At 48.0% G+C, this 120,000-nt stretch overlaps 9 protein-coding genes across 9 annotated transcripts in view; 3 read left to right on the top strand and 6 right to left on the bottom strand.

Annotated features, from left to right (window-relative positions):
* kcnq3 (potassium voltage-gated channel, KQT-like subfamily, member 3) overlaps positions 1 to 13,318 on the bottom strand; it is a gene marked incomplete at its 5' end in the record, with an annotated part of 60,201 nt that extends 46,883 nt beyond the window's left edge. The window contains one exon of the mRNA XM_079750319.1: positions 13,038 to 13,318. Coding sequence (XP_079606445.1) covers positions 13,038 to 13,318 — 281 coding nt within the window. The remainder of the gene's footprint in view (positions 1 to 13,037) is intronic.
* A 10,725-nt stretch (positions 13,319 to 24,043) lies between these two features.
* dnaaf11 (dynein axonemal assembly factor 11) lies at positions 24,044 to 34,011 on the bottom strand (the record flags this gene model as incomplete). Its single annotated transcript, XM_079750587.1, has 13 exons — positions 24,044 to 24,239; positions 26,549 to 26,667; positions 27,392 to 27,487; positions 29,537 to 29,606; positions 29,730 to 29,795; positions 30,699 to 30,776; positions 31,421 to 31,549; positions 31,841 to 32,025; positions 32,576 to 32,748; positions 33,152 to 33,229; positions 33,373 to 33,540; positions 33,723 to 33,828; positions 33,940 to 34,011. The coding sequence occupies 13 exons, from the start codon at positions 34,009 to 34,011 to the stop codon at positions 24,044 to 24,046; spliced, it is 1,536 nt and encodes a 511-aa protein (XP_079606713.1).
* Positions 33,900 to 37,267, top strand: LOC307086218 (uncharacterized protein). The gene is made up of 4 exons (XM_079751356.1): positions 33,900 to 34,322; positions 34,546 to 34,643; positions 34,784 to 34,910; positions 35,246 to 37,267. The coding sequence occupies exons 1-4, from the start codon at positions 34,055 to 34,057 to the stop codon at positions 36,058 to 36,060; spliced, it is 1,308 nt and encodes a 435-aa protein (XP_079607482.1). The 5' UTR covers positions 33,900 to 34,054; the 3' UTR covers positions 36,061 to 37,267.
* A 7,477-nt stretch (positions 37,268 to 44,744) lies between these two features.
* Positions 44,745 to 48,563, top strand: LOC307085787 (uncharacterized protein). The gene is made up of 3 exons (XM_079750652.1): positions 44,745 to 45,132; positions 45,860 to 45,920; positions 46,496 to 48,563. Exons 1-3 carry the CDS (start codon positions 44,794 to 44,796, stop codon positions 47,416 to 47,418), a joined length of 1,323 nt encoding a protein of 440 aa, XP_079606778.1. The 5' UTR covers positions 44,745 to 44,793; the 3' UTR covers positions 47,419 to 48,563.
* An 843-nt stretch (positions 48,564 to 49,406) lies between these two features.
* On the top strand, positions 49,407 to 53,643 carry LOC307085723 (uncharacterized protein). Its single transcript, XM_079750586.1, has 4 exons — positions 49,407 to 49,809; positions 50,107 to 50,198; positions 50,664 to 50,742; positions 51,085 to 53,643. The coding sequence occupies exons 1-4, from the start codon at positions 49,509 to 49,511 to the stop codon at positions 52,038 to 52,040; spliced, it is 1,428 nt and encodes a 475-aa protein (XP_079606712.1). The 5' UTR covers positions 49,407 to 49,508; the 3' UTR covers positions 52,041 to 53,643.
* Positions 53,644 to 53,945: 302 nt separating this feature from the next.
* On the bottom strand, positions 53,946 to 64,521 carry tmem71 (transmembrane protein 71). Its single transcript, XM_079751556.1, has 10 exons — positions 64,405 to 64,521; positions 61,624 to 61,718; positions 61,342 to 61,390; positions 60,881 to 61,093; positions 59,374 to 59,564; positions 58,417 to 58,611; positions 58,167 to 58,236; positions 57,963 to 58,018; positions 57,643 to 57,692; positions 53,946 to 57,369 (listed from the first exon to the last, which is right to left on the bottom strand). The coding sequence occupies exons 2-10, from the start codon at positions 61,652 to 61,654 to the stop codon at positions 57,346 to 57,348; spliced, it is 879 nt and encodes a 292-aa protein (XP_079607682.1). The 5' UTR covers positions 61,655 to 61,718; positions 64,405 to 64,521; the 3' UTR covers positions 53,946 to 57,345.
* An 836-nt stretch (positions 64,522 to 65,357) lies between these two features.
* On the bottom strand, positions 65,358 to 72,382 carry ift57 (intraflagellar transport 57 homolog (Chlamydomonas)). Its single transcript, XM_079751056.1, has 11 exons — positions 72,227 to 72,382; positions 70,958 to 71,132; positions 70,676 to 70,794; positions 70,218 to 70,308; positions 69,697 to 69,765; positions 68,881 to 69,003; positions 68,697 to 68,768; positions 67,840 to 67,971; positions 67,402 to 67,464; positions 66,401 to 66,467; positions 65,358 to 66,144 (listed from the first exon to the last, which is right to left on the bottom strand). The coding sequence occupies exons 1-11, from the start codon at positions 72,379 to 72,381 to the stop codon at positions 65,963 to 65,965; spliced, it is 1,248 nt and encodes a 415-aa protein (XP_079607182.1). The 5' UTR covers position 72,382; the 3' UTR covers positions 65,358 to 65,962.
* A 4,053-nt stretch (positions 72,383 to 76,435) lies between these two features.
* cavin4a (caveolae associated protein 4a) lies at positions 76,436 to 83,586 on the bottom strand (the record flags this gene model as incomplete). The annotated part of the gene is made up of 2 exons (XM_079751428.1): positions 76,436 to 77,047; positions 83,179 to 83,586. The coding sequence occupies 2 exons, from the start codon at positions 83,584 to 83,586 to the stop codon at positions 76,436 to 76,438; spliced, it is 1,020 nt and encodes a 339-aa protein (XP_079607554.1).
* A 6,012-nt stretch (positions 83,587 to 89,598) lies between these two features.
* Positions 89,599 to 120,000, bottom strand: part of tmeff1a (transmembrane protein with EGF-like and two follistatin-like domains 1a) — a gene marked incomplete at both ends in the record, with an annotated part of 32,775 nt that continues 2,373 nt past the window's right edge. Inside the window, 9 exons of the mRNA XM_079750199.1 lie at positions 89,599 to 89,683; positions 91,221 to 91,382; positions 91,882 to 92,005; positions 93,856 to 93,912; positions 99,939 to 100,087; positions 100,523 to 100,619; positions 104,206 to 104,235; positions 106,377 to 106,506; positions 107,337 to 107,446. Coding sequence (XP_079606325.1) covers positions 89,599 to 89,683; positions 91,221 to 91,382; positions 91,882 to 92,005; positions 93,856 to 93,912; positions 99,939 to 100,087; positions 100,523 to 100,619; positions 104,206 to 104,235; positions 106,377 to 106,506; positions 107,337 to 107,446 — 944 coding nt within the window. The remainder of the gene's footprint in view (positions 89,684 to 91,220; positions 91,383 to 91,881; positions 92,006 to 93,855; positions 93,913 to 99,938; positions 100,088 to 100,522; positions 100,620 to 104,205; positions 104,236 to 106,376; positions 106,507 to 107,336; positions 107,447 to 120,000) is intronic.

Below are 120,000 nucleotides of genomic sequence, written 5' to 3'. Positions count from 1 at the left end.
TAAAAACACACTCAAGGCCCTCCCTGCCAGTACTGGGCCTCTGCTCCTTCTCCAGGGGTGGTGTGGGTCAGCCCTTATGAAACCTCTCACACACACACACCAGGGGGACAAGCTTGCGCGCCCCCCCCCCCCCCGACACTTTGCGCCTGAGGACCTGAGTGAGGCCAGCTAGAGCAGCAGGGGTTAAACAAGGAGAGCCAGAGAGCATGAAGAGAGAATTACTCACGACCATTACCCCTCAGTGTGTGTGTGTGTGTGTGTGTGTGTCATCGTCATGGTAGTTAATTGAGGATGTGATTGGCTCCTGGGCGTTAGGATCCGTTAGGAAGAAAGATTTAACGATGATCAGCCTTCGGATCCGCTCTGTGATTGGTCAATTTGTAAATTTTGAATGTGACGGTGAGGTGGGGGGGCAATGCTCATTAGCCAATTAACACTTGAACAACCATGACGCCTTCGTACGTGCTGACTGATTGGCTAAACTTTTGACTGAACTTCCTGCTTGACATCAGCGTCTCTGAGCTCGACACACACACACACACACATACACACACATACACACACACACACACACACACACACACACACACACACTACATCTAGTGGGGAAAAAACTGCTGTGCTGGCTTATGAACTGCAAATTCATTAGCAGTGACAGGCACACACACACACAGACACAAACACACACACACACACACACACACAAATGCTCATACACACACACAAGCTTCGACAATTTCAAACTATCTTTCTCTCTCACACACACACACACAAATGCTCATACACACACAAGCTCCGACAATTTCAACCTATCTTTCTCTCACACACACACACACACACACACACACACACACACACACACACACACACACACACACACACACGGTTCCAATTTCCAGCCAGCTGTGCAGCAGTCAATCCTGCATTCCGATTGGCTGTTGAAGAGGCTAACATTGTAAGCATAAAGCTAGTCAGTGCGCTGCCTTATGTTTCTCAGTATCCACTACCCACGCTGGCTTGTGATTGGTTCACTCTGGCAGACGTCAACTGCTAATGGAGAGAAAGCTTCTGTCCCTAAATGACTCCCCAGGTCTAGCAGCACTATTCTAGGCCGGCTAACCTGTGCTACTGCTAGACTATGCTAAACTACGTTAACAAGCCCAGTGCTTGTTAGCGTAGCATCAAGCCCAGCATCACAAAAAATATAAATGCTATTCAGTGGACACTTCTGATACAGTATCCTGAGTGCATACATTCTCAAGATGGGGTGGCCACCTTCAGAGGAATCAAACCCCCATCCCTGGCAGTTTGAATGCTTTTCTCTACCAGTTGAGCTAGACAGGGAATTTAACCTCCAACCTTGGCAGCGTTAAGCCGTGTTCTCCGTTTCAGCCTAAACAAAGACAGAACAAACAGATCTGAACATTTGCTAAGTTGCACAAACTGTGGTTGGTTCAATCAAACAGAACTGGTTGTACTGGGCAGCTCCCTATGTCCACCAGTAGAAGACTGGTTGTACTGGGCAGCTCCCAGTGTCCACCAGTAGAAGACTGTGGTTGTACTGGGCAGCTCCCAGAATCCACCAGTAGAAGAAACCCCCCAACCCGGCAGAAGGAAGGGGCCCTTGAGCAATGCACTCCAGAGCGCTTGTTACCACGGCGACGGCCCTGGCTCCAATCCAAATTGAATTAGCGAGTTTCACTGGGAAATGACAACTGGTTAATGAAGTCTGTGTGACGTTACTGATGCAGAGACGATGGTGTCCACTGGGAGACATGAGGAAGACCAGGAACCATAGGGGGCAGAGATAGAACAGAAACAGAACGATAGAACAGGAACAGAACCTTAGAATAAGAACAGAACCATAGAACAAGAATAGAACCATAGAATAGTTTGCGTTCCGCAAACAGAACATTAGATCAGGAACAGAACGATGGAACAGGAACAGAACGATAGAACAAGAACAGAACGATAGAACTGCTCTTTAATAACCTGTCTCTGTACAGTCTAACTTCTACCAGCAATATAATATAGAAACAATATTATCATACAAAGATATATTTAATATTATATTAGCAAAGCAATAACAGAGGAAGAATTGCTGCCGGAGTTTCTCAGCTGGTCGGTGGCTTCAAACCTGATATACCTGCACCTCAATGCCTTCACGCCAAAGCTGTGAGTTACTGCACACAAACACAAACACACACACACACACAGACACACACACACACACAAACACACAGTGACTCATGTCTGAGAGTTATGGCGGGGAGGAGGTCATGTCAGGCGCGACCATGTGACCATGTGACTGATCCTCTGCCCGCCTCGCTGCTGGCAGCCATTTATAACGAGCGGGAGTGAAACGATGATTCATAGCAGCCTCTTACAGTTACCCAAGACGTGTTAGCAAGACCTAGCACGACTCAGCAGGTCCTAGCGCTTCTTAGCATTAAAGACGTGTTAGCCAGACCTAGCACGACCCAGCAGGTCCTAGCGCTTCATAGCATTAAAGACGTGTTAGCCAGACCTAGCACGACTCAGCAGGTCCTAGTGCTTCTTAGCAATAAAGACGTGCTAGCCAGACCTAGCACGACTCAGCAGGTCCTAGCGCTTCATAGCATTAAAGACGTGCTAGCCAGACCTAGCACGACCCAGCAGGTCCTAGCGCTTCTTAGCATTAAAGACGTGTTAGCCAGACCTAGCAAGACTCAGATAGTCCTAGAGCTTCATAGCATTGAAGATGTGCTAGCCATGCCTAGCGCCTCCCAACATTACTCAACAAGTTAGCAGACCTACCAAGGCCTAAAGGGACACCGCAAGGGCTTAGCAAAACCTAGCATGTCCTAACATCAAGACTTAGCATATTCTAGGAGGTGCTATCTAGGACGAACAGTGCATAGCATGTCATAGCAAGTGGTCTCACCAATGCTACTTTGATTGACTGTGTTTGCTGCTCATGATGAACTCGGAGGGGCAATTATGAAATGACGGGAAGCTAGTTCTTATATGTCTCATCACGCTAACAACATCAATTCACATTGATCATTCAAACGCTGTCTCTGTCTTACTTGCTTTTTTATTTTCTACAGTTGTGTTCTGGAAATGTTGTTCCTGACTATTGACTGACAAACAGAAGAGTAACTGTGGACCTTTCGTAATGACAAAACAACAGCCGAGGAAGTCACCTCATAAGAACAGCCAGACAAGAGCACCCTAACATTTATTGGACTACAAGGAGATCCGGAATGCCAGACAGCATCAATCCACCCTCGTTGTACCTGGTTCCCTATGAAAGCGATGTAAATAGGTCTGTGTTGTTTGTACAGATTATCTAGATGGTCTGGCTGCGACCGAAAATCATGCTAATGGGGGAGTTGTCGGCCTGTAAACAAGAATAAATAAAGGTTACAATCCAAAAGGCTAAACGCTACATGACTAAATTGTTTGTTTACAAATACTGTTTGGCTGTAACGGTGACCTACAGGTAGACAGCTTAAGGTCTTAACCTGGAAATCAGTAACCCAGTAACACAGGTAAAAAAGTGGAAAAAATCCCTCCCTCTATCTCCCCTCTAAACATCGTAACTGAAAGTCCCGCCCTCTCTCTGCTCTAAACAAATGCAACTGAAATGCCCGCCCTCTCTTTCGACAGTAACGCTCATTTGGAGCATCCACACAGACACACAATCCACACACCAAAACAGACAAAGCAGCTACTCCCGGTAAGAGCATCCTCCTCAGGGGGAACCTCCTCCACCCTTCGTATCGATCACAGCATGTGTGGGTGGGTGTGTGTGTGTGTGTGTGTGTGTGTGTGAGTGAGTGAGTGAGTGAGTGAGTGAGTGAGTGAGTGAGTGAGTGAGTGAGTGTATGTGTGTGTGTGTGTATGGTACATGATGGCGTGTTTGATGTGTGCGAGTGTGTGTGTGTTCCAAGATATCAAATTAACTCTCCGGCAGTGACACTGAACAGTGTTGGAAACTGCCGAGTGCGTGATTGTGTGTGTGTTGGTGCATATGCGTATTCCCAGATATCAAATTAACTCTCCAGCGAAGGCGGAGACGCTTTTGTTCTGCTTAGCATATGACTATGTGTGTGTGTGTGTGTGTGTGTGTATCTGTGCGTGTGCGTGTGTGTGTGTGCGTGTGTATGTGTATGTGTGAGTGTTGGATGTTTTGTTTACCTGCTTTCATACAACACATTGTTTTGTGTTGGTCAGGCTGACCTCCGAACTGCTGCTCTTTCTCTTTTCCCTTTTCTTTCCTCTGCGATACCCTTCTGCTAGCAGGATACCGCTACACACCGTTATCCAAACCACTCACAGGGAACTGAGATGTCCGTAGAGGGCGCCGGTCTGGGCTTCACACCCTCGTATCCGTCTGTCCTGGCTTCACCAAAACATCCGTCACTGATATGATGGTCAAAATCACTTCCTAACACTGATTCTGAGTGAACCAGCTTCTGCAAAAGACTCAAGACTCACTTGTTCAAAGTTCACCTAGACTCTGTATAGCCTCCCATCTTACCCCAACACTTATTGTATGTTGTACGTCCGTGAACCTAATAATAGTACTGAGCATTGTGTAGCATCTTATCCTAGCTATCTTTGGTACTTAGTTTTGTGTAGCCTCTTACCCTAGATATCTTTAGTACTTAGCATTGTGTAGCATCTTATCCAATCTCTCTTTTTTGTGTATGGGGAATGGGTTAACCTAGTGATTTTAGGTGCTTGGCACTTGGTTCTATGAACATCCTTACTGAACCGACAGCGATATATATATTGTTGTTTCACCTTCTTCTGACAAATGTACTTATTGTAAGTCGCTTTGTATAAAAGTGTCTGCTCAATGCCCTCAATGACATTTGACCACAGACTCAGGTACCTCTGACCTGCCCCCTCCACAGGTGACTCAGGTGGACGTCAGGTGTGGTCGTTCAATCAACACCACCAGCGGGGGGCTGAGACACAGAAGATCCCCCGACCCTATGTGACCCCGCCCCCTCCCCCCAGGAAGAGAGCCCCAGTTGCTTCCTGTCGTCAAGGGAACCGCCCCGGACCATTAACTCAGAGCAGGGAAGCTGAGCATCCACTCGAAGCCAGCAAACGCCTGTTGCCATGACAACGCTTCGTTGCCTTGGGGGGGGGGGTGGAGGGGCCATTGTGGGGTTTTTGAGGGTTGTGAGGATTGTGGGGTTGGGGGGGGGGGGGGCTTTGGGGGTGTGCAGCCGCGACAGACCGCTTATGTTGGGGAACGGTTGTGAGTTGCTTGCTTGACGGTATTTGCCGAGCTCACTTGGAATGTGTGCACATAGGTTTCATTATAAGGACAACAACTGGCCTGAAACTGAAGCTTACAGGGAACGTTGCGAAAAAAGTGATCCATTGGAGTGCAGTGATTTCTTTCTGCCACCTAGTGGTCGGAGATATTTTCATGCATCTTTCATCCAGAGCGTTAATGGGGAATTTTTCTTTTTTCTATAAAGTGTAGTTGTGCACATGGGATGAAAAGTGAGTATATGTCTGTATGTATGTATGTATGTATGTATGTATGTATGTATGTATGTATGTATTTATGTATGTATGTATGTATGTATGTATGTATTTATGGATGTATGTATTTTTGTATGTATGTATGTATGCATGTATGCATGCATGTATTCATGCATGTATGTATTCATGCATGTATGTATGCATACATACTGTATATGTATGTGTGTTTCAATGTGTGTTGTGCCTGTGGGTCTGGTGTGCATGCATGAGGGTTTGTATGTGTGTATGGAGTGTGTGTAGGTGTTATGTTACTAAGCAGGATGAATGCCTTCACGGAGAAGGGTCAATGAGCTGATCCGGAAGGTCATTCAAGATGATGGTACTGGCATACAAGGCAGTCGATGGGACTGCCCATGCCTACCTCCAAGCGTTGGTAAAGCCACACCCCCCCGCTCGATCCCTCCGCTCAACTACCTCAGCTGGACGGACGGAAAGAAGCTCATTGTTTTGCTAGTATCAAGCTAGCAAGTTAGTCGAATTGGAAGATATCTGTGATGCATAAGCAGACACTTCGCACATTCACTTTATTCATTATAAAGTCGTAAATGCCGATATGAGATTCACTTGTCTTTGCACTTTTCTTTTTCTTTACTCTTGAGCCAAATTCCACCACATTTATTGTTTATTAGCCAACTTCGACACCTTCGGTGTCAGACGTTACGTTAACATTACCTCTCACCCCCCCCCCCCGTTAGGTTTATGGGCCCCCTTGCCACAAACACACACACACACACACACCCACCCCCACACACACATTTCAACAAAGTCATGGTCTCGCTGTAAAGTACCCACAAACCCTCTCTCCCTCGTGTACTAGCCTACACAGACACACACAAACACGCCAAAAACCCAGGTTCTCCGCATTCCCCCATACATCCCATAATAAAACCCATTCTTTCAGAGGACTTAGTGCTTTCTGACAACCGCTCGTTAAAACCACACACTCATCCTCACCAGGGTCAGAGTGTGTGTGTATGTGTGTGTGTGTGTGTGTGTGTGTGTGTGTGTGTGGGTGCCTGTGGGTGTGTCTATGGTCATTTTGTTGTACTATCTACTGTATCGCTATAAGCAGTGTAATTTGGTTGTTAATGTTTCTGTCTTTACCTCAGAGGTGGTGGACACCATAACGCCATTATGCTGGCGGGCGACCGTCTTGGCGCCCAGCCAGTGTGAGTGTGATTTCAGTGTTCCTTCGGCCCTGATAAATGCTGAATACAAGCATCTGGCGAGGCCATGGTGTGTGTGTAGGTGTGGAGGTGTGGAGGTTTTTGTGTGTGTGTGTGTGTGTGTGTGTAGGTGTGTATGTGTGTGTGTGTGTTTGTGTGAGTGAGTGTGTGTGTGTGTGTGTTTGTGTGCGTGCGTATGTGCACGTGTGTGTGTCTTACAGTGTGTGATGTGTATTACTAAACAACCTCAAATATGACACTGTCATCTTGTCCGACTCACTTTGGAAAATGTGACGTGCTTGTTTGAATAAAAGTTGAGACGAACATTCAAAAACATACCAAAACAGAAATAGCATCAATAGCAGAATTAATAAACAAGGTGCTAGGTAACAGCTGAAAATGACTTAAGTAAAAATGACGGTACACAGCCCAGGTCTACACGCTCCACAACATCATCTGTCCGCAACCATCAACCAGCAGACTCTCTAAGCTAACCCCAGCCCCTGGCAGCAGACCGTGTCATTGATAAATGTGTGATGGAGCTTGATTACCGATGGAGTGGGGATGAGCCCGGCCGTACAACTGACTCATCAAACAGCTCCCGGTTCTGCCTGATTCGGGGCCATTGGGTGGATGTGAGGTCGATAATTGTGTGGATATAATCTGTATTTTACCTTGTTTTTGTTATTTTATTATGACTTAAATGTAAAAAATTACCTATTTTGTAATCCTGTACATTTCCATGACCACTGTTCCACGGATTTTAACATTTCTGATGTTTAAGAAGCACAGAGCTAGCTGGTGCTAGGAAGGCAACACATGCTAGCAGCTCCAGGCCGCTAGCTCGCTTTCCCGTCCAAAGACCTCGCTCACTTCTGCCTCCCTGAGTGTCATCAACAGCTTGTTTGACACTCGGCTAGCGCCCTCAGCCCTGACCAATCTGTTCCCAGACTGGGAACTCAACCCGTGATAGGCCAGGGCCTCTCGTCTGGAGATTAGCAGGAGCCCCCGGTTCTTCCGTACAAATTAGCTTAATTGGCTGTAGGAAGATGCTCTGTGTTTATTTTATAAGGCCAGTTCTAAATCATCCACCACATGAGCTAAAAGGCTAACATATGCTGGGTTTACTGAAGCTCTAGTCTCCCCAGACGGTCATGACCCTCTGATGTCAGCGCTAACCCAAAAAGGTTTCTTATCATGGTAGCATCTCTACCATATGCTACCAAACGCTAAGCCACCTCGCAAAACCTCTGTGTACCCTTGATCGGCACATTGTTAGTTCTGCTAGGACTAAACAAACTTAGTTGAGGACATAGTTGTGTATCAACGCTCAACAATGTCAACGTTTTGAAATAACAAGGTACGAGGTTGTACGCAAGAGCAAGGCAGTAAATACAGAAACACTACCATTGATCTGTTTTGATATGAAATGTGACTGCTCCAGAGGGTGAGCCGCAAAAACACCAAAACCCAAAGAGACCGACAGGTGAGACTGAGAATGACCAAAGCATTCGATCACTGCTGAAGAAACAACAAACGCCTGGTGTTAGATGGCTGTAGGACGTACGTACATCACAACAACAACAACAACAACAACAACAACAACAGCACACAGCTGTAGGACGTTGATACAACCGTACACAACAACAACAACAACAAAACAATGCTGTAGGATGCTGATACAAACGTACAGCACAACAAAAGGCTGTGTTTGTAAATATTATGTGTGTGTCACCACGTGTTTCCGACCCAACAGAGAGGTTTAGAGGTTAGACTCCTAGCCCCTACCTGTTCCTTAATGACCTGTCTCTGTGCTCTAACCCCTGCCTGCTCCTTAATGACCTGTCTCTGGACTGTCTAACCCCTACATATAAAACGATAATATACAATATATATATATACATATCAGATATTATACTACTCTCTCTATTTTCACGAATGGTTGGACTTCTGACTCTATACTAGTACTGCCGCCTCGATTTCCATTGGTATTGCTCAGTTTCTCCCGGAGCACTCCAGATTCATAAGCTCAGAGGCGACGGACCCACTGACGGACGAAACTTTCCTCCGGGACCGGACGAAAGGGTTCCTATCCATATTTACCGTAGGGTATGAATAGGCCTTTACCCCTACCTGCTCCTTAATGACCTGTCTCTGGACTGTCTAACCCCTACCTACTCCTTAATGACCTGTCTCTGGACTGTCTAACACCTACCTGCTCCTTAATGACCTGTCTCTGGACTGTCTAACCCCTACCTGCTCCTTAATGACCTGTCTCTGGACTGTCTATCCCCTATACCTGCTCCTTAACGACCCGTCCCTGAATTCATGAAAATCACTGTGTATACACGTATCCAGCTAAATAAATAAGTTCAACATTGTACAAATAATCTTGTGATAACAGTATCCGTACATAAATGAATTAGTGCCCTGCACCTAACGAGAATAATGCAAAACTTGCACAAGATTAAGTACTCAGAGTAAACTGAAGTCATTGAAGCCAGGCGCTCCAGTTGTGTCTGAAAGACAGAAGCACAAAGCTTTAGTTCAGCTACAGTAAGGGTTTTACCGCGGTGGTCACTGAGCTGCGAGCTAACTGCTTACAGTTCAATGCTGTGGGTTTGTCACTGTGCCGGACTAAATGCCCCATGGAAAGATACTTAGAGTTGCTAATTACTAACGAGTGCTCCTAGCATGTAATGATGATGACGCATGTGGCGCCCCCAGCTCCTTGCTCAGACTGCATCTGCTTGTTCTCAAGTTTAACGGAGACACTTTGAGACCTGCTGGTTCAAGATAAACTACGAGCTTAGCTTCAGGTTCCCCAGTAGGATGTGATAGCACCATAGCTTTAGCTGTATAGTGTAGGACCGTATGGAGAGGCTGTCGCGCAGCAAGAAATGGGTTAAGTGTGGTTTGGTGTAGTGTAGCATAGCATAGCATAGCATAGACTAGGTGTTGTGTAGCATTGTACAGCTGTAGCACACCGTATCAAGCGGTAGCATAGCAAAGCGGTAGCTTAGCATAGCATGGGTGTTGTACAGATTGTACAACTGTGGCACATCGTATCAAGACATAGCATAGCAAAGCGGTAGCTTATCAGAGCATAGCAAAGGCATAGTATAGTGTTGTTTAGTGTAGCTTAGCATAGTGTAGTTGTAGCTTAGCACAGCTTCGGTGTGGTGAAGCACAGCTTTGACATGGAATAGGCGTAGCGTAACTTAGCAGGGTGTAGGTGTAGTGTACCATAGCATAGCGTAGCGCGCAACAGGTGCAGCACAGCATAGGTGTAGTATAACGTTACTTCTAATGGATCATCAGATTCTTGCTAAAACCCGGCTTCGGTGTCTCGTAACAATGACTTCCCGATAGCGACGTCGCCTGACATCACAACATCCGTTTGTTAAAGCTCGTATTCTGCTGAGCTTAGCTCATTATGCACAGAGTTGATTTTTTTTACAGATCCGAATAGTGACTGTCAGCAGCACAGAGGTTGAACTACTGTACTACTACAGTATTCGCTGTATCTTGCATTCTATACTGCGCAGAGTCCAAACTAAATGCTGTGTTTAATCTCCGTAATGAGCCACTAATCAGATGTTGTTGACGTGAGCTACATTTAATTAGAAGGCCGCGAGGGAAGATAGATGTAAGTAAACACACCACCACGATGCTTCAAGGTTGTGCGTTGTGAACTGAAATACTTCAGTGCAAACATCTGGAGCTTGTTTCTGAATGATATCTCTCTTTATTTACTGATTTAGTCATTTAGCTGATGGTTTTATACACAGACATCCAAAGGGAATGGATTCTCATACATGCGATTCAAAAAATGAGGGGTCCTCACTCAAAGGACGCTTCGAGGGTAGACTGTGGTTACTGGGGCTCAAACCCGGAACCTTTCCTCTAACCTTTGGGCCGTCCGGGCCCTGGTCACAGGGACGTGGAGGAACACACATGTGGTAGAGTGGAGCTGACTGCTGGGGCTGAAACCCGACGCGTCCCCTGGCTGGGCAGAAAACTGGAGCTCCCAGACGAGCGCTGGTGGACCCGCCCCCTAGGGCCCTACTGGCTTCCTTTGGCTGTTCAGCACCCTGGACAGCTCCTGTACTCGATCTGATTGGACCTTGCTGCTATTGGCATCTTTTGGCTGTTCAGCACCCTGGGCAGCTCCGGTAGTGGCTTCTGTCTGGGCTCTTATTGTCTTGCATAAGTTTTTACAGCCTGCCGGTGTGTTCCGGTAAATGTACATCAATATTGTAGAGAGCAGAGGGAGGGAGGTGGGGGTGGGAGGGAGGCAGAGAGAGGAGGGGGAGATAGGGCGGGAGGGAGGGAGGGAGGGAGGGAAGGGGAGGGGGAGGGAGGGACGGAGGGAGAGGAGGTGGAGGGAGGGATGGAGGAGGAGACAGGGGAGGAATTTGAAGTAGAAAGAGGGAGGGAGGAAGGGACATGGGAGCCAGAGGGGGAAGGGAGGGAGAGAGTAAGAGGGAGGGACAGGGGGAGGGAGGGAGAGCAGGAGGGATGAAGAGGAGGAAGGGAGGGAGAGAGTAAGGCCCTGTCCCAATTCTCCCCCTAGATTTGAGCCCTAACCCTAGATTTTGCGCGTTTCCGCGAAGGGGTAGGGTGTCCCAATACTTAAGGGAGCAAGGCTGTTTTTCCCTTAAAATCATCCCTTGAACAAGCAAGTCAGCTCAGTGGCTGACTTGCAGCTAAGGGCACTCAAAGCAAGGGTTCTTGTTGAGGGGAGAGACATGGGAGTGAGTGAGGGATGGAGGGAGGGAGGGAGAGAGTAAGAGGGGGTGACGAATGGAGGAAGAGAGCACTACACAAACATTCTCCTGGAAGGAGAGGGAGAAAGAGGGAGAGCTAGAGTAGAAAAGAGAGGGAGGGAATGAGATATTGAGAGGTAGAGAGAGAAAGCGGTAGAGCGAGAATCTCAACTTCCTCCCTCCATCACCATCTCCATCTTTTCCTCTCTATCCATGGACCTCTGTCTCTCTACCTTGATCTCTCTCGCTCTCTCGCTCTCTCCCTGTCTCCCTTTGTTTCTCTACCTTTCGCCCCAATCGCTCTCTCTCTCTCTCTACCATTATTCCCCCTCTGTCTCTCTCACCCTCCACCCTCTCTTTACCTTTCTCCCCCTCTCTCCCCCTCTCGTCATCTTTGAGCCATCTGTTCCGTTTTACCTTCCTACATCCTTCCACTCTGTCCGTCCCCTCGACACATCGGCACTTAATCCTTCACCTAAACTACCTCTCCCTCCTCCTCCACCTCCTCTCCTTCCTCCTCCTCTCCTTCTACTCCTCCTCCACTTCTTCTCACCTCCTCCTCCTCCTCCCGCTCCCCTCTCTGACCATCTCTAACTTTCCTTCTTCTCTTCTCCTTCTCTCTCCTCTTCTCCTCCACATCTCCTAAGATCAACACTTTTCCCGACCTTTCCTTGTCTTTCCTCTCCTAATGTATCCTAACCTCTTCCCCCTGTCTCCTAATTCATCCTCACATCTCCTCATCTACACTCCTGTACAATTACCGGTAACAACCCACACAACACACACACACGCACACAGAAACACACACACACACACATGCACACGCACACAGAAACATGCACGCAAACACACGCACACACACACACAGAAGCATGCACACACAGAAATACGCAAAAAAACACTCACACAAAAAATCACACACACACACGCAGCTGTGTTATAACAGCCATGTGAATTACATCATCTCAAAGTCCACTTCAATATAAAATATATCAAATTAAGGTAAATAAAGTAAAAAGTCATCCATGGTCTGAACTGTTCTGTGTTTCCTTCCCAACGAAAACACACACACACACACACACACACACACACACACAGAGCAGCTTTTTAAACGATGGACAGCTCATCTCTTTAGGTTTTTCATAAGCTTTGACGATGTAAACAACTGACTGTATTTCCCGTCCGTCAGACTGCGGGTTGTTGGGTTTTCACACTCTCGCACACTCCCTGTGCGTTGTGGTCCTCGCTAAACCGGCGAGGACCACAACGCACCGCGGGAGGAAAGTTTAGAGCTCCAAAACACTCCGACAAACTCAGACGAACTCAGCAGTCCAGCGTTGGACATCCCAAGACCATTTCTAAACACGGTTCGGGAAATGTACAGACACACGCACACACACGCACACACACACACACACACACACACACACACACACACACACACACACACACACACACACACATACACACACACACACACACACACAAACATGGTCACAGACACCGACTAAAACAGTGCTGAAAGTAAGCAGCGCGAGACGGCTCTACTCACACGAACGCGTGGTACAGCAGCGCCCAGCCCCGCGGTCTCTCCAGCACGTCGTAGATCAGGTTCTGGATCTTCCTCAGGCGGACGTTATTCCTCTTGACGGGGCGCGTGTAGCCCAGCGGGGTCTTGGCCAGCAGCCCGATGCCCTGGCCCGCGCCCCTCTTGAAGTCCTCGCGACCCGAAGCCGCGGACACGAGCAGCAGGGTGCCGTCCGCCGCGTGGGGGTCCAGGTCGGACCTCTTGTCCTCGGACCCATTGGCGACGTTCCTGGAGCGGAGCCCCATGATCAGCGCGTGTGGAGGAGGCGCGAGGGGAGCCGCATGCCATGGTCCGGGCGCGCGCGAGCGGGGAGCCGTCAGCGGGTCATTTGAGGCTGTGTGTGTGTGCGGGAGGGTCCGCGAGCGAAGGGAGGGAAGGGAGGCGCTCCACGAGTCTGACTGGACAGAAAGCACACACACGCACACACATAGGAGAAGAGGATGGGAGGGAGGGAGGGAGGGAGGGGGTGAGAGAGAGGGATGAGAGGGAGAAAGAGCGACACACAAACACACAGACACACACACGGAGAGAGAGAGACAGAGAAAGAAAGACACACACACACATACACACACAGGGGGAAAGAGAAGGACAGCCGTTCAATTATCGCTCGCGATCTCAATGTAAAATATTTAATTGCGCTTCTGACAGGCGCGCGCTCGAGCACGAGCTCAAAGAGCCGAGAGAAAATGGGCGAGGAGAGGTTCAGCAGCACGAGCCTCTCCGAAGCAACACATAGCCCGCCAACTCCACGTCTCGAGACGCGCTAGACTTGCACGCCGCGAGACCACCCAATCAACTTCTCCCCTCGCGAGCGGCAAGGCTGTGGTCGTCATGAAAATACCGTTAAAGACAAGAGCGGCTCTCGGGCTTACCGTTCAGTTCCCCTCCGCCGACAGCTCGCGACGAGGCATGGCTTGGTGTGTGTGTGTGTGTGTGTGTGTGTGTGTGTGTGTGTGTGTGTGTGTGTGTGTGTGTGTGTGTGTGTGTGTGTGTGTGTGTGTGTCTGTGTGTGTGTGTGTGTGTGTGTGTGCGTGAAGGCAATCACGACTGTTCCCGCCGACTGCCTCTACCTGACCGCTTGCGATATAAAACACCGCTGCTGCCGTCTGGAGGCGAGGGGTGGGGACTGGTGCGAGCGGACGCAAGGAGCCTCGTGAATGGTCGATAGACAGATCAACTATTCGGTCAACAACGACCACATACACACACACACGACCACACAAACGCACAGAAACAAATCCTCCGTGTGTGCGTTTGTTTGTACACATGCCTTCAGTCAAAGCACGTGACACTGCAGGCATGACAGCGCCGTAAAGTCGCTAATCGCTCGGCACTCGCGTCACCGTCTGGGCGGGAAAAGGTTAACGATGTCACGACAGCTGACATATGCCTTCGAGGGTAACGTAAGGAAAGGAAGAATTTGTTCTTTCCATAAGATGCTAATGTTTACAAAACTCAATCCTTGCATGTCCTCATCCGACAACTTTCTAAGAATTACATCATAAACACACGCAAACACACACACAAACACACGCACACACACACACACACATTATATGATGGTACGTCGTACACACACATCAACACAATCAAACACATAGAGACAAACACACACACATCAACACAAACACACATACAGATGCATACACACGGAGAAACAAACACATGTCCCATCCACACACACATGCACACACACAAATACAGTCACCCACACAGACATTCTCTGTCCCTATCTCTGAAACACACACACACACACACTGGGCAGGGTGAGGAGGCAGGTCCCTGGAGGTCAGCAGCAGGTCAGACCTCAGGTCAGTCTCATGGGACCTGACTCTGGTCACCACAGTGACAGGACTGGGATGGACGGGGGTGTGACAGCTGACACGAAGAAAGAATCACAGAGAGAAATTAATGCAGAGATGTCCAGCAAGCATCTTAGTTGAGTTGCACAGTATAACTACAGTCTTCTACTGGTGGAACTGGGAGCTGGCCGCCAGTACCACCAGTCTTCTACTGGTGGTACTGGAATCTGCCCACCAGTCTTTTACTGTTGGACACTGGGAGCTGCCCAGTACAACAACAGTCTTCTACTGGTGGATACTGGGAGCTGCCCAGTACAGCCACAGTCTTCTACTGGTGGTCACTGGGAGATTCCTAATACAACGACAGTATGACTATTCAATTCCTCCAAAGGGTTATCTAACACATCAAGTGTCAAAACCATTCCTATGAAAAGGTATTTTGGTAATGGTTTCTGCCAACACGTCAGGTTTGTTTAAAATGTGACGTGATGTATGGGCTGTGACCGGACGGTGACCTATATACCAGGCTTCACATAAACCAGCCTTCACATGTCCATACTGAGGTCTCCTGTATGAATTAATAATCATGTTGATGTTAAAGCTTCCGCTGGTGATTTGAAATGTAAAAAAAAAGAGCAGAAAAAGAGCAGGAGAGAGTAGGATTTTTAAAGTAACAACCAACGAAACTTCCACTTCCACTCTGCTCCCTCCCCACACACCCCTCCACCCACACACACACACACAGACACACACACACCCCTCCACCCACACACACACACACACACACACACACACACACACACACACACACCCCTCCACACACACACACACACACACACACACACACACACATGTACACACACACACCCCTCAAAACATGTACACACACACCCCTCAAAACATGTACACACACACCCCTCGAAACATGTACACACACACACCCCTCCACCCACACACACACACACACACACACACACACACACCCCTCCACACATGTACACACACACACCTCTACACACACAGAACAGCGTTACAGTGAGTTATTTCCTGAAGAGACTGGCCCCTGATGATGGTCAGTCACTGCGTGGGGTCTGGGCAGGGGACCCGGGGGGCCAGCGGATGATTGGAAAAGCAATTAGTTGACTTCCCCTCTCAATCTCCGCCGTCACGTCTAGAATTATCTCCCGTTCCCGGCTGGACGGAGACCCCCCCCCCGTGGCCCTCGTTAGAAAAGCTTCATCATTCCCCCCCCCACCCATCGCCTCTGATTCACACAAGATCCCTTTGGAAGGAAACCGCGTCAACATTTATTCAGACCAGCTAGTGTCCAAACAAGATCCATGAAAATAAAGTGTAGTGTAGACACTTTAAATCGCAATTGTATCCTAACCACTAAAAATCAACTCACCCCTACTAAATGAAGCAACGCTAAATGGTACAACCCTGACTCTAGGATTTAATAGCTTTATTTTTTCCATCCTGTACGTTTTGGGTTTTTTTCTCATATGTCCTGTTTTTCCCCCACGAGAAATTCTATGAGCTTCAAAGTGAAAGCCTACCTGGTAGGACAACTCTAAGGATTCTGTTGAACACCAGTTTGAATTTCCACTCCTTAACAATGTGGATGTCGTTCTTCAGAGCGTGATTCGTTCAGGGAATAGAACCCTCAACCCTGGCAGGGTGTTACAGCCTACCCTCCCTGACCAACATGGCTGTTGTATATACATACCCAGGTCCCCTCTCAGACCGAGAGCAGAAACCAGACCTGAACCCCCCCCCCCCCCCCCCCCCGCGTAACGCTACTGTTAAAGCTAACGTATTGATCCCAGTCAAAGCCCACTGAAGCTACAGCCTGTCCCAGGAACGCTGACCGCTCTGGAGACAGGAATCAGTGGCGACACGACGGTGGGTCAATATACAGAGGAGCAGGAAGCACTTGTGTTAGGGCAAGGACTGTGGTCACAGGATGGTGGGGGGCGGGGGTCATAGGTCATGATGACCCCTGAGAGCAAGAGTTAGCATCAGCGGCGACCCTGATGGGTCAGAAATGAGCCAGGTGCTGTCAAAAGCTAAAATTGAGAGAGGTCAACCAGAACAGATATTCTCACAGCATTTCACTCAATATTAGTGATGTGTGATGGCTGGGATATTTATAACAAATTATCTACAGTACCTACCGCACCTTTAATACTGCTACTTTACTGTATATATCGTGGTCGACGTGGATGGCATCCAAGAGGACTTTGGTCTGTAGCACAGACAGGGGTGTCGCAATGCACTTGGGATATGTAAGGTGACATTTTTCATAAAGCTATTTTCCAAAACAAAGACCCTGGTTTCAATTTTCGCCGGAATAACACTTCAAGGACTGTGGTCTTGACGCATAATATTTCAATAGCAGACGAAAATGTTTTATTTATTTTTTGTATTCCAGATCTGTTTTGTTTTTGTGTTTGCACTGAATCTTTGTGCAATATTGGTTCTTTCTTTGAGTTTATTAGCATCTGTTTGACCAAATACTTCTCTGTAGTGTATTTCATCTGGGCATATGTAATTGCTGTGCTGTGTTGTAAGATTGACAATAAAAAAAGGAATTCCATTCAATTGTTATCTTTTTTTTAAATGTGAAGCGATTAAAAGGATAAGATGCTTGAAATAAGAAATACGTGACCAAGCAGTTTTATACTTTAAGTGTTGATGTAACACATTTAGTATTATGGTTATTTTTTATTATAAGCATGAACTTCCTCATAACCAGTAATAAAATCTCAATAACAAGTGACAATACCTTATTAAGATTATTAAGAGAAATACTTCTTAAAACAAGTGAAATGCTCTTACACAAAAACTGCATGGTAGGAAGAATTAACTTGGCAGACAAAAACAAGCCCATTTTTCCTGTATTTAAGATTTCTAATCTTAGTTAGATTTTAATTTTTGCAGTGTAGTATATATATTATAGGTCTCAAATCCTACATACAGCACCTTTAACAATACTAGCATATATATTATATCTCTCAAACCTTACCTACAACACCTTTATTAATACTATTATACAAATATTATAGCAAGGCATTAACACTGCCCAGGTTAGGGGTTTCATTACCTCTGGTTGAGCAAGGCATTAACACTGCCAGAGTTAGGAGTTCTATTCCCACCGGTAGAGCAAGGCATTAACACTGCAAGAGTTGAGGGTTCCATTCCCACTGGGTGTCATCCAATGCCATGTATTGTATGTGCTTAGAGAACTGAGAGATGCAGCTCCTTATGGCATTCATTATATATAATCTGTGTTACGACTGCAGCTAGTTGTTGGGTAGAGGTCGTCAAATACAGCATGTCCCTGTAGACTCGAGGCTTGTGATGTAATCAGTGTTGTTATTCAACCCCTAGTTGGCTGGCAACAGTAAAATGGGATTTGGCCCACGAAAATCTATGAAAGGTCATTAGGCGTTGTTTGTCAAGATTACACCCAGAATGGATGTCTCCCATTAGCCACGCCGTGGCAAAATCCATGGAAACTTCATGAATCCCCTGTGAAAGGTTACAATAAGCTCCCATAATCTAACTGCATATTAGGGACATCACTGCTGCGATGGCTACCCTGGATGTGTGATGGATGGACCCGCCTGCACAGTTCATTTGTGGGCTGCTGCGTTGATCATCAATCCATCATAACCCTGGTTGTGGACACTCCCATTTGTGATGTCACTAATGGGTAGCTTGTCCTAATGGCTTGTAATGGCTGATCCCCATCACACCTGGAGGCCCTTTGAATAATCGATGGGTTTGGCTCTCCATGGATCGCCACCGTGTGGAGGAGGGAGATGGGAAGGGGCTTTGGTCCAACCGGCTGGCCCAGAAGAGGCCCGTTGCAGCGTGTTGTTGGGTTGCCGCCTGATCCGAGCGCTGGTGTCCATCTATACCATATAGCGTCCAGCCGTCTCACACCCGAGAAGACATGTTGTATTGTTTCTAAATGTGAGGGTTTAGTGGTGGTGGCCTGGGGTTGGGGGGGAAGTGAGCCAATGCATCACCCATCACACATCATGGATCACCCATCACCTACCACCCAGCACCCATCATGCATCCCCCATCGTCCATCACACATCACACATCATCCTGTATCACACATCACGTATCACATATCACGCATCAAACATCACGCACCACCCATCACCCATCATGCATCACGCGGCTGTCAGGTTAAAAGCTTTTTGCGGTGCAGCCAGCGGTAAATTATTAATGTGTGTGCAGGCGGTTCGCTCGATCGGCTGAATGTGGCTGACTGTTTTATTCATCCCACTATCACCGTTCTGTGAGACAGGACCAGGAGGGTGTCAAACTACCAACCCCGGTCTCTCCAAGTCTGCAAACGAGCAGCTGTATACTGAACCGAATCCATTCACTTCCAATGGCTCACCACTCCGTTCCAGAATTTCACCCAAAACGGCATCAGGCCAGACTTCAAGTTGCAACGCTGCAAGACGGCTAGAGGAATCTACAAAGCGAAGAAGTCAGTCGATTGGCCTCAGCATCAGACTTCATGGCTCCAGTGGCAATGCAAATGCGACCTATCCAGGGAGAATGTCTAGAAATTCGTTTTCAATTGACTAGTAATTATTTAAACAGGGTTTATATCATTTGTATATAATTGTCCCAAAACCTGCCAAGGACCTGTTCACTTTGAGAGTTGGATGTTGAACTGGGCAATCATTTAATGTAATATTCATCTAAATCGTCTGAGAGCTGTGGCACTCTCCGGACGTCAAGTTATCCACCTATAAGTAATACCATTGGTTGGCAGAGGGGGGGTTTCTTGGTAAACAGTCTTCATCCTGGGATATGATTATGGATGATGGCTGGCTGAAGCAGGCTGACCTAGCCGAGTCTGATTGGACTCTGGGGCTGGGGTAGGCTATGTTGGTCCTATTGGACTAACATAGACCCTCTCAGGTCTCTGGTCTCACCAACCCAGGGTCCAGGACTTCTCCCAGACCACCTGGACTAACTGAGACCCCCTCAGGTGTCTGGTTTCCCCCACAGGCAGAGAGAAGGTCCCTCTCAGCACTCTCCTCGGCTCCATATCTGTCAAACCACCTGGTTTCCGGTTACCACGGAAACGCTACCCAGAAGCCCCCAAGGCTCCGTTTGGACATCAGACTCAGCAGTTCTCCTCCAGTGGACCTGATTGGCTGAGGGGGCGGCTCGCTCCCGATTGGCTGGATGAGCTGATAGACAATCCATGACACTGTTGGAGGGTTTAGAGAATGTTAGGATGAGTCGGGCTGCAGGCCACTGGGTGGCCGACACACAGGTTTAAAGGGGACGTATTGTACCACCAGGTTTAAGTGTGATTAGCCATTAAAAGCGGTTATTGAAAATCTGCCTCTTCTGACTCTTCTGGGCGTGTCTACATAAATGTATGACGGATAGATGAGCAACGTTTGCTACGGTCCCCTGGGTAGGCGGTAGACTGGTCTATCCAGGGTACGTATACGTAGGTGAACACACCCACTTGTGATGTCAGAAGAGGCACATTTTCAAAATGGCTTGTAAGGGCTAATCACACTCACACCCGGTGGTATAATATGTCACCTTTAAACCACAGCTTCCACACACTCACCTAGAGCAGGAACCAGTGATCAGGATCTGAAGGAGGAAGGATTAACCTCCGGGGATATGAACATGTGGTTTAATCCCTGGTAGACGCTGTGAGAACTGTCAGGGCCTGAAGGATTAAGATAATAGATTGAAACTGAGTGAGAAAAAGCTCAGGTTTGGTTTAGAAGACTCGGCGAGCTCCGCTTGCCGTGTCACAAGGAAATCCACTGCTCACTGTTCATATGATGAATAAAATACTTAGACTTTGACACAAACACACACATCTTGATACAGACACACACACACACACACACACACACACACACACACACACACACACACACACACACACACACACACACACACACACACACACACACACACACACACACACACACACACACACACACACACACACACACCAGAGCTCCGTTACAGGGTTATTGATTGGGCTGAGCATTCTGCTTGGTCAGGTGGTTCTAATGTTGGACCCAGCCGGCTTACCCCCATACTGCCCGTCTGTCTGTCTGTCTGTCCGACATTCTGGAGCAGGATGACCCCTGACCCCGGCCTCATATGAACCTGGCAGGCTATTCGTTGTTATGGATGACCGTCTCTCCTACAGCTCTGAGGGTCTGGTCAGAGTATCACCTGACTGACTGTCTCTCCTACAGCTCTGGTCAGAGTATCACCTGACTGTCTCTCCTACAGCTCTGAGGGTCTGGTCAGAGTATCACCTGACTGTCTCTCCTACAGCTCTGAGGGTCTGGTCAGAGTATCACCTGACTGTCTCTCCTACAGCTCTGAGGGTCTGGTCAGAGTATCACCTGACTGTCTCGCCTACAGCTCTGAGGGTCTGGTCAGAGTATCACCTGACTGTCTCTCCTACAGCTGAGGGTCTGGTCAGAGTATCACCTGACGGTCTCTCCTACAGCTCTGAGGGTCTGGTCAGAGTATAACCTGACGGTCTCTCCTACAGCTCTGAGGGTCTGGTCAGAGTAAAGAGTAGTGGACTAACTGTCTCCTCTCTTTAGGAGACCAGATCAATCAATCAATGAAATGGATCGATGGGTGGGTGACGGCTGGGTGTGAGTGAGACCAGGAGACACCACACTAACAGCAGATCATACCAATACCACACAACACAACACAGTGTGAGGCAGCAAAACAGAGCACAACACACCACACCCGATACAACATACAACACAACACACATATGACACAACACAAAACAACACGCATACACAACACACAGAACACACATACAACCGAACGCAACAAACATACGACACAACAAACAAAACACACACACACCACATACCACACCTCTCCTCGGCTTAGAGGTGGGAAGGAGGGGCTACTGGGGGTCCTGACACGCTGCGTCGCGGAGCCACCGTCGCCATCCCATAAATCACCACGACAGGGAGGGGGCCGCTGGGATGCCCGTCGCTGCGGTAACACTCTCTCATAATCTCTTCTGTGTGAAATAATGAGCCCCCGTCTGGATCAACCACTGGAGCCAGGGCTGATGCTGCAGCATTGTGTGCGTGTGTGTGTGTGTGTGTGTGTGTGTGTCTGTCTGTCTGTCTGTCACAACAAGCTGGTCTGTCTTGTGCACTTAACGGTGATCCACAGCCATGACGTGGAGGTGTTGAGTTGCAGCTATACCAGAGGTTGTTGGTTTGAACCCACGGACCGGCTGAGAAACTCTGGAAGATAAAAACAGGTCCCAGAGCAGGAGGGGCCCCTCTCGCTCCCGATGCAGCCGGGGTTCATCGACGCGCCAACGACCCAGACGCACCCCACTGCCCTGAACATACCCTGAATTCATTGAGGACTCTGAGATCTAATGTATAGAGAGAGACAGAGAGAGAGAGAGAGAGACAGAGAGAGAGAGAGAGAGAGAGACAGAGAGAGAGAGAGAGAGACAGAGAGAGTGACAGACAGACAGACAGACAGACAGACAGACAGACAGACAGACAGAGAGAGAGAGAGAGAGAGAGAGAGAGAGAGATCTGCAGCTGTCAAAAATATAAATGTTCTGGTTCTAAAGTGTTTTCTGAAGACACTGCTGGGTCACTGCACTGACACAGCGGGAGGGGAGGGGAGAGAGGGGACAGGAGAGAGGGGAGAGAGAGGGGAGAGAGGAGAGAGAGGGGTGAGAGGGCAGGCAGTAGGAAGAGAGTGAGGGGAGGAGAGAAAGGGGACAGGAGAGAGGGGAGAGAGGAGAGAGAGGGGAGAGAGGGCAGGCAGAAGGAAGAGTGTGAGGGGAGGAGAGGAGTAAAGACAGGAGAGGAGAAGGGGAGAGGACAAGAGAGAGGAGAGAAGAAGGGAGGAGAAAGGAGGAGAGAGGAGTCGTGACCCCTGTACTTCCTGAGTGACAGCTCAAAGAGGAATAAAGGCCAGAGAGACTTTACAGGAGTCCCGTGTGAACTTCAAAATGGACTCAAACCAAACAACCCAGAGTCTGACAGACTCAGTTTCTTCACTTGGTTTCTTTCTTCAGAACCCTTTAGAACCCAGTAGAACCAACTTGAATCTAGCAGAACCAGGTAGAACCCCATAGAACCCACTTAAAAACATTAAAACCAAGTAGAACTAACTAGAATGCAGTAGAACTAACTAGAATACATTACAACCGAGTAGATTGCAGTAGAACCAAGTCAAACCTTGTAGAGCCAACATGAACCCATTAGAACCAACTAGAACTCAGTAGAACTAACTAGAACCCAGTAGAACTAACTAGAACCCAGTAGAACCAACTAGCACCGAGTAGAACCAACTAGTACCGAGTAGAACGCACTTTAACCCAGAAGAACAAACTTGGATCAAGTAAAACCAACTTGGACGCAGTAATTACCAGTAGAACCAAATAGTACCCAGTAGAACTAACTAGTATCCAGTAGAACTAACTAAAGTGCAGTTCAGTAGAGCTCAGTAGAACTAACTAGAACTCAGTATAACTAAGTAGTACCCAGTAAAACTAACTTGAGTGCAGCTCAGTAGAACTCAGTAGAAGAAACTAGTATCCAGTATAACTAACTAGTGTGCAGCTCAGTAGAAGGCAGTCTGAAGCCAAACGGGGCGGGCACGGCTCAGCTGCTGTGGTCGGTCCCAAACCGCTGGGTTCTTTATTCAAAGGGAAACCTGCTGTGAATACAGAAGCAGGTGAGGCAGGGGGGCAGCCAGGGGTCGGCCCACTGAAGAGGAGGAAATGTTGAAATACCACACAAAAAACGTTATAACATGTCGCCCCGTGCCGTGACACCGTCCGAACACAAAAGCACTCGTGGACAGAGAATATGTTTGTTTCCTTTGTTTACATTGAAGAACTCTTCAGGAAACGTGTCGTTATCCCTCTGATTCCCGCCGCTTGAAAAGTCAACAGGAAGTCCTTTGTGTCGAGATGTCAAGACATGGTCTCAATGCCAACCGGATCAGACTGGTCCGTACCGGCACTGGTCTGGATAGTGGTCCATTGTCAAGTCAACAGGGGGCCAGACTGGTAAAGACCGGTCCGTTGTCATACCAACGGGGAGCAGACCGGTACGTACCGGTCCGCGGTCACATCAACGGGGGGACATCGGGGTCGTCCACAAAGTCTTCAGAGAGGCGGTCTCCCTTCGAGGGGTCGGTCGGCCTCAGGGGCCTCCTCCCCTCCAGGGGGCCCTCCCCGCCCCCCCGCCCGACGATGTTGGTCAGATCCACCATGGAGCGTTGGGCGGGGTCCGCCTCCAGCCACTCTCGACCAATCACATACCTGCACAGAAAGATTAATCAGTTAAGAGCTGTTCTTCGTGAGTTATTTTACAAATCTAACACGTGTTACATTTACATTTACTTTTAGGAAATTTAGCAGATACTGTTATCCAAAGCGACGTACGAGAAGTACTTGGTCAGAAGAAAGAGGAACAACAATATATTGCTGTCGGTACAGTAAGGATGTTCATAGAACCAGGTGCCAAGCACTTACAATCGCTAGGTTAACCCATTCCTCTTATACAACAAAGATAGCTAGGAAAAGATGCTACACGATGCTAAGTACTTAGTGACAGGAAGTACAACATACCATAACTGCCTACATTAAGTGCCATGTTACTTCCTCAATAGCTGAAAGGTGGGAGGTCTATCTGTCCACATGTTCACATATTATCAAATACATGTCTGATATATGGTATGCTGCTCTCACCATGATGTCATGATCCATTCATTCATTTAAACCAATGAAAGTCAATTCAATTAAAACTGTAGCTACACTACATGCCTCTAGATCAGCGTTTCTATCCTGGTTGAGATGTCCCAGAGTTCCCATCACGACAACGATGACCCTATCTATCTTACTGATGGACCCCTAATCAGGTTGCTATCGGCAACGGCCCCCTCGGTAACCAAATCCCAGGGTTCTGCCGAGCTTCAGTACCGACCGGGATCCATAGTGGAATACATTAGGGCCAGATCACATGTGGGATGCGTTTCAAGATAAAATCACTGACCCCGTCGGCCAATCGGATCGGACCGAGATGAATGGACGAGAGGTAGCAGCCACTCACGGGGCCTCAGAAGACACTCAAAAGGCTTGAGGGCTTGAGGAGGGAGACGTAACCATGGCAACAGGGGGGTTTACGTAGCCCAGGGCCATGCAGACCCGATGTCACGGCCCCGTTACTAAAACAATGTATGTCTGGTTCCTCCTAAGACGAACAGCTGCCCACACGCCGTCAGAAGGAGACAACGACGGGCCGTCAAGTCGGACGGCCGTGGCTGCTGATCCTAAATCCAACGGGATGTAAATGTGATTGGACCGGGGCCTGAGCGGGGAGCCCCACCTTGACCTGACGACCTTTGTCCCCACCGAAGGTCATCCCCCCGCTACGGTACGCCCTGGCCCCTTCAGACTCCGTCCCAACCGAGAGCCAGTACCCAATCCAATCCAGACCCCGACCCCCGAGCCATGGCTCAACTGGGCGGGAGCTGTCCGACCCCGATCCACGACGTGCCAGACAGATGTGTTTTCATCTCGGCCGGCAGCAGCTGGATAAGAGATGTGTGAGCGAGGCTAAGAGGTCAGAGGTCGCTTCTAATCATATCCCAGCAGGTCATAAGTCTGCTCGCCCCATCACCCCCCCTCAGCTCGGTGGCCATTCGGCGCCTCCGTCCAGGCGGTGACACGTCGTGGCAGGACCCTGCATCACGGGAGGGAGGTGTGGACAGCTGAAGGCCGGGGGGAGGCTCGGCCATGAGGCGCTGGTAGCATCGCAGCAGCCAGCCGCCACACGTAGCACGGCTTCATTAGCAGGGGATCAGAGGGCGCTAGCGTCTGGGACGGTCAGGGCTAACGCCTAGCGTGTCAGGGTTAATGCTCAGCTGGTCAGGGCTAATGGCTAGCAGTTCGTGGGATGATGGCTCGCGGGTCGGGGCTAATGGCTAGCAGGTCGGGGCTAATGGTTAGCAGGTCACGGCTAATGGTCAGCTACGGCGTAGCGGCTCAAGGCTATACTGTAGCCACAGTGAGTTTAATTTGGTTTGAAAACGCAAAACTTTATCGGCCAGCAACAGACGCTCTTCTGAGTTCCAGTCAGACGATGGGAGGGAGCAAATGTCAGAGCGACCCTTCGATGAAAGGATGGAAAGCCTACACACAATATGATGGAGTGAGTGACCGAGTGAGTGAGTGACAGGGTGAGGGACGAGTGAGTGACCGAGTGCGTGACCGAGTGAGTGAGTGATTGAGTGACAGAGTGAGTGAGTGAGTGAGTGACAGAGTGAGTGATTGAGTGAGTGAGTGACCGAGTGAGTGAGTGACAGAGTGACAGAGTTAGGGACAGAGTGAGTGAGGGACAGAGTGAGTGACTGACTGACTGAATGACAGAGTGAGTGAGTGACAGAGTGAGTGAGTGAGTGAGTTAGTGAGTGAGTGTGTGTACATGTCTAGCTGATATTGTCTGTATTTATTGAAGTCATTGTTATCTTTATTGTGCTAATAAAGTGTTAATTAAGTGCTAATTACGTGCTTATGCCCATAGCCCAGGTGCCCTGCAAATGAATCTGGTCCTGGGTTCTGCATCGTACCTCCCTGCTCCTCCAGTACGGGTGGGTTTGGACCGGCTCTGGGCAGGACCCAGGGCTCTGCTGGACCGGGTCGTGGCCGGAACCAGGACCCTGGTGGCGGCTCGGATTTCCCCTGCAGCCTGGGAGTCACAGAGGAGGTTTGTGTGAGGGTGGTGTCCGACACGCCTGGGGTTATTTTTAGCCGTCGCCGTGGAGATAAAGTACGCCATAACGACGGGCCAGACCCCCCCCAATAAAAGACAAGATGGGCATCGAGTAAATATGTATAAAGAACATAATTAACCAGCGGGTCACCAGATGGATGGAGATCATTTTGGGGCCTTTAATTTCCGTAGCACATCGTTAGTAACGGGGTAATTATGTGTGTGTGTGTGTGTGTGGGGGGGGGCTTTGTGATGGAGGGGCTCTGTGGGCAGGGCCAGGCTCAGCACATTACTCCTGTGGGGAACTTGTGAACCGTAACTCGTAACTTAGGAGGAAATCGCATCACGGACGTACTTATCTGACAAATCTAGTTCATCACTCCTGTCCCTCGCCCAGAACAGACTGTGGCAACACGAAGATTAGTGTGTATACACACTGCTAAATATTCAGCCTGCTGTACGATGTGTGTGTATCATGTTTGTGTCTCCGGAGGATACGTCGACACACTAGCAGGTCATACAGGTCTGTGTCATAGCTTGTGCGTGTGTCTGGAAGAATAAGAATGTGTGTGGTATGTGTCTGTGTGTATGTGGCAGAATAAGAGTGTGTGCGGGGAGTGTATGTGTGTGTAGGCATGTGTGTGTGTAAATAGGTGTGTGTTTGTCAATAGGGGTGTGTGTGTGTGTGTGTTGCCATTACCCTGGGCATGCTGAGCAGCAGGTGTCCGGTGGTCCCGGACCTCCGCACCGAGCAGCTGTCGGGCCTCACCTCCGCCGGCAGGACCAGCTGAAAGATCTGTGGAGAGAGAGAGAGAGAGAGAGAGAGAGAGAGAGAGAGAGAGAGAGAGAGAGAGAGAGAGAGAGAGAGAGATCCCAGAGATAGTTTGCCAGTGTTATACCTCAGCTCATAAATCAGCTCCTCTCAGCCCTATTAGAGCGGGATGCGAGGTCAGAAGGGGGGGGGGGGGCCTTCGGGAACCTTCACGCGTAGGGAACATAAATGTCCCTGCATTCCTTAATGAACGCCATCGATGAATAATGTTGTTTGTGTTTATTAAAAGACCATTCACGCCCTCTTTGGTCGGAGGATGTCTTTTCTTGAAAGTGCTTTCCTCGACTCTCTAGATCCCCCCAAGGTCTCTGGTAGAGAGACCAGCGGAGAGACCGGCTGGGGCGTTCGGCCATCTTTATCTTCATTAAAAAAAAATATATATGTGTATATATATACACATATATATATAGAGTGACACACAATTCTGTTCATAAATAAAGTCCACCTCGAACTCCGCAAACACACACACACACACACACGCACACATCATAATTATGTCTTTCTGCATTACTACATAAATAACTCCCCCGATCCTCCATTCACCCATCCTAACCCCCCCACCACCCTCTCGCTGGGGGATTTACGAGCGGTCCTACAGCTGTTTAATCAGCCCTGCAGGTCCACTGACCTCATAAATCACATATCATCGGCCTCACAGACCGCACAGCCTTCTGTTAGCCACGCTGAATCATACTGCAGTCTGGATGAAATATCATAAAACATAATATTGTTTTATATTCCTGAGTAAGATAAGTTGAGGCCGGTTCATTAATAGTAGTAGTGGGTACAGGATAGTCCCTGGTGGTAAGGGTTTTTTCGACCAGCCAAAAGGATCTGGGTTCGAATCCCAATGTCCTTAGTCTACCTGTAAGGCCTCCTAGAGCCAGATGACCCCTGACCCCCACCTGTAGGCCCCCTAGAGGCAGGTGACCCCTGACCCCTACCTTGAGGCCTCCTAGACAAGATGACCCCAGACCCCTCCCTGAAGACCTTCTAGAGATAGATGACCCCTGAGCCCTACCTGAAGGCCTCCTAGAGCCATATGACCCCTGAGCCCTACCTGAAGGCCTCCTAGAGCCATATGACCCCTGACCCCTACCTGAAGGCCTCCTAGAGCCATATGACCCCTGAGCCCTACCTGAAGGCCTCCTAGAGCCATATGACCCCTGACCCCTACCTGAAGGCCTCCTAGAGCCATATGACCCCTGACCCCTACCTGAAGGCCTTCTAGCGTGGCTCAATGCACAACGTTGTGACGTGATGTTAATGCTACGCACCGATAGGCCTGTCGCAATAAGCAATAAATCAATTAATTGCGCGATAAATTAAAATGAGCGATAATTTTTTGCCGGCCGCAATAATTTCCATTCAGACTTTTTTTTAAATCATTGCTTTATTGGCCTAATCTGAGAAGAAATCTATGCCATAAACAGAAATAAGCGGGATAATGCATAGAACTTCGCCGGTCCTTATCGAAAATAAGCCCCTACAGGGCGAAGCAAGACACCTCCGCTGCGCATCGGTGTCGTGTTCGCCCTGTCGGGGCTTATTTTCCCGATAATGACCGACGCTCTATGCATTATATATATTTATATATATTATATATATTTAGCAGAGTAGGCCTAAGTAACAAATGTCGGGTTAAAATCGGGCTCAGGCTCATAATAACAGGGCACAATGAGTAAACCCCCTTGAGCATTTTTTGTTAAAATAGACTGAGTCCATTTTATTTATTGTTTTTGGTTATTTTGTTATTTTATTCTGGATATTTGAAATGTCTTCTAGACGTCCAGTTCCAGTGTTCTTTAAAAATAAAAGTTTATTGATCTTCGAAAGGGTGTACTTGCATTATTATGCCATTATCATTATATTAGTTGAAAAACTTCAATATTATCGCTTATCGCAATAATTTCTGGGGCAATTAATCGCCCAGATAAATTTGTTATCGTGACAGGCCTACGCACCGATGCATCAGATATATTCTAACTACAAGGTTTAGGAACACCTCGGTACCTTTCCTTTGACGGTCACTCGCACGTAGGTTGGCTGCACATCGACCTCCAACAGGGACGTATCCATGTGTCTGCGTGTGGCATCATAGGAAACGTAGTTTTAGCTTGGACACAGGAGAATCAGAAACATTTCCTCCACACAGTAAGGATTAATTCTTGGGTGTTGTTTGGGAAACAGGGCTGTTAGAAGGTACCTGTACACAGCCAGGTCCAGCTTGATGCTGTTGGCTTCCTCGTCCTCAGACAGACAGAAGTCCAGCCTGCAGACATTTCAGCAGTGTTGGGAACGTTACTTTAAAAAAGTAATTAGTTATAGTTACTCACTATTTGTTCCAAAAAGTAACTGAGTTAGTAACTGAATTACTCTATAATAAAAAAAATTCTGAGCAGTTTTAAATTGGCCTTAATGTGTTAATTGCCATTCAGGGCCCTGATATACTTCCAACTGAATTTTAATTTGCTTAGTTGCAAAGGCTGTGGAACGTCTGCCGAATACTACAGAAAATACCAACTTTTCATCGGATTGCTCCAGACTCGCCATTTCTGCTGCTTCAACGAATCTGTTTGGTGGGTGCGTTTGCGTGTGTGTGTGGCGCGCGTGTCCTGGCTTGTGTGTAAAATCAATGGCTCCGATTGGCTACCATGAAACATGACTCTGCCTTAGCCAATCATGATCGCTTATCTCGTTGTTAACGCACCCAGTCTCCTCACTAGCAGTTTGTGTTTGGAGCCAAGGGTGCGTTCGGATTACGCAGTTTATTCAATCAATTCATAGTAACGCACCGCATTTAACGTACAGTAACGGCGTTGTAACGACGGAAATAGTAAATAGTTAGGTTACCCCGTTACTGAAAAAATAACGGCGTTACCTAACGCCGTTATTTTAAACAGCGTTATTACAAACACTGCATTTCAGTCAGTCAGACAGTTTGAATTCCAGCATGAAGTAGTATCATAGTAACCCTTAGCAACTAATAAGTAAGTAACTAGTAACTGACTGTAAACTGACTAGCATCTGGTTATTCAAGTTAAGTCAGTGATTGAAGCTACATGTAACTAGTAACTTACTAGTACATATTGATGAAGTAAGTATAGTAAAGTCAGTCAGTGACTAGATAATAGTTACATAGTACATAGTGAGTAAGCATAGTAAAGTAAGTGACTTGGGCTGGTTGAGGTTGAGGACGCGGCCTTCGGGTGTTATGAGGGTCCTGGGGGTCCTGGGGGTCGGCTCTCCCTCCCTGCGGAGACACACGGGATGTACAGTCCTGGCTTCATGGTTCTCACACCTACACGCACACGCGAACACACGCAAACACACACACACACACACACAAACACACACACACACACACACACACACACACACATACAGCTACCGAGACTCAGCTAGTGATGCGGTCCACACATTTGGGTAGTCAGTGTTCTTAATAAGAACACAGAAGAACAAAGAAGAACTTCTTATGTATTCCATAATAAGTGATCGTGTCCATCCGTCTGCCTGTGTTGGCATTTGTGTGCGTGTGCGTGTGTGTGTCAACACATCGCACATCGACAGTTGTCCATCAGCGCCTTGGCCAAGAGTTAACGAAGGGAATTGCAGGTTTTGGTCGTTTTATCCCGTTATCTCTTGCAGTGGAGGTAGCAGTGCTCCAACCAACACATGAACTAGGAAACTGTGGTGTCACAGTGACCCCCATTGGCCAAACACGAGAACTGCGCCCCATTGTTCAACAATATCATAAAATTGAACTAATAGATTACGTCACCCAACGAGAGCGTCTCGCCCTTACATTCTTGCGTGGTGATTAAAAACAGGGATCCCATCCCATAATAATAGCAACGTGCTCAAGTGGTTTTAGATCAATAGAGCAAGACTACTCACAAGGTTGTCGTTTTCTGCTTGGCCTCCAGGTGGCGGTGTGCCTCCAACCGAGACTCGGGGGAGAAGGCGCACGGCTTCTCCCAGAACTCTCTGTCCTGCCGCTCCTCCTCGCTCTCCTCCCACCCAGCGCTACGCACACCATGGAAAAATGTGTTTTATTTAGTTTCTCATTTTATTTTAGCCACCTCATTGCTGGATACGGGCATGGTGGTGAGGCTGATTTGACATTACAAGTCATGCCACAAAAATTTGTGACATCATAAGGGCATCCAGATCGATATGAAGGATGGATCACTCTACCCAGTGGACTGCACCCCCTGGCAAGCTGATCAACCCATCATGCCTCTGGGTGAACCCTCCCACCTGTGATGTCACTAATGGGACAATTTCAAACTTGCAGAAGCCCGGTGCTCCCGTTACCTTTTGCCCCGTGGGGCTCTACTCTGCTCCTCCCCAGCGGCTCCACTCCCACGCGCCTCCTCCTTCTCCTGGGCCCTCCTCCGGGCGTACGCCTCCTCCTGCCACCGGACGCTCCTCCTCACCTCCTCCAGACCCTGCTCCGCCCGGATCCTCTCCGATCGGCTCACCTCCTGGCCGTCCAGGGACTGAGGGGAGAGAGAGAAGACTGAGCTACCAGTAAGTTCACCTTTAGCTAAAAGTATATACCTGTAGCTGGGGGAGGGTGGCCACTACGTAGTGCTACCAGTAACTACCTGTAGCTACCAGTAACTATACCTGTACTTACCAGTGATTACCTGTAGCTACCAGTAACTACATAGTAACTATACCTGTAGCTACCAGTAACCACCTCTTGCTACCAGTAACTACCTGTACCTACCAGTAACTATACTTGTAGCTACCAGTAACTATACCTGTAGCTACCAGTAACTATACCTGTAGCTACCAGTAACCACCTCTTACTACCAGTAATTATGCCTGTAGCTACCAGTAACTATGCCTGTAGCCACCAGTTTATGCCTGTAGCTACCAGTAACTATGCCTGTAGCTACCAGTAACTATGCCTGTAGCTATGAGTATACAGTATACCTGTTGCTATCAGTAACGGTGCCTGTAGCTACCAGCAACTGTGCCTGTAGCTACCAGTAACTATACCTGTAGCTACCAGTAACTATGCATTTAGCTACCAGTATATACCTGTAGCTGGGGGAGGGAGGCCACCACATACTGCCGGTACCCCTGGAACTCGGCACAGGGGTTCCCCACCAGGAAGAGCTCTTGGAGGTGGAGGTTGTGTTTCAGCGAGGCCACGCTGCTCAGACGGCCCACGAAATTCACCGTCAGGTCCAGCTTCTTCAGGCTCTCGCACCCTGGCAGTTCATTACCGTCACTCAGTCTATTTCTCATAGGCGCAATGTGTATCATTTAAACTTTTTTGTGGCTTAAAAGAACCAGGATTTATCTGTAGTCTGTAGAAACTATTTTTATTCAAAGTCTCCCACCTGCTAATCTGGCTTAATCTTACACATTGCGCCTTTAATGTAAATAGTTAATGTGGATATTGAGAGATCACATCAATTGCTCAAAATTATCCCAAAATCCTGGGATAAATAACATATACATTAAATTATCTCTACTTAAAATATACACCCAAATAGTTCAAAATTAATATGAATCTGGTGGACAGCAAAAACAGACCTATATTAAAACACTATTGTTTTACGATGTGTGCTGTAGTTGTATCGCCTTCATAAACCAACATGGGCTACGAACCTTCAAGGTTTTCAACGGCTTCAATGTTGTTCAAGGCCAGGTTCAGATATTCCAACATCTTCAAGCGCCCAACGTTCTCTGTGGATCACAGTTCATGTAAAACATGTTAATTTAAATCCAGTGATGAGCAGGGGCCCGAAGGTGCCCCAGCCGGGTGCCCCTTGCTCAATGAACATGGGCACGGCACTGCTTACAGACAGGCCCCGATGGGTAGGACAAACCTATCCGGGGGATGAGGTTGTTCTGCAGGTAGAGGATCTTGAGCTCTCGGCACCACTTCTCCAGGTGTTCAATCCTCTCGATGTTCTGTTGATGGAGGGACACTTCCTCCAGGGAGAAGATCTCCCCCTCGTTGTGCTCCGCCCGCCGCCGCACCATGTCTTCTGTGACTGTCGAATCGTGCGCATCCAAAACACATACTCGATAAAGCGGCCTTTAACCGTTCACTGATGATTGAGTCAACGACTTCTGTTGTTTAAAAGTCTGTTTGAAATCCCTCGTGGCCTCCCAAAATAACAATGTTAACATGAAGAAACCAACTGAGATAATACGTGAATCAAAGTTAACTTACTATAAACCATGTTTCTGCTTCTGCGTCCTTCTGCCTCGCCGTGGCGTTCATCGGTTGCTATGGAAACCGAACGTATCGTTTTCAACGGGGGTCTTTTATTTTGAAACTACAGGGGCGGAAGCGCCCTTGACGAACCAGGAGGAAGGAGGTGACCGCCTATTAACAACAAACAAGACGGACTGCCGCAACGTCGTCCCCTGGCCGGCCAAAGGGTCACTTTAACCCGTCCCAGAACCAGCTCTGTCCCCGTTGGCCGCGGGGCGACCCGGCGGACCGCCGTCTGACCCATCGTCGCGCTGCTGCTACTGCCCGCGGATCGCAGGTTGGGAAACATGACCAACTACAAGGCGTTCCACTCGCAGCTGTCGTCCATCATGGAGTCGCTGACCCGAGCGGCGGTGACGGAGATCTGCGAGCTGGTGGACGACAGCTACACCGTGCTGCAGCTGGAGATCTCCCGCAGCCACAAGGAGAATGAGGCGCTGCGGCGGAAGCTGGAGCTCATCGAGAACATCATCGCTCGTGGGCACCGGGGCAGCTTCGCCATGTTGGGGTACGACGCGCCTCCGGAGGCCGTCGGAGCGGTGAATTACCCCGGTGGTGAGTTATAGAGAGAGTGACGAGACAGAGAGAGAGAGTGACGAGAGAGTGACGAGAGAGAGAGAGAAAGTGAGATAGAGAGAGGTGTGTGTGTGTGTGTGTGTCTCTCAACACATCGCATATCGACAGTTGTGAATCCGCGGCTTGACCTGTAGGTGAACTGATTCCTGTCCATCAATTGTCGTCCCCTGACTGACTGTGCTTTTGTGTGTCGCCGACACAGAAAGAATCTCATTGGCTCAGCTGCCCACGGCCGGGAGGACAAAAGGCAGCAGACAGGCTGCCATCGAGGCGGCCGAGAGGAGTTTGGCCGTTAAAGAGGTACCAGGGATTCAAACTCGAGAGCAAGCCTCAGATGTTTACGAATTCAGCCTTTTTTTGTTTCTTGTACTTCTGTGAAGTTGAACCCACTCTGTGTGTGTGTGTGTGTGTGTGTGTGTGTGTGTGTGTTGGTGTGTCAGGTGAGTGCGTTACTCCTGGAGGAGGAGGGCAGAGGGGAGGCAGACGTGGTGCTGATCAAGGAGGAGACCCCGGGGGAGGAGCAGAGCAGGAGCGAGGAGCAGGAGGACCTCCTCATCAGCGAGGACGGTGAGCAGAGCACCTCTGTCCCCCAGTACCCACTTCTACAACCTCTAAACTTTTACCAGTACCAGGACCCAGAAGAACCAGTGTTGGTCGTGGTGGTCCTCGATAAGGAAAAATAACTGTATGCCCACAAAACACTTCCCCACTTGTTTTCTCCGTTATACAATGTAACTCACTGATACAAGTGAACTCCTCTGTTAGCTGAGCCAACTCTGTGCTTTAGTGTTATTGTTGTGCGCTTGTTGATGAGAAAATCCCTCAATTATTACCAGTAGTCTCCAAACACCCAATTAGACACGGCATAGCAAGTGTGTTGACACGTCCTGTCTGTCTTCCAGGTACGGAGGCCCCGCCTCTGGAGTCAAGTGACGGCGAGGAGGGCCCCTCCTCGGGCCCTGCCAGCCTGCGTCCGTGGGAGCACGCCCTCAACGACCCCCACGCCGACCCCGCCCACCTCCGTCCCCCGCTGGGCGACTCGCCGTCCCCCGGATGCGCCCCAAACGACGACGACGACTCCTCCCGGGGTGCGGCCTTCGACCCGGCATCTGACTCTTACCCCGAGGGCCCCGGCGACGCCCCCAAGCCCGGCCACCTCCTGGGGCCCCCGGGGGACAGCCCGCACTCCCTGCCCGGGACCTTCGACCTGAAGCGGGGCCTGTCCCTGATGAGCTCGCTGCCATACGACATGGAGCTGGAGATGTGCTCATCGTGGAACAACCCGGGCCTGCTGCCGGGGCCCCGGCCCTACCTCAAGCCCGACCCGCGGGCCCCACAGCACCAGGACAAGGCCCCAGAGCACGGCGGAACGCTGCTCCCCTTCCCCGCGTCCCTGGGGGGGCCGGGCGTGGCGGCGTGCAAGATGGACGGCCTGGACCTCAACCGCTTCTGCCGGGACCGCCGCTTCACGTGCACGTACTGCGGCAAGTGCTTCACCTCGTCGCGCAGCCTTGAGACGCACGTGCGCGTGCACACGGGCGAGCGGCCCTACAGCTGCGCGCAGTGCGGCAAGCGCTTCACGCAGTCGGGCCACCTGAAGACGCACCAGAGCGTGCACACCGGCGAGCGGCCCTTCGCCTGCGACCACTGCGGCAAGCGCTTCGCCGGGAAGCAGAACCTGAGAATCCACCAACAGAAGCACCACCCAGTGCCGTGAGGGGGGGGGCGGAGCCCGGTGGAGGACATGCAGCTCTGAGAGCACCATCCCCCCTCCCAGTGGCACCGGATCAGGTGCCGTGGGAGGAATGGGGCCCGAGTTGGGCCCCGCCACAAAGGGACGTTTGGGCCCCACGGTCGTAACCGGACTCTTTGGAATGGAGGCCCCCCCTCGCGGACCTCAACCTCAACTTGTTGGTTTTCTTTATTTAATTATTTCAAAATGTTTATGGCCTTTGGCAGATTTTATTCAAAAATGAGTGACCTTAACTAGAAAGGATATTTTATGTACTTTAGTTTTTCCCGTGGAAGTCCTTACCTCACAGAGGAGCCAGAGTGATCTCGGCTCCTTCTGGATACTACCGGCTCTTGTAGCAAGCAGCACACATCTGCCAAGCATGTCTGTGTTCAGCAGTTGGTTGGACAAACCAACGTATCACATTAAAAGTGTTCAATCTCACAAATGATCATGTTTTCATTGTACGCCTTTGCTTGTATCTTGACAAGCACGATGTACCTTGGCAAATCCCTGCAGCAGGTATGACAGTCTATGTTTTTGTTTGTTTAATAGACTATGGTTTCAGTGACAAACTTCTCCATACATGCCATGTTTTAATAACTATCTATGCTTGAAATGTTTTAGAAAATGCACCAGAATCTTGTAAAGCCACCATGGACATGTGATGAAAAACAGAATCCAGCTTTAGCTGATTGCCTTTTAAAGCAGCATATATTGATTTGTGAACACTAGGGGGCAGAAAATGGCAGTTATAGTCATCAAATTAGAGCTCAGCCCTAGCATACTCCCTTATACTGTTTCTTGATGTTTTATGAACGAAATCAAGAAATATGACAAAACAGAAACGATGTGGGCAGATGGCAGATAGAAATCACATCATACTGTAGGGACAACGTCAAATGTGTCTGACATGAGTAAAAGGTTTGTGAGATGGTTGAAGTTGGCTGAGTTCACTGCGTACAACACCAGGACAGCACTCCTGTCCATTGTTCTGATTAAAGCTGTGGTCTGCAAACTGATAAGCACCCCTACAGTGCTTACGCAAATGGTCTGTTCCAGCGGATCAAAGGGTGACCGAATGCTGTATGAATGAGTAAAACAACGAAATGACTAATGTTGCTAATGGCTATTAATGCAAACTCGCAAATGATCTTAGCAAGTTTGAACTTGACATGCTGGTTAGGCAGTACATCACAAAAGGTAGGTAAGCTAACCTATATTCCATTGTAATTATGTTCATTTAAAGTATGATAGATTAAACTTTACTTTTACAATTAAAGTGTTCACTCTCTCTTTGTGATCTTGTTTATGGAGTATCTCTTGTCCAGAAAACACAGAGCTCCCTCTCTATCATATGAGTAAGATACACTACCTAACAGCACTTACAACAATATTGAATAAGAATCCCCAATCGTTTTTGGGATTTTGACTGAAGTTCCTTACTGGTGTCACTGGACCCAAGTGTAAAAATGTTGATAAATTATAATTATATAAATAACAAAATAGCCAATTTACATTTCATACAAATATATTGTAACAAAAAATATGAATTTAATAAAATTTCACTTTTTGAGGTTTTCTAACAATAATGAGTTCCCTAAACCTGCCTATGGCCCCCCAGTAGCTGGAAATGGCGTTAGGTGTACAACGAGCACTAAGAGCGCTTAGCCTAATGAGCTACGACCGTGCGAGCGCCGTGTGTGTGTGTGTGTGTGTGTGTGTGTGTGTGTGTGTGTGTGTGTGTGTGTGTGTGTGTGTGTGTGTGTGTGTGTGCGCGCGTGTGTGCGTGTGTGTGTTATTTTACGTAATTTAATCTATTCATTCGTGATCCGGGACAAGTATTTTCAATTTGTTCGTGCCAAAAAGCACAAACTTCTAACAATATGACAGCTTTTGGACACCCGTTAATACTCGTTAATAAATACCCGTTAATAAAAAATTGTGACAATTCACGGATATATTTAATGCAGGTGCGCTACTCTGTAGGCAAACCGCAACGGAAAAAAGGTAGCTGCTTCATCTGTTCTTTTTAGAATGAGTTTGAGTTTGCGCTTTTTGGCACGAAAAAATTGAAATTACGTGTCCCAGATCACAAATGAATAGATTAAATGACGTGACGTGACAGTGTAACGTATTTCCGTATGACTGGGTGTGTGTGTGTGTGTGTGTGTGTGTGTGTGTGTGTGTGTGTGTGTGTGTGTGTGTGTGTGTGTGTGTGTGTGTGCGGGCGTGCGCGCGCGTGTGCGTGCGTGGGTGCGTGTGTGTGTGTGTGTGTGTGTGTGTGTGAATACACACACTGTAACGCAAGTCTTGCACAATTCTTTGTTATTTGGATAACCGTTCTACACGTCGGGTTCTCTGACGTCTCTGGTATTTCCACAACGATACCGGGGGTTATGATGGAAAACAAATTCGAACCTTTGGTCTCGTCTCGGGCTAGGTATGACTCGGAGGATCACAAACTGTTGCAAGATGGCCAGGACCCACACATGACAGCCGTATCTTCGACAACAGTCAACTTTGTGCACTGCTGGAAGGAGGGGACATCCAGGGACGCCTAGTGGGTGACAACGGCTATGCATGTCGCCCCTACCTGATGACTCCTCTTTTGAACCCTCAGAGCCAGGCAGAGAAAAAATACAACTACTCCAACATTCAAACTAGAGAAATAATAGAGAGAGTATTTGGTGTGTGGAAGCGGAGATTTCCATGTATACAAGAGGGACTCTGCACAAAAGTGGACACTACCCTGGCCATCATCGTTGCAGTAGCTGTGCTGTATAACTTTGGGAAGAGAGTGGAGACGAGCTAGCAGAGGTGGATGGGGACCCACTTCAGAAAGGCCTGGAAGACGCTCAAGTGCAGAATGCTGCGAACCCAAATGGAAATGCTGTCAGGAGAAGACTGATTGGAAATCACTTTGCAGCAAAATTATGGTCAGTATTGACATACTTCTATATGTTGATGGATACTTAGGGCACTTCTACATTAGATTACCTTAACTCATTTATATGCTTCTTACTTTCTCCTTCAGGAAGAACTCACCAGAAAATCAAGGCAAGGAGACTGGCAATTGAATTGAATGAAACATTTTACTTATCCAACAAATACAATACAACACAGGGGGAAGGCAATTGCTTATTTGAAAATAAATACGTGATAACACAGTTTCAGAATTAATTCATTACTTTATTACTTCTTCATTAATTACAAATTATCGTGGTTGCAGCTGGCTTATGTCCAGTAGCTTTTGCTTCTGAAGGGTTAGGACCTCTTTCTGTAGCAAAATGACTTCTTTTTTTAAATGAGCATTTTCAATGTCAAGCATGCATCTTTCTGTCTCCAATCTAAGAAGCTCCTGGTGACAAGCCTAGAGAGCTCTTCAGCAGGGGTATTCACTGGTGATGCTGCTTCTGCTTTCAGGTTTGTGGATTATATTGTGTAATTTGTTCACATTTCGCCGGAATCCATCATGGCAGAAATTTAACACAAACTAATCCTAACTAATTTTATTAAACTTATTAAACTAATTTTAATCCTTGTTTAAACTAGGTTAACTAATCCAGAGTTAAAACTTAGATGTGCAACGCATCTCTGATTAATTATAAACCAGTTTAAACCTAGATTTACTAACCCGAGATTAACCCTAAACCAGGATTAATTTAATCCATGTTGGTGCAACCCAGCCTGAGAGTGGTAAAGGTTCAACACGTGGTTTACTCTAACAGAGATACAAGGTAAACGAGTGTGCGTTCTGGAGGTGGTTCATGATGCCTGCTGCCCATGGGCGTCCGTTTGGTTTGAAATGTGCTGGGGACAGACGCATTCGAAAGTGCATTTTCAGAAGTGCTGGGTACAATGAGGATGCAGTCTTTTTTCTTTCTTTAGTGCTGGTAATGAAAGGTTCTGAAAGACTGCATACCCATGTAGCTAATTACTAAGGAATAAAATGTATACAAAATCTGTCTGGCACGTTTTATGAAGACGTTTCCAAAAAGCATCGGACATATGACCCACTATGTTCTGCTCCATGTATCCAATGTTGACAACGTGACATGACATAGCTAAGCTACCAACATAAACAAGAGGAGCTAGGAAAGGAAATTAACTGTGTGTTTAAGTTGAGAAGGGGCAAACGTGTGGCTACATACAGCACTACAAAAGTCATCAATATTGAAAAAGAAAAAAATATTTGTTGCACAGCTGAACGCTGTATCACATCATGAAGCTGGCTGTTCTCAATTCACCGCACACATTCCATCCAATCTAGCCTACATCAGGCATTCTGACAAAAACTCATGCACTCCCCCGACAATTATTCCAGAATTCAAGCAAAGCAAGAATGACAAAAGGCACTTTGTGTCAACAGGAGACTGACTCCACCGACTATCAATTGCAACTTAAAACAGCCGACCACTTGAGTGCAAAAAACACAAAAGACCTCGCCACAGCACCAGCAAATCTTAAGCAATAAATATCGCGTCTTACATTTATTTATGTGGCAGCGGTCTGCAGATGCATCCCATGGTGTAGCCTGCAACATCAATTTAGTTCAACAGGTTATCATTCGATACTGTCCATGGTACTAGCAACCTGCTCTGGTGCTTTTTACCTATGCATTCAGGCTAAAATGACTTGATTGTCTGATGCCTCATCATTCCAGCCAAAGAGTATTGGTATTATTAGTATTGGCAAAGTCGCTTAGCAGTCGAATACGCTGGGGTTGATAAGTTACAGGACTGCGGAGTGATAAAGACGACGTGAATCAGAGGCAAAAAATCCACTTTCCTTGACAGTGGTCAAATATGGTGGACGTCAGCATTCCACTGCATTGAGAAGAGCCGTGTAATAAACAAACATAAATGACAGCTGAACATTGGGAAGGCCCAAGCAAGTGAATGGAGCAGTCTACAGCATTGAGAAGAGCTGTGTAATAAGTAAGGGATAATGTATAGCACGTCGGTCATTATCGGAAAAATAAGCTCTGACAGGGCGAACATGACACCGACGTGCAGCGAAGGTGTCTTGCTTCGCACTGTAGGGGCTTGTTTTCGATAATGACCGGCGACGTTCTATACATTATCCCGCTTATTACACGGCTACTTGCCAAAACGAAAAAATAACTTCACATGGTGTGAACACCATGTGTTCACACCATTTACAATTTATTTGTTACCAGCATTCGTAGTGCTGATCAGAAGAGAAATAGTCCGCCAAAGACGTTGATGTCGCTTAGCAACCGAAAACGCTGGGGTTGACAAGTTACCAGACTACTTGCGGAGTAATACCAAAGACGTCATTAGAGGCCAAAAGTCCTTTGTTTTCCTTGACAGCGGTCAATAATACTTAGCAACGGTGAATTATCAAATATAATTCACCACCGGAAGTTGTGAAGAGCCCATGCAAGTGAACGGAGCGTTCCACGGCATTGAGAAGACCCGTGTAATAATCCAAAATAATTCAACTCGAGTTTTTTTTTTTTTTACAAGATGTAGGTACAAAATTAATCTTGACGAAAACTGGTGGGGACGCGTCCCCAGCGGAATCAACGCCTATGCCGCTGTCCGCTGCCGAGGCAGTGGTGCCTCGACAGCGGGCTCCGGTGGGAGACAATCGCGGTCAACAAACGCGGGCAACAATCCCTTTCTCCTCCATGTCGCGGTTCAGTCTACTTCAGATTGATGTGGATGTGGAAGAACCAGAAACGTCGGAGAACCTGACGCAGTCGTTTGAGATTCATAATATCGTCTTGAGGCGCACATGTGCTTTTGGCCGTGATAATATTGATATGATATAGACATCTATGTATAATATGATATTATTTAGATATAGAGCTCCAGGACTCCCGCCGGAGCACCCGGAGTGTTCTAGAATATTTACAGAGCACAGCCATAAGCTGTGTGCGCCTCCGGATGATATTGTGAATCCGAGCCATTGCGATACATCCACTGTGAACACTAGCTCATGATACCGTGGTCGCAAGATGCTCAGGGCCACACCCCCACCCTCCACCTTGACCCGCCTCTAAAAAACGGCAAGTTTGTGGAAAGCTCATTGTGGGACTGGCTCGTAGTGGCTGTAATTCTGCACCAAGGCTGAGCTTCTTGAACGTCTTCAAATAGGCTACTGTATTAAGGGCCCAGTAACACCATAAGCATCCATAAAGTAGCATGCCATGGGACCTTTAAATGCATGATGTATATTAAGGGAAATTCATAAGCACAAAATACATATTTGTAGATGTGTTGTAAAGCTTGTATCCATTGATATTTTAGGATGAAATATTAATCCGTTCGGAACTTCACTCACTACATACAATAGGCCTTATGCGCAACATTCTTCCGGGTTCTACAAAACAGTGGTCTTGGCTTCCGGTCGTCCGCTGCTTAATAAGCTGAGTTTATTATGGCGACCTTCTACAGCCGGTGTTTACAGGAGCTACCCCGAACAACTATTAGCGATGTGCACAGTATTGCCAAACGGACGTCCAGAGCCCCGGGGACTCTGTTAGACAAGGGATTTAAGTTTTACGCCTCCTCATTTATTCATAATTATGAAGGTATTTACATTTGTAGCTTTTGCTAATAGCGCTCGTTAGCGTTAGTTAACTGTAAGTAGCCTAGTTGTGTACTTATATGCTATCAGTTAGTTTAGCAGTATTTTTGCTCACAGACAATTAAGACAATCAGATGAAGACTGCATTTTAGCGATGGGTTTATACTACCAACAGTATAATTACTACGATGTCCTGTGTGTTTAAGCTGGTCTTTGTCGACGTGGTACGCTGGTCGTATGTGTCTAGTAGACTCATAAGACCAGACACTACTATCCTAGTAGACTCTACTAGGATAGCTGCTAGGTTTAATGTCGACTAGCTGCTACCGTTCTGGCAGGTGTTTCAGATTTCTAAAACATTGATTTGTATAAAGACAACTGTGATGAATGAATGAATGAAATGATGCTGTATCTTCTTTTCCACCAGTTTCAAACAAAGACAGGTTGAGAGGTACTGTCACTGTCAGAGCAGCTTGTCACAGGTCCATGCAGAAGAATGAAAAACCACACAGCTTGAGCGTAGGCTATGTTCAGGGATGGGTTTGTTAAATTGTCTGTTTCAGTTCAATGACAGAATGCGTTCATCAAGCCTCTCAGAATGAATATATTTACACTGCAACTGCTTTCATTTGGCCACCAGCATGTTCTCAACTATGTAAACACCATATTCACAAATACAACACATTCTTCTGAGACACTTGATAAATGGCTATAGTCTACCTGTTAGTTAAAGAAGGTAATTTGTGCAAAGTTGATTGACAGTAAATATTTCTATCGACACATATTTGGTATACCTCTACTCGTATGGTTAACAATTTTTGTATACTAAACACACACACACTATACCGATAACATCATTAGGACACTTGCCATGACATTACATTCGAAAGCTATATATATGGGTTTCCTCCCCTTTTGCAATTGCTACTACTTGCAACTATTGACACCCTGTAGTGGCAGGCATTCCAGTACTGAGCAATATATGTTTATTGTGGTAGACTTGTAGGAAGCCCCTTGTCTTAATTTAGTGGTATCTGTTCTGCCAACTGTCCAATTGTCTATTTGTGTATTGTATACAGATAGTGCTTCGTGATTCAGATCCCGTCATCATGACCTCAAGTCAGTGTTCATGCAAAGCTGGCACAGCAGTATGCAATCACACTGCTGCACTGCTCTTTCAGACAGCTCATTACCCCGAGCTCAATATCCAGGTTGTCCCCCCTGTTCATGCCTGTACAGAAATGGAACAACAATGGCACAAGCCCAGAACTGCAGTAAGGGTTGAGGCAAATGCACTGTATAATATGTATGTAATAGTTAGGCTATGTGTGCTGCAATAAAATAGTAATTTGCTAAAATAAAGTATAGTGATCTAAGGTTAGAAGCATTAGAGGTGCAGCGTAATATAATGGCGACTCTTTACTTCATAAGGGAGTAAAACCCGGGCCTGTAAACAGCATGATTGTTACAAGACATCTTCTGGCATAAAATGCCGACTGCAGACAGTGGTGTGTCTCCTTATAACGAATTTATCACGCCTAATGTTTCGGACCCATATCGCCCTAACTGACTCATCCTTTGGAAACTGGTGGAAACTTACGCTAGAGTTAAATTTCCCCGACACAGAACAGCTCGGCACACAACAAAAACTGCTGTTCAGATGTTGCCGTTTCTGGTATTTTAACATTTTAACATTTGTGAAATTTTAATTTCACAAATGTTAAAATTAAATTTTAATCACACGAAATAGAAAACTAAATACTAAATAGAATACACTAAAGCGAAACTTAGAAGTTACCAGGAGATCACCTACCGCTGCAGTCAACCAGTGTACGGAAGTGAAAAGCGGAAATGATTAGACCCGTTTACACCTGTTTTCCGGTTCGAACGCTGGGCGCTCCGCATAACCCCTATTATATGGAGGAAAAACTGACCTTGTTACCAGAAGCGCGTGCACGCTACGGCTGCATACAGCAGTTTTAACCGGAGGGGACTTTTATTGTGAAAACCGTGCAAATGCGGAACCTGGAAATAGAAAAAAAAAACAAGTATTTTCCTTTGTAGTCGAGAGATAGGCAGCTTTGATATCCAAAGAGAGTCGATCACCGGCAGCAGCCAGTGATAATAAGGTCAGCACGGTGCATTTCACGCGTAATCCGTATGAGTACCGGGTTCCGTTTCCCCGGTGACATGCCCGCAAACGCCGCTATGAATTCCAAGATTTTGCACGAGCAATTGTCCATCATCATGGGGGCGTTGACCAAAGCCGCCGTGGTGGAGATCTGCGAGGTGGTGGACGAGGGCTACTCCGTCCTACAGCTGGAGATCACCAGGAGTCACAAGGAGAACGAGGACTTGAAGAAGAAGCTGCACCTCATCGAGTCTATCATCGTGCGGGGCAACGCGGCGGCGGCTGCCGCGGCCGCGGCGGCAGACGGCGCGGTGCAGGCGGCGTCGTGCGCAGAAGATGCGGCGCTGAAAGGAGACGCGGAGAAGACGGTACAACGCAACCCGCTTCTTATCGTCTGTGCTTTACAACATGCAACACACGCATGCAATGCATGTTATTTTTGACTCATTATCTACGATAACGATACAAGGGTTTTGATCGTAGATATACTATATATGTGCGGTTAACCCAATCTGCATTTAGAAACCCTCAGCTTCTCCTGAGACATTAGATTATAATCTGGTATGTTGTCAATCTGGTGTGTTACTAATAATCGAACATAAAAAATAAAAAAAAGGACATAAATTAATCATTAATAAACTTCAACCAGTTGTAATAGCCCACCTTTCAGTGGCATTATGGAGTTAAAAAAAATATACACTTTTGCAGCAGAAGTGTGCAACAGAATATTGTTATTACATTGATTCTGTAGTTTGTCTTTTACCCCTCAAAAATTCAATTTTGCACTCAATCTATTTGTACTACTTTCTTTCTTATCTGGTAGAATAATGTCGAAAACAGCTACAATAACCCATAATAGAGATATTATACATTATGGGAGGGTGAATGTCTGAGGGTGAATAAACCATTTAACTATAAAGCAGTTTCTTGCAATTTCGAATATATGGCAACTAATTCCGACAGGTGTTAGTTGTCATCAACCATCAATCTCGCATATAGAGTTCTGTATTTACATGGGTCTTTTCGGTTTTTGTAATTAAGCTGTCTCCATGCTGTTATATATATATTTGAGATTATATATTGTCTCTGGTTCAGCTGCCGGACGTGGTGTTGATCAAGGATGAAGACTCGGATGCCAACGACAGTTTAGAGGAAGGTGCGTTCACAATCACCGTCTTGCATCATAAAAACGGCTTCTTGTCAATAATGCAGATAGCGGCGCTGGATCTTTTAACCTGTGTGTCTCTGTTCCTCTCTACGCCGGTCTCTCTCTCTCCCCGTCCGTCTCTCTTATTCTACCCGTCTCCCCCTCTGCCTGTTGCTCAGCCTCTACCTCCCTCTATTCCTCCTCCTCTCCCTCTACCTGTTTCTCTGCCTTTACCTCCCTCTCTTCCTCTACCTCCATCTCTCTCTGTCTCTCTCCTTCTTCCTCCCCCTCTCCTTCTACATCTACCTCCCTCCCTCCCTCTAACTTTTTCTCTGCCTCTACCTTCCCATCTCCCCCTACCTGTCTCTACCTCCCTCTCTCCTGCTCCCTGTCTTTCTACCTCCCCCTCTCCCTGTCTCTCTGCCTCTACCTCCCTCTCTCTCTCCTCCTCTACCTGTCTCTCTGCCTCTACCTCCCTCTCTCTCTCCTCCTCTCCCTGTCTCTCTGCCTCTACCTCCCTCTCTCTCTCCTCCTCTACCTGTCTCTCTGCCTCTACCTCCGTCTAACTCTCCATCATCTTCCAGTCACCGAAACATCAGAGGACGGGCGAGCGACGAAGCACAGCCGGAAGAGGAAGAGACCCTGGCCGGCAGGAAGTGAGGTGGAAGGTGATGACCACAAGCCGTCTTCGGACCCACAGCAGCAGCAGCAGCAGCAGGGAGGGGGCAGGAGCCCCGGGGGTGGGCCCTCCGTAAGACCCAGGGCGGGCCCCCAGTACAGCCTGGCCTCCCCCGGCAGCGAGCCAGGCTGCTCCAGCCTTTCCGGGGGGGGGGATGAGACGGCCTGTTCCTACACCCAGCACCCCGACCACCTACCCCACCCGGCCATGGGGGGGCACTACGGGGCCCACGGGGGCCTGGACGACGCCTCCCTGCTGGAGGGCCGGGGGGAGCTGGACCTCAGCCTCCTGTGGACCAAGCAATCCAAGCAGCCGTACACCGCGCCCTTCCAGCCCCACGAACACTACGACACCGGCAGCGACGCCTTCGGGCTCAAGCTGATTGGCGTCACCGGCTCTATCACCAACGCCACCGCCGATGGTGCCTCGGCCGACGGCGGCCATCTCTCGGAGGGCAGCAGCTCGGCGTTCGACTTCGAGGACTGCAACGGCGGTAGCTTCGGTGCATACCGCGGGGGGGCGGGGTCTCAGCTGCCGGGCGGCGGCCTGCTGCCGGTGGGAGCGCGCGGGAAGCGCTACGTGTGCACCATGTGCAGCAAGACGTACGCCACGTCGCAGAACCTTGAGGTCCACATGCGCATCCACACCGGGGAGCGGCCCTTCAGCTGCCCCCAGTGCGGCAAGAAGTTCACGCAGTCGGCCCACCTCAAGTCCCACCTCAGCGTGCACTCGGGCGAGCGCCCCTTCACGTGCGCGCTCTGCTCCAAGAGCTTCATTGTCAAGTACAGCCTCAAGCTGCACATGAAGAAGTACCACGGCACGGGCTGAGCCGGCAATTGCGAACCACGTGCAGCCGCCCGGCAGGATTACGTTTTAAGGTGCTTGCACACCGCCGCGCAGCAACCGCCCTTATAACCGCCTCGCTGCCGGAGGGTTCAGCGCGGCGGTGTGAAGGGCCAGGCATTTTCAAAAGAGGCTGGTGCTGCTGCTGCCACCGGGCGGCTGCCGCAGAAAGTCTCAACACGGGGAAAGCTGAGCGGTAGGGCAAAATCTGTGCGCGTTCACATGGGCGGCAACCGCTTCCTGGTTTTCAGCCGCTTTTGTAACCGCCTCCCCTCTGCCGCCCTTCCCTCATTGAAATGAATGGAGGCGGCGAGTTGCCACGTGGCGGTGTGAAAGCAGCTTTACGTTCAGAGAACTGTGGCACGGAGGACTAGCTGGCTCACAGACTGTTTGATAGCTGTGGTGGCTAGCAGGAGGGATTGATTTATTCTGTTAAAGACTGATGTTGTTAGAGGTTTGAGAAAACTCGGAGGAATGTCTCGTTGTGACACACTGGTCCGGTGGTCCGATCCAGACGGCGAGCTGTCGTGATTACTTTCTGTTAAAAGGCTAATGTTAGCCTTGGTTTATTAGCAGTTGGAAAAATCACGGCAGCACTACCCTCCTAATAGACACTTTTCCAGTAAGCTGTGTTCCAAAACATAGATGATGCGTTTCCATGCAAAGTTTCTATGTTTTTTTTTTAAAATGTAGCCTTTTACCTTTTTTTTTTACATAATGCATTTCTCATTTTTGGATTTAAATACTTTTAATGTAGATTTCTATATATATTGGCACCCACATCATCTCTATAGAGAACTTGTGTTGATCAATTTTATTCTAGCAATACTGACGTTTCTTGTCAAGAGTTGATTTTAAACCAATTGTTTTCCGAGAAAGTAAGTTAAACACCTGTGGTGCCTTGTTTAACTAGCATTCATCTTGGTTCTAAACGCCAGCTTATTCGGCGACTGAATGCAGAGTCCCGCATTCAGTTCATCCACCAAATAAGTGTTTGGAGCCAAGATGTCTGCCGATTGAACAAGGCCTGATGCTGATTGGTAGAAGCAGTTGGTTGCGTTTGAGTGTTCAGAGGTCATATTGGAATCTATACGTGATGTTCAGGGACGTCGTTCCTGCCACTACAAGAACCGTGTATTGTTTTTTCCTTTTTATCCGTCCAGGTTAATAAAGTATAATCAAAAAGTTGTATTTAATATGCCAAATACTTCATTTTTTCACCTCCTCTTACTGTCTGACACACTCACACTCAATTAAATTTGTATTCAAGTACAATTTTCATGAAGTAGAACCACAGTGTGGCGGTTTCAGAGATACCTTACCATATCATTACTTCACCGCACACACGAGAAATAGAGATCACAACTATAACTGCTCAATGGATTTTCATGTTTATAATATTAGACAGTTTGTAGGGAGAAAGAGATTCAAAATTTTGGCTCTGAGGATTTTCAATAAGAGTTTACACACACACACAAACACGCTGCTTGTTGGCCCACTCACTGTATTTAGAGGTTTATTTACATGTTTACTATGATGTACAACTATGATGCAATTGTTTATTTAGCTTATGGGTGCAGGGGTCATGAGCACCATGAAATACTGAACATCAAGTATTTGTAAAAAGCTACATGGCTGTTTGACAGCTTTTCCATCCACCACTTTCTAGAGTCATAAATTATGTCGACTTCTATGTTTTCACATTTTATTTAATTGTTTATATCTTATGTACTTCACATGTTTCTATATTTGTAATGCCTTACAACTCCGTTTACAATTTTACATATTTTATTAAATTCAATAGATGTTGCATTTTATTTAATTGAATAATTTCTCCCTGGACCAATAAAGTAATCTTCAGGAATAGTAAATCATCCACGTAGTAAAGTAAAACGCAGCGCAGTATCGTCGCGCATGCGTACACCGGGCCGGGATCCTTCCGTTGCTTCACTTCCTGGTTAGACTAGGGGGGCATTGTTTACTTCCGCTGGGGGACACATCATTAAACTGTCCATACCGTCGCGGACCAACCACGGACACCCCTTAGTTAAGATAAGTGTAAGATTACCTCGGCCATGAACAAGACGTCCACCCCGGTGGAGCTGCACGCCCAGCTGGCCTCCATCATGGAGGTGCTGGCCAACGCGGCCGTGGCGGAGATCTGCGAGCTGGTGGACAATGGCTACGCCGTCCTGCACCTGGAGATCTCCCGCGGCCACAAGGAGAACGAGTCTCTGCGGCGGAAGCTGCGGCTCATGGAGCTGAAGGTGGCCCGCGTGTCCGCCCTGCGCTCCGCCGGGGTCGGCAGCTCCGTCTTCGCGAGCAGCCGCGCGCGGGCGTCCCACCTCGGCCACGAGCTGAGGCGGCACCACGGGGGTGAGTGTTTGGACCGGGGAAGCTGTGATGGTTGCAGTGGCTAGACCAATACCATTCCGGGGGGGGGGGGGGGGGGCGGGCTGGACTCCAAAGACCCGGACCCGAGTTGAGGTGCCTATGCTGGGGGTCTGCTGGAGAGATGGTGTGGGTAGGTTCCCTGTTGCCTTGCGTGGCTGACACCGCCGTCAGTGTGTGAATGGGTGAATGTTGGGCGATGTTGTAAAGCGCTTTGAGGGGCCACTGGTTGGAAAAGCGCTGTAAAAATGCAGTCTGTTAACCATCTACCTGTGGTTCTAGGTGAGCTGCCGCGCGTCACCGCCCAGGTGCCGCTCCTGTGCGGAGACCCCGAGGCGTCCGGGGACACGGGGCAGGATAGCGTGCACAGAAAGGTACCGGGGTCACCTTCTGCTGCCTTCACCGTGTGTAGGGTGTTAATATACTACAGGCATCACACCACCATCATGTGAACTGCGTCGACGCCTTTTGCCCAGGATGAGAGCGATAATACACATTACCTGAGTCACCTTGAACTATTCACATGGCTGGGATTGGTCTGGTCTGCTTATGACAGCCGCTGAAATCGTGGTCATTATAACCTGTAGGACCGCTCAGGGTTCCAAGTGGCGACAGTAGCTCAGGAGGTAGAGCAGGTGGACGGTAACCGGAAGGTTGCCTTTTCGAGTGTGAAGGTGTCCCTGAGCAAGACGCCTTACCCTGACTGCTCCTGACGAGCTGGCTGTCGCCTTGCTTGGCTGACACCGCCGCTGTCGGTGTGAATGAACGGTTGTATGTCGCTTTGGATAAAAGCGTCACCAAAACCCCCTGAATGTAAACGTCTCGGTCGTTCTCCCCAGACGTCGCCGGAGAACCCCGTCAAGCTGCAGACGCCCGTCATCAAGGTGGAGAAGGAGGATGAGCCCTGGCAGCAAGGCAGTGAGTCGACGCACGCCGCTCTTCACCCGCTAGCACCCACAGCACCCTATTCTACATCACTATACTCATAGATTCGAGGATGATGGGGGGGGTCCCCATAAATATAAAGTCACCCGAACAATTCTGTCACATGAAACAGTGCACCCTCGCACTACATCCATAATGGAGCTAGGAACCGTTTATTTGGTATACAAGTATCATATATAGTATATTAGTATGACCTTTGAGGGTCCTTCTTAGCCTACGTCTTCATGTCTCCACATCAAGCACTGCTATTATTACTTCCACGGTAACAAAAGAGGCGCTGAATGTAAACTCTGGCTCCTCCCCTCTGGGTTCCAGAAGGTTTCCAGGACGACGTCCTTCACAACAACGACCCCGACGCAGAAGCCCTGCTGCCACCCCTCGCCAAACAGGAAGTGGAGACCAAGAAGGACGCGGGCGACGGGCCGTGCTCCTGGGACGGCCCGTCGCCCGCGGCCCCCCTGCCCGCCCTGCGGCCCCGCCCTGAGGGCAGCCTGGTCCCCACGGCTGACGAGCGGGACGCGGGCGGCTACGACTGCATGCTGTACGACGAGGAGCCCCCGGCCCGGCCCCGCTGCCCCCTGCTGCCCGGCCCCGCCCCCGAGGAGGAGGAGGAGGAGGAGGAGGAGCCCGGCTGCTCCTACGTCCTCGGCCCCGGCCGGCTGGGCGTCCCGCCGCCTTCTGACATGCCCCTCCGCTTCCCCTTCACCCTCGGCGACGCGGCCGGCCCAGAGCCCCCGCCGCACGGCCCCAGGGCGGCGCCGCTGTCGTCCGCCGGCGACGACGCAGCCGGCAGGAAGGAGGTACCGGCGGTGGCGAGCGCATTCGTGCTGCAGGACGACTGGGACGGCTTCGGCGGCGGCGGCGGCGGGGGCGGGGCCTACAGTACCCGCGACGACCCCGCCGAGGGGAAGACCTTCATCTGCAGCTTCTGCGGCAAGACGCTGGCGTGCCTGAAGAACCTGAAGACGCACATCCGCGTGCACACGGGCGAGAAGCCCTTCAGCTGCCCGCTGTGCGGCAAGCGCTTTTCCGACTCCAGCAACCTGAAGCGCCACCAGAGCGTGCACACGGGCGAGAAGCGCTATGGCTGCGTGCACTGCGGCAAGCGCTTCGCCCAGTCGGGCTCGCTCAAGGTGCACATGAGCGTGCACACGGGCTGCAAGCAGTTCACCTGCCAGTACTGCAACAAGACCTTCATCTCGGCCAATCACCTGCGGCGGCACGTGGTGCTGCACGGCGCCGACAAGCAGCTGCCCGCCATGTTCCAGTGACCCCTGACTGACCTCGCAAGGGGGGATTTTAAAAGCCAGTCCACACCTGGCTTGGACATACAACATGGGAGTACTTTTTTGCGAGGTGCTGTACGATGGTTGTTAAATGATGCTTTCTCAATGATCGGGATTAACGGATCAAAACGTCCGCACGCCTCGGAATCCCCCCGTCAGAGCTGGTCAGTGTGGCCCGGGAAAGGGAAGACTGGGGCCCCCTGCTGGAGCTGCTGCCCCCTTTCCCGACCCAGGGTGAGGAACGTCTGGTGTTGACGGCTCCGCCTATACCAAGCCAGTAGCGACCCGTACCTTATGGCGCTTTTCCACCGGAGGATGCGGTTCGGTTTGCCTCAGTCCGGTAGGGAGGGGGCGGTATAGCCCAGCTCATAGGCAGCTACCTAAACACCGTGACATCTTAGCAGCACGACACAGTGTAGCCTGCTCAATAAAAACAATGGAAAAGAGGAAGGCGACACATTAAACCAAGAGCTACCATGGAAGTCGTCCAGCAACAGTTTCGGAACGTCTCCACCTCCTTGTTCGCCGTTTTGTGCGACATGTCCATTGTCCAGAATAATACCTCGCGGGTACTTTTTGTTTGTTTTTATCCCCATGTCGCCTGGAATGACGATTCTGTCGACCAATCAACGGAGGGAGCGTGTAGCCGAGTGTGAAACGAGTACGGCTCAGTTCAGGTCACGTCCACTTTTGGCGGTGGAAACGTGAACCGTGCCGCACCTTTGCGAACTGAACCGAACCACACCCTCCGGTGGAAATGCGCCATTAGAACCAGCACCGGTTCCACAGGACGCTTCAGGGGACGGTTGAAACGTACCACTTAGACTTAAAGATGCAGTGTGAAGGCTCGAGTTGCATCGAGCAGAACAGACTCGGAAGAAATAGAAATGTTGTTTTTAGTAGTGCATTATCCCATGAGAATACGAATCGTGTTGTGACCCTAGAATGAGCCCTTTATATCCACACAGGGGGTCCGCCTCCACGGAGCCCGCCATGTTTCTACAGTAGCCCAGAATGGATCAACGGCTCCAGAGACTGTTTTTATAATCGCTATCTTACTTGTAAGTTATGATCTATAGTTTTTACAGACTTAACGAGTACATACAATTTATAAATCTTGTCAATCTATAGTGGATGATGACATCATTTTGGACGTACCAACTGGCACCCGTAGCTTCTCCTCGGCCCTTGGAAAGGGAGAGATGGGTGGAACAGTCTTGCCAGATTGGGTAGGAAATCTAGCCCAATCTGGCAACACTGGTGGGGAAGGGGGTGTTAATTACCTCATCGCTAGCTGCCCCTCAATTTACACACTGCACCCTTAATAGTGTGTTGGACATTCTAAATATACTCTTTAAACCAGGCTGAAACCCTACAGTCTTTGTTAGCCTATTTTCCTGTCTGGGATTAATAAACTCTCTTTTCAAGTGCCAACTAACTTATAAACCACAATAATGTTTCGTTAACATTTATTTTTACATTTAGCAGCCGCTTTTATCCATAGCGATTTACGTTGATAAGTACATTTTTCAGAAGGAGAAACAATATCACTGTCGGTACGGTAAGGATGATCATAGAACCAAGTGCCAAGCACTAACAATCGCTAGGTTCACCCATTCCCCGTACACAACAGAGATAGCTAGGATAAGATGCTACACAATGCTAAGTACTATTTGTATGTGCCAGGACGTAAAACATGCAATAAACATTAAACCACAAAGAGGTAGCCACAATGAACGCAAAGGCATCTTTGACGTTTTCTCCTCACTGACAACGAAGGCTGTACTGGGATCACAAACCTCAGGATGAACCACACAAATCAAACTTGACGTATCAATGTCCCCGTTCTACAGCGCTGGTGTACTATGAACAGGACGACGTACACACATGTCTTCAATGCCTTTTTTTAATTACCAAAACATCCAGAATACAATTCACGGTAACACTGACAATAGAATATATATTACACAGTACTTAAACCATATATTCCCAAATATTTTCATACATTTTGACAGCACTATTCTGTGTTTAATATGTCATTAGTGGGCAACTCCCATCGTTAGTCTTTTCCAATTCGTTTGAAGTATGGAATACAAAAAAGTAAATTCGGAACTTAACGTTACAGTGCTTTAAGAATAGACATACATTTATAAAAAGGGTAGTTAAAACATCTAAAAGAATTTCAAAAAGTGCTTTCACAAGCAGACAAGTACCACATTTCCATCTTTGGGAGCCAAAACAAAAGAATGAAATATGTCAATTGTACACTGTTTCCTTGAACAGTAAATATATCACATCGTTGGCCTAAAGAGGCTAAAGCTTACATGTATGAGTCACTTAAAGCCCATACGAGGAGCGGTTTCCAGGATCGATAAGCTAAAAAAAAACTAAATTTCTTATAAGCTCAATTTTTCTTAGCCCCTCCCACTAGTAGAGAGGACTGCATTATGCCACTAATGATGTCACTGGACAGTGGACAGTATTTGAATGGCTTATGACTGATCAGCCAGCACCTGTGGCTTGGAGGATCAATCAGCACCCAGGGCATCCAAAACATTTAGATTTGGAGATTACATTATTTTGACTCCCTTGCAAACTCAAGCTGTTCCTAGGGACTTTAAGGACATCGCATTTCTATAAAAGTGAAGGCAATTCTGAAATTATCTAGATATATCAGATATAGAGATAGATACCAAAAACACTTAAGTCACAAATGCATATAAAAACATTGCATCAGGTTTGACAAACATCCACTTTATATTTTTTATATTATCCTACTGCGTGCATTCACAGTAGGCCTACTAGCCTTTATCCAGCCCCTATGAATCCCAAACGTGCGCACATGAATCACGGCCCATTTCAAATGCAGCGCGCACATTCAATCAATCCTGCCGGAATGTTAGTTTTCTCAATTCTCCTCCAGAGATTTACTGGGTTGGCTGTGATATGAGGTGAGGCTCATCGATTACATAGCCATTTCATTAACGTTGAATCCGTTAACAATGAAAGGTGGCACTTTGAGAAGACTCAATATGATCGCAACATTCTTCAACAGGAATGTAATCTGGTTCAGATGAACCGGATCAAATCTAGATCTAACCCACACCATAACTTGGGTTGTGTCTGAACGAACCAGATGCAGAACCAATTACATACACCCCCCGACATTAAAGTATAAAAGTATATAAGGGTATATAAAGAAAGGAGTGAGCTGTGCTTTCAGCGACTGATAGCACACTTCACCCCTCCCTCGGTCGAACATCCTACAAAACCTGGCGTAATCTGAGGCCCCGACATGATTAAAGGTTGAAATTCCTTCTGAACCTGATTCCCCTTAGGCTCAATTCATCTTGAGCCGACCTTCACGCAATTTTTCCTGACGAAAACTGTTTGTTTATCGGGATACTTAATCATTTGCGGACAACACAACATTAAAATGTGCCTTTTACAAAAAATGCTGGTGGATCAGAGTTCCTCTCAATCTACCCAGTCACTAAACAGCTCACAGTTTATGTCTACCAGAGGTGGCTTACGTTTAGTTAACGCTGGTTCAATATATAGTGAAGAATATATAAATATAAATCTTTCAGAAGGGGATCAAACAGTCACTTTGCCAGACCGGGGTTCAACGAGTAAGTTCCAGCAGTATTAACAGCTGACTCTCATCACCTTCTTTATGACGGTCTGTTCCCCACCAGCTGTCATGGTGATTAGCCAAAAGAAGCTCAACCTACCAGCCTACCCAGTGGACTGCTCCTAAACTGGTAGGCTGATCCATTCATTATTCATTTGGGTTGACATTTCCTACTTGTGATATCACTAAATTGATTAAGAAATAGCTTGTGGTCCAATTGGTGCCAATAACGATTGACAGTTTGTAACAATAAACTAGTTAACTAGCAGGATATCATCCCCATGATAATATTTTCTTGGTTTCATCAGGCTGGCAGAAACCTGTAGGGTTGGGGTTTGAATCCTACAGGGCAGAATGCGCATCTCTGAAGGCACTGTCCCCTCAATGTTCTTCCAGCCGATGGAGGACTTAATGTGGACAGGTGTTGTCCGCAGGTAGGTCTGTCCTTGGAACCTATTCTGAGGCAGTAAGCCCCGCCCTCCTGGGGCACCAGGAGGGGTAAATTAAACACCCTAGATTATTTTAAAACTACAGACGCCCTGGCCTGCATGTTAGGATAAATTTCATTTTAAAAGGTTTCCCTTTAGGAGATATATATATAGAGAGTTATTGCTGTCTATTCAGATTGGCAAGAGTCTTGTCCAATCATCCACAATGCAGTCTAGGGAATCCTATTGGCTATCGTGAACAAAGGCACTTAGAAAGCTGAAGAGTTTTGTTACAAAACATTATACACAAAAACAAACATATCTCACCATTGGATATGGTTGTTGTTAGCGAAAGCTAGTGAAAAAGTCATGCTCATTTATTACCGTTTTCAGAGAGCTACCTGCGGAAAAAACGCTATTTCCGATAACAGTCCCAATTTTAGGTGCAGGAATGATGTTTATATTTTATTTTGGAACAAAACTCCTCATTCCTAGTTTTCTCAGGAAAAATATGGCACGTTAACCTTAGACAGGTAATGTTTACAGGTAGTTGAAGTAATATGGGTACTGGCTCTCTCAGCCAATACTGAACACTAAGTAGAACATAGTTAGTAGTAACTATTCAATGCTGCTCTTCATCAACATCTGGACCTGATTCTCTTTAGGATTAGGTTTACGTTTTTCTTTCGTTCAGGGCAATATAATCCTGAAAGAATTGGTCACTTTGGAAAGCCCCCAAAAAGGCCAAGGTAATCTACGAATAGAATATAATGTACGACTTTTTAAAAAGTACAGAAAAAAAAGAGTTGCATCATCTTATCTGAAGCACTGCGAGCTCTGCAAGTTCTGGTGACTTTTTGTTATCGAGTGAGACCAGCGAGGTCAAAGTTTAACAAACGAATAGTCTCAAACTGGAGTCAATTATCGGCCATATTTGAAGAACAGCCTTTTGTTTATAAGGCCCCCATTTTATGGGCAACAATCGTTATATTTATTTTTTAATAAATATGTTTTAATTCATAGATAACCATCTGAAGTCCTTACGGAGCTCGCGTCATTCTTTTAGGTGCAACTCACATGCAGATAATTCATTCAAATATAATAAAATACTCTAAATCTTGTATCTCCCACATTAACTCCAATCCCAGTTTTTACTTGAATACTCCATAGATAGTTGCATCAATGTGTGTGCGTGTGTGGGGGGGGTTTCCGTGGACGACGCCCGTGTCTACTCATTCTTCGAAGTGATATCCTGTAAAATCATAAAACAAAAAAGTTATGAATTGATAATGGGCTTTGATCAAATTAAAGTGACACAATCTACCCATCATACATCTGTGGGGACACTCCCACCTGTGATGTCACTAATGGGTAGATTTTTCATCACCCCTGGTGGTAAATCAACTGCAGTGGCCACTCAACGCACTTCACAATATCGCCTAACATTCACCCATTCATGCACAAACTCACACACTCACACTGGTGGTAGAATATGGGGTCCTCTAAGTACTGTATGCTGACTCACCTCTGTCTTGGCTGTCCTCCATCCGCCCATCGGTCCCATCTTACTGAAGACTAGAAGAAGGGAGGCTCCATTAACAACACAGAACAAAAGCCGTAGGCTAGCCACGCTTTAGCTTCCAGATTAAGCATGGTGGCTGATTCACACAAAGTGTGATTCACACAATGTTTCAACACTCAAGCTGCCCAGTAAAACCAATCTTCGACTGGTGTTGACTGGGAGCTGCCCAGTACAACCCCAGTCTTCTACTGTTGGACAATGGGAGAAGCCCAGTACAACCACAACATAAAGGTGTCATTTAAGAAAAACCTTGTTCTACTTACGCATGAAGGCCAGGATGGTGATGAGCGCAGCAGATGCTGCTGCCCACAGCAACGACCTGCGGGGCAGAAAGTCGTGCTGATCAGTGTCCGATCGAAGTATTGATTATCAGACCATGAGGACCTCCATGCAGAACGAGCATATGCAGAGCGTTCAAATGCTGGTGGCTAACTGTTGGTTCTATCTTCATCGAGAGAAAGCCTTACCAGGGGAAGAGGGAGGAGCAGATGAAGAAGGTGAAGAGGAAGCTGAGCAAGGATTTCATCGTCGATGAACCTGACACACACACACACACACACACACACACACACAGGTCAGCTTCCAGTACACCCTTCTGTCTATATATCAGTCTCCCTGTCTCTATCGTTTCAGAATGTCTCTATAGCTCTGTCTGTGTCTCTTTATCTCTCTATGTCCCTCTCTCTGTCTGTCTGTCTGTCTGTCTGTCTCACTCACCTGTCCGTCTTTCTGGTGAGGAACAGCAGCTGTTACTGTGAAAGACCAGAGGAGTAGGCGGGACTTCAGACAGGCCACCCAGTGATTGGGTGAACTGCTCCTGTGAGTGACAGGTCTCAGTGCAGATCTCCTCCTGGAAGAGGATCCGGGGGGGAGGGGCCTCCTTCTCTGGTGGGGAGATTATCTCGCTGTGGTCTGGAAGGGAGGCAACAAATAATCAGAATTTTTTATGCGAAATGTAACATCATACTATGTTGTTTACAGTAAAATACACTAAATTCGAAACTGAGGTTTTCGATAGACATAACTTGATCAAAATGATATTGGTGGATTAAACTTCATGCTATGGTGCTTCCATTAAATACACTGCGTTAAAACTTTTAAATTGTGGGAATTTAACATACTTATGCTTACAGCAAAATACAATGAGTTAAAACTGTGGTTTTGGACCTACATTTCTCATGGAATTGAACACTGAACTACTTTCGCCCGCCAGGTCTTTTTGACCGCCGTTTTGTGCTGTAGTTACACCAAGTCGGTGGACTTCACTACACTGCTGCTAGAGTGAGGTCGACTGACTTTTGACAGGCATTCGACAAATCAAAAACAAGATTATCTACCTAGACTGTTTAAGTGTTTTTTAATTAACAAGTATTATTAACATGCTTGCAATTATGCTTACAGTAAAATAACCTCACTTAAAAACTGTGGATGCAGCCAGACATCATTTTACACTACTGTGTAATTCTATATGAATAAAAAAAAGTTTATCTTGTAAACCTTTTTCACTTTACCTATAGTCAGAATCATTAACAGACAAGAAGCTTACAGCACTACAGCACTAAAGTGATCAGGTTCATTTCAATTAAAGCAAGCGGCATTAGCTAGCGGTGTGTCCCAGACTTGTTAGCTTGCGGCGTTAGCTAGTGGTGTTAACTAGCTAGCGGCTCTCCTCACCGTAGGTAAAACTGAAGGTGCTCTCAGGTTCTGGCGTGCTGAGGTCCATCCGGGTCGGTTCGTCGGCGTCGACGGCGCTTGTGAACACACCCCCGAACACCTTCTCGTCGAGCCACGTCTGACACGTCTCCGTCACGCCGCTGAGCAGGCTAGCTAGCGAGCGCCGGGAACGCCGCTTACGCCTGAACACTCTAGAGAGAGACAAGGGAAGGCCGGCTATTGGTACAGCACTGTCACATTTTACATTATGCATTTAGCTGACACTTTTATCCAAGGCGACTTACAATAAGTACATTTGTCAGGAGAAAGAGAAACAACAATATATCGCTGTCAGTACAGTAAGGATTTTCATAGAACCAAGTGCCAAGCACTAACAATCGCTAGGTTAACCGATTCCCCGTATACAACAGCTAGGATAAGATGCTACACAATGCGTTTAGAACGTAAGAAAGTCGACTCTGAGAGGAGGAGCACAAAGAGTTAACTCCACTACTTATTTAAAACTAAAAATAATATATTTGATATTCATTGAAGGCAACACACATTAAACTGCCAGTTGGTAGCAGATCCTTTTATTCCAGGCTACCAAGACAAAGAAATATACAAATATAATTGTAATTGCCAATAGAGATGGCAAAGGGTGTCTGATATGGCCCAATCATAAATCAAGTCGTTGATTGAAACCAGATCTTTCTTATTAAAATAACTGGTTTGAATAGTCTAGTATGTCAAACATTTGTGTTAGCATTTAATGACAGCTTGGCAAACCTGATGCTGAGGAGCTTAAAAATGTAAACAATGTGTCTCCTAGCAACACAAGCTGATGACATCACCCACTGGCTCCCGAAACACACACACACACACACACACACACACACACACACACACACACACACACACACACACACACACACACACACACACACACACACACACACACACAGGGCAGTGGGCCTCCAGGGGGCAGTGACCTCATCAGTGTGCTCCAGGCGGCACCTTGATGTCATCTGACTGAACGCTTTACCAGGTGTTTACAGAGTTACCTAACCCGCTGCACAACCCTTCGGTGCCTGTCCCCCTGGCTTCGTGTATGAAGTCATTTGTGCGACAGTGTGGCGCCCAGCCTGCTCATAACATATTTAACGCGAGGAAATCTTCTACTGGTTTCCACCAGTAGAAGACTTTGGTTGTACTGGGGACCTCCCAGTGTCCACCAGTAAAAGACTGTGGTTGTACTGAGCAGCTCCCAGTGTCCACCAGTAGAATACTGTGGTTGTACTGGGAAAATCCCAGTGTCCACCAGTAGCAGACTGTTGTTGTACTGGGCAGCTCCCAGTGTCCACCGGTAGAAGACTGGTTATACTGGGAAGCTCCCAGTGGCCACCAGTAGAAGACTGTGGTTGTACTGGGCAGCTCCCAGTGTCCACCAGTAGAAGACTGGTTGTACTGAGTGCTACTGGGTACTGGGTCCGTACTGGGACGGGGCCGGCTCTTAGAGGCTCCTCACCTGACCAGGTTCTCCTTGTAGGACACGTTGGTCTTGGAGGGGGTGAGGGAAATATTGCCCTGGTCGTCCCAGACCACGCTGTCCTCCCCCAGGACGTAGTAGCCGTTGGTGAGCAGGCGGCGGGAGCGGCGGCAGGAGCAGGGGGAGCCGCCCGCCGGGTTGGAGGAGTAGCAGGAGAAGGAGGAGTCGTCAGAGAGGAGCGACAGGTCCAGGCTGCAGGGGGGGCAGGAGGAGGAGGAGTGGTCAGAGAGGAGCGACAGGTCCAGGCTGCAGGGGGGGCAGGAGGACCAGGAGGAGCATCGTTGGACCAGACGGGCTGTAGGTGGGGGGCTCGTCGTTGATGTGTTCGCTGTAGGGTGTGTTTTATGTGTGCGTGTGCTTGTCGGTGCGTGTACTTGTGCGTGCGTGTGCTTGTGCTTGTGCGTGCGTGTGTGTGTGCAGGAAGAAAAACAACACTGTACCTCTGAAATGATTGGTCGGCCTGCGAGGGCCGCTGTTTGATTGGAGAACCTGGAGGAGGAGAAGAGAGTTGGCGAGAAGAGTTCAACAGGAAGTGAACATGAGTTCAACAGGAAGTGAACATGAGTTCAACAGGAAGTGAACATGAGTTCAACAGGAAGTAAACAAGGGTTCAACATTAAGTACTCCTAATAAAATCGTCCAATATCGATCGGGCTCTAGTGTGTGTGTGTGTGTGTGTGTGTTTTTGTGTGTGTGTGTGTTTTTGTGTGTGTTGGTCGTACTGGTGACGGCCCTGGAGAAGAACAGAGCCATGGTGGTCGGGAGCGGGCAACGAAGAGGAGGAGGAGGACTTCTTCTTCTTCTTCTTCTTCTCTGTCTGTAGAGGAGGAGAAACAAACAACATTAGAGACCCCCAGACTCCCAGCAAGAGAATAAGAAAAGGTGACTGCTAAAGCAGCTGCTGGTTGAACTCCAAACACCAAGAAGGCTTCCAAACGCTAGCTAGTTAGCTCGTTGCTACGTAGTTGTGGCTGGAACTCCGCCAACAGGAAGGCTTCCAACTGTTTAGCTAGATAGTAACACCTTCACACCCCGAATACCACACATAAACATTGTATGTTGTGTCACGTGTCAGTATGTACCAAGAGAGAGAGAGAGAGAGAGAGAGCTAACATCTTGATCAAAGTGCCAACATGGTTGTTTCTTCTGTGTCCTGATTAGAGATTATGGATTAGATTTAAACATAGGTCTCTCTTTCCTAACCTACCAGATTAGCCCCTGTGTTGACAGCCTTAGAGTGGTCTGCTTCCCACTAACCAGTCCAGCCACCAGAAGCTAACTGGTAAGGCTGGAAGAGACACAGAGGCCCAATTTATTCCTACTGAAGAGAAAAGGTTTGGTGTATTTTATATCCACATGCTGTCATGGCAATGGATTCATAAATCCCTCTGGGGCTCAACTAATAACCTATTTTATTGTAATATTTTATGATCATAAAAACTGTAAACTCTGTGTCACTGGAGCCAGAGTTTTCTAACGGGCGCGATGGGAAAGAGCCTTGGGAGAAATTCCGGAGAGGGAAGGAAAACAAGCGTGATGTGAGACGTCCTGTTAACCCCGTCCTGCCCTGGACACTTCACACACTAGGGATCAATGTTTTATATGTTATAACAACGTTCATATGATATTCATTTATAAAGCCATGCTAGGACTGTCGTCTAACAGTCTGCCGTCAACTGTTCAAACACCAAAGACCCAGCCAAAGACCCAACCGCGTTTGTTATGTAGACGTGTGTGAGTGTGTGATTGCGTGTGTCAGTGTGCGTGTGCATGTGTGTCACTGTCAGTGTGTGTGTGTGTGTGTGAGGGGGTGCATGTGTGTGCGTGTGTGTGAGTGTGTCGAGGGACTAAAACAGAGACTTCAGTGTTTGGAGAGGACTTTTGTCTCCCTTTGTCCCTCTTTCTCGCCCTCCCCTCCGCTTCCCTCCCTCTCCCCCTCACCCCCTCTCTCCCCTCCCTCTCAAATGTTTTCATTTGAATTGCAACTTCATCCATAACCCCTCCCACCAACCGACACACACACAGACACACACACACACACACACACACACACACACACACACACACACACACACACACAGGTCAGTCTAAGTACTGTACTGTACTATGCCTCTCTCACACCAGCAGCAATGATGGGGGCATTGCCATGCCAACAAGGCCCATCATATCAAACGCTGGTATGTGTGTGTGTGTGTGTGTGTGTGTGTGTGTGTGTGTGTGTGTGTGTGTGTGTGTGTGTGTGTGTGTGTGTGCGCAGGGCCCCAAGGGTCCCCCAACTGAGAATAGAACAGATGATAACGAAACCAACAACCGAGCATGTGACTCTTCAGAGGTGATCTCATAACATGGTGATCTCACCTCATAACATGGCCGACACAACAGCCACAGCGACCAGAATGTTCCAAGAGTCAAAGCCTTACTTTTGGATTTAAATCAATATTATAATGGTTTATACAGATTGGTTTATTATTGAAGTCACTGATTGTGATTGATCGAGTGACACTGATTGTGATTGATCACGTGACACTGGTCACAATGTGCTGTAGTTTGAGAAACATGTTGTGGCTTGTTCTTAGACTCACTAGAAACAAGTCACAAACCTCACAATAGCGCAAGGTTCCTGCGGAAGTAATCGAGACGTCATGCTTTATCTTCTCTCTGCAGCCTTTAGCTGAGAAACTGTAAATACAACTGGATAACGTCATTTTTCACAGTTATTAAATATACACACAGAATGTGATACAATATATGTCCAATTTAATGTAGCATCGGCCCTACACTATAATATAGCTAATATTTCGATAATGAAAGATATATGGTCCTATAAATCCTGAAATCTATAGGACAAATATTCATGCATTTATGATGCATCATAATAAATAAAATCCACTGGACAAATATTAGGACTGATTTCAATTTAAAAAAAACATGCAATGAGGATTTGCGTTAACTGGGGGTGCCTTTCTCGACACCATCCTAGCATACGGCAGGTGATGATGTTGGAGGAAGACGCGCTGCAGGAAGAGGGGCGCGGGGCAAACCATTCGTCTGCACCCCCATCTCCCCGCTGTCATCACCCCAAACCATTCCTCTGCAGTCTACTCTGCATCCCCATCTCCATCTCACCGGTACCCCGAAATATCAGAACTAATATCCTGCATATACCACAGCGTCTACATCCACCAGCAACATGGATGGGACCAATCTTAATCGATTAAAAACACCACACCACACGCACCAAAGTATTATGAGTGCAATGGACTGTTCCACTTTGCACGCAAATACAAGACAATGCCCCAACGCTGAAGTAACTGTAAAGTGAAAATTAACCATTTTATTTATTTTTAACTGCACAAACATAACCACTAGTCGAAATTCACCCAATAATAAATCCACGCCCCCAAACTATGCATTGTATTCCACGCCTTAAAATAACAATCTGCGCTTAATCTACTGATCCTTATAAAACCAAGCAGAGGAAGAGGAAGCTGTGAGCGCCTCACCGCGTCGCCCTCTCCGAGTCTCCGGGAAACCAAAGCGCCGACTTTTAATAAACTCGTTGTACTTTAACGGTGGGTCCTTCCTCTGATGTAGGCCACTTTGTGTTGTGACAGACCAGGGTAACGGAGGACTCGATGTGCCCGACAGCCCCGCCCACAGGGGAAATACCAGAGCCAGGGTGGGCGGGGCCGAGAGACCCTGCTCGACCACCAGACCCGGAGTGGGCGGGGCTCGGAGACCCCGCTCCACCTCGTCACGTGGTGCAGGGGCCACAGCTGAGAGCTGACGTCATACACTCGATTAGCTTCGTTATATTGTTGACGAAGTCAATGTCCGCGATAGATTGATACGTCTAATCGGGGTATTTTAGAATATCGAAATCAATAACTTAACGGCTAATATTGGTGATTCCTTGCCAGCGAAACTTTTAAAGACAACTGACAAAGTATATGGTTACTTGACAAAAAAGTACATAATTAGTAACAAACTTAACATATACGTATATACAAACTAGACATTAGTATGTTTGTCAAGTACTCATTTGGAGATATTTGTGGGGAACAAAATGGCAAACAGATTCAAACTAAAAGTTAACTGCGGTTTGATACTGGAATACTAAATTGGAGCCATGATGACCAGCCCAGATTCCAGGCTGGTTTCTCAGTCTTAGCAGGGAGGGTAGACTGGCCTTTAAAAGTTTAACTCACCTTACTTAACCGGTGGAAAGCCTGACATCTGCCAGCCACATATTTACATTCATGCACCAGCCGTGTTTTTCAACTGAACACACATTAACGATTCATGTACAACCTTTTATTTGGCATCAAAATAAGTGTAATATTATAAAAAAAAAAATACCCTTAATATCAAAATAACAAGAAAAAATAAAATTATATATATATATGCTCCTATTCACACACCGACATTCGTCATGACTCATGTCTGAAGATAAGAAAAACACATCAAGACCAACAGGGTACAAACAACAGTGGCCATTTTGAGAAACTTGCATTTAAGGATAATCAAGTATTTCCATTGTCCATTACACGACTTTGGGCCAAAAGCGGACCGATAAATAAACACTTCTGTACAAACAAACAGAAAACGAACAACCATGAGTGAAACAAAGATCTGATTCTGGTCAGTTGGCTGTTTTCAGCTGTAGGGTGGAGGAGATGAGCTATAGGACTTTAGGGTGGAGGAGGTGAGACGTAGGGCTGCAGGCTGTAGGGTGGAGGTCCTCAGCCGTAGGGCTGCAGGCTGTAGGGTGGAGGTCCTCAGCCGTAGGGCTGCAGGTTGTAGGGTGGAGGAGGTGGAGGTCCTCAGCCGTAGGGCTGCAGGCTGTAGGGTGGAGGTCCTCAGCCGTAGGGCTGCAGGCTGTAGGGTGGAGGAGGTGGAGGTCCTCAGCCGTAGGGCTGCAGGCTGTAGGGTGGAGGAGGTGGAGGTCCTCAGCCGTAGGGCTGCAGGCTGTACGGTGGAGGTCGTCTGTAGGGTGGAGGAGCTGGGGGTCCTCAGCCGTAGGGCTGTAGGTCGTCTGTAGGGTGGAGGAGCTGGAGGTCCTCAGCCATAGGGCTGCAGGCTGGCCTCAGGCGGGGCGGTGGCGTGCATGTCACGGGTCATGTTGTTCTTCTCCCTCAGCTTAGCCTGCAGCAGCGTGTGCTCCACCACGCCGATGCGGACGTCCATCTGCACCACTTCCTGACGGAGCTTGGTCAAACTCTGCTTGATCTTTACCACCGGAGCTGGACAACACAGCAGGGAGGAAGAGATTAGCCGGAGATGAGGCGGGAAGGCCCTGGGTCGCGGAGGTCATGGAGGTTCTGTTGCCTGCGGTGACCGGGGTCAACACAGAGACTAATGACACTCGTTACCAGACTAGTAAGGCTAGTTAGGCTCAGCCCTAAGGTCATTTTGTCTGTTTCCACCAGAGCCTGAGGAAGGATCTGTGTGTCTGAGGGTGGAGGTTCTGCTCTGGTCAGAACGCGCCGAGACACTGACCTCCGTCAGACATACTGCTGCCCTTCTCTTCCATCTCCTGCTTCACCTCCTCCAACTCCTCGCTCACCTGCACACGCACACACACACACATCAGACAGACAGACAGACAGACAGACAGACAGACACATCAATAATAAACCCACCATTTGTCCTGTAGTGTGGTGTCCTGTAGTGTGCTGTCCTGTAGTGTGGTGTCCTGTAGTGTTGGGTCCTGTAGTGTGGTGTCCTGTAGTGTGGTGTCCTGTAGTGTTGGGTCCTGTAGTGTGGTGTCCTGTAGTGTTGGGTCCTGTAGTGTGGTGTAGTGCGGGTGGTGTCCTGTAGTGTGGTGTCCTGTAGTGTGGTGTCCTGTAGTGTGGTGTCCTGTAGTGTTGGGTCCTGTAGTGTGGTGTCCTGTAGTGTTGGGTCCTGTAGTGTGGTGTAGTGCGGGTGGTGTCCTGTAGTGTGGTGTCCTGTAGTGTGGTGTCCTGTAGTGTTGGGTCCTGTAGTGTGGTGTCCTGTAGTGTTGGGTCCTGTAGTGTGGTGTCCTGTAGTGTGGTGTCCTGTAGTGTGGTGTCCTGTAGTGTTGGGTCCTGTAGTGTGTTGTCCTGCAGTGTGGTGTCCTGCAGTGTGTTGTCCTGCAGTGTGTTGTCCTGCAGTGTGGTGTCCTGTAGTGTTGGGTCCTGTAGTGTTGGGTCCTGTAGTGTGGTGTCCTGTAGTGTGTTGTCCTGCAGTGTGGTGTCCTGTAGTGTTGGGTCCTGTAGTGTTGGGTCCTGTAGTGTTGCATCCTGTAGTGTGTTGTCCTGCAGTGTGGTGTCCTGTAGTGTGTTGTCCTGCAGTGTGGTGTCCTGCAGTGTGGTGTAGTGCGGGTGGTGTCCTGTAGTGTGGTGTCCTGTAGTGTTAGGTCCTGTAGTGTGGTGTCCTGTAGTGTTGGGTCCTGTAGTGTGGTGTCCTGTAGTGTGGTGTCCTGTAGTGTGGTGTCCTGTAGTGTTGGGTCCTTTAGTGTGGTGTCCTTTGGGTCTCACCTCTGCCAGCTGTCTGCTCTTCTCTGTGACTCCTCCACTGGCCTGCTGGTACAACTCCCTGGCCTGGAGAGAGATCCACAACATGCACTCTTCACACGTGCACCTATTTACATCTGGTTCTGGTACATAGCTAGTTTGGTGACCGCCTGGGTAGCTGGTTACCTGGCTAGCTGATAAACTGGCTAACTGTTAACATGGCTTACTGGTTACCTTACTAGCTGGTTACCTAGCTGCCCACCTGGCTAGATGGTTACCTGGCTTGCTGCACACCTGGCTGGCAGCCTACCTTACTAACTGGTAACCTAGCTAGCTTGCTAGCTGGCAACCTAGCTAGCTGGTTACCAGGCTAGCTGCCCACCTGGCTAGCTGGTTACCAGGCTAGCTGCCCACCTGGCTAGCTGGTTATCTGGCTAGCTACCCACCTGGCTAGCTGGTTACCTGGCTGAGCTGGGCCTGGGCGGCGCGGTAGTCCCCGATCAGGTGCTCCAGCTGGGTGTTGATGTACTTCTCTCTGCTGTTCACCTTCTCCAGGGTCTTCCCCAGGTCCTCCTGCAGCTTGTTGAGGTAGCCCTACACACACACACACACACACACACACACACACACACACACACACACACACACACACACACACACACACACACACACACACACACACACACACACACACAGTCAGTCAGTCAGTGATATATGCAAGGGGTTGAGTGACAGTCAGGAGACTAAAGGAATCCTTGCTTTTCAGTTCCACATGTAACTCACTGATGGGTCCATCGGGTGGCGCCAGAGACGCTATTAAAAAGAAAGCGCAGGATTCTGACTGATTCTGCACTAGCTGTAATGACCTTGGTGCTAAAGAGCTTCTGTGTTGTGTGTAGTATGGTTGTAAAGGAGGAGTAACTGATTTGGATTTACAGAGCGTTTCCTTTTGTGTGTGATGGTCACAACTGAACTGCAAATCTCCTGGATCCGTCGTCTTTTATTCTTATTGTAACACGTTCAAAGACGAAACACGACAACACATCCTCCCTCTGACCACTGTAGCGTATCGTTCCGAACAGAACCGTTTAACCGTGTGTGATCCTCTACTGGCCACCAGGGGAGCCGTACTTCACAAACACACAGGTGGGTCAGGAAGACGCCTGCTGACCGTCGTAATCATGCAGGAGCACGAGACTCTCCCTGGGGGGCCCTAACCATAACCCATGGAGAGGGGGTCTCCCGGGGTCAGGAGGTCACGGGCACTAACCCTGGCCCATGGGGAAGGGGTCTCCCGGGGTCAGGAGGTCAGGACCCACCTTGGTCTCCTTCAGCGAGGCCGTGATGCCGTCCCGGTGCTGATGCATCTGGTCCAGGTGGATCCTCCAGTCCTACACACACAGACACACGCACACACATACAGACACAAATTGATATATAGACACACACACACTGTATATACACAGTGTGTGTGTGGGGGGGGGGGGGGGGGGGGGGGGGTACCTTGTTGTCGGGGCGGATGGTGACCTTGAGCTGGGGCAGGACCCGCTCCACCTCCAGGGCCCACTCGGCTGCGTCCACACTGGCCTCCAGGATGGCCTCGGGCTTAGAGGACGGGTCCAGCTCCTGGAGCGCCAGCACAACACACACATACATTATTATAGACAATAACACACACACACACACACAATAAATACGAGTTCTTCTTATTGAGTCCAGCAATTTGTAATCCTCTAACACAGAGTCTATGAACATGTCCAAGGCTACCATAAATAAGTCCAACTAGCTTTGTGCTATAACCACCTTTGGTTAAAGCATGTATTAATGGCTGGCATTTTAACATTATTTCAAAGAAACACAGGTCCTCCATATACATGTCAAAGCAACAACCCACTTCCAGAATCACAGTGGTTTTTAAAAGATCATAAACAACAACAATGTCAGGAGTATTTGGAGAGTCTCTAAGAACACTTTCTTGGGAGTTATCATTTAAATGTCTGAACCAGTTAAGTTGTATTTTTTCGTTTGTATGTATTGTGCTTAGTCCATGTACTTTGCGTAGTTCATTCGCTGTAATGTCAACAATGCGATCGTGACGGGCAATGTATAGTCCTTTCACACACACACACAGACGTTATAGAGACTCACTCGGACCGCATAGTCGGCCTCTCTGGGCTTTCAATTCAAAACATTAGATACAAATAGAGTACATATCCCTCTAGTCAATATGTAGATTAAGTTTTTGATTTAAAATATATAAAAATATTATATGTTAGCTAGAGTCCGGTCTGAGGGAGGCGGGTATTGTGGGGAACTCACGCTGTGATTGGTCCGTGACTTGAGCGCGTCTAAGTCCATCACATGCTCCTCCTCCTCGTCAGGCTCCTCCTGATATAGAGACAACAGACTTGGGTCAGCTCCCAGCAGTTAGGGTCAGAGGCAGGGGTTAAGGTTAGAGGCAGGGTTAGGGTTAGAGGCAGGGTCAGAGTTAGAGGCAGGGCTAGGATTAAAGTTAGGGTTAGAGGCAGGGATTGATAAAAGGCACGAGTAGGGTCAGGTGTAGGGTCAGAAGCAGGGGTTAGAGATGGAGGCAGAGTTAGGATAAGAGGCATGGTTAGGCTTAGAGGTATCGACATGTTAGGGTTAGAGGTAGAGTTAGAGGCAGGGTTAGGATTAGCGGCAGGGTTAGGGTTATACGTAGAGGTAGGGTTAGGGTTAGAGAAAGGGTTCAGAGGTTAGGTTTAGAGGCAGGGTTAGAGGTAGGTTAAAAGGTAGGGTGAGGATTAGAGGTAGGGTTCAGAGGTTAGCATCAGAGGCAGGGTTAGGGCGTGAGGACGTACTATCATCTCCTCCTCTACTTTGCTGAGGGTGAGCTCTGCATCGTCCTCGATGACGGCCTCCTCCTCGGCTGCCTCTGTGGGGTAGCTCGGTCTGGACAGAGGAAACAGCGCTGTTTATCTATTATGGTCTGCGCAGTATTGGTAGTATTGTATTGGCATGTGTACTAGGAGTCTGTGTTCTCTGGTTGGTGTAGTTTAGCTTTGTGTAGTTGAGTGGGGTAATGTATTTGTGTGTCTAATGTTTTGTATGGTAGTATCCATGTTGTACGGTATGATACTAACGTTTCATGTTTTGTGTGGTGTTTGTCTATATGTAATGGTATGTGTATTGGTGTGTCATCGTGTACTTGTGTGTATTAACGGTTTATGTTTTGTGTGGTGTTCATCCATGTACAATGGTGTGTGTATTGGTGTTTCAGGGTGGACTGAGGTACTGGTACGGTGAGGGGGTGCCAGACCTTTTGAAGCTGAAGCCCCTCTTCTTCAGGGCCTGCTCGGCCAGGCGGTCCAACACGAAGCACACCTGTTCCCCACAGCCGGCCTTCAGCTTGTTGGGGGGGAAGTCAACCTTCACCCCCTAGACACACACACAGTCACACAGTCACACACAGACACACACACACAATTTACAACCCTGTGTCTCCATTACCTATAACTACGTTTCGAATATACAGTGGAAATATATATCGCTTGAACAGAACAGAATACAAAACGGCGGTGGCGACGGGGGCGGGGCTTACGAAGGCGCGCAGCTCGGCCAAGATGTTGGACACGGTGGCGTAGGGCTCGTCATCATCCTGGGGCGCGGGGAATGGGCGGCCCGCCACGTTGATCAGCCACGACGCGATGGCCGTGAACAGGAAGAACTGCTCCCCTGGGTTGGACGCTACGTACGGGCTTGACACAAAGTAGTGCCTACAAGAACACGATAGAGGACGTCAGGGGGGACATCAAACTTTTTGGTTTGTTCAAGGTGACAGGATGTTAAATGGTAAACAGACTGCATTTATGCAGCGCTTTCCTAACCAGTGGCCACTCAAAGCGCTTTACAATAATGCCTAACATTCACCCGTTCATTCACACATTCACACACCGACGGCGGAGTCAGCCAGGGTCACTTCGACACTCCGCTAGGAGGACCCAGGGATCGTACTAGCAACTTTCCGGTTACCAGCCCACCCCATCTATCTCCTAAGCCACATATGTCGATCCCATTTTGATGGTTGTTGATCCGTGAAGATGAGACCAGAAATAGAAGTACGATGTAGATGTACCATCGTAAACGTCCTTTACGAAACTACATTATTAATAACGATGAGAAAGTACGATGCTATTATATTATTACTTCCTAGGACCCTACAATACTTATAATTATGATAAATGATAATATGATATTATTAGTTCCTATGACACTACAATAATAATGGCACTAAATTATTAGTTCCTAGAACAACACAATATTTATAATGATGATAAATGATAAAGTGATAGAATTTGTTCCTTGGTCACTAAAATATTTACAATGGTGAGAGATGATAAAAGCTTATTATTAGTTCCTAGGACACTCAAATACTAATAATGACGCAAAATGATGTTAGTACATTATTACGTCCTAGGACACTACAGCATCAATAACGATGATAGATGATAATAGCTGAAGAAACCCATGTCTGGTTTATTGTGGATGAGAGGGTACGTGGGGGGTGGGGTCACCTATACACACATCATTCATCACTACCCCATCTCACAAACATGACCCTCGACTGTGGTTTCTCTGCACCTCGGCTCATCATGAGGCTGTTTGTTGACCACCTTGTTCAACGAGTGCCCCCTAACCACGAATGATACATCCCTGTATCGTGATCTCTTACTCTGATTCAACACTGTCCATCCAGATCAACAAACACACAGCTTCCTCTTACAACCAGCTTCAAAAAAGTAGGCCAGTCGCCTCAAGATGTTAACACCTCCTAAAGAGACCCATGTCGTCTTCTGTCGCCGTGTCGTACCTCGACATGGCCTTCATGTTGTGCGCGGCCAGCACTTCCTCCTCGTAGTCCAGGATCTTCAGCTTCTCCAGCAGCTCCTCCATCACCACGAACATGTGGTGGACACCCCCCGGCCCCCGCTCCTCATCCTCCCCTCGCCTGGGCTCCTCCGACATGTCGACGAAAGTCCCAACAGACCGATATATATACCGCAGGAGAACAGAGAACCCGTCTCGCTTTCGCTCACTTAACTGTCACGAACGCCGAGTTGGTTGTTATGGTAACCATCCGTTGTCAAGCAACCGAAGGCTAGCTTGGTGGTGGTGAGTGGTCTGCTCTGCTACCCTGTCTGCATGTCGTTTTAACGGCTAAAAGATCAATACATCAACATATATATATATATATATATATATATATATATAATAACTAAACACCACAACACTATGCTCCCCTTTTGAGAGAGCTAAATGTCGTTTCGCCAGACCATCGTCTTCTTTCCTATTTATTTGTGTGTTGGTCCAAACAATGCGTCTGCCACCTAGCGGATGGGAGGATAATTCCTTGTGCGAGAATAATTTTCTTTCAATTGAGTACTAGAGTTATGTTATCGAACTTAATATATGCGTTATATATCTATCCAAGACAAACTATTAGTTAGAGTAATTAAATCAGGTCTATTCCTGGTATTCTATATTTAACGAGTAGTAATATATAACGGTTTTATTTTTAACGGGTATAACAAGGTAAAACAATCAGTGTGTTTGTGTGTGTGTGTGTGTGTGTGTGTGTGTGTGTGTGTGTGTGTGTGTGTATGTGTGCATACGCGCGCTCGTGTGTGTGTGTGTGTGTGTGCGTGTGTGAATGTGGTCTATGTGTTTGTGTGTTTGTGTACATACTACAGTGTATGTACGTTTCATTGTAGCACGTGCATGTGTTCATGTGTGTGTTTGTGCGCATGGTTTGTGTGCGTGTCTTTGTGTGTGTATGCGTGCAATGATTGTATGTATATGTGTGTGTGGGTTTCTATGTGAGGTTTATATGTATGTGTTTTTGTGTGTAGGGTTTATGTGCATTTTGTGTGTGTGTGTGTGTGTGTGTGTGTGTGTGTGTTTGTGTGTGTCTCCGAGGTTAGTATACGTGTGTGTATTTGTGTGTGTGTGTGTGTGTGCGCCTGGTTTGAATGTGCGTGCATAGTTTCATCTATGTGTACGTGCATTTGAGGTTGTGAATAATTCATCCTCCCGCACCCTCCTGTGTTGTGACAGGCAGAGCTGATGAGAGGCGTGGAGGAGGAGGGGGAGGAGTAGGAGGAGGTGGTGCTTGTTTAATCTACATGCTGCTCCCTGACTGCCTCTGCACACACCGGTTCTCCCAGGGGACAGTGGTGAGTGGCAGCGCATGCTGCATCAAACCCTGACGTCAGCCCGTCTGGTGAGGGCTACAGCGCCGCACACACTCTGCCTGTTCTCTGCACTGTTCAACCAAACACACGGGCTGGCTCACACGGGTTAGTTCAGCCACACACCGAAACACACCGGCTAGTCGAGATGACCACTGAGACACACAGGCTAGTCGAGATGACCACTGAGACACACAGGCTAGTAGAGATGAACACTGAGACACACAGGCTAGTTCAGCCACACACGGGTCTGCCACACGCTGAGACACACAGGCTAGTTGAGATGAACACTGAAAGACACAGCTAGTTGAGATGAACACTGAAAGACACAGCTAGTTGAGATGCACTGAACACTTAGACAGTAGGTTAGTTCAGGTGAATAGGAGGACAGGGAGTCTACTGTCCTGCCATCTATTGGGGTTAAGTTGTCCCTGTGTTCCAATGTTAGCTTTGTGGTACTATGTTATTGCGGTAGCCTACTTGAAAATATAGAAGTGGCATCATTTGACCAAACTATAAACTGTCTTTTCTATAGAGAGCCCTGGGCTACTAGGGTAGCCTAATAGGGTAGCCTGAACGAATTAGGAAAACGATAGCAAACAATGAATCATGTTTAATAAACACAAACACTACCATGTGTGAGTCAACTGGCGTGGTGATGAAACACATAACAGACTACCGACTGATGAACGCTCCGTATGGTTTAATGTAATGCAGCGATGTCTTCTCCTGCCGGGCCATATGGCAGCGTCCTACGGAGCACATTAAAAAGGCTTATTGTAAATCTCTTCCTGACCGGATTGGCAGATCAATTCTGTCCCCCCATCCCCCCCCTGGGAGGGAAGATGGAGAACGCTGAGTCAGCCATGCCGTGCTCAGTTACCTCCTCCGGGATCTGGTGTTGGGCTAGTGGTGGAGAGACACCGCCTAGACCGACAAATTGGAGTTATGTCTAACGAATGGCCATAAATACAATTAGTTAAGAATACATTTTTTAAGTAGTAACGAGTCGAACAAGGTAAAAGTATGTGTATATGTGTGTGTGGCTGTGTTGTGTGTGAGTTTGAGGAAATAGTAAGACGAGTGACCAATGGAAATACTGACCTTCTGTTGAGAAAGACCTTTATTTGTACAAAAACCTCAACATAACACTAATCAATGCCATACAATATTGCAAGTCATCACGTCAACTCATTACTCATCAGAGGGGCTTCGCTGATGGAGATGATAATCATTCACAACTTAAAGGCAAGACTGGAGCTCAAAAACACAAAGCTTTCAAAAACATGTGATTAATTTCTTCACAAAAAGCATATTTTCTATCTCATTAATTGCAAAAGCATATTTTACTATTCAAGTCTGAAGCAATTCCTGGATGTTACTGTAGTAGTGATGAAGAAGTAAAAAAATAATATTCTAAAACCTGTTATGTATAAACATTCATATAAATTGTTGAAATAATTTAAACTGTTTAAAATATCTTCAATATGAACTTGTCATCTGATATTCAAAAGCCTCTTGTATGAAAGTATATTGGATTGAATATGATGAAAGCCATTCTATCATCTTATTGTCAAAGCTAAAATAAACCACACATTGTAAGCGGCAGAAAACGAAAAAATGAAATTCATACACAAAATCAGAGCATTGACTTACACTCTTAACACAAACTTGCACAATCCCATTCCCTTTGCCATAAGCAACTATTTTATTCAGCCTGCACAGTGATATCTCTTTCTAATCATCTACGATTGGAGTACATATAGGCCTAATTCCATTCATTAAAGCTAGCTCATTAGTTAAAGCTATTTCAAGGTTCAAAGGTGATTCAAAACTTAAAATACAGTTTTCAATTCCTTAAAAAAAAAGATTAAACCCACATAGATTGTGTTGCTAAAGCAGAGTGCAATTCCTGTGCTCGCCACCGGTGTCACTAAGTAAGCGCTGGTCTCGCTAAACAAGGAATGCTAAAAACCAAACTACTTGATGTCTGCAGAGCTACGATTTAAACGCTTCTTTAACGTCACTCCTTTCTAGTGGTCATAAACTGGCACAGAATCCTGTCTGCCGTTTAACTAATATTTACTGAATATTAACAGTTAACGATGAACAGTTAACGTTATTTTTTAACAGACTGCTCAAACCAGCTGAGCTCTGTGGTGACCAATCAAAATTATAGCTTTACTGGTTTCGGCCATGATATGTACAACATTATACATTCACTTCTGAGATGGATTTTACAAACAAACTTCCCATGTACATTTGATGTCCTGCCACAGTCTGCGTCTCTTTCTCTGCTTGATCTAACCTCTCTTCCCTTAATCATTTCCCTGTCAGCCATCTTGGGATGGCCAAACCATAAACCATAACTCAGTGGTTCTTAGAACCACATTAGTAAACCACAACCCCTTCTATCCACATCATCTCCTATTTCAAAAGGAGGGACGTCCCAGACTCATCAGGAGGGAAGCCATCTTGTTCACTGCTCTCTTTGGCTGTCGGTAAGTCTCTCCTTAACATTACACATGGGCTCTAGTCAATCTCCTATTCATCGACGACTCAACAATCTTAACGGTTCAAAATACGTGTTAATAAATGTGTTGCAGGTCCATTTTTTATAACCGCTCAAAAACACCTTGATCTGAAGTACCGGCTATGGCCAACAGAGCCGTTCCAAAGTAAAAGCTCAGTACGAGCCACCTCTAAACCAAACCTGTAACACGTTATTAACGCACCAAATGTCCATTATAAGCGACAACCCTTTCTCGCTGGTACATCAGAAGCCTCTCGTGTGGGGTGGCGGCGCCAGTGGCAGCACCGCCACCGGCCTCCTACATGCGGTTGTACTCCTCCTCCTTCCCATCCTCCTCTCTGATCCGCACAGCACCCAACTCGTCCACGGCGCGCTCCCTTTTGGTTTCCACGCCGACCTCGGCGTCAGTGGCGACCGCGACCTCGGCGGCCGCGTCGGCAGCAGCGGCGGGCTCGTCTGCGGCGCCCTCCGCCCCCTCCTCACCCTCCGCCACCGTGCGCTCCTTCTTCAACTTGATGCGGAACGTCTCCTTGTTCGGTGCCTTCTTGGCGATGTTCTCCTTCAGACGCTCGCCCGACTGCTTCAGACGCTCCCCGGCGTTGTGCATCTTCTCGCGGCGCTCGGGCGGCACCACCTTCTCGCCCAGGTGGTGGAACTTGGTGCCCAGGTTCTCCTTGGTCTTGGCCATCTTCTCCTTGGAGAAGGCGGCCTTCAGGCCCGCCGTGCCCTTCATCATGGACTGCTTCAAGCGCGCGCCGCGGGTGGACTCCGCCTCCTCAACCGTGTCGTACTCCTCGTCCGAGGAGAGGTCGGCCGGCACCTCGTAGGCGTCGGGTTCCACCTCCAGGCCGTCCAGGCTGGGGCCCTTGGGGGTCTTGGTGACGGCCACGGAGGGGATCTCTGTATCGCCCTGCGGGAGAGAGGCACTCTGTTAGAGGAGAACCCTTTGAGAGAGGAGTTCTGTAAGAGGGAGAACCCTTTGAGAGAGGGGTTCTGTTATGGGCAACCCTTTGAGAGAGGGTTTCTGTTAGAGGGGGAACCCTTTGAGAGAGGGGAACCCTTTGAGAGAGGGGTTCTGTTAGGGGAGAACCCTTTGAGAGAGGGGTTCTGTTAGGGGCGAACCCTTTGAGAGAGGGGTTCTGTAAGAGGAGATAACCCTTTGAGAGAGGGGTTATGTTAGAGGGGGAGCCCTTTGAGTGAGGGGAACCCTTTGAGAGAGGTGTTCTGTTAGAGGATAATCCTTTTAGAGAGGGGTTCTGTTAGGGAGGATCCCCTTTGAGAGAGGGGTTCTGTTAGAGGATAATCCTTTTAGAGAGGGGTTCTGTTAGGGAGGATCCCCTTTGAGAGAGGGGTTCTGTTAGAGGATAATCCTTTTAGAGAGGGGTTCTGTTAGGGAGGATCCCCTTTGAGAGAGGGGTTCTGTTAGAGGATAATCCTTTTAGAGAGGGGTTCTGTTAGGGAGGATCCCCTTTGAGAGAGGGGTTCTGTTAGAGGATAATCCTTTTAGAGAGGGGTTCTGTTAGGGAGGATCCCCTTTGAGAGAGGGGTTCTGTTAGAGGGAAAGTTGTGTGATAAAACGAGCAGCACATTCTTGATAGCATGTCAAAAAAAGCAAGATAATCAACATGTATTTGTATGGATGTTGTTCATTGGTTCAGTACTTTATCTCCCTTTTCAGTCTTCAAATATCTGAACAACCAAATTAATGCATTTTTTACTTTTTTATAGTACGTTTTTTGATTGTGGCTGTTCCATCATTTCCCCAGCTTAAGTGTGTCTCTACTGAAAGGATTACTTCATTTACGTCACTGTTTGATCATCTTAACTTCTTCTAAAAATACATTTTTGTGTTTCAATTACCAAGTGCGTCCGATAACAACTGCCCCACCATTCTCTCCTTTATCGCTGATGAGATCCTGATTAAATCTGTTGTTCATCCCACTCTAATGTCCTGCTTGACTTGGGAAATAAATCAGTGTTTAAGCAAAGTTTAAGCAAAACACACTCTTTAAAGAGTAACACTGGCCTATATCCACAGGGGCATCTCCAACCTATAGCAACAGTTAAGAGGTAGATGCTCCAGGTTCATAAATCCTCCCCGGTATTTCAAGTCAACCCGTTCTATTCTCAGTCAAACTGAAGAAAGACCTGGCCAAACCAGCTGGAGCCAACCTTACATGGCTGGAGCGAAAATGTGGACCGGTATTATCTGAGGCTGGATTCCAAACAAAAGCCAATCATATGAAAATCAAACTAGTTGATCAGCTGCGAGTGATTTGTATATATGTACCTATATTTATATATAGGTACATATATTTATGTATAACAGCATAAACGGTTGTTGTTCTTCTTCGGTGCTGATAGATTGACCACCGCACTCCACAGAATAGTTCTTTGGAACCGATTTATCCCCGGTTTGATGTGACCGGTGTACTGGTACCAGAACCTAATCTGGCAGATCTACAAATTACATTTGAATGTAACTAATCTTAAGGAGTCTCCATCAGTATTCAGAGGAGAGGATGCCATTTGATTTTTAAAGATTTGACTGGTGGATGTCAAAGTAGGTCAGGCCTCATTCTTGATGCTATTGGCTGGAATATTATGCCTTTTTTAACCAAATGGTTTTGCATACTTTGTTGAATAGGATTATAAGGACTAAAAAGGTTACCGGGGTAAAGGGACAGAGCGAGAGAGACACATATAGAAACACAGAGAGAGAAACAGAGAGACAGAGAGAGAGAGAGAGAGAGAGAGAGAGAGAGAAAGACGGAGAGAGAGAGACTTCATTGAATCAAGAGAGAAATATTTTTTAATCTACAATCTAGAAATCAAAGCAATATAATATGAACGCTGTGATTCTCGACATCATCAAAGCAGGCCGATCCCTTATCGGAACACGATCTCTTCCCAGATGTCTACTTGGTTATGACTCCTGTCTCCCTCCTGGTTTCTGTCACCCTGTGGGTGAACGTGAACTCATCCTTATTAAGAGCCAGCCTGCCTCGGCCATCGCAGCTATTAATCACAACATGAAACAATGTAATAATTACACCGGCAGGAAAGTGGGTCACGAATCATTAATAAGCTTATCTCGAGGCCGCAAAAGATTGATAAGCGCTAAAGTAGCAGGTCGATGCTGGCGCGGTTAGTGCTATAGTCTTCGTTATTTTAGATAGTTTTTAGGGGGGGCGTGGATCGAATTGTAGCACAGTAATGAGGTTAAAGGTCAAAACTGCAGCCGGACGAAAAACCAATAGGCCTATGTTGGACTTAACGGCTGAAAATGAACAGAGCGTTTGTTGTTCAGAAAGGTTTGCTAACAGCCTCAGGCTATCACTGTTAGCATCCCATTATGTTTAGTTAATTAATTAAGGGGTTTAATTTCCCCTACATTCCCGGGATTCTGCATTTGTTAACACATATTGACTGAAGGAATAGGTATCTTACTAATTGACTGCGTTTGGCGTCTGAACTCTGTGGGCCAACACGATAAGCGGGAATTGAGCTTCTCTAAATGATGGGTGCCTCTCTGCTGTGAGCCAGGCACTATCACTTTCAGGGCTGTTCGCTTCAAGTCCTTTGAGCTGTAGCTGTGTTGGCACAGCACTTACGTCTCCAGTAGGGGTTCTTTTCATTGTGGGTTGAGCAAGGCACAAATACTTCCACGTGGGACATCAGAGCTAGCATCATAAGAGTTAAGGTTAGGGGTTTTATTTCCTGTATCGTTTGGTCGATCAATTCACTGAACACTACCATTGTTGGTTCAACTCCATATAGTACCACAACCCATATCACCATAGCAACAAACAGAGAACAATAGAGTGAAAGAAAACCTCATCTCATGCGATTGATATATATCACACGCGAAAGCTATAAATGCCTTCCTCCACTGTCCTCCATTTTGACAAACCGGCCTTCTCAAAGTGACCCCCTCCGGGGGAGTAAACAACACTTAATATCCATCCAGTTATCCTCCAGACCCTTGGGTTTTAACATGCTAGCATGAACCACTCTCCAGTGCCGTTGCGGCCTGCTGGGCTCCACCGCCCCGACAGACCCCTCTCTCTCTGGCTGGCTCACACTGAGCCGTCCCCGGGAGGAACGCTATATTTGGTCATGCACCAGGGCCCAGAATAACCTGCAGCAGGGGCCCCCAGGGTAACACGACCCCGGCGGCATCTCCTCTGCAGCCAGGCAGCTCACTCACCATCACTTACCATATTTTAACATTTTAATTAAAATGTTTTATGTAAATATATACACCAGCAGGTCAGGTGTGTTAGGGGGCGGTCCTAGCATCAGGTCAGGTGTGGTAGGGGGCGGTCCTAGCAGCAGGTCAGGTGTGGTAGGGGGCGGTCCTAGCAGCAGGTCAGGTGTATTAGGGGGCGGTCCTATAAGGGGGCGGCCCTAGCAGCAGGTCAGGTGTGGTAGGGGGCGGTCCTAGCAGCAGGTCAGGTGTGGTAGGGGGGGGTCCTAGCAGCAGATCAGGTGTGGTAGGGGGCGGTCCTATAAGGGGGCGGCCCTAGCAGCAGGTCAGGTGTGGTTGGGGGCGGTCCTAGCAGCAGGTCAGGTGTGGTAGGGGGCGGTCCTATAAGGGGGCGGCCCTAGCAGCAGGTCAGGTGTGGTAGGGGGCGGTCCCAGCAGCAGGTCAGGTGTGGTAGGGGGCGGTCCTATAAGGGGGCGGCCCTAGCAGCAGGTCAGGTGTGGTTGGGGGCGGTCCCAGCAGCAGGTCAGGTGTGTTAGGGAGCGGTTCTAGCAGAAGGTCAGGTGTATTAGGGGGTGGTCCTAGCAGCAGGTCAGGTGTGGTAGGGGGCGGTCCTATAAGGGGGCGGTCCTAGCAGCAGGTCAGGTGTGGTAGGGGGCGGTCCTATAAGGGGGTGGCCCTAGCAGCAGGTCAGGTGTGTTAGGGAGCGGTCCTAGCAGCAGGTCAGGTGTATTAGGGGACGGTCCTAGCAGCAGGTTAGATGTGAAAGGGGGCAGTCCTAGCAGCAGGTGAGGTGTGTAAGGGGGCAGTCTGAGGGGGAAGGTCAGGTGTGTTCGGGGGCGTTTCTAGCAGCAGGTCAGCTGTGTTAGGGAGTGGTCTGAGGGGGAAGGTCAGGTGTGTTAGGGGGTGATCCTAGCAGCAGATCAGGTGTGTAAGGGGGTGGTCTTAGCAGCAGATCACTTGTTAGGGGGCGTTCCTAGCAGCAGATCAGGTGTGTAAGGGGTTGGTCCCAGCAGCAGATCAGGTGTGTTAGGGGGCGGTCCTAACAGCAGATCAGGTGTGTAAGGGGGCGGTCCTAGCAGCAGGTCATGGCTGAATGACAGCTGGAACTAATTTCTGCTGCAGCATGGCAGCAGAACTCAGTGCGGAGGACCCTGACGTCTTCTGACAGCCGTTAGCTTGTTAACTTGTATCCCAGTTGGCAGTGCGAGAGGATGCCAGGCATCCCAGAATAGTCATTGAGCCATCGCAGCTGCCTGCATGGGGGGGGAATAAAGCCTCCTAGCTCCTCCCCTAGCTCCTCACCTCCTCTTTTATTCATATTTATTCATCTTCTCTTGCTATCCATTTGCTATCCTCTCATTCTTTCCAACTGGTTCTCCTCTCCTGTCTTCTCCTGTAATTACTCCTTCTCTCACCTCCTCTTTTCTCCTCCTCTCTCTTCTTGTGACTCATCTCCTCCCCTCCCCCTCTCTCCAATCTCTCCTCTCATAAATCCTCTCTCCTCCTCTCTCCCCTTGCTCCTTTCTTCTCTCTCCTCTCATGAATCCACTCTCCTCCTCTCCTCTCCTCCACCCCACTCCTGATGTCCTATCATCTATCCTCCCTTTCTTATGTCCTCCTCTCCCTCGTCTCTCCTTTCATCCTCTCCCATACCCTGTCACTCTCCTTTCGTCTCGCCTGCTATCCGCAGCGTCTCTCCCCCCCCCCCCCCCCAGCTCAGCATAGAGGGCCGCCCCTCTCTAAATAGTCCGTCCATTAGCAGAGAGTTCTGGATGAGTATTCCTAGCACACATATTAATTCTCCCGTCTAATGTCTGCAAACTACCTCTTAAGCGGCTCCTGGGGAACAAGTTATGGTTAGAGGCCGTTATGAGAAGTTACGATGGCCTACTAAAATAGGACTTCTTGATTGGTCGTCTGAACTGTCACTCCACTGAACTTGTGATGGATCTGATTCATAGCATACCTACCTCATAGTGTCCGTATTGAGACTGATAACGTCTTGGGGTTGATGTCAGAGTGGGGTTTGATCGAGCACACAATGCAGAAAACATTAAATGCTTCTCGGGGGAACACCTTTAAATGATTCATCAGGAATGATTTGGTTTATAACGGGTCTCACAGTAATGGATTGTTCTGTGTGTACAGGAACGCAGAGGAGGCCTTGTGGCTTTAAGCGACGCATTGTGTTTGTAAAGCCCTTTGTGAGCTAACGCCATGGGATGAATCTTCGCAAACATCCGTCTCGGTTGCTGATGGGCGGTCTAAAGACTGACGGGAGAAAACCTCTAGAGTAAAAGGTCCTTGTGTAATGCATTGTTCTGGCCCCGGGGCGCGGCGTTCTGAGCGAAGGCCGCCTCTATCCAAAGGCCATTTCAGCAAATTGCCGCCATTATGGACGAGTGGGCCCTTCAGCGATGGCCTCTAAAAGGTCCTCCTGTTCCCTGAGCGTGGCCACTCCATATGGGAACCAATCAAAGGCTCACCCGGTTTAAACCTTCCTCTGTCCGTCCCTCTGTCTCAGCTAGACACGGGCAGCGCCCATGTCTTCCCCTTCGGTCAGTAACACAGCACTCACCCCGCCTCAATTCATTTCACAAACACACAAGGCAAGCAAGGTGCATTAAGCATTTGCTCACAGGGTCTGGCAGAAACGATTTACGACGTGTTAAGTGTGTTTGTGTGTGTGTGTGTGTGTGTGTGTGTGTGTGAGTGTGAGTGTGAGTGTGAGTGTGAGTGTGAGTGTGAGTGTGTGTGTGTGTGTGTGTGTGTGTGTGTAGCGGGGCCCTGAAGTGAGATTCCCCACTCAAAGCGCCCGGCGGGCCCCTCACCTGGTAGATGACCACGCGGAACTTGTTGCGCGTCAGCAGCTCGTCCTGCGCCCCCTCCACCTTCTTGACGCGCAGGTTCTGCTTCTCCACCCGCGTGCGCACCTCCTTGACGTTGGCGCTGACCTTGCGGGTCTTCTGCAGCAGCTTCTCCACCGTGCTGCTGGTGGCATGGTGGTCCTTGGACAGCTTTAGTACGTCCCCCTGGATGCCCCTGATGTTGCTCTCCAGGTCCGTCTGCCGCTCCTCCATGCGCTGCTGGCCCGACTGCACGTTGTCGATGATGCCCGCCACGCGCTCCAGCAGCGACAGGATGGTGAGCGCGCTGATGGGGTTTCCGTCGGCGTCCTCCACCCCCACGATCTCTAGCTTCTCCTGGCCGCCCGGCATGCCGTACTTGTGCGGGTCCATCTCTGTTCAGTGGAGCTCTGCTGCTTGTCCTTCTCCTTCTGCGTTCCCCGAAGGCTGCGGTCGGCTGGACGGGTGGAGGTCGGTCTGAGGGGTGGTGGCTTAGGGTTCCGGGGGCGCCTGCACACCACCTAGGGTGTGTGGAGGGGGGGGGGGGGGGGACTTCCCGGGGGGCAGAAGGGTGAGCAGGAGAGAGGCAACGCAACCCGAGCACAACGACCCGAGCTCAGGTCTGGGAGAACGAAAGGATAGGAGTGACTCCGCCTCTTGCTTTAAGAATAGGCTTCGGACCCGGGCGGTGGGGGAGAGGGGGAACTTCCCTCAGCACTGGTGTGGATAAGGGAGGTGGGGTGAGGTGGTGTTGGTGGTGGTGGTGGTTGAGGGGCAAGGATGTCCACACGCACCCTACTATTAATACCCCTCTTTGTAAGGGGACACTGGGACATGTTGGGAAGAGGCAGATGAGCTCCGACGGAAAGCCCCCCCCCCCCAACGCCCAACGGTTCCCCCGCGCCAACCCTGTCGGACTACGATAGTTCGATTGCGGCTTCGGCCTGCGGATCAATTATGAGCGGCCGTCCCCACCCCATCCAGCTGCCCCCTTCCTGTACATCAGCAGAGGCTTAGCGCCACGTTTACCTCAGCGCTGAGCGATGGAGGAGGGAGAGCAGCAGTTGTTGGAGCACATCACATGCCGTTGGGATCTCTCTCTCACATGGAGGGATTTACCACCGTGAATGTGCCCTTTAGCTGACCACGCCCCCAGGGTCCCTGAGTCCAACCTCTTACCAGGAGTGAGATCACAGCTTGGCTTTGTGGAGCCCAGGGAGGCTAGCAGGGCCAGGCTAGCAGAGCCTGGGTAGCAGAGCCAGGCTAGCAAACCCAGGGTAGCAGGGCCAGGCTAGCAGGGCCAGGGTAGCAGAGTCAGACTAGCAGAGTGAGGCTAGCAGAGTGAGGCTAGCAGGGCCTATCTAGCAGAGTCAGGCTAGAAGGGCCAGGCTAGCAGGGCCAGGCTAACAGGGCCAGGCTAACAGGGCCAGGCTAGCAGAGCCAGGCTAGCAGGGCTAGGCTAGCAGAGCCATGTAGCTGTGCCAGGCTAACAGGGCCAGGCTAGCAGAGTCAGACTAGCAGGGCTAGGCTAGCAGAGCCATGTAGCTGAGCCAGGCTAACAGGGCCAGGCTAGCAGAGCCAGACTAGCAGAGTGAGGCTAGCACAGCCAGGCTAGCAGGGCCTACCTAGCAGAGTCAGGCTAGAAGGGCCAGGCTAGCAGGCCCAGGCTAACAGGCCTAGGCTAGCAGGGCCGGGGTGGCAGAGTCCAACCCGTCACCAGCAGTGAGGTCACAGACTGTCTTTGTGGAGCCATTGGAGGCCAGCACAGCCAGGCTAGCAGAGCCAGGCTACCAGAGCCAGGCTAGCAGACCCAGGGTAGCAGACCCAGGGTAGCAGGGCCTACCTAGCAGAGTCAGGCTAGAAGGGCCAGGCTAGCAGGCCCAGGCTAACAGGCCTAGGCTAGCAGGGCCGGGGTGGCAGAGTCCAACCCGTCACCAGCAGTGAGGTCACAGACTGTCTTTGTGGAGCCATTGGAGGCCAGCACAGCCAGGCTAGCAGAGCCAGGCTACCAGAGCCAGGCTAGCAGACCCAGGGTAGCAGACCCAGGCTAGCAGGGCCAGTCTAGCAGAGTCATGCTAGCAGAGCCAGGCTAGCAGTGCCAGTGTAGCAGAGCCAGGCTAACCGGGCCAGACTAGCAGAGCCAGGCTAGCAGGGCCAGCATAGCAGGGCCAGGCTAACAGAGCCTATCGAGCAGGGCCCACATAGCAGAGCAAGGCTAGCAGGTTAAGGCTAGCCAGGCTAACAGGGCCAGGCTAGCGTGATGGAACCCTATGAATGTGAGCGTTGGGGAACAGCTGCGGCGGCGTGCTCATGAATCAGGCCGTGTTTATTCACCACATTGACGTGTTTTCATTGACTCCCAGACGCCGGGTGTGGTGTCTGATCTCCAGGGATTAGTCCCACCCCTTTCTGGGGTTGGGCTTTTATAAACATATCTGACAGCAATGGACATGGCAAACATTGTCGTGATTTTGATGTTAGGGCACATTTCCGAAACAAGACAGCAGCATTTAAGCTACTTAAATGATGAGGGCTCATTAACCTTTTAATGATTTCGATTGAGTTCAGGGTGAAACAGATTCGTAATAGCCTATATGTTATATTTAATATAGAAAAGCCTATATACATAGGCTATTTATATATATATACATAATATAAATTTAGGAGAGTATATAATGGCTATATTTTAGGGCGTCGTGATGGACAGGATAGTGAAGACAAAGAGGAACGTGGGTTGGAACAGAGAGGGAATGAGCAGAGTAGCATTGGGGCGCAGGTGGGATATGAACCTGGGTTGCCCAGAGGCCTATCACCACAGGGTTGATCCACCGAGCCGTTTTAATCCCTGTCCGAACATGAGGCCTTCCCTCTCTTCACACCCGTCCTGTCCTCCTACCCTGCCGACTTTCACCCAGATGACTTGGATTAGTCTTCACAGTATGAAATACATAGCTTGTCTATCCTATGGCTTTAGCCCTCTCTCGCCCCCCATTCCCCTAGAGAGAGAGAGAGAGAGAGAGAGAGAGAGAGAGAGAGAGAGAGAAAGAGGGCGATGGGTTTAGGGAGAGGGTTAGAGATGTAGAGAGCAGAATGGAGAGAGAAAGTTCACCCGCTTTGGCAATGTACATTTTTGTCCCTCAAGCCAATAAATATTTTTTGAATTTAATTGAATTTTGAGAAACAGAGAAAGTGAGAGTGAGAGAGAGAGAGAGAGAGAGAGAGAGAGACCTTGCCTCGTCTTTCATCTAAAAGCATCATCTTACGCGGAAGACCCTTCGGGAATAAAACCAATGAAAGTTAGCACTATGCATTACACCGTAAACTCCCTGTACTTACTCTCACAACCAGTCCTCAGTAAGCCTATGAATAAATAACTATGAATAGATTTAAAGTAAATATAGAAATACTTTTTCAGACAGTACAGAAATGAAAAAAACTGATCCGCTTCTGTTTTGATGAAAGAATGCCGTCTGATCTTAAGTGTTTAAGTGTAACTGGTTTGGTATCAGCAATACTCAAAGTTCAAAGAGACAGCATCTTAATATCAGTTGGAAATTACCTAAATTTGGACTTTGGGAAACCCTTTCTCATCGCTTTCAGCATAGAACTCTGCTACTAACTGCTGGGGTTGGGTCGGACCTCATGTCCGGTCTGGACCGGTTCTGGTTTCAGCGCTCCATCTTAATGTTTCAGACCGAGGCCAGCAGCTGTCACTATAGCCCCCCCGACCCCCGCCCTTGGATTATAATTAGCTGGACTAGCCAAGCCCCCCACCCTGGGTTTATAATTAGCTTGACTAGTGTGAGTCCAGAGCAATACGTCGGTTATTGTATTCTTGAGTCGTGAACCCCTGTTCCTCTTCTGGCGAGAACAGCACTTTTGAATTGTGTTCCACATCGCCCCGCCCCTTTAAGACATGAGGTTGGCGGGGCTATGTGGGGGGTGGGCAGGGCTCACTAATATTCCCCATCACGCCTCTTTGGGGGTTTCCCTGTGAAACAGACTGATGTTGTTTGGGGTGAGGCAAAACGTAAGCAACACCGAGGTTGTGTCACCAACAAGACTTTATTGTCTTTATGCATGAATAAGTCTGAGCCAATTAGGTTTGTGTACAAGAGTTAGGCTGAACTTTGACCCTGGAAGACTTTCATAGTTAGACAAACATACACACACACAGGTATGCTGTAGCACAAGACACTCACGCACACACACACACACACACACACACACACACACACACACACTTATAGCGCTAATCCCCACAAACACACACACACACACACACACACACACACACATACACACACACACACACACACACACACACACACAGCTCGATAGAAAAAGGGAAGACGCTGCGAGACTGTGAGGTACATTAAAAAACAGGTTGTTTTTTATTGATGTGTTGAACGAAACGGTGTCTAAGAGTTCTACATGCAGAGTAACAACACATTCTAGTCACATGTAACCACAGCAACCATGACGGACAACAAGTAGACGGTTGTTTGTGTGCGAGTGTATTGTGTGTATATGTTTTTGTGTGTGTGTGTACGTCTACGTGTTTGTGTGTGTTTGTGTGTGTCTCTGTGTGTGTGTGTGTGTGTGTGTGTGTGTGTGTTTGTGTCTGTGTATGTGTTTGTGTGTGTGTTTCTCCATGTGTGTGTGGGTGTGTAAACGGCTGAGGTGTCTCGCGAGGACCTGAGAGTTCCTCAGTTAAAACAGACTTCCTGTAAACACCCCTCCACGTCATGTGTCTGATAAAGACATAAATAATAGGACAGACGGTTTTAAGACATTTAAACGGAAATCCCCCAGAAGCACAGTGCCATGGGGTCACACACAGTCATGTTTTAGACACCTCAGCAGCCGTTAGCTGATTACCTTCCCCTGCCCACTGCTCCGGAGACAGGGATGGACGTTATAAATGAAGTGACTCAATGACCACATTGATCAGGCCGTCGTCGTAACACAGTACCGTGTGATGGACTGCATAACCATGGTGGTGCAGACGTCACAGATATGAAATTCAGTTTTTATGTTACAACCCAGCTTAATAAGAGAGCATTAGCATGACTAGCTAGCTGGCTAGCTAGTCGTAGTTTATGTGTGTATCTGGGAAAACTGTGCTCGGAATGTCTCGCGGGAATAGTAAAGAGATCTGACAAAAACACAGAACAAAACGCAAAAAACAAACAAAAAACATCTCTCACAAAAGCCTCACATTGGTATTTAACTCCCTTTACCTTTCCAACCACTGGTGCCCTAATTCAACCCCTAAACTCTAACCCCACCCTCAACCATTAGCCCCCTCCCCTTATATCCTTATTAGAAATGAAAAGAACGTGAACATCCCTTTCTGTACAATCTTCTAAACTCAGTTAACACTGAGATAAAAACATGCCTTGAAGCATTACAATCAGTCGAGTTCATCCCACACCATCCGCCCTCGTCAGAGAACCAACCTCCATCTCTGAAGATATCCAGACCGACGTAGAAACATTACACATTCCATTATTCTGACACATCGACAAACCCCGCCCCCCATCCCTCGTTTTCCGGCATCCCAACATCGTTCCCAACTTGGTTTCCATGCCGACAACGTAAAAGGTCCTGACGCTTTTCGGCGTGTCTTTTTTAAAAAGTTTAAAACCACACCACGGTACACAAATCTTCACAAGTCATGCGATTATACAGGAACTAGGTTTCAACAAAATAAATGAGCATCCTCGTCATATTTAACGTCAACTTAAAAAAGAACGTAAGAACTAATTTACAAGAAAATTATATTAACGTAAGGAAATATTAGCTGGTTTGAACACAGTGAATTTTTTATATGGAATTTCATCTCAAAAAATAAAGTGTAAACATCAAACCTCATCGTTTGACTCAATGGCTCTCAACCCCGCGAACGAAGAACTCAAATCAAAATCAAACAAAAGAAAATGCATTTGGTGATCAGCTGCACATTATCGGTCAAACGGTAGAGGAGCAAGCAGAGGCATACTTATGTTCACTAAATAATACATTCCCAGGGGCTGACGTCTTACTTTGTGCTTCGCTCTACGTTAGCCAAACGTACAGTTAGCTAAAAGGTATCGTATTCGTACCTCATTCACAGGAACCAAACGGAGGATGATTTAGACTAAAGTGAGATGAGATGAGATGGTTTCGTGACAACAGGTCCTCCATCTCAGTCTGCGGTCATGGCCGAAAACCTTGGTTTGTTTCGTAGTGCCTCGACACGAGCCCAACCGCCACACGTCGAATACAAAGGGAGAAAAATAAGGCCCCGGAAAATAATATTCACCTCCGTTATTTCTGTGTTTTCCCGAAACAGCACATTTTTAGACGTTAAAAAACGGTTCCTTCAGGCCATAAGAAAAATGCAGGTATCAAAAGACACGGCTATACCATCCTGGAGTTTGTGTCTGAAGGAAAATGTCCCATGTTTTGTTTTTGTCGACGACCTCGGTTGTTTTTCGGGCATTTCCTGTAGATGGAGAAAAACACCGGGTCAGTTTCTTACACATCGTAACTTTTGATGGGGTCCAATTGCTAACGTAAAGCCAACAACACATAATGCTAACACAATGTTAACGTATTGCTAGCACAGTGTCTTGAAACACTGCTAACATGATGCTAGCACAATGTTACCATGGTTCTAGCATAATTCTAACACAGTACAAACATATAACTAACACATTGCTAACCCTGTTTGATAACATTGCTCAAAGAAGGTGCTAATGATATGCTCACATGTTACTAGCCTCTTCTAGCCACTGAAAAGATGATTTGAACAGACATATATCACACATGTTCAATTCTCAAAGAGCTTCACAGGCACACTCTCAGTTGGTTTGGACTTCACCCCCAAACCACTTAACCCCTCAAAAAACTATTGGTATGGACACACAAGAGGGGAACCCCACCCTGGACAACAGTCAACTCGAAACAATGAAACAAATCCTCCATTCATAAGAGACAATTTTACAGGTCAACCTAATTTTTCCCCAGAGAGGGCGCTCTCCACTAACAGCTTTCTCATTGTAACTGTTGGCAAGCAGCCAAAAGGGGGAAGAGAGAGAGAGAGAGAGAGAGAGAGAGAGAGAGAGATTCACACCGAATTTCACCATCAGATAACAGACCCAGCATCATGGATCATGTATTAATGGACAGTTATTTGGGATTGATGCCGTGTGTTGAGTCACCAAGACGCAGATTCAAACCACAGTCCTGTTTAATAGCGCTGTGTTAGGGACCTCTCTCTCTCTCTCTCTCTTCTCTCTTCTCTCTCTCTCTCTCTCTCTCTCTATCAGTGCAGCAGGAGAGTGAAGCCACACTATCAGTGTGTTTACTATCTGTGATGGAGCCAATGTGTTACCGTGGCGCCCCCAAGGTGTTTACGCTGCGCTAAAGTACGCTAGGTTAGCTAGGTGGTCTACACCGCACTACGCTCGGGGAGTAAATGGATTCTTCCCCCCGACCCAAAGTGTTTGGTTCTGCCTGCGGTGGTGAGAGCAGCGATCGTTTGATGGTTCCCCAACAAATGACTCATTACTGTGACACCACTGCAGCACATAGCTGATATCCAATCCTTTAACTGACATTCTACAGGGTATAATTAGGTCGGTTGTTTTCTAATGTTAATTCCTGTATCCAGTCTAGTGTTAAGAAGATGATTGATTGGTTGTTCAGCTCTGGTCGTCCAGAACACGATTGTTGTGGGCTTTAGACTTGGAGATCGACAGTGTTTGCACTTCCGTTGAACAAATGAAGATCGTTTTATTGCGATTCATACCTTACATGTAGTACATGTCTCAATACATGTAGTAATACATGTAATAAAATTAAGAAACATGCGGTAATACATGTAAAGTAAATGACTATATGAAACATACGTGTAGTTACATGTCTTAATACATGTAGTAATACATGTAATAACATAAAGCAACGTGCGGTAATAAATTGTGTAGAAAGAACAAGTCTTCCAGTTGTATGTTTGTCTACGTTGCAGGGCGGCAACCGACCTAGTGATGCACATCACCACGGCAACGATGATGGCAATCTGCACAGCCCCGATGATGGCGGCGATGAGGACGTAGTGCAGCTTCTGGCCGCTGGGGACCACGTACAGGATGTTGAAGTCCTGGGGCTGGTCGCACTGGGAGCCCTGGTAACCAGCATCACACCTGGGGAGACACACACCACATGTTGTATAACACACACACACAAGACACGCAGGCACATACACACGTACACACACACACACACACACACACACAAACACAAAACCACAAACACACAGACAGACAGAAAGACAGACGCACACATTCATACAAAAACAGAGAGAGGCAGGCAGAGAGCCCGAGAGAGAAACACAGTCAGGCAGAGAGACTGAGAGAGAGACACTGTCAGGCAGAGAGCCCAAGGGAGAGAGACACTCAGGCAGAGAGGCAGAGAGAGAGACACAGTCAGGCAGAGAGGCCGAGAGAGAGAGAGACACTCGGTCAGAGAGAGCCCAAAAGAAAGAGAGACAGTCAGGCAGAGAGAAGCCGAGAGAGAGAGACACTCGGTCAGAGAGAGCCCGAAAGAGAGATAGACAGTCAGGCAGGGAGGCAGAGAGAGAGAGAGACAGGCAGAGAGAACCTGAGAGAGAGACAGTCAGAAATAGAGTGAGGGGGTCCTGACCTGCAGTGGGCCGTGTTGTACTTCAGCTCGCACTTCCCGTGGACGCAGAAGCCGGCGTAGCTCTCAGCACACGGGATGGGCATCCCAGCGTAGAAGCCCTCGCCGTGGTCCAGACCTTTGGTCTCTGGAGCCGGGAGCAGGCATGGAGGGAGGGAGGGGGGAGGAGGAGAGGCGGAGACGAAGACTCTTTAATACCCAGCCTCTCGTCACCCCGTGAGTGTGAGTGTTCTCAGCGGGGACGTCCACCGTTTCATCAGAAACACTTTAAGCTTTAAGTGCGTTTCACTTGGAATTTGTCATAATTGCAGTTTTAAGATAAAAGGTTGCGTTAAAAACGAACTCCGTCCCCCCCTCTCTGGTGCTCGGGGGTTCATTGCAGCCATGTGCTGTGGCGGGTACGACTCCCAGTGTGTTGGGATTAACTGGGCGTCATGCTGGATGTGCTGCCAATCAGAAGGGGGACTATCGCTCGGAGAAGGCTTCAAACTCAAGGGTATTAGAAGAGCAGCAAAACGGGCCGATGATAGGGGACCAGGGAGCTCGGAGAAGCAATTTCCCCAGACACTGCGGAACGTTCGGAACACTTTGAAAGGCGTTCCGGAATGCCGAGGAACGATCAGGAGCGCCTCCAAGGCGTTTGGAGCCCTGAGGACGGTTCACCCGCCGCCTCAGAACACCGTTTGATGTTCGACGGAGATGGAGAGACTTCTCTGTGTTCAGGTTGGAAATGTGCGTGCGTGTGTCTACCGTCGCTCCCTCGATGTTGAGAGGGAAGAGGGTCCAAAGGGCCTCATTTAACCGGAGTATACTCTGTTCCAGTGGTTCTCAAATTGGGGTACGCCTACCCTTAGGGGTACTGCAGTGGTGATCTGACGATTTTAGAAATTGTAAAAAAAACACTGAGCAAGTTTCAATTCTGAAAGCTTGACAATAGAAAATCGAGAAAATGGAGATGTGGTTGAAATGTAAATCTAAAAAACAAGGAGAAAGGAGAATCCGCATAAAGAAACACGAAAATGTCGTCAGTATCAGGAAGAATATATTTTACTGGGATTTACCTCTACATGCTCTGACCCTTCCCTGGCGTTGTGCCTCTTTTGAGAAATCAACCAACATTTGCATGAAGCACAGGCCCATGTTTCTCACCAAATTGTGAGTATTTTCACCCTTTTAATGTTCATGTTGACACTTCCAATTAGAATGCACATACATTATTTATTTTATGTTACCCAGCTATAAAATATATATAATATAATCTTAGAGGGGGTACACCAGTAGAATACGTTTGAGAACCACTGCTCCATTCACTTCGTTTTGGTTACCAAACATTAACATATTATCAAACATTATTCAGTATTCAGTCAAAATGAGGTACTGTATGAGATGAGTGGGAGAATGCCCTGTCTCCTCCGTACCGGGTGTACCATCAGAGCGCAGACGACATGTGAAGGATCCGCGACGGGAGGCAGCGTGACCGAAGCCAAACCAAGCTTATCAGCCCCCGGCCAGAGAGAACCCCTCCCAACAGACACTTCGCCATCTCCCCGCCTCTGGGCCTTTCATCGGAGACGAGGAACGTGGGATCACACCGGCCGCGTCGGAGACACGACAGCTCAGGGCGTGCAGCACGACTTATACAACATATACAATATACATTGGAGTCTCTTACAGTCCCTCAGCTGGGTTCTGGACTTTAAAGAAGCGCCTCTATGTTTAACTACCGGATGTGATGTGAAGCGGCCATTACAAGACATGCAAACTGGGTCCGTTTAGGACATCACATGTGGGCATGTCCCCCCAGATGTGTGATGGACTGATCCACCTATCACCCTTAATCACAGGTTAAGGGTTAAGGTGAGCAGTAAGGGACAGGTTGAGGGGTAAAGGTTTGTGGTAAGTGACAGGTTAAGGGGTAAGGTAAGTGGTAAGGGACAGGATCAGCTGGACCAGAGAGACGTGGAACTGCATTCTTACCTAAAAGGTCTGGATGAAACTGACCACCATCCTTCTTCCCCATCTTCTCTTTATCGGCTGAAAAACACACACATACGCACACACACAAACAAACACACACACGCACACCATATAAATTCATGTTAATAAATGGTAATAAAATACACTCAAAATACTCAATATACTGCAAAGAAATGGCGCGTCAGTCGATATCTAAGACACAACAACATGGGCTTATCTTCCCCTCACACCTTCTAGGAGGAAGGTGGGGGTGTGTGGAGGTGGAGTTTGGAGGTGTATGAGGGTAGAGGATGTGTGTGAGGTGGAGGCATGTGAGCGTGGAGGTGGAGGTGTAAGGTGGACGAGGATGGGTGTGAGGGTGGTGGAGGAGGGGTGGAGGTGTGTGAGGGTGGAGTTGGAGGTGTGTGAAGGCGGACGTGTGTGAGGGTGGAGGAGGATGGCTGGAGGAGAATGTGTGTGAGGGTGGAGGTGTGTGAGGGTGAGGAGGATGGCTGGAGGAGAATGTGTGTGAGGGTGGAGGTGTGTGTGTGAGGGTGGAGGTGTGTGTGTGAGGGTGGAGGTGTGTGAGGGTGGAGGTGTGGGAGGTTAGCGGTGGAGGTGTGTGAGGGTGGAGGTGTGTGAGGGTGGAGGTGAAGGTGTGTGAGGGTGGAGGTGTGGGAGGTTAGAGGTGGAGGTGTGTGAGGGTGGAGGTGTGTGAGGGTGGAGGTGTGTGAGGGTGGAGGTGGAGGTGTGTGAGGGTGGAGGTGTGTGAGGGTGGAGGTATGTGAGGGTGGAGGTAGAGGTGTGTGAGGGTGGAGGTGTGTGAGGGTGGAGGTGGAGGTGTGTGAAGGTGAAGGTGGAGGTGTGTGAGGGTGGAGGTGGGGGGTGTGAGGGTGGAGGTGTGTGAGGGTGGAGGTGGAGGTGTGTGAGGGTGGAGGTGGAGGTGTGTGAGGGTGGAGGTGTGTGAGGGTGGAGGTATGTGAGGGTGGAGGTGGAGGTGTGTGAGGGTGGAGGTGTGTGAGGGTGGAGGTGGAGGTGTGTGAAGGTGGCGGTGGAGGTGTGTGAGGGTGGAGGTGGGGGGTGTGAGGGTGGAGATGTGTGAGGGTGGAGGTGGAGGTGTGTGAGGGTGGAGGTGGAGGTGTGTGAGGGTGGAGGTGTGTGAGGGTGGAGGTCGGGGGTGTGAGGGTGGAGAAGGATGGGTGGGGGAGAATGTGTGTGAGGGTGGAGGTGCATTGAGGGTGGAGGAGCAATGAGGAAGTATAGTTTCTACAACATGGTGTTCAGCCTCGCAGCGGTGTCTGGGCCGAGTGTGATCGCAGACGCTGCACAGAATGTTAAACACAGTCAGATGAAGGTGCGGACCTGCACACACACACCCACACACACACACACACACACACACACACCCCATCCATTTTTAATGGACATGTGGAGTCTTCTCTCTCTCTCTCTCTCTCTCTCTCTGCAACCCTTTCTATCTCCCCATCTCTCCCATCACGTCTCCCTCCCTCCCTGCCTCCCTGTTGTGATCGGCAGCATGGTGTCCTCAGTGCTGAGGCTCCACTTTGAGCTCTGATAGGGCTGATACCTGGAGGGCTCCACTCCCCCGCGGAGACAAACTGATGGTTTCAGACAGACGACGCAAAGAGGCTGTTTACCGAGGCCCCGCATGGAGGGCAGAGCGGTGGGTTAAGTGCTCTATTGATCAGGGTTTAATGCTCTAGTGATCAGGGTTTAGGGCTCTACTGATCAGGGCTTAGTGCTCTAATGATCAGGGTTAAGTGCTCTAATGATCAGGGTTTAGTGCTCTAGTGATCAGGGATAAGTGCTCTAGTGATCAGGGTTTGGTGCTCTAGTGATCAGTGTTAAGAGGTCAGGGTTTAGTGCTCTAGTGATCAGGGTTTAATGCTCTAGTGATCAGTGTTAAGAGGTCAGGGTTTAGTGCTCTAGTGATCAAGGTTTAGTGCTCTAGTGATCAGGGTTAAGTGCTCTATTGATCAGGGTTAAGTGCTCTAGTGATCAGGGTTAAGTGCTCTAGTGATCAGGGATAAGTGCTCTAGTGATCAGGGTTTAGTGCTCTAGTGATCAGTGTTAAGAGGTCAGGGTTTAGTGCTCTAGTGATCAGGGTTCAGTGCTCTAGTGATCATGGTTAAGTGCTCTATTGATCAGGGTTAAGTGCTCTAGTGATCAGGGTTAAGTGCTCTAGTGATCAGGGTTAAGTGCTCTAGTGATCAGGGTTTAGTGCTCTACTGATCAGGGATAAGTGCTCTAGTGATCAGGGTTTAGTGCTCTAGTGATCAGTGTTAAGAGGTCAGGGTTTAGTGTTCTAGTGATCAGGGTTTAGTGCTCTAGTGATCAGGGTTAAGTGTTCTAGTGATCAAGATTAAGTGCTCTAGTGATCAGGGTTAAGTGCTTTAGTGATCAGGGTTTAGCGGCCTAGTGATCAGGGTTAAGTGCTCTAGTGATCAGGGTTTAGCAGCCTAGTGATCAGGGTTAAACGTTCAGGGTTAAGTGCTCTAGTGAACAGGGTATAGTGCTCAAGTCAACATTTTTCTCATGTCTCTCCGACCAAAGCCAGTGACACCCTGGTGCATGCAGGGAACAGATCATTCAAGATCATTCAGAGAACACAAAAGGGCATAATGTCCAAACTTGACCAATATGAGTTATGATACAGTAATGAGCGGTTTATGGTATATTTTGTTGACACAAAACATACAATCTGTAGACATTAGACATTAACACCAAAGCATGTTTGAAATTGTCCTGTTGTTTCATGTCTGCGTTATGCACCTTATAGTGATGTTAGATGAACACGTTTCAGTGTTATACAAGTGATTCTCCCTCCTCAACGTGATGAAAAGACCTGCCAACGCCCAGCCCTAGCAGCAGGCCCGGGGTGAAGCCTGCTGCTCGAGTTGTGAAGCCAGCCCCCCTGAGGTGCCACGGGTGATGGACAGGTGCTCCCCGCCACAGGCCTCCACTGAACAACATCCTAATCCACCCTCCTCCCTCATAGCCAATCACACGCCGCGGCTCCACGTAGCCTCAGCACAGCTGACAGGAAATCCATAGAATGGACCGCGGCGGTGCGGAGGAACCACAATGAGAAGCTCTTTCAGGGGTTCTGAACCGAGCGGGCTCCACACTGTGTTGGTTAACTGAACTTTAGTTATTCTTGGGCCCTCAGCTCACCCCAGCAACGGCACCTTGGCTGGTCGGAGCGGAGCAGCTTCTAGGACCTTCTAGGACCTTCTACAAGCCAAAACTCACCACAGTCTTTGGCTTGGCTTCCAGAGTCTTCCGCAGAACCGAATGAAGACAAGCTTAAAGATTCTTCTTGTTTTTGTGGAGGAGAGTTTTGGCGAGGTTGTAAGAACACAATGACCCAAATCCCAAAAATGTATTTTTCACCCCGTATTGCACCTCCAAGATTTTGTAACTTGCCGAAATTGGTGAAGTTGAACTTTCTTACAATAATCTTTTTAAAATATAAAATCAAGAGGTGTAATGAAAATAGACACAGTGTCTCATCTTAAATGTTTGGGACCCAGTATCTTATAAAGGACCTGGGTTGATTCCCACCACTCTCCTCTTCAACCCTCTGCATCTCCTCAACCTCCTGTCCTTTAACGCACAAAGCGCACAACAACACATGCAATCGAAGAACACACGCTTGAGGAACTCCGGAAGCATTTGACCCTGATGACTGGGCAGGAGAAGACAGTGACCTGCGTGACCTCTGGCCTGCCTGGACCAGAGTAATAAACCTTCCGGCCGGTGGTTTATGAGGACATGGGTGGGCCGGCAAGGTGAAGCAGAAGCAGCCGTTCTGTGACCTTGGGGGACAACGGAGGCTGAGGAAGATGAACACAATAAATAACACTGAGGAGATAAATCCTACGATTCAAAAACTAATTGGTGCTGTCACCTCCAAGCTCCGACCGGCTGCAGCTGGTGGATCACGTTATTACCCTGACCTTGTGGAGACCTTCTCAGCTCCTCACACAATCAACTCATTATTTAATTATCCAAATACCACCGGATTGTTTCATTATTATATAGTTATCTAATCTGTGGAGTGCTTTGACACGGACACAATCTTATTTTTTCAGTCATTTAGTAGTAAGCAGTAGTTTCCAGTAATGGAGGAATTCTCCATGATGTTGAGTGGGGTTCTAGTTTACAGTATGGAAGGCTTTCTACTGTATCTTCTCTATGATGTTAAGAGTGGAGTTATAGTTTACAGTATGGAAGGCTTTTTACTGTATCTTCTCCATGATTTAAAGACTAGAGTTCTAGTTTACAGTATGGAAGGCTTTCTGCTGTATCTTCTACAGGATTTTAAAAGTGGAGTTCTAGTTTCAAGTCGTGGATGCTTTCTATTGTATCTTCTCCATGATGTTAAGAGTGGAGTTCTAGTTTACAGTAATGGATGCTTTCTATTGTATCTTCTCCATGATTTTGGGAGTGGAGTTCTAGTTTACAGTAATGGATGCTTTATATTGTATCTTCTTCATGATGTTAGGCGTGGATGGGGATTTTATTTTGCGTCCGATTGCCAGTAAAGGACAGATGGAGTTCCTTAATATATGAGGCACTTCAAAGTAAAGCTTTGAAATGATTTCGATATGAATCACAGTTGCAGTCAGGTCAGCGTAATTCAACTACGCTGGCTTCATTTCGGTTTCATGTATGTCAATAAAGAACGACGGCGGTGGAAATATGTCATGTATGTAATGAAATATGTAAAGATGTAATGACATGCGTAAAATATGTGTCGCGTCAAAAGAAACAAGGTCACGGCTGGCACTTGACCATTTCATTTCCAATAAAACGAGTTTCCCCCGCGGGCCCCATCTCCTAGGTTCCCACGGTAACACCCAGCCATTAGGATAATTAATTGGTCGCGCCGGCGCCTAATGCTTCGAGCTAATCACTAGCGCGGCGCACAGACAGGCTAATTTAGCTGGACGCACTGCTCTGCTGGGCCTTTGTACTGTATGAAAAACACAGGCTGAATGACAAGAAGGGCGCCAGGAACATTCATTATTTTGTCTTTTTCTTTCGGGATTTTTTTTTGTTGTAATTCCATTACACTAATAACATTGAGTGATTACACAGTCATGGTATCAATGTATTTTAGCTATTTGTTTCAAATGTCATTACAACAAATCCTGAACATTAATACACATCCATGAGCCAGATGTCTAAGCCCTAGCCTCACCTTAAAGACATGCACCTGAATTCAGGAGCAGGTCGCCCCCGTTCTGCTAAACGACTGAATAGTAAACACTACATTCTGTCTGGACGGGCAGCGCTGGAGATAGGGGCCCTGCAGTGTGTGCTCATCTAACCGGCTCCCCTCCAGCCTTTGGTTTTCAGTAGATTGGAATGAAGACATGAGGAGCCATCGGTCAGACGCGCCGCTGAGTGCTAACAGCGCTACAGGGGAAGGTTGAGTCGTTGGCCCCCACCGTCCGCTAATTAGCTCATTAACCTGCCCTGAACCTCGCTACCTGGCCGCTGGAAACCCATCCAGTTTCCCTCTCCCCCAGAGGCTGGAGCCATGGACTAGATTCTAGAACCACACCTTCCAGTTTAAACGCTCATTACTACTTATCTGAATTAACTCTATTTAGCGAAACAAAGCCTTCCACTCATCAAGTTTACTGTAGAAGATCACCTACTTTCACCACTGTCAAACACTGCTTTCTCAATGTCAACTCACTATTTTACTACTGTCAAACACTGCTTTCTCAATGTCAACTCACTATTTTACTACTGTCAAACACTGCTTCCTCACCGTGAAACTCACTATTTTACTAGTTTCAAACACAGCTTTCTCACTGTGAAACTTACTATTTTACGACTGTCCAACACTGCTTTCTCACTATTTTACTACTGTCAAACTCACTGTCATTCTCATGTCAAACTCACCATTTTACTAACATCTCCTCAATGTTTCCCCCCGTCACACATACTGTTTTCAACTGTCGTAGGCCTCGAACGTTCGGCCACAGCACAGCGACTCCCTGCTATGCTAGCTAGCAAGCTAGCTAGCAGGCTAGGTAGCTAACAGGCTAGGTAGCCAGCGGGCTCACCTGGACATCTCCCCAGGTGCTTGACGTCAATCTGCTCCTGCTTCATGCAGGACGCCTCGCGCACCAGACACGGATTGTTGTATGAGTTCCCGTCCGTTCCGCACACTGGGTTCTCGTTGTGGCCGCTGCAGTCGATGTTACATATACACCTGGAGGGGTGGGGTTAGACAGTGTTACAAATACACCTGGAGGGGCAGGGTTAGATGTTTGTTACCAATACACCAGGAGGGGCGGGGTTACATCTAGACCTGGAAGGACGGGGTCAGACGGTGTTAAGTATACACCTGGAGGGGCGGGGTTAGACAGTGTTACATATACAACTGGAGGGGCGGTGTAAGGTATAGAGAAGGGCGGAGTCAAAGTGATGTTGGATACATAAAACCTACTTTCAGATGTTCATATTAATGTGTAACTAAATATAGAATGATGGATAAAAAAACTAGTTTCTTTATGATACATTTATAAGCAAGGAGTACTTTTAGACTTGTGGTGACGATCATGTTCGAATAGGTTGCTCCAATGCCAGAGTGCTGATTGGTTGTGAGAATGTGAACTAAACGCTGTGAAGGTGGAGCTGAACTCACCAGACGTCCTCGGAGTCAACGTCGCACTCGGCGCCGTATTTACACGTCCCGCACTTGGTGAACTTCTTTCCTCCGTCCACGCTGGAGCCCTCGTAGTCTGTGGAGACGGAAGGACAGGAGGTCAGAGGGATCCCAGAAAACAACGCAACCTGCATTCTGCACACGCTACCACAACCTGCACAAGCTAACACTACCATAACTTGAACACGCACAGGAAACCGCAACCTGCACACGCACACGTTACCATAACTTGCACACGCTACCACAACCTGAACACCCACACGAAACCTCAACCTGCACACGCACACGCTACCATAACCTGCACATGCTACCAGAACCTGCATCCTGCCCTCATAGACAGCGAGCCACAAGAAGAAAAGGCACACTGACAAAAAGAGGATTCAAAGATGGCTGCTGGTGATGGTTGTAGATATTATGTTATTTATTTCAGGACTTATTCGGCTCTTGTTCTTTCATTCTTCCACATTAATTCATATCTAAATAAAACATAAGTGAGATTCCCTGAGAAGAATCTCCTGCTGTTCTCCCTTTCATCGAGTATGAAAAGACCTCCCCCTCTCTCTCTCTCTCTCCCTCCCTCTCTCTCTACCGCCCTCAGTCTCGCTGGTTCTACAATCTCTCTCTTTAACTTAGAACACACATACACACACACACACACAAACACACACACACACACACACATCTCCCCGGCTCTCCACCGTTCCAGTCATCATTTGTATTCGTCCATCATTTTGCCAGATTCATATTCAGACGGGAGGTTTCATTTGGGTGCAGGTGTCTTCAAAGCACAACTCTCCTTCCCTGAAATTGAATTCCTAATGAGATAAGGAGGAGGTAATGAAACTCATGATGATCTAGAACTCTCCAAAGACAGAATCCCCTCCTCTGGATGTGCATCATGTGTTCTGAATGCCTTACTCAAACTTTATCTTTGCATGTATTTTGATGGTGTATGTGTCTGCGTGTGGGTGTGTGTGCGTGCGAGAGTGTGCGTGTGTCTGAGTGTGAGAGAGTGTGTGTGTTTGTGAGTTTGAGTGTGAGAGAGTGTGTGCGTAAGTGTGCGAGTGAGTGTGAGAGTGTGCGTGTTTGTGAGTTTGAGTGTGAGAGAGTGTGTGTGTGCGTGTACGTTTGCGTGCGTGAGCGTGTTGTTGCTGTGTGTGTTTAATTGAATAGACCATCTGCTGAACAACACCTCTGTCCTGTTTTTTTGGTTTCGTTATTTGAATGTGTTTTTAATTAAGTGTATTCTTGTTGCGTCTCATGTTTTGTTCAAACTAAAATGTAAGAACAAAACATTTAGTTAAAGAAGCTACGCCAGGTAGCAAATAAGAAAGTCTGCTTACATTTACAATAGTGCCACACTGGAACATTATTTCTACTACTACTCTTATTACTACCACAGTTCTCTGACTACGACCACAGTACTCTGATTACTGCTTAACTGATTACCATCGTAGTAAACTGACTATAGTAATCAGTAATCTGATTACTAGAGTAATCAGATTACCATGGTAGTTCTCTGACTATAGTAATCAGATTATTGCTTTAGTAATCAGATTACCCTAGTAGTATTCTCACTATAGTAATCTGATTACCATCATAGTAAACTGACTATAAAAATCTGATTAGTACTATAGCAATCCGATTCCCATGGTAGTTCCCTGACTATAGCAATCAGATTACCATAGCTTTAATCTGACTATAGTAATCCGATTCCCATGGTAGTTCCCTGACTATAGTAATCAGATTACTACTATAGTAATCAGATTACTACTATAGAAATCAGATTACCATATCTTTAATCTGACTATAGTAATCAGATTCCCATGGTAGTTCTCTGAATATAGTAATCAGATTACTACTATAGCAATCAGATTACCATATCTTTAATCTGACTATAGTAATCAGATTCCCATGGTAGTTCTCTGAATATGGTCGCCCTCTGAGTGTGAGCACGGTCATGGCGAGCGCTCCATCTCTCCATTAAACGGCGCCAGAGAGATGCAGATCCATCAGAGCTCTGGGTGCTTCGTCTCGGGTTCAAACCGGTTTCATCTGGTGTCCTTTTAAGAAGTTCACAGAATAAACCGACACCCAACCCTCAGTCTTATCTAATTTTGTGTGTGTGTGTGTGTGTGTGTGTGTGTGTGTGTGTGTGTGACTAGTGCTGGTCAGACTGGTACTGATCAGACTGGTCAGACTGGTGCTGGTAAGGCTGGTCAGGATTGGTGCTGGTCAGACTGGTCAGACTGGTGCTGGTCAGACTAGTGCTGGTCCGACTAGTCAGACTGGTGCTGGTCAGACTAGTGCTGGTCAGACTGGTCAGACTAGTGCTGGTCAGACTGGTCAGACTGGTGCTGGTCAGACTGGTGCTGGTCAGACTGCTACTGGTTAGACTGGTCAGACTGGTGCTGGTCAGACTGGTGCTGGCCAGACTGGTCAGACTGGTGCTGGTCAGACTGCTACTGGTTAGACTGGTGCTGGTTAAACTGCACCCCGGCCCTTCTGCTTGGCGGCTGTGTGTTAGCACTGCATAAATTCCCATCATGCATCACTCTGTGTCATGCATGTCCAGAGCAGCGTGACTATGGTCCGGAGGGGCGGAGCTATGGTCCGGAGGGGCGGAGCTATGGTCAGGAAGGGCGGAGCTACACACACACAATCAGATTCACCTGTAGCTCGCTGCTCCAGGGTCTGCTCTACGTTAATGTATACATTATTATACACTATCTAGATTATATTATACATACATTATATTATCATACACTATCTCGATTATTAAATATATACATTATATTATCATTCAATATCTAGATTATACAATTTATACACTATCTAGATTATATAATATATACATTATATTATGATACATTAACTAGATAATAATATAATATATCATATACAATATAAAAAATATATATTATGTATCAAGATGTATGATATACATACTAATATATTATAACAACAACATTATGATATATTAAATGCACATAATGTATTAATATATGTTATATTATGATATAATATATACATTACGATATATTTAATACATGACATACATTTCATGATGATATATCATATAAATGATGTAAATATTGATGTAAAACTATTGTACATGATATGAACTAGAGTGCATTTCCATCACAATTCTTTGAGCAAATCCCTAGTTGTAGAAGGTTCTAGAAGGCAGACATTGAAGAATCTCCGATGTCTCCGTTGGTGATGCAGTATTAATGTGGAGTCCTATAAATACGACCAGAGAGCAGACGGCCTCAGCAGCCGACCACACTGTGTAAGGAGGCTAATGATCGATCGGACATCCTCCTCAGCCCTAGACGGCCTCTACTTCCTGGAGCCAGTTATGTGACCATATCCCCCGCCATGCACGCACGCACGCAAACGCACAGTCACAATTTATCATATTTTAAAAACCACTAGATTAATTCAATTAATAATTCACTGCCACCGGCCGACCAGTTTAGACCAGAATGATAGCCTAAGACAGACAGACAGACAGACAGACAGGCAGACAGACAGACAGACAGGCAGAGAGGAAGAGAGGAAGCGAGACAAGACAGGCAGACAGACAGACAGACTAAACACAATTTGCTCCCTGATCATGTAAATCTGGGACATGTTGACAGAAGGACATGTGAACGTACCATCACTGTCACCAGAACCGGAACCAGGATCTGAAAGGAAACAGACACACACAGATAACATCAATATGAACGACATGATGAATACTGTGTCTATGAGGACTATCAATACTAACATGATGATTACTGTGTCTATGAGGACTAGATACCATCAATTCAATTCATTTTTTTTGTACAGCCCTTAATCACAGGTCCAGTCTCAAAGTGCTTATCAGGCCATATCTTTATGACACCCCCCTGACCCTAGCCCCCCAGAGGGCAAGAAAAAACTCCTTAATTAGCAAGGAAGAAATCTTGAGAAGGAACGCATCCTTCCAGGGATGATCAGGAGTCCAATGGGAGCCATAATTGATATACAAACATACATACATACAATCACACACACACACGCACACACACACAGGCACACACACACACACACACACACACACACACACACACACACACACACACACACACACACACACACACACACACAGGAACAACTGAGCCTGAGCTTCACTGTCCTGTCTGCGGAGAAACACGAAGGCAGACGCACAGTCTAGATGACACATCTCTATGCTGGTCGTGTGCTCCGCTCTAAAGGGCTTTGCGATGCTAAATGTCTCCGCTACACTAAAAGTCTTCTCTATGCTTAAAGGCTCCTTAATACTGAGTGGTTGAATGTCAACGCCGCAATTTCAGCCACTGATCGCAGAACTCAGACGGTTTTAAAACCTGGACTCAAATGGACATGCTAAAGAACCCTGTGTCACCCAGTAGAAGACTGGTTGTACTGAGCAGCTCCCAGTGTCTACCAGTAGAAGACTGTGGTTGTACTGGGCAGCTCCCAGTGTCCACCAGTAGAAGACTGTGGTTGGAGGCCGGCCTCTGTTAAGCCATAAAAACGTGTTGAAGTGGTGAATAATCCCAATGAGCGTTAACCTCTCTACCGCTCTCATCATTTACATGTTCAGGGTTTTCAGTTTGTTATTCGTGTTACACGGATGGTTTGATAAATGTCCTCTGGTCGTCATTCGTTGCTCTCCAACCAATTCTGTGCGAGTCCCGACAAAGAGAACTAGCACCAACCCCCTGCCCCCCTCCCACTCAGGCTGCCACGTCGACGCGTTGATGCACTTCCGCCACCGGCCTCTAGAGAGCGCCTCTCAAGCCTCTTTCACTGCCAGCAATAAACAGAAGTAATAAAAGCTGCATGCAGAACTCACTGGGGAGCTGTTCTGCGTTACAGAGTCAGGCTGTCTCAGCTATCGCTTAGCGGTTAGCAGTTAGCATAGAGAGAGAGAGTGAGAGAGAGAACAAGATGCCGGCTACGATAAGCTCGTTTGGCCCGTACCAACTACTATATGAAAAAGGGTAAAAGTGAAGGTTAAATATTATTTTAATTGAATGGATCCACATAAGAGCAATATCCAAGCACATTATGCTGTGTGTGTGTGTGTGTGTGTGTGTTTGTGTGTTTGTGTGTGTGTGTGTGTGTGTGTGTGTGTGTGTGTCTCTGTTTGTGTCTGTTGATACTTTCAGCATTCCCATTCAAGGCTGGTAATTAAAATTGATCTGAATCTGATTAACTAAGCCTTCCTCAGAAACCCATCTGAACAGGGAGGTATCGGAGAGCCAAATAAAGAGAGAGAGAGTGCAGGGGAGGCTGGGGCGATCAAGGTCGCCCGGGCAACTGGTTAGCTGCTGCTTTCCGATCGATGCTGTGTTCTCCAGCCAAAGAAGACGGTTTAATTGATAATAATGTAGCGAAAGGCTTCCCTGTTAGCTTTAATGTCCTTTCATTGGTCTCACTGGTTTATATTGTTTGTGTTTTATTTGTTTATAATCATATACTATAGCACTACTGGAGAATACACACAATTCATCTAAGGTCTGCGGAGGCCTGATTTGTTGGAAGCTTAACTGCCAGTACACCCTAACATGGACCAAGGAAATGCCCCAACATACAAAGGACTTCAAAGTCAAAGTCCCTTTTCCACAATGTGCAAAATAAAACAAGTGCAAATAAATGTTGACCTGCTCCAACATATCACCATATCGACAAATAATCCACACGAAAATCCATGCATAAAAGGTGAACTTCCTCTCTTACACACACACTATACACCCTTGTGCTTTTATTTTTCCAGCCAGTAGACTCTCACACTCTTATTGTGTAAAGTCCCACTCACCCGTGGAGCAGGGTCCGTCGGCGGCGCGGGCGATGAGCCTCTGCTGCTTGCAGGAGGCCTGCCGCCGGTAGCACTCATTCTGGTACGTGTCTCCATTGGCACCGCACACCGGCACATAGTTCTTATGGCACTGTGGGGGCGGGACAGAGGAAACCATGGTTACCAGTTGCAGGGAGACAGAGAGTGTTTCTCCAGGGTGACAGGCGACCCGGGAGAAAGAGTCTCATCTGGAACACTACGGACATAGGGAATCGAACCCGGCACCTCTTGTGTGGGAGGAAGTTTGCTAAACGGTGGGCTGCCCTGCGCACCGCCTCAGGATCCAGACATGTGGGCTGGACAGTGTATATACAGTGAACAGGATTCAGCCGCTATGATCCCTCCACATGCTTCACACTGCTCTATGGCCTGCTCTACCTGCTGAGCTAATGCTGACTAACCTAGCCTACCTGGTCTTACCGGAGCTCATCTGGTCTAACCTGAGCTCACATGGTCTTACCTGGTCTTCAGCTTACATGGTCTTACCTTGCCTTAACTGGCTTACCTGTCTTACTTGAGCTCACCTGTCTTACCTGAGCTCACCTGGTATAACCTAAGCTCACCTGGTATAACCTGAGCTCACCTGGTCTAACCTGAGCTCACCTGGTCTTACCTGAGCGCTCACCTAGTCTTACCTGAGCTCACCTGGTCTAACCTGAGCTCACCTGGTCTAACCTGAGCTCACCTAGTATAACCTGAGCTCACCTGGTCTAACCTGAGCTCACCTGGTATAACCTGAGCTCACCTGGTCTAACCTGAGCTCACCTGGTCTAACCTGAGCCCACCTGGTCTTACCTGAGCTCACCTGGTCTAACCTGAGCTCACCTGGTCTAACCTGAGCTCAACTGGTCTAACCTGAGCTCACCTGGCTTTACCTGGCTGAAGTAAAAACAAAGCTCCCAGAGTCCTCCAAGTTCTCACCTGAAACTGGCAGACACACTTGAGCTGGGCGCCATCGTCGCGGCAGACCCCTCCGTACCTGCAGGAGGCGTCGTCGCACACTCTCAGGTCACTCTTTTTCTCCGACAGGTCTGAGGAAACACAGAGACAACCACACACCTGTTAGGCGACCAGGAGACAGATAGATGAATAGATAGTCAGACAGATCGATGGACAGAAGGACGGATGCCAGTTCCCACACGTATGACTGTGTTTGTGTATCTGTGTCTGTGTGTGTGTGTGTGGGTGTGTCCATATTTTGAGTGTGTGTTTTAAAAACACGCAAGGCAAACATCCCAGGACCACATCCGTTATATCCCTAGAGAGCTGCTTAGCATCTAGCTAAATGACCATCCAAACACCACAGCCTGCGCTCCGGTAACACAGCGCAGCCTTAGCGTTCACTAGCTAACAGGGTCAGTTATTTAGTGATGGCGCCTTGAAGGGTGAGTCAACATCCAACATCGGACACCGAAGCCGTTTCATCACCACGTTCTCAGTCTTTCTCTGAGGATATCAGATATGAGAAAGCGTTGGAGAGTGCCAACCCGGAGCGTAACCTGGAGTTCGCTTGAAGGGGAGCGTCACGTCATCTATTTCCTAAAATAGGAGAGCACTACATTGTAAGTGCCACACTAACTTTGTTTCAGAGGGGGGTTAAATGGTACTGGAAGGTTGGACCACTGACGTCAACGCAGAACGTGAATCCTGGACCAAAGGCGCTCTGACTTTTCCGTGGTGTTGATGTTGCGAACGGTGAGTGTTTGATTCATCATTGTTGAGCGTTGATGTTTATTAATCGGTTGGCGACCGAACCAAACAGACTAAAACCGACTCAACCGTTGCCCCCTAACCGAGGATTCTCCGGTCTCCGTTGCAGCCACTTGTACATTTACATTTTACATTGAGGGTTTTTTGCTGATGCTTTTATCTGAGGTGACTTACAACCATTCATTCACACATTCACACACTGACGGAAGAGTCAACCACGCAGGGCGACAGCCAGCTTGTCGGGAGAAGTCAGGGTGAGGTGCTTGCTCAGGGACGCCTTGACACTAGGAGGAGCTGGAGATCGAACTAACAACCTTCCGGTTACCAGTCAGCCCACTCCTGAGCTACTTCCAGCCCAACGACACTTGTTAATATGATCACTTGACAAACGCATAAGGGTGGGTCCATGCGTTATCAACACAACTGGTCTCAAAGCATAGGCCTCTCAAGTGTCCTTCATGATCATGATGGTGTTTTTGTTCTGCTGATGGCTGATGTCTTCTTTGGTTTAGCAGCAGTTTACGTTAGAGGGGTCGGTGTTCATGGCTCTTATTCTGATGTCGCCGCCATGGCTGCCATGAGCACCAGAAGCATCTCACACACACATGCAGGTAGGGAGACACACACACCAAGACACACGCAAAGGCACACTCACACACACACACAGCCAGGCACAAAAGAAATCATATCATCTCACATGCACAAATCAAGGCACACTCACAGGAAAGAGGCATACGCACATACAGACACACACATGCAGTGCATGCAAGCACACTTTTGCAGGTCCGCACCGGCACCTGTGGGCGCTGGGAAGCTGCTCGGTGTCGGACAGGTGGCCCTCAACACGCGGTGAACAGAGAGACCATGGGCGTGAGAGGTGCAGGAACAAGGTCAACAAAGGTCTCTCTCTCTCTCTCTCTCTCTCTCTCTCGCTCTCTCTCTCTCTCTCTCTCTCTCTCTCTCTCTCTCTCTCTCCTTGACGAGGACTGCTGTGGCTCATTGATTCCTTGGAATTGCAACACAAGACGACACAATGCATTGTGGGACATAACACCCAAGAAATATGTTCTTTACTTCCAGAAACAGCGTTCTTCTTGGTGTAGCTCCGGAAGCTACGCTTAGCTGCTCTAATGTCCTCTGTAGACGTTTCCCTTCACGCAGATCTGCTGTCGCTTCAGAGAGCAGAGCTAGGGGCCCTCCACCAGGGGCCCGATGCTAGGGGCCCTCCACCAGGGGCCCGATGCCAACGGCACACACCACCAGGGGAGGGAGAGAGAGAGAGAGAGAGACAGAGAAGGAGAGAGGGGAGAGAGAGAGAGAGAGAGAGAGAGAGAGAGAGAGAGAGAGAGAGAGCGAGAGAGAGAGAGAGAGGAGGGGGAGGCCAACAGGCAAACACACAAACAGCTCAGCTCAGATAACGGCTTGACTTTCAGGATGACATCCACAAGAATGGCAAATTCCATTTACGCACGCATGCATGCACATGCGCACAAACGCACACACACACACACACACACATATGAACACAAACACACACACACACACATACACACACACAAACACTTATGAACACACATACACACACACACTTTCTTCCCGGAAACACACACGCTACACTACACTCCAGGGTTGTGTTTCACCCGCTCCAGACAACAGACCACTCCAGCGTCCAGGGGTGATGGAGCCAGAGCGCCTGCATCTGTTCGCCAGGAAAATGCATCCTCTGGGAACACATTCCAACTCACAACAGTTCCACCCCCTCACCACGGGCCCCACATCAGCGGAACACCAGTCTAGAATGTTCTACAAACGTTCCTGAACCGAATGTTGCTGAAATGTTCTTGAAACACTCTACAAACATTCTACCTTGTTCTTGATAACATTCCAGAAATTATCTGCCTTCCGGAAATCACAACCACTGCCAGGGTTTGTGGTTCTATTCCCTGTTTCGATAAGAAGAGCAAGGCAATCATACAGCCAGGGTTTGGGGTTATATTCCTGTTTCAATAAGAAGAGCAAGACACTAATGCTGCCAGGGTTGTGGTTTTATTCCCAGTGTAGCCCTTTGCTGTCAAGGCAAAGCAAACTGTATGAAAGTCTGAATGTCGCAGTCGGCTGCCTAAGATTAAATTGACCACCTCAAGGCCTGACTACTTTGAAATACTTCAGTTGTCATTATCAAGGACATCCAAAATAATCCCAATCTTAGCGAGGATGACATTACAATGGAGGGTAAGGCAAGCATAAAGAGGTTGCATTTCAAACACAACATTGCTTCCCTGGTTGGGTCTGAGGAGCCTGGGGCTGTCAGACATGTTGACTGGAATGAAGCCGAAACAATTCAACAATAGGCGCGCTCCGACTGAGAGACACTTCCCTCTAGTGAGCCGCTGTGGGTGTGGCTTGGGAGAGAGGATCCGCCCAACTTCTCCGTTAAGTGGCTCAGTGAGCGGCCCAGGTAGTATCTGTCTCTGGGTAGGAGCTTTCTGAGCCGCAACCTAACTAGTCAACGCTGATTGGATCTGGTTGAGGCGGGATATGACGTGAATACGATGTATGATTATGGTGGGATATGACGTGAGGAGAAGTCGACACAGCCACAACATATAAACAGCACCATTCTAACAAAAACAAGCAGAGCAGAGGGAGACAAGCAGACGATGGAGAAAGAGAAGATGATCATGGTCAAAACTGTCGATAAATGATCGCGTAAGACAAAAAGTGCCGCAGAACTAATTACGTCCCATTTGAACACCATTGGGTAGCCGCTACAAAGGTTGCTGTATGTGAACGGACGCCGAGGGGAACTGAGTGGGTAGTCTTTGTTTTACCAACACATCATACGACAACACCCAAGCCCTTGAGACCACCAACACTGTGAATTAAACATGACCTCCCTCCCTCCCTCCCCTGTCCTCCCTCCCTTTCTCCCCTGTCCTACCTCCCTCCCTCCTCTGTCCTCCCTCCCTCCCTCCCCTGTCCTCCCTCCTCGTTCCTCCCTCCCTCCCCTGTCCTCCCTCCTCGTTCCTCCCTCCCTCCCCTGTCCTCCCTCCCTCCCCGTTCCTCCCTCCCTCGCCCCTCCTTGCTGTGTTGCCATGTGCGCAGCAGCCGACACAACATGATTAAAAGAAAGAAGATGTGTTAAAACAAAGTGCCGCTGTTGACGCATGCTGTGAAGGACTCCGTGTGAGTCGTGGTTCCAACGCTGGGACACATGATGCAGTGTGACGCCAGGAGGACACACAGAACACATGACCAATACATCACTCAGACAGGCCCACACGCTTAGGACACGCCTCCTCTGTGGGCTTCATACGTAACCGTGGGGATGTTGCTGTAATGACACGGACACATCACTGTACGCCCCTGAATTGGTCAAGGGATTTTGTGATCAGCGTGGCTCGGTGTGATTTGTTTTCTTACAACAACATGAGCACTGTACCTCCGACGATCACCGCAGAACTGCTCTCTGGGATCATTTATTTATTTCCTCACTATTCGCCTCTGGGACTTCTCTCCGTCTTTGTCTCAAACTCACGCTTGTTTAAATTTGAATCACTTTTTTGACAAATAGCCTTTTTTATGTTAGCATTTGTGCATTACTTTTTAGATTGTTTTTTACCCCATTGCTTTAAAAAAAGTATCACAATTCCAAGTCACCAGTAACCTCTTTCGGGTCGCCGCGGTGACAGGTAAGACAACACTAAAGATGTAAACGGCGTGAATCTTTATTTGTCCCCACAGCATCCACAACGACCAAGGCGTGATCCAAGATGGCTGAATTAGCATTCTGGTGGGGTAGAGCGCTACGAGCTGCAGACAAGAGTTTATTAACTCCAGGCTGCGTGCCAGAACCTCCGTGATACCCTGACCCCCAGCAAGGACTCTGAACAAGTCTCTGCGTCCCTCTCTCTTTCTTTGTCTCTCTGTGTCTCTGTGTGTCTCTCTCTCTCTCACTCTCTCTGTGTCTCTTTATCTACCTACCTACACTACCACCCACTATGTTGTGCCACCAGGTAGGCCTTAGCTACTAGGGTTCAGGAAAGTGAGGCCCTGAACGGTCGGTAATGATCCTGGCGCTGTCTGAAATCTTAACAGGCTCGTACCGAGGCCTCCATGCAGTCACCCATTCCCACGGAGCATTTCCCTCCCTAATACCTGACGGACGGCCGTGTGGCATTACTAACAAATCACACTCGAATGTAGGCCCTTAAATCTTAGCGACAGCACCTTAAAGCAGAACAAACAACCAGGACTGAGGCGTAACAGAAAGCCGGTGTACATCAACAACAACTAGCGTCATCCATTATTAACGCCGCTGCTGGAAGTCACGTTCAACAAAGGAGCCTCATGCATTATTCAGGTAGGAGAGATGACTGGGGCGGCCGGCTCTGCCGCAGGTATCCGGTGAGAGTCTGGCTCCTCGTCGCGGCTCCTCTTTCACAGGCCTCTCCTCTTTCAGCCCTTCCCTCCGTCTTTTTGCTGTCAAAACCTTGTGTGCGTGTCGTTTTTCGTGTTGTGTAAATGTGCCGGGTGAAGTGAGTGAAGATGGGAATGTGGAGTATGACCTTTCATTCACACCGCTGTATACGTATGAAATACGGCGATTATAAAATAAAATACTGGGGGGGGGGGGGATTTCAGGACTATTTTTTCCAATTGGTGAGACTTCTGTTAAGACACCGCTTCTCGTACGCAAAAAAATTCCACTCACATCAGAATACGAATGTGAGCTTTCCGCTCTGCACTGAATTTTTGTGTTACGATCACGAAACTACCTCGACCTGTTTGGGAAACACAACGAGCCACAACTTTAGATTTTTACATTTTACATTGAGGGGATTTGGCAGAAGCTTTTATCCCAAGCGACCTACAACCATTCACACACACATCCACTCACCGACGGCGGAGTCAATCACGCAGGGCGACAGCCAGCTCGTCGTGAGCAGTCAGGGTAAGGGGTGCCTTGCTCAGGGACACCTGGTTACCAGTCAACACGCTCTACTTCCTGAGCTACTGCCACCCCACATCCATGAAGCGTTTGGGTCGTGGAGATAAAACCAAATGGAGCACCACAGAAGACGGACGGCCAACGCTGCCGCAGACAAGCGAGCGGGGAGCCGAACGCGCTGTGAGCTTCTGTAAGTTGTCGTATCTATCTCAGCGTCCGACCACCGGACATCCCTTCAGGGCGGGATACCGCAGCGGTTAGCGTCTTTGACTCCAGTCGGAACGGAGCGATCCCCAATGTCTAGCTGTAGGCATCCCTGAACAAGGCATCCCTGAGCAAGGCATCAACCCACCTGCTCCTTAATGACTGCTCTTCTGAATTCACTGCGCATATGAATTATTTTCGTCTTTCTGGACAATAGCATCTGCTAAATGATTACATAGTAGTAGTAGTAGTAGTAGTAGCAGTAGTAGTCATAATCATTCATTCTGAAAATACAACCTTTGACCCTCTGTGCAGCTGACCCACGCCACCCCATAAGTGTCATGTGGCAACTGTGCCGAAGAAAACCGTAGCCCCTTTATTGATTTGGAAGCGCGGTCACCCGCCAGATTTAAACGCTGTCAGGTATGGTTTTACTGCTCCATTTGGCGAAGGGGAAGAGGGGGGGGACAGTTCTCTGTTGAGAGTCTGGGAACAGATTTAGCCTGGGGAGCTAGCTTAACTCCCTTAGCTTAGTTTTTCTTAGCTTAGCTATTCCCACTGAAAGGACCAAACCTGCAGTTGAAAGGCAGAGATTCAATTTAGGCTCAGGGGCTAGCTTAGTTTATCTTCCTTAGCTGGGCTTAGCTGTACTCACTGCAGGGCCAAACACGTAGCAGCTATGCTGCTAACGACTGCACCGGCTACCAATACCCTCAGAATGCTAACCAAAAGCCACCAAAAGTGTTTAATGACATTATGTACTTTTTGAAGTCAATATGAGAGAGCGAGAGAGCGAGAGCGAGAGAGAGAGGGAGAGAGAGAGAGAGTTAGTTGATGTGGTCAGAGCTCAGTCATGCTTAACTAATCTGAGTCTATTCCTATTCTGGGCACATGGGAAGGGAGGGGGGAGGAGGGGGGAGGAAGGGGGACATCAGCGCTATAGCAGCAGGTGAGGGAGGGTGAGGAAGAGGGGGAGACTTGCATTTCAATAGGCCGTGGAACAGCCAACTTTCTTTCTTTCTTGTTTTGTTTTTTCTTTCTATTGTATTCATTCTTTCTCCCTTCCTTCCTTCCTTGGCAGGGAGGGAGGGAGAGTGTGGGAAAGAGGAGGGAGAGGAGAGGAGAGGAGAGTAGAGAAGGGGACGGGAGGAGAGAAGGGAGAAAGGAGGGAGAGGAGAGGAGAGAAGGGGGAGGAAAGAGGAGGAGTATGGAGGAACAGAGGGAATCACACACACACACACACACACACACACACACACACACACACACACACTGCACTAGATATCTCTTGTCATCCATAGGGTCCATCTGCCATAAACATGATGTAGGACAGAGAAGGGAGCGAACGGGATTAGGCACACTGGGCTCCATCACACTGGGCTCCATCACACTGGGCTCCATCACACTGGGCTCCATCACACTGGGCTCCATCACACTGGGCTCCATCACATCCTGGGGTATAAATACACAAAATGCCCCCCCCCCAGCTTCGGCCCCCCCTGGCCATGGCCCTGGCAGTCCCATCCATCACCAGCAATGCCAGGGGTCCACCACAGCTCCCGTCACAACCACACGCCTCACCACACACATGCAGCACACACACGCACACCGACAGACACAGCTTTGTTGTATACGGGGAATTGGTTAACGATTGTTGGTGCTTTGCACTTGGTTCTATGAACATCCTTAATGTATCGTCAGCGATATATTGTTGTTTCTCCTGCTTCTGACAAATGTACTTATTGTAAATCGCTTTGGATAAAAGCGTCTGCTAAATGCCCTAAATCTAAATCTAGACATGCAGACGTCCATGTGGCACCGCTAGCATTAGCATGGCTAGCACTAGCAACGCCCCCTCCTCTCCTCTCCTCTCTCCTCTCCCCTCCTCTCTCCTCTCCCCTCTTCTCCCCTCCCCTCCTCTCCCCTCCTGCTCAGCAGACCAGGGGATGAGCTGTCGTCGTCAGCGCGTTGTCGAGCAGAGTCCTCGTTCTAGCAGACGTGGGATTCTCATCCCGTATGTTCCACCCATCCATCTACCCTTTCGTCCTTCCTCCTTTACTTCTTTTCTTCCTTCTGGCTCACAGACATATCAGCTGAAATGCCATGTGGGTGAAGAAAGCTCCATCCATCAATCCATCCCCCCCCCACCTGTTGTTCTCCTCCCCGTCACTCACGACAGGAGCCCCCCCGTCTCATGGCCACAGTCCGGCATCTCCGCCCACAACACACGGCCCACACGCTCGCCCGGCGCCAAAACACACTCCACCTGATGGAGTCAGGGGACAGGGGGTACGAAAGGGTCAGCCACAGCATGGACAGCAGATGAGATGAAACACTGTGCTCTACGTTGCTCTGGCAGGCTAAGATGGATTCCCAGAAGTTAGCCGGGATCACTCCACATGGATGAATCTATGGTCTTATTCAAAGGCCGGCGCAGTCAGCTCAGGACATATTCTTACACTGCTTTCAACTCACTCATCGCTGACGGATGGCTATGCCATTTCAAAAAAATGACACTCAAAAAATAGCTCTTGATTCTAACCTACACTTTTAAGGTATACATAAGGGATCAAAGATTAAATAAATTTGATATGATTTAAGGACAAATACAAAGTGGAGGATAAGATCACCTCAATTTCTTCCCGTTTTAAGTAAATCTGACTCCAGCACATAGTGTCTAAGATAAGATTATTCAGATATTAAAGGTGCAGTAGGCATTCCATGATGATGTTGTCGTCTACGACTGCATTGAAGTGTCATGTGATGAGGATCCTCAATAGATTTATCAATTGTATTAAGTTAGTGAGTAAGATAGCGATTATGGTTACTAATAAAAAAAAATGTGTTCTCTCTAGAGCCGTTTGTCTGTTCTGGTTACTGTAGAAAAGGACTCTGCGGATTCTACACTAATTAAAACATACTTATGGAATATTATATTCCAACTCTGCCCAGTGCTTTTAGATTATATAATTAAGCTAAAATAATTAAAGTGAGAAGATCAGATAAAATGTGTTACAAAGAGCTTTGAACACACAGTTATATCTAAGATAATAAGATAATAAGATAATGAAGATGAGAAAGAGATAAGCGTTATAACTAAGCTCTGTCCATCTACTTTCTCAAACCTACGATACTGCAGAACAGTTTGTACAGGACAAACAAAACAGTGATATAAAAACATGGCGTTTGACACCAAAACACATCAAAGAAGGACCAGATCTGAAACCCCAACGTGTGGTCCAGTGGTCCTCAGCCTGGGTGTCAAGAACCAACCCAGGGTCGCCTGATATGCAAGACGTACAAGATACCAAGATGTCCTGCTACATTCGGAAGTAAATAACATGTTACCAGGCTTGAGAGCTTTCATAAAGGTCCTGTATAAAAACAGACTGCCTAATGATTCTGAGCCACTGGTGAATTACTAGGTCTACCACCACTACTACTAATTGGTGTGGTGCAATGCAGTGTGCCCACACTCTCTGGGACCTGGACATTACCGGCAGAGGAAGATCGGGTCAAAATGCAACGATGAGTGTATGGAGGCAGCTGCACCATGATAAAAAACATGGGTGTAAGAAGTAAGAAGTCGGGGTAGCAGGGACGTTCACACCTTAAAATGGGGTCACAAGCCCGACACTGTTGGGAACCAATGTGAGGAGCCACTGGAGTCAATACTGCGATATCTGCCGCAGCCTGTCTGATGTTTGTGAACCGGACTGACGTGCAGGGCTGCACCCAGGCCCTGTTGGATCTGAGACCGATCGATGGCAGGATAATGTCATCTCTATTAATCCCCATGGGTGTTTCCACCGTAAAAGACCACAACGACCGCAACAGTGAACGGACAGAGAGGAGGGTTCTGGCTGTTCGTAGAGTCTGCGGCAGGGTTTACAGTTCTGTGTGAAGGCATGACATGAGGGGCCGCGTCGCGACCGGGGGATGCGGCGAGGATTGAAGTCGCCGGTTGCATTCCTTTTATTCTCGCGTCTCACTATTCAACACAAAACACTGCCCACCTGCTCGACCAATCAACGGTTTCTTTCACCTCCGTGGAGAAGGGAGGAGTAGGTTTATAGGTCCACCACAAACCTCTGGGTGGGCTCCACGTCTTCGGGGTAGTGTAGGCCACCACAGACCTCTAGGTGGTCCCTAGGTCTTCGGGTTTGCGTAGGTCCACCACAGACCTCTGGGTGGTGGACCTCTGGGTGGTCTCTAGGTCCTAGGGGTCTCGTAGGTCCACCACAGACCTCTGAGTGGTCTCTAGGTCTTCGGGGTGGCGTAAGTCCACCACCGGCTGAAGGGGCGTGTGCGGTCTTAGAGAAGTGAAGGGTTAATTGGCCTCCGTACACTTTAAAACATCTCGACACAGGACCATTCTTCGAAGAGGAATCCTCTCTCTAGACTTTCCAATAAGATCGATGCCTTGTTCCTTCCTTCCTTTGTCTCTGAGTGGAAATATTCCTCTCTTTCATCCCTCTCTCTCCCCCCCCCCCGCCGTCTCGCTCTCTCTCTGCTACCTTCTTCTGTTCTTTAATCATCTCTTTCCTTTTTTGTCGTTCCTGCAACCCTATCAATAATAAATGTGTCATCCGGGGAGATGAAGCAAGTTATTGTTAGTCTAGTCACATGACCCACATGTATGTGAAAAAGGAGGGTTCACCCGTCTCTCCACCCTGCGGTGATCAATAGGCGTTATCGGCTGTGATGTCCAGGGTTTACTGCTCGTCACCGCTTGAAGCCGAGGTGTAGCGCTCATGCTTATGGTTCAGACTGAGGTCGGAGATCATTCTGATCATTACGGCGCCGTATGAGAATAGATAAAAGACAACATTGACCAGAGCTTCCATTTTATTCTCCTCCTACCTAATCCCCTCTCCCGGTCTTTCTCTGATGAGGTCTACTGGACTTTGGGGCGCCAAACAGGTACATGTAGAGGCAGCTGTGGCTAAGCCTGCTAGGGAAGAGTCAGAGTAGGGAGCCAGGTACACTTCCTATCCTATTAACTCATCAGCTTTTATCCAAAGTGACTTCAGGTGAATTAAGGACAGGATAGGTTATTGAGGAAAAGGTAGGGTAGGGTTAGACAGTACAGAGACAGGTCATTGAGGAGCAGGTAGAGGCTAGACAGTATAGAGACAGTCATTAGGAGCAGGGAGGGGTTAGACAGTAGAGACAGGTCATTGAGAAGCAGGTAGGTGCTAGACATTAACATTTCGGGCATTTAGCAGACGCTTTTATCCAAAGCGACATTGGGGATCGAACCCAGAACCTTTGGGTTGGGAGTTAAACATCCAAGCCACAACACTTTATCCCTATAACACTGTTACAACTATCCACAAAAAGATTAATCGAGTCAACTCTGTGTTGTCTAATTAATCGCAGTTCAAGTCTCAAAGGGATTCCCAGGCCCAACGGCCCCGAAGGGAGGAGGAAACTTGAGGCCACGCATCTGTGTGTACAGAGACGGCAGCTAAATGATTATAAACACTTGAAACCTACAACCAACCAAACATTCCCAGCACAGCAACACGCTAACCTCCGTACATCTGCCGTCCAACAGAACATCTGCTCCTGAAGGCCTGATTAACTGCACCGTACATCCCATAATGACCACGTCCAGCAGACCAGCAACAAGCGCTGTTTACAGCCTCGCGGCCAAATGTTTGAATACATCTGTCACCCTGTGGTTCTGGGGGTAATGGACTGGTCAGGCACAGCTGGAAGAGGAAGTGATGCGTGGCATTTCCACCCCTGCCTCGCCAACGATCAGAACGTCGGTCATTGATCGATGAGCCCCCCCCCCCCCCCCCCACCACCTCCATCACTTTGAATAACATTATACTGATACGGACATTTAAGATTCAGTGGTAGAGTTCGAGGTCAAAGAATACATGTATCTATTTATAGATGTGATATACTTTGAGACATATATCAACCCTGATCCCGTATCAGCGGTATTAAGGATCATTTAACCTGATTTGGAGTCCCCAGCCAGCAGGCCAGCAAACACTGTTTACACCTTTTAAACCCGTCCGTCACACTTTAGTTCTGGGGGTAATGGACTGGTTTAAAGGCGCAGCTGGAGGAAGTGATGCGTGGCTACTTCCTGTAGAGCAGACGAGGATAGAGCGCAGTCAGTGATCGATCAGCTACAGAAAATGGCCGATAGAGCATTCGGCCCCTCTTTAGAAGGGCCCTTATTGTACTAGCAGGTGTCGGCACTGGGTGACATGCCCACCTGTGATGTCACTAATGGGTCAGTTCTTAAATGACGAGTAGTGGCTGATCCACATCACACCTTGTGGTGAAACAGGAACCCATTTTTAAGCCGGACCTACATGTAAAACACTCAACCTGAATGTCTAAACGAGGCTTGTTGCGCTACAACCAAACTGTTATGTTTTCTTCGTTTTGGAAGCTGTGGGTTTGAATCAATTTCTTCATGGTGAAGAATGGCGAGGAAAGAGGAGTTCTCGTCGTTTATCAAAGCGCTGTTTGTTTATGGGTAATTACCGGGATCCCACGGCCCATAAAGCCGGTGAATTATACACAACCAAGCAGGGCTTCAACAGGCTGTCATAACCAGCGTTTCTTCAGAGAGATACCTCTCCTTAGTGCCTCTTTATTTACACACACTATCAACACAGCTGAACAACGGGATCAATTGATTTGTGCACTTGAGTTTTGACTTCAGCTGTTTATCTGCTATTATATCTCCAA

The sequence above is a fragment of the Pollachius pollachius genome (assembly GCF_949987615.1).
Source record: "Pollachius pollachius genome assembly, chromosome: 14".
NCBI lineage: Eukaryota > Metazoa > Chordata > Actinopteri > Gadiformes > Gadidae > Pollachius > Pollachius pollachius.
This window is presented reverse-complemented; position numbering and strand designations above follow the sequence as displayed.

What these genes read in the sequence shown, in the direction of transcription:
- LOC307086218 (XM_079751356.1), top strand. Translation starts at nt 34,055, where the DNA reads ATGACCAACTACAAGGCGTTCCACTCGCAGCTGTCGTCCATCATGGAG. An exon ending in AGCGGTGAATTACCCCGGTG is followed by an intron (nt 34,323 to 34,545) that starts GTGAGTTATAGA and finishes TCGCCGACACAG; the next exon opens with AAAGAATCTCATTGGCTCAG. An exon ending in GGAGTTTGGCCGTTAAAGAG is followed by an intron (nt 34,644 to 34,783) that starts GTACCAGGGATT and finishes TTGGTGTGTCAG; the next exon opens with GTGAGTGCGTTACTCCTGGA.
- LOC307085787 (XM_079750652.1), top strand. Translation starts at nt 44,794, where the DNA reads ATGAGTACCGGGTTCCGTTTCCCCGGTGACATGCCCGCAAACGCCGCT. An exon ending in AAGGAGACGCGGAGAAGACG is followed by an intron (nt 45,133 to 45,859) that starts GTACAACGCAAC and finishes TCTCTGGTTCAG; the next exon opens with CTGCCGGACGTGGTGTTGAT. An exon ending in CAACGACAGTTTAGAGGAAG is followed by an intron (nt 45,921 to 46,495) that starts GTGCGTTCACAA and finishes ATCATCTTCCAG; the next exon opens with TCACCGAAACATCAGAGGAC.
- LOC307085723 (XM_079750586.1), top strand. Translation starts at nt 49,509, where the DNA reads ATGAACAAGACGTCCACCCCGGTGGAGCTGCACGCCCAGCTGGCCTCC. An exon ending in AGGATAGCGTGCACAGAAAG is followed by an intron (nt 50,199 to 50,663) that starts GTACCGGGGTCA and finishes CGTTCTCCCCAG; the next exon opens with ACGTCGCCGGAGAACCCCGT. An exon ending in TGAGCCCTGGCAGCAAGGCA is followed by an intron (nt 50,743 to 51,084) that starts GTGAGTCGACGC and finishes TCTGGGTTCCAG; the next exon opens with AAGGTTTCCAGGACGACGTC.
- tmem71 (XM_079751556.1), bottom strand. Translation starts at nt 61,654, where the DNA reads ATGGCTCTGTTCTTCTCCAGGGCCGTCACCA. An exon ending in GCCGACCAATCATTTCAGAG is followed by an intron (nt 61,094 to 61,341) that starts GTACAGTGTTGT and finishes CCCCCCCTGCAG; the next exon opens with CCTGGACCTGTCGCTCCTCT. An exon ending in CACCATCCTGGCCTTCATGC is followed by an intron (nt 57,693 to 57,962) that starts GTAAGTAGAACA and finishes CCCTTCTTCTAG; the next exon opens with TCTTCAGTAAGATGGGACCG.
- ift57 (XM_079751056.1), bottom strand. Translation starts at nt 72,381, where the DNA reads ATGTCGGAGGAGCCCAGGCGAGGGGAGGATGAGGAGCGGGGGCCGGGG. An exon ending in TGGCCGAGCTGCGCGCCTTC is followed by an intron (nt 70,795 to 70,957) that starts GTAAGCCCCGCC and finishes GTGTGTGTCTAG; the next exon opens with GGGGTGAAGGTTGACTTCCC. An exon ending in CAGCAGTATGTCTGACGGAG is followed by an intron (nt 66,145 to 66,400) that starts GTCAGTGTCTCG and finishes TGTGTTGTCCAG; the next exon opens with CTCCGGTGGTAAAGATCAAG.